Source organism: Cebidichthys violaceus, unplaced genomic scaffold (genome assembly GCF_023349555.1).
Source record: "Cebidichthys violaceus isolate CVI_PGR_0920_01 unplaced genomic scaffold, fCebVio1.0.p SCAF_2, whole genome shotgun sequence".
Lineage (NCBI taxonomy): Eukaryota > Metazoa > Chordata > Actinopteri > Perciformes > Stichaeidae > Cebidichthys > Cebidichthys violaceus.
Genome location: NW_027176372.1, coordinates 1,772,073 through 1,901,018, shown reverse-complemented (window position 1 = coordinate 1,901,018; position 128,946 = coordinate 1,772,073). Strand labels below are relative to the sequence as shown.

The following is a 128,946-nucleotide window of genomic DNA, read 5'->3' as shown; positions in this document are numbered from 1 at the left end:
TTAAGTTTACTTAGTTTAATCAACAAGCAATCGGATCAGACTTAGTCAGTGAACTCCCAATATCAAAGGACCTGGATCAGGGCCAAAACAAACTTGATTTTGACTTCCCTAATCTGTGTCCCAGCCTGCAGGGATTGCATGGTCTCTGACATTGGCCATAAATGACGTTCTGCATCTCTTCAGACCTTGTTTACACATTAAATCACCACATTACATAAGTCCATCCACAGGTCTAGTTGGGGCTTACAGCTACGTGTTTCTACCCTGCAGAGGCACAAGTCTCTATGTGGTGTTAGCATCGTTTATTGTGATGCATGACTCAGCCGAGTTCTCATGACAATGAAATGAACAAAAAACTAAAATTTGAATCCTTGACAAGCAGGAAAAAGTGTCTGGTGACAATAAAGCATGAGTCTCTGCTGAAGGTTAATATCCCATTGATTTACTTCTGGCAAGTTCCCTCACCATCATTTTTGCAGCAAATCATTTGGACTTGTACCATCTTGTTGCAGCTTGTTTCGTGTTTTAGCATTGGTCTCATTTAAAGTGTCTTGTTTTTTGTTGCAGAGAGTTTCCTCAGGCTGGCTGTGGTTTTCTTTCATGCCCGGCTGCGTTCGTGTTGCTGAAACAAGCTTCCAGTGTGAGGGCTCTATTTTGTACATTTTACATTTCACTTTCTCTTTTGCATTGATATCTTGTATTTTACAGTCTGTCTTGCTTTTTTTACCTTAATTTTTTTTTATTACCTCTTAGTCCCTTTCTCTGTTAGAACAAGTCACCTTTAACTAAAAACAACAAAGACTTCACCATGAGCTCTGGGACCTTGTGATGAGCATTATTTACTAATTATTGGCAGATTGATCAATAATGAAAATACAGTAATGATTTGTAGCAGCCCTAAATACATACATCTTTTGTAGTTTTTAAGACTTCATTCAATTTCCAAATTCAGAAGTAACTTATGAAAAAAAAAGGATGTCATTTTTGATGAGAAATTCAGCGATAAATTCTACTTTTTGGTTCTTTGACGTCTCTTTTTCCTCCCTCAGTGTTGCTGTGTGTATTATGTGCTCCATCAGTGGGGTTGTGTGTTGCTAGAAAGCAGCAGTCTGGCAGCAGGTCCTCCTCCCACCGAGCCGGCCGACCCGTTCCTGTGTTTTTATTCTTCCGGGGAAATTTCACTGAGGTTCATTCTTGATTTCAGTGTATTTTTGTCTGTTTCACAAACATTAACGCCTGCGAGCTGGACAATGCAGCTCTGTCTCTGAATTTGTGTGAGTGTGTTTGTGTGTGTGTGTGTGTGTGTGTGTGTGTGTGTGTGTGTGTGTGTGTGTGAGAGAGAATAGCCTCATTTTAAGTCAGATTAAAAGGTGTTTCATTAAAGGACATCATGGCTGCTCCCGTTCTCTTCCCCCTTCTGGCTCATACAGTTATGAATTCATAAGAGCATCTTATAATGTCTTCTACTGAACACAGTACTAAGATCTCCTCATATCTGTATCTCTGGGTTTATTGTTAAAAATCAATGAGCCGGGCTGCTTCATGGTAAAGTTGGATTTGTTTTGAATTTATTATATCATAATATACAGTATATTCATATTTCAATATTACATTATACAGACAGTGACATACGATTTCGTCCATATTGCCCACCCCTCATCAAAAACTGCAGATTACTGGAAACAAGGTGGTGCAGGTGGCTCAGAATACACAACACCTTATGTATCAGATTCGTTTTTTTATTGAAAACAAATATTCTAATTAATGTCTTAATGTTTTTTAGTTGTTTTTTTAAAAAAGAGGAAGAAAGAAAGACACAAAATCCAGAGCTGTAAGTTTCAACATTTGGACCTAAGTCCACTAAAAATGAATAAAAACATAAAGTATGACTTCTTCTGTCGCAGCACCATTCATCCAACATGAGAGGCTCATAGACGATGTGACGACGGACAAATTATGAGAAGAAGAAGAAGAAGAAGAAGAAGAAGTGTGGCCTCACATGTTCCCGTGCTTTCATCAACTCGGTGAGTTCTCCTACTTTTCATTTCCCTCCTTGACCTCACAGAGCCCTGGCTATCATTAGCCAGCCGTTCAGACACCTTCTTCTTCTGCGCTTCTTTTCTACTTCTTCATGCTGCGTCTGTCAGCATATACTTTATGTCTGGAATCCAAAGGTGTGACTGAGGACCTTTTTGTATCTACAAACCTGAGTGAATAGAAAGTTGAAAAGCTTGCAGGTAAAACTTGAACCCCCCTTTCAACAATACATGAAGCAGCTGCAGCAGTTACTTTATTATATTATTTAGACCGAATAGTCCGTAATGCATTTGAGAAAGAAATGTTGAAAAGCTGCAAAGCTTTAGAATAGTAATATTTCTTTTTTGCAATTAAAAAAAATAAAATAAATGCAGGTCTATTGAGGTAACATACCTCCTCCTGGAATATGAATCCTGTCCGAAAAGGACCAAAAAAAAAATAGAAAGCTGTTGTTACTTGAGAGAGGATTATCTTCCTCTTTGCATGTTGATTTTGGCAGCTTCTTGTCATCAGTGACAGATTGGAAGGCAGGAAAGTGGTCTAAAAAGTACTTGGTATGCTTTGAAATTCTCTCTCTCTTCATGTTAACTAATACTGATGTGCACAGCAGCCCACAGTGAAGAGGTTGTACTGGGAAGTACCTCGTGTCAAAGTGTGCAACCAGGTGAACGTGACAGAGGACCTCACTCAGTAACATACAAGTTAAGATAACAACTTGAACCACTTCTTTTCATTCAGATACTGTCTTACTAATGGTGCGATTAATGTGAGGGTGGGTCCATACCTGCCGCTCCAAGTGGTAAACGACAAACCGAGGCTGAATGAGTTGGTTCTGGTTCTGCATTGAGTCACACTGACGGGAGCTGTCGAGGAAGCGAAGGTCGGATCGTGATCTGCATTTAAACTGTCGACATAACTCACCAGATTAACTGCTTTCAGTGCGGCCCGCCTCGCTCTAATGGGAACCAGAGGTGACGGAGGAGCAGGGAGCTCTTTGGGTGGTTCAATGTGTGTTCATATGTTGGTGTGAGACTAAACACACCTGTTTGTAACCTGAAAACCTGAAACGAAGGTTTTGTTTTCACACTATTTTTATTCTTTTGCGATATAGTTTTTTTTTTTACCATTTAGATCATATTTGATATTTACTTTGAATCAGATCACACAGTATTAGTCAGATCCTGTTATTTCTTCCAATACAGAGTCAAATCTCAATATTCAGCCTACTTACATATTTATTTTTTCTTACCTTACAGCAGCTGCATTAGGTTAGGTTAGGCTAGTAAGCTTTAAGTCGCAAACTTAACGGCACTTCCGTGGTTATTTTAACCCAATCGACGATCTTTTCCTGAACCTAACTAGGTAGTTTATTTTGAAAAGGCCGTATGCATTTAACGAGCAAATACTGACGCGTGTTGCTGGATTTTGTAGGATAATGCACGAGAAATGAGGAGTAACTTTTCATAAGATAAATACGAATGACGCATACAAACCGTTGTATGAGGATAAGTTGCAGAAACGCGTTGAAATCAACCATTTCTTCCCCTTTAATGCAGTTTTCAGCCTCTTGTAGCTCATTTGTTTGGTTGTCCAGTAAAGATCATGAGTTTGAGTTTGACCAGTGGAACATCGAGCATCTAAAGAGCCAGATGTTTGTCTCTGGAGTTGGTGGAGACCAAACTAGAGCTAACATGATGTAATGTAATGTAAAAGGAGAGTTAATATTAGACATTCAGCACGTGGACACAACAGACTCCAATGTGATGATGATGTGGCTCTGTGTCTTTCAGTCAGTGGTATATCAGGGCTGTTTCTGAGATTGTATGGTCAGAGATAGTAAAGTAAAGTGTGTGTGTGTGTGTGTGTGTGTGTGTGTGTGTGTGTGTGTGTGTGAACTCTGACATGGAGTGACTTTTATTTTCTCCTTTCAAGCAGTTTTTTATTGGTTTACGATTTGAATTAGTCTTAAAAATGCCAAAATTCACCTCCCAAATAGTTCATGACTCCATAATGATAAACTTTAACGTGAGATATATATTATATATTCTCTTGCAGACCATAAATCACCAGAGATAGGTACTCCCCGCCTTGACCTTAACACATCTTTGAGCAGCACAAACTATGAGTGGAACCTGAAAGGAAAACGTCTGCACAGTCGGTTCAGGTTTTTCAGGAAAAAACTCAAAATTCAGATTTGACTAATACAACTCAGAATATTTAAACGTCTATGAACTAAAGATGATAAAAAACAAAATACATATTCATGCATTTTTGTGTTTGAACCAATTTATTATTAACTATTATCATTCAAATGTACAACAACAAAAAAGCAAGAATTCCAGAAAATATTTGAAACATTTCTGAAGAAAAATTAGTGAAATTTCCAAAATTCCTCGTAAAAAGTATAATTAACATATAAATAAAAATGGTAAGATATCCCAAGAGGTAAATTAGTAATATTTCCGAAAACATATAAGTGAAATATCTGACAAAAATCATTTAAGTATCCCAAAAAAAGAATTGTGAAATATCCAAAAAAGTTTGAAAAAATAAATTGATGCAGGATTTATTAATTGTGACTATTAGTTAAAGTACTATTATGAACCATCCATATCAGGTCTTCAGGGACAGGTCTGCTTTCTGAGTCCAAACTAAACAAGAAATGAGAAGCAGTGCTCAGGTTTTATATTCCACATATTTGGAACAAACTCTCTACCTTCTCCTTTTAATCTAACTCCACATGTCTCTCCTCCTCTCGTCACATGTTATCCTTCCTTTGCTCTTCCCTTTGTCCACACACACACACATACACACACACACACACACACACACACACACACACTCTCCTTCTCGTCTTTCCACTCTGGCTGATCGACAGATAGTTCTCTGGAGTCAAGCGTGCGATTGACAGATGACAGTTGATGTTAACAGCGGCTCAGTGTGGACAAACAGATCCCACCAATCACAATGACCGATCGCTGACCAACTTACCAACAGACTGTTGGCCTTTAAGCACCTAAGTGGCAACATGAACCTGTTCTTTTATGGTTTAGGGTTTGAACATTTGGAGGCTTACATCTTATATCTTTATGCTGTGTTCACCTCAGTTCACCCCTCTTTAGTAAAGCATATGTGGCTGTATTCAGCTCCGGATGATGTTATGAACCAAGAGACACCAAGAAGTGTTTGGTGTTCTTGCGTATGGGAAGTTTCACAACACGTACAAAACAGCAACAGTGGTTATTTTGGCCGTGGTTAATGAAACATTGTTAATTAATTAAATTAATTAAATTATCAATTAAACATTGGTTAATGACACTTTGTTGGTATCATGGAGGTAAGCCCCTCCTTCTCTCCTTCTTGTTTGATGTGAACACACCGTTAGATCTGGTTACTCTAGTTGTAAGTTTAGTGGTTTACTATATAGTGGAATGAAGTTCTTCCTCAGACGATACCTGATGAATATCTCTTTGTCTTACTATGTGGTTTAAGTTTATTTTGTATTTTTAGTGAACCTGTCTATCCTGAATCTGCCTTTTCATGTCTTTCATTTGTTACATTTCCCATCATCTTCCCTCAGATTGTGGGTCAGTTTTTGGGGGCTACCTGAACTGGTTTTCCTTCCTACCAAGAGTAAGTAAGATCACATCAAATGTTTACATGTTATATAAGAATTGCACTGTTCTTGGAATTTAAAACAATAGACTTTTGACACGCTTTCTGGTTTGCCTGCCTTGTGTCGTGTAGAAGGAAAAGTAAGAAATAGTAAAATGCACAAATCATACCACAGCAGGTTGTGTGACTAAAGGCCAAGTGGATATTTAATTTCAATAAGATGCAAGAACGATTTTAGGCTGTCGGATACACACATTAATCCACATTCATAATAAGACATCTTTTTGCACAGAATTCAAATGTTCAAGCGGAGTTCAGCCATGAAAACCCCAAAGTCTTACGGTTACCAGGCTGTTGGTACAGCTGCTGCTTTGTTGAAAGTCTATTTGTGACCGTGACAATAGTAACGTTAAGTCAAGGTCCACTTTTCAGCTTTTTCCAGAGTTGGAAGACAATTTTCAAAAAAGATTCTACCTTGTTTTCAAGGTTCAACTATCATCATTCTGCAACACAGGGTTGCACAACAAAATGCAAGTTGTCAAGCTACATGTTGCTGCACAAGTCATGGATTGATGTCACCTCGAGCTGCACTTTAGTGTTTAATTAAAGAGAATGTGTAAACTTTTCCTTTCTAACCACTTCCTCTTAAATTGGATCAAGCCATTAACTTCTGCTATGGACAACTTAATAATAATAATAAAAATAGAAAATCATGAAAGCTAGATACAAGTAAACTGGGCAGTGGACGTGTAAAACACAACAAAGTGCATGTAATGAGGAAGATAAACATGATCAATGCATGCTATTTACTGAATATATTCAGATCGGTGATTGTGAGCTGTTAGGTGTAACTTTTCCAGCGCTGGAACATGAGAGGAAGCGTCACAGTTCACCATGTTGGAAACACAAAAGCTTTGACGCAGGGAAAGTGAGAGGCGTGGCAGGAAATGATTGAGTGTGCAAGTAATCCTCTAACTATTAAGTGAGAGTGTGTGCGACTACAACGTGGGGGAACATGTGCATTCATGCATATAGAATAAAGGGGTGAGAGGCAGATGAAGGGGGTGAAGGAGTTAAAGACTCTTTAGGCTTTATTGTTCCCAAGGAGAAATTAATCTCCACTGCATTGTACATGTCAGACAACACTACAGCACACAAAGCCAGACAACAGGACACGCTCAGGTCCGTTCAGCGGAGGTCTGCTGTTTAGGGTTTTGGCTGCAGGGATCAGGTTTTACCCAAAACGAGCTCCCTCTGCACCTCGCTGCTCTGTACCCAGAGGGCAGAGGGGCGAGGTGTTGATAGAGAGGGTGTGTGATGTTCTGTTCTGTTGAGGTTGCGATGTGTGCTTTAGCCTTTATTGTTCACCTCCTCGAGGTTGGGTGTGCACAGACCAATTATCCTGACAGCCGAGTTGGCTATGTGTGTGAGTTTGGCCTCGGTTAGTAACGGATAAATTGTGGAAGAAGCAGGTGGACCAGACCAGTAGAATGGTCTGATCAATGCTCTGAGACAGGAGGAGATGGAACATAGATGGCCGTCAGTCTTTGCACCCTGTGGTGCTCCTGGTGTTACTGGTGATGTGGTGATGAGGCAGAGCTGATATCCACACAGAGGATCCTAACAAAGGTGACTGGGAAGTCCAGGTGATGGGGGAGGAGGTGCAGCGAGCATGGGAGAGGACATGTGGGGTGGGGTTTCTTGGGTACGGGTCTTATGCTAGCAGTTTTCCAGAGGGACGATATTGTGGCTGTCTTTACAGAAGAGTCGTAAAGAATTGTAGAGAGTTCCAGAGTGCAGGTCTTCAGGTCTTCAGGTCTTCAGGTCTTCAGGTCTTCAGGGTTCTTGCTGGGTGTTTTCCTAGAGCTTACATCAGCTACGCTGGCACCCATCCTGCTCCTCTGTAAATGAAAAGTAATTAAAAAGTCCATGCTTGTATGTTCCGTAAGGCCTATATAGTAAAATTGCAATAATTTGGTAATCATCATTTTATAAAAATATAACCTTGTGAGACTTAACAATAGTTCTATTGTGAGGAGAAACCATGAAAATGGTTGTCAATATTATAATAGAGATAATGCAGATTCTCTCCTCTTCATCTTCTGTTTGAAAATATAAAAGACTGCTGAGGTATTTCAGTGTGTCGTCTTTGAAAGCTTCTGTCTGAACTGTTTTTTTTCACGTAGTCTTTTGAAAAAGCACTCCTCCAAAGGACAAAACACGACAAAAGAAGAAAAGAAAAGAGAGCGTCTTTCCATTTTCCCCAAACAAAACCCAACTGAAAACTCTGGGGTGGAGGGATACAATTGGTTTTCTCTGGAGACATTTGTCTTCATTGTCAGAGACGGAGTGTGGACCACGCGTTTGGGGAACTCACGACGGGTTGACCAACACTGCTGCAAACATGTGAACACGCTGCTTCTGTCTGTTCTGGCCTGACGAGCATCTGAAGAAATATAATTCACTCTTTGAATCCTGCAGTCTCCGGACAGGATGCAGTGAATGTCGGCTGCAACGTGGGATCCCAACATGCTTTGCATCGGGCGCCATTTGCATATCAACCACGTTGTTGCGTACCGAGAGGAGAGGTTGTATCACGACCTAAAGAACAAACATTTAGACGTTATAGTATGCAGCTTCTCCTACGTCCTCCAATGAAACTCTTAACCCCTCTCAAATATCGGTGACAAAGGAGTTAATTCTATGTTTATATACTATGCACATTATATATACTGGGATTTTAATTCCTGTGCATGTTTTGATAAATTTGTTGCTGCATTAAATAGGTTTACACAGGATTATTCACCAGAAGAAGTTGCTAGTGAACAAATTATTATTTTAACAATATATAAAACAATTCAGTACATTTATATACATATGTTTTTATTATATTTTGTTTTAGAGAGTCAAGCCTGATGTTGCCTTTCACATAAAAGAATGATCCCAGTTAGACTTGGGACCATATGAAAACGTTATATCACGATTATCCTGGTCCAAATATTTGCTGTTAAATATATAATCCCAATAATCATCAAAACATGCTTAATACTCTAATACAAATGTAACTAGAACATGTAGCTATTAGATACATTTTACTGCATCTTCATGTAATAAACACCAGTAGGTAAAAAGATGTCCTCCACTAGCTTTACTGTAAATGTTGATAACAATGATTTTCCTTCCGGGTCAGAGAATAAACAGAGAAAAACATTAATGACATTTTAACATACTGATTTTCAGTTCAAATGATCTGCAACTGGGAACTTCCATCAAAAATATGTATTATTATCAACCTTATGTTGGTCGTACCATGTTCAACAAAAGGAATACTTTTTACAGCAATAAACTGCATTAATGTCTGACAGCACATCATATCATTTGGACACATTTGGAGAACTGGATATCAGAGATCGTCGGTATGAAATGTGATTTAAGGTATTGAGTACAATGCCATCTACAGTTCTTTTAAAAGGGGATTTTCCAGATCTCTGCACCACGTTGTCTTGGGGGAGCATAGTTCAGATAACTGTTGCCAGTTACGTTGTTTATTTTCAAGAGTAGCAGAGAAACTGATGGCTCACAACCTGAACTAATAAAGATAAAAACCAAGTGCATGGATAGATGCTACTGTACAGGTAGGTGGACATAGATAACATGTTTATTTAGTTGAAATGACCTTTTAACATAGTTGTGAGGGTAAAATAGAAAAAGGAGAGATTTGTACGGATACAGACGGATAGAAACACGAGGAAGTAGACTGAGAGAAGATCAAGGAAACATCTTTTTCTTTCGTGGTGTCTAACAGCCGGCTCCCATAACTTAACAGGTTTGAACAAACCCGTCACGCCTGAAAAAGCAGAGTTGCCAAAATACTTACTGTCGATATTGTCTCAGAGTTGTGGGGATCAGAGTCAACTTGTCGACATCTAAGCTTTTCACCACAGCATCAACAAGGAACAATGGGACTCATGCCACTTTTAGATAAAGCTGATTGTTCATCTTTGGGAAAGGCTGTATTTAGGGATTGCCAGTTGCAAATCCAAAATTACAGCTTTTGTCTGGTGAAATTCCACCCTAAAATTACATTTTAAATCATTCTGACGAGCATCAGTGTCCGGGCTGAAGCTTGTGACGCGAATGCCAAAAGTCTGGAAAAGTTACAAGAAGTTCAAACTGACGACCTCGTTACTTTTGTCTCTTGTTGTCTGCATGAGTTGAATCCCACTGGGGATTCATAAAGCTTTATAATGTAATTATTTTGAAAAGCTGCCATTGCTCCCTTTATGTTCTACTGCCTCAATGTAACCGCAAACATTCAATAAGATAAAGGAGCAGTCTGTACAATCAGAAGTCACTATTATAACAGACAGCAAAGCCTCAGCTGGTGCATGCGGCATCATGTACTCTGTGTATATTACGCTCTTTAAGTTGCCATGCAACTGTTGGCTCACCTGCAGGGATTTACGCATATAGGATATTAAAATGGAATGGTTTAAAATATAGAAGCTTCAAGATGAAGTGGGGTTGACTGATGGCATTAAAGAAAGTAGTTCCCTACGTGAAACTGCTCACAAAAAGGTCTGTGGATTAACTTGAGTAACCGGGCCATGATCCCTACAAAGAGACATTGCTGTTAAGTTGTTTAAACCAAAAGCCGCGTGTTCATCTAGTATCTAATCTCTACAGACGATATCTCCTAAAATAGGCAACTCACACCAAATCAATATACAGTAAATAGAACTTTAGGAAGCACTGACACAGAGATTAGGTGCAAACCAACCAGGTGTTTATTTCACCAACAATGACGAGGACCTTGACCCCACTACAGTACAGGTAACTGTGCCCCTTACCTGACAACACAATTACCTAAACTATAACAACTACATTAAAATGGATTCCTAACGTCCTCATGTCTATTATCTGTATGATCTCTGATGAAGGTTACACATCACAATAGAGATCATATAAAGCCCGAACAGGGAATTCAGTTTCACCGCCACCCCTCTACTAATTAATACATGGTACCTCCTGGAACTATAAAGTGGTGCTCATGTACACTGGGGACTCTTTTAGGCCGAACACCCTGGAGAGGAGACACAGCAGAGGTAAGTGATTCTACATGTTATTTAACAGCACTGTTAAACAGGTTATACTCAATCCTTTTGGTAAAGACAACCGAACCAATAATGTGTTTGTATCTACAGGCCATGCCTTCAATAACTACGCCTGAGAACATATCAGAACCACAATAAACCATCCAACCCTTAGTGTGTGTCTCTTATTCCCTTGAAAGAGTCCACACATGCTTGTAATGGAGAGGGTCTTCATTAGAGTGCAGGAAAGTGTCCCAAAGCACCGTAACAGCAACTCGCAGTAAATGTGTCCCAGAACCAGCCAACAGATACAGTAAAGGCAGAATGTGACCCATACAGTCACAGCCGTATTGTCTTCTTACAGTTATGATCCGTAATAAATATCCTCCACTAGGATGGAGATATACAGGTCATTTCGTATCTCAATATCAATATCACGATGTTAGGGATGTCAGTTTCGGTTTGTTTTGCCTTCAGTAGCCCGACACCCAATAACCAATAACTAACCAGTTCCTTTATTAGGAAAAAATGATGTGAAATACAGGAGGTGATCTCCTTTTACTCCATCATCTTTGGTGCTGCATGTCAAAGCGATCTGTCCAATTTGTAAATATCTTTCCTTCTTTAAAAGAGAATTCTGTTTGCTTTGCCGACTTTTATTGACGCATTACAATCCGATCACTGCTGCTCCTATTGATCAGCAACCAGTTTGTATTAGATGATATTCATCATAGCTTTGGTCTCTATAAAGGCCGATCAGTTGACGCATCGGTCTGAATTAAAACTATTACAATAATCATTTGTCTGCTCTGACAGCAAAGCTCTCTGAAAGGCTCAAATGGTGAACAAATATTCTGTAAATTACCTTTATTGACATGACATGTGTAACCGGTCAAACATGTCAGTGATTAATAATAACTTTATTTATATAGCACCTTTTTAAAACGGTGTTTACAAAGTGCTATGACAGACAAAGCAGCAAAAACAAGACAATAACAACAATAACAGAAAGCTATATTTATTTATCGTCCATATGATAAATAAATATGTAATTTTGTCAAATAATTTAGTAAAACATCACTACACAATATAGCGTGTTTTCTGGTAATTTAGTAAATGCATGTGTATATGAAATGACCACATGGTAAAGCCGTGTTTTGACCAAAGAGCTGGACCAACTGATAAAACCATCGCTGGAGCTCAGCTGAGGAATGCAACTGTTTTTAGTTTCCCGGTCTTTGTCTTGACTCCTTCATAGATATACTGCTCTATCTACTGTGATAAGTCCTGTTTTAGATTTAGTAAGTCAAAGCTGCACATTTGAGTGTTTCTACTCAATGATTCGTCTTGTTGCCGTGCTTTTGTTTTTTTTAGGGTGGATAAAGCCGTTAGGGTTTTAGTTTAGAAGCTTTAAAGGATAATCCGTTGTCGGAGAAAACTTCTGCCAAAAAAAACACCGTGACTCTTTCACAACCGACTTGTTGACTGTCGTTCTACATTTCACGTCGTGCTCATCATGTGTGGTGACTTGTTGGGGATGTGTGTGTGTGTGTGTGTGTGTGTGTGTGTGTTTTTTTTGGCTGACTAATGTTTCTCTCAATGATCAGAGTTCACAGCACATTTACGACAAAGACGTCCAACTAATCCTGAGACTGTGGAGGACGAGACTAACACTCGGTGGACTGTTTGTCTCGTCGTTGAGCAGACTGCAGACCAGAACCCGTGGGCGAGGTTATTCATGAGTCTCTCTACAATGTGAAATAGTTCTCCCAAGAAATAAGATTGTTCTACTTTAATGTAGGATCATATTAATGCAAGGACACTAGGAAGACATGTTTTCCCTCTTTAGGTCCTTTATTGCTTTTTAATCTTTCATACATCGTCTCAAACTGTGATGGATGTTTAATAGAGAGGTTGTGTATTTATAACTGATGCATGTTAGTGTCATTGACTGCTCTATACATCGATAACAGCACTGCCCATTTTTTAATAGAAGGCTCTTTTGTAAATGACTGAAATTAAATCCATGCATGTAATTATGTAAATGATTTACGTGGCGAGTAGAGGCCCAATCCAGCTGCCACTCAATACATAAATGCATATAATAGTAGCTGTGAAAGAAGCTTTTAAATGTTTAAAAGTGATACGACCACAATGACCCATACAGTAAAGGAATAAATGCATAAAAAAACATACTGAGATAACTTGATATTAGTTAAGATATTCATAACTTAAACGTTTTTATTGATTTTCTGTCGTCTCATCATTTTCATTGACAAACCCCCCCCCCTCTGTTTCTTCCTCTAAAGTCCGTTTCTCTGTTTGTTGTGTTGGCGAGAAAGACAAAGAGCGATTGGTGAAATACGAGCCGTTCACCTGCAGTGAGCCAAAGAGAAAGAGAGTCGGTGGAGAGCACAGAGTTCAGGGACCTCCATTAAAAAAAGACTCATTTGCATTTACGGGTTTCTGTTCTCCGACGTCGTGGCTGCTGTTTGAGCTCCAATATATTTAATCTTCGATGTAACGGGGAGTTAAAAAGATACGAGCCAATATCCTGACGGACATGACAGAGCTCCTAATAACACCGTCAAGAGGTGTGTGTGTGTGTGTGTGTGTGTGTGTGTGTGTGTGTGTGTGTGTGTGTGTGTGTGTGTGTGTGTGTGTGTGTGTGTGTGTGTGTGTGTGTGTGTGTGTGTGTGTGTGTGTGTGTCTGTCTGTCTGTCTGTCTGTCTGTCTGTCTGTCTGTCTGTCTGTCTGTCTGTCTGTCTGCAGTGTGAGAGAGAGAGAGCAACAGAAAGGAATGGCTGTAACATGATATGATGATGATGATGATGATGATGAAGAGATTACGGAGGGAAAGTGATTCCTCATTCGACTGTAAAACAAATCTGAAGCAAATATTTGAAGTGTTTCCAAAACACACACGGGCTGCTCTTCAGCCAAATATTGAAGACATGCATCATTTCTCCGGGTACTAAGTGGCGTCAGAGATATTACACACTGTCGGAGTTTGACGTTACCATCAAACGTTCCCAAGGGTGACTTTTCCTTCTTCTACTTTTTTACATTTTACTGTGAATAGAGAAATGTATCTATCTGGAAGATACAAAACAATAAGTTGGTCAATAATGCTGTCAAAATGAAGGCTATTTTGTTCAAATGTACTTTACTAAAAGGTCCATTTTTAGGTCGCCAAACGATTCATTTTATTTTGATCCAGCTGTTAATTTGAAGAAAAAGAAAATGCCGAAATGAACCAGAAGTGTCAGTGAGACCCTTTAAACAGCCTTAACGTGCTGAAGGAACAATGTATCAATGTATGAACCGCATTTAAGGTTTGAGAATGAAAACGCTTGCCTCTTAGAATAAAGAGATTAACACGGTTAAGAGAGGAGGAGGAGGAGGAGGAGGAGGAGGAGGCAGATGGTGCTGAAGCAGGAGGTCCAATACCGCCCAGAACGTGTGTGTGTGTGTGTGTGTGTGTGTGTGTGTGTGTGTGTGTGTGTGTGTGTACCCAGCAGGTCCCAGGAAGCGGGAGCAAATTCCCAGCAGATCTGCTGGTTCAGACACAGCTACGCTCCACTAATGTGCACAACACACTGTCTCTCTGTCCATTCGTCCATCTGTCTCTCTCTCCTGTCTGTCTGTCTACCTAATACTATCTGTCTTCCTTCTGTCCCCCTCCCTCTCTGTTCTGCTGGTATAATTATGTTCACATTCATTCACCGTTAAATATTTTGACGACTCACCGCTGCTGTTGTCACCGTCACAGCCTGTACAGAACACATTACTCCACACTGTGTGTACACGTACACACACACACACACACACACACACACACACACACACACACACACACACACACACACACACACACACACACACACACACACACAGTATTTCCCTTATGGGGTGGGTAAGAAGAAAAAAAACAAAAACTAATTGAGAAACAGAATCATAAAAATCATGATAATTGTGATAAAAATCCAGGAATCAAGTGAAAATATGCAGCTTTACAGACATAAATACTAATGTTATCTAACTACCAATAAAAACAAGACTATACGGGCCTGAAGCTCCACTCGTGTCCCCAGAGGCTGCCGTCCTCATTACACCCCATAATATGAAAGTACTTCAAGGAGTACTTCATATTTACGGGGGGTACTCTAAGTTAAGGCGGTAGACTGAGCCCATTAAAGAGGCAAGGCCAGTGGGATCATCTCTAAAATCATACATTTGTCGGTGTTGGAAGGGATTAGAATGGGAACACATCCGACATGCTAACGTAACCAAGTGGAACTAATTTAAACAATGCACACGTTTTTAATGTATTTTCATGTTTTTTTAAATTCATAGCATCAGTTTTATAACCTGCTGCCTTGTGGTAACGTGTTGATTCAGTGTTCACACAGTGTAGGGCTGCAGGATATGACGATATGTCATCAAAAACAATGTGGAAATGTCTATCCTGTGTCATCGAAAATGAGCAGCGGCCGAACTGCGTAGCTGCAACGCCGAGACAAAAGCCATGACGTTAAAAGGACGAGACAGAGAGCAGCGTCTGGTGTTCCCTAGACTCTGGGGAAGCGTTCCCTATCTGAAACGAACAGATGTGCCGAAGAACGTGTTGATTGCCGTCACACATGAAGGCAACTGAGCAACTAAAAGAGGAATAATAGCGTCGTTTGTTGTGTTCTAGCTATTTAAACGGTGCTTTATCAGTACGGAGTCTGCGTTGACGACAATAAAGCAAGAGCTGAAAGAGAGGAGACGATCAAAGAAACATGCGCTTTGTTGTGTTTTCGCTCCGCTGAGCTCTTATCGCGAGGGGGAAAATGTGGAAAGTTGTTCTATCTTGAGCCACAGTGGATGGGTTGTTTTTGGAGCAACAATGCTTCTGTTCATATCACAGACTGTCAGAGTTTGGCCTGAAAACTTTGAAGCTGTTCTGCATAGTTTCACTCCAGCAGATTCGCTCCTTGCCGTCGACATGGAGGCAGCTAATCAGATGTTAACCCTCTGTATGACGGAGCGGTATACAGCACACACTATGAATGCATCACCCTGCAAGATCAACATTAGTTTAATTGACATAGCAGCTCCTGCTGGGGCCGGCCTCATGTTAAATATATTATGATTCAAGCTCCTCCGTTAGCTGCAATCAAAATTTCATATATTCAAACACCGCTGGTTCGACTTTGACGAGACTTTGCAGCGAGGATGCATGTGGTGCCACGTTGTAATGCGTGATAAACGGTCTGAATCCTGTTCCACGTTTCACTAAATACTCAAATCGTGGGACGTGAGCGCTGGGAAAGTAAAGAGGGTGTCAGTCACTTTAATTCTAAAACATTATCAGTATCAATTTGTAGACTTTGCATACAGATGTTTCAACCAAAGACTATTTTGCATCTTCTCCGTGGAATTTTTATATCCAGGAGGCTGAAATATGGCTTTGTGATGAGTCTAAAGCAAATAAAAAAGTGTATTTCTTGTGTTGTGTAGGAGCACAAGGCCGCGGCGAGGACATGATAACACCTGAAAGAGAGTCTTTGTTTGAAACTAGAACATACGGCACGGAGGAAAGTGATGAGCCTGCAGAGACACAAGACTTTGTCTGCCGACGGCCTTGATGTGTGAGACACACACACACACACACACACACACACACACACACACACACACACACACACACACACACACACACACAGTTTGCAGGATTTCTCAAATTCTAACAGACTTCAGTAGAATTGACAGAAAGTTGGTGGAAAGTCAGGATATTGATCATGGAAGAAGGTCAGGCTCTATTCTGCCTTCATATTTTCCACTGTTTCAATTGTTGAGAGTGTATGTGGCAGTATTGGTTATGTATGTTAAAGTTCATCAACACATTGAATGAATGCATTGTTGTTTTCCCGTGTTCTCGGTCGGTAACCTTTCCCCTTGCTGTTGCCAGAACAGTCCCAACATTTCTGTTCCTGGGAACCAACTCACGACCTGTCCCAGCATGCCTCAGTCAGTCTGTCTGTCTGTCTGTCCCTCAGTCACTCCCCCTCTATTTTATGCTGACTCATTCCCCTCAGTTTCTCAACATTCAGTATTTTAAGTTTCAGATAGACGAGGTACTTTTTTTTTTTCATTCTTGTTTTTTAATCGCTCTTCTTCCTTCTTTTGTTTTTCTGCTAACGGGGCTCATTTTGCCTTGTAGAGTTTCCAAACTTACTCCGGTTGTCCGACAGACTTGAATATTTATATTCCAGACACGTTATACTATCTCTAGTTTAGGGCTGCACTAAATACACTGAAGCTTCATACATGACATTGATTAAATCATCCCCTGCTTTATGGTCTGTGTGACTCTAAATGGAGCATAATGTACTAAATGAACATCATGCTGTATTGAAGAAGACTGTAAACTAGAGATTGAGACCATAAACTCATGTTTACAATGTTTACTGAGGGAATAAATCAAGAGAGAAGTAGAGTCATTTTAGACTAGACTTCTATACAACCAGAGGAGTCGCCCCCTGATGGACACTAGAGAGAATGCAGCTTTAAGACGTGAAGCATCGAATTCACTCAGCAGAACCGGAGGTTGCCGCCTGGTTACCACACTGGAAAGACTTATATATAGATATACGTTTTAATCAATATATCCTATAGTTATATTCTTTTTTTTATGTATTCTTATCGTTTTTTTAAAGTCAAAATTCAGGTTTTTAATTGGACTCTGGTCCATAACTGTTTGTGTTGTGTTTGGACAGAGACTATCCTTGTTCATGTTGGGTCAGCTGATTTTCTGGACCCCGCTCACAGCTCTTCTACCGGCGAAAACAGAAGCGTTATCCTCTTCCTGTTCTGGTTGTGCATTTGTTGTCGCACTTTCTTTGTGCCATAAATGGAGCCTTCATCGTACCCGGTGTCAGACGGAATTATTAGTATGGGAAAGGGAGGCCTGTAGATAACCGATCTAAATGCACATGGTGTCATTATTCTATAGCCGCTACATTGAGCAATCGCCATTAACTTCATAATGATAAGTTAAACTAAAAACAAAAACTTTAAACTTTAAAAATATTAGGTTCAATTCAAAGCTCGGTTTGTGCACAAGTTGAAAGAGTTTTCAAAGTGAGCCGATGGCAAAATTTAAAATTTTCCATGAATGGATGGCGGATCTGCATTCCAGATAGCTTCCTCTACATGTTGGGAGAACAAGAACACTTCAGCCTGCTGCTGCCTGCGTGTGATCCTTATCAGCCAGCCATGGCAGGCGTTAAGGAAGGTGGGGGCAAACACTGTAAATCAAACCTGCCCCAATGGGGGTTATTACTTCACAACCTTCAGGGAGTGGGGGACGCTACAGAAATGGAGAAAACTGAGACACTGCACGGAGAATTCAGTCGCTGCTTTAAGTGTTGATTTTATAAAAGTCTCCTGCAACATGTTACTGCTTTCACGTGCTTTCCATTTAGGTGTTTTTGGAGGGTGGACCGCCTCGTTGCATCTCATCTGAGTGTATTTGCACAGGGAAAACATCTAGATGTTGAATTTTAAATGTACTAAGCTCATGCACTATTAATATCATGATATGCTTTTGTTTGGATGAATTCCGGTTACCATCGCTCTGATCTTTATCAGTCTGCATCGGGGAGTTTAGGAACTAGAATACACGGCGCACGATGCTGCACATCACATGCCACCGAAACTATCAGCTCAACTAAAGTTCTGAAGGGAAAGTGGAGCAATGTGTCTGACAGAAGACTATCATTCGGTGCATGTAGTTGGATAATTCTACGATAATTCAGCAATGTCTCATTTTAAAGGGATAGAAAGGTTCCAAAGTGTCTCAGACTTTGGAGCTCTGTGGTGCCATGAAGCATACATTAACATTTGTATTGTCTATAGTTCAGACCGGCTATTGGTTTTCTTCTCTGTCCTCTTTACGGCCCCAAAATTCCTCCTCACTTCTGTGTGGAGAGAGAGCAGAAGAAGTGGACTTGTTGATGGACACATTGACACGTTTTGAAAAAAGGTCAGCGGAGGACCATTCAAGGGCCCTGCAGCCTCAGTCCATTACTGCACCTGCAAACTGGTTATGTCGAACATGTGGCGACAGTTTCCCTTTCACTATCCGTCGATCTTGTGGGGGCGACAGGGTGGAACACGAACAGGACGTAGCTGAACCGATGAACTCCGAGCTGACCCTGCATTCACACTGAGAGCAGCTCAGATGATGGGTTGCTCTTCTCTTGATTTGTCACTGGGCTCCAGTTGCATTCCTTTAAATGGTCTTTCATTCCAGTCAATCTTAAGTTGTGTGTTTTACTGCTCTTAGGTCATCCTACATGACATTACAATTTAACAAATTGCCATAGCTTGTTATTAAGTACCCTTTTACTTAGCCTCAGGAGGCAAAAAGAAGCACTCGAGTGCTTGAGCAAATACAAAATTATCGCAACCAATCTTGGTCGCTAGCCCATGTGATGGCAGAGTCAGTCTTTCAGTCAGTTGTTTTGATGGAGAGCAAACTATCTCGATGTCTATCGGGTAAATGTGCATGAACTTTGGTACATGCATGGTCCTCAGAGGATACATCCTAATGACATTGACTCCTGACATGTCATCCAACCAGCATCAGGCCGTGTTCAGCTTGGGGGAGGGGAGGGGGGGGGGTCATCTTGCCCCAACCAATCAGCAAACCGACACAGAAGCTAGTGGTTGCTAGCTCTGGTACATTGCCTCAGACTGCTGTTACCCCAGGTGTAACAGCATCAGTGGGCGTCATTTGAATCTTCGAACAAATTGGAGATGTTGGCAGCGATTCAAACTATGATATAATCCTATAATTAGCATGCTAACATGTTTAATGTTACATGCTTCAAGTCTGCATGATGGGATGCTGAAAAAGGCTCTTTGTTAGAATATTGTAATGTTGTTCCACCACTGTGTGTGTGTGTGTGTGTGTGTGTGTGTGTGTGTGTGTGTGTGTGTGTGTGTGTGTGTGTGTGTGTGTGTGTGTGTGTGTGTGTGTGTGTGTTGCTATTCAGACTCATTGCCCTGTTGAGAGAGAAATTAGTCTGACTGCTCTGTTTGATTCCAGAGCCGTCACACAGTGTCATAAATTGTTGTGAAATTACTGTAATTTTTGCAAAAACGTAGCTCTTCATACCATTCTGTTTTATTGTATAATTCAGCAATTGAGCAAATACCAAACGATGAAAGATGTTACCGGGTCAGTTGAGGACATTTTTGTAGCTGTTTACACCAAACGAGGCGACATCAAAAGCTTGGATGCTGTTTGAACATCATTTCAGAAGTCTCTCTCCAACAAATGGAAAATGGTGCGTTTGAGGTTTAACAAGCGTTTTAATTAATAAGATATATGCAGCATGCTAAAAAGTAGAGAGTTCAGAGGGTCCTCTGTTTGAACAGATACAAATACCAACACTTTTAGTTTTGATAAGTTTAGGTTCAATTCCAAAGCGTTCAGGGTATGAACCTAATGAAATAGTTCACCAACAAAATCATCATTTGTACAAATGAATTGCTCACCCTGTGTGTGGATTCTTGAAGAAGACTTTGTTTTTCTGGCATGCCTGCTTGGTGAAAGGAGAATCTAAAAGTCTTGATGAATTGAAGAGGGGCCGAGTCAAAGGTGTTTTAAAAGAACACTTGACACATAGTCATTTTGTGGGTGAAGTTTTCCCTAAAACGACATTGTATTTAAAGGACGTAAGAAAGAACATTGTATCTTCATTGTAAGATACAAGTGAAAACAAAACACTACTAATGGATCAAAAATAATAATGAATTGTAATTAGTAACTTTTCTCCCGTGCATCTTTTCTCTTTGTTTGGTTTCCATCACTTTTTTCAATAAGAGAGTTCAGAAACCAGCCCACGCTCTGCTACTTACTCTTAGGAAAACGATTGATGCAACAAAATTTGAAGAAATCACAGTCCACTGGTTGACAAATAATCAGCACTTGTACCCAATCGAGTCTCTACGTTTAACATCCTGAACAATGGATAGTTTTGATATGAGAGTCTAAGTTTCAAGCCAGGACCAGAAATGTGATTTGTTCAACCTCAGGTTGTGGTTTGGATGCCTGTCTGTGTCTCTGTGTCTCTGTGTCTCTGTGTCTCTCTGTGTGTGTGTGTGTGTGTGTGTGTGTGTGTGTGTGTGTGTGTGTGTGTGTGTGTGTGTGTGTGTGTGTGTGTGTGTGTGTGTGTGTGTGTGTAAATGCACCACCCTGCAGGCTGCGGTTAGTTGCTGGTTAGGGATGTCAAAATGTAACACAGTGACAGCCTATTAAGTCTTGACAGAGCAAAGGAAGTCGTCAAAGCTCCACCTTCGTCAACACAACGAGACTAAGACAGAGACATATTATGGGGTCAAATTATTAAGTTTGTTTTCAAACATCAATACAAATCTGGTGCCTGGCTGGAAGGTATGAAGTCAACTAGGAAACCTCCACAATGACTGATGGGTAGCAGCAACAACATATGTTGGTTGGTTCACTTTAACCGCAGCAGTAAATAAATGTGTTATAGATCAGGCGTCACTAATAGGCGAACCGCGGTCCGGATCCGGACCCAGACGCCTTTGTAGCGCCTTTGGGCCAGGAAACAAACCGACCAATTACATGCGTTGTAAATCACATCACGTGATGCAGTTCAGTCAATCAAATATGGGTATTCTGACACGTTTCCTGACTGAGTGAGATGTAGACACACGGGGCTGAGACGAGGAAAGAGAACGAAGGACAGGAGCATTAATACGTGAGTCAGAGAAGTTGTTTCACATGACGTTCTCCAAAAAGAGGAAAGTGATCAGAGAGACCAGAGAGACCAGAGTCTTTAACCAACAATGAACAGACTCTTACAGGTTAATTCTTCACACGGACAGTTTAAAACCAGTGTGTCTCATACGTTCAGAGACCGTGACGATTATTAAGAGGAAATGGTGCATAGTTAGGAAATCCTTTCACCTCAGGTTGATAGCAGACCACCTCAAGGTTTCATTCAGAGAGAACCAGCACATTCTGATGTAGCATTTCAAAATAAAAGCCCATCTGAAATTAGACAAATTGTCTCATGAATGTGATTTGAAGGGCTTTGATTTTGAAATGTTACATCAGAATGTCCTGGTTCTCTCTGAGTGACACCTTGAGGTGTCCTGCTATCAACCTGAGGTGAAATTATTTTTTAACTATGCACCATTTCCTCTTAAAATGCAATTTTTTAAAAGTTTTCAGTTATGTCAGTTGAATTGAAATGAGAAGAACATTTATTTAAGTATTTCTATGTATTATTTATAATCCATCCAGTTCAATTTGAAAACTGAGAATAATAATTGTTAAAATATAATTGATGTGTACTTTCTTTATTTGATTTAACAGTTGTTGACTACACAGAGACGTTACTACTACTAGACCTAAATAGCGCAAGTTAGATATTATTATAATGTTCCGGACCTTTGCACGAGGAGATTTTCTCAATCTGGACCTTTTGGAATTTTAATTGAATACCCCTGTAATAGATGATCAGTAGAGGCTTGTGTATGAAACAGATTATAAATGACAATGTAATAAAACTCATGTAGTAATATAACATATGTCTTCATAGGATAGGGTATGATTGTTGACAAATTCTGTACATTAATAAACACGTAAACCAATCTGCTTACAACTACATTTTATTGTTTTATGATCTATTTATTTAAATATTCATATAGTTATTGTAAATGCTAAATAGGAGGGCTAAAGAATTACAGTGTTTAGTTAATTAGCTGATGACATTGCAGCTAAATGTTAAAATGTCATGGCTACATTAATAATGCCCTCGTCACATCAGTGCACACGTGTCCGATATGTGTTGAATCTTGTTTTATTACATGGTGGCATGAGATTTATTGGATCTGCGCTGTGTGGGTTCCTGGGGATGTGCAGGCTGCGACTGCATTAACTCCACCTCTTTAATCGCGGCTGTAACTTTAACCCTTTAGACTTATCTTATAGTTTCCAGTTCAGCATAAACTGCTTGTCCTAACAAGTTAAAACGGCTCAGGCAGTAATGAGAATAGTCCTACATTAAGAAAAACGCACCTGTCGCTTCACAGGATGGGTTCCTTGGAGACATTTTGCTTTTCTTAACATTTTAATCAGGCGGCATCTCCGGTTCTGCAGAGTGAAGCCGATGCAGAAGTGTGTTAAAGCTGCATTCTCTCTAGTGTCCACCAGGGGGTGACTCCTCTGGTTGTATAGAAGTCTAGTCTAAAATGACTCTACTTCTCTCTTGATTTATTCCCTCAGTAAACATTGTAAACATGAGTTTATGGTCTCAATCTCTAGTTTACAGTCTTCTTCAATACAGCATGATGTTCATTTAGTACATTATGCTCCATTTAGAGTAAGACAGACCATAAAGAGGGGGACGCTTTAGGAGAAATTAGAATCGCTTTTCTCTGCGGAAGTCTTAAATAATTGGCATTTTATTTTGCAGTAGACTCTGACTCAGGTGAGGCCAAAGACCCTGGCTCAGGATTATGCATCTAACCTCGGCCAGGTGGTGGAGCGGTTACCTCCGCCGATGATGTCGTGACCAAAAAATCCAAACAATCGGTAGTTCTTCTTCATTTTTGAGTCAGCGGCATGTTTTAAAGGTTGTGAAAACCCACAGTATGGATTGAACAGCATGAGGCGGCAGCAGCGGGTTATGTAAGATGGATTTTAGCTCTTCATTTCCTCCAGGCTCTCGTGCTCTTTGCTCAGGTTCACCTGCTGCCGGTGGCTTGGTGCCCACCTTCTGTTGGTGTTTATTTCTAGACCAGCTCTCTTTCCTCCTCTCTCACTCTCCTTTATCACCCCCCCCCCTCCACCTTAATCCATCTCTTTTGTATCTTACAAAGCCATTTGTTTCTGATTAATTCCACTTTGTTTCTTTCTGTCCCTCCTCCACCTCTTATATCTTCTCTCTTCACCTCGCCCCTCTTCGATCCTCTCTCCATCCTCCTCCGTACATTCCTCATCGTCTTTCTTTTCTCATCAGCATTGTTTCACATCTTGTCTCACCTCTCTTCTCCATCATCGCCCTCCAACAACATATTTATCTACCCTCTGTTGCTCTACACCTCATTTCTCTCCATTTTCCATTGATCTCTACTTCTTTTCTTTGCTTTTCTTTCCATGTACCCCATCACCTCTTTTCCTCCTCTCTCTCTCTCTCTCTCTCTCTCTCTCTCTCTCTCTCTCTCTCTCTCTCTCTCTCTCTCTCTCTCTCTCTCTCTCCACAGGTCCATGTGTTCTCTCTCTCTCTCTCTTCTGTATCATCATGTCTCTCTACGTTGGCCTGGAAATACTGGACACGGAGCCTCAGGGAAGCTTCTGCTCACCTTCTGTTCCAGCTTTAAAGGGACGATGCAACGCTCACACGTACAGACAATTTTTAAAGGACATTTGTGGTGAAGTGTAAACATGTCAGCGGAGATAAATGTCAATGTTTTGATGTGAGAACTGATTTTCTTTAAATATGCATAAATACCTTTTTACATAAACATCAAAAGCAAAAAAGAGAGAGTGCAAAAGAAACACATTATAAAAGGACAACTAATTAAAAAGACTGAAGAAGAGAATAGAAAATTTAAACAAGCTACAATACAATAAGATGAAATAGAATACAAGAATGAAAGTTACAGTGCATTGTGCGAAATTATTTAATAAAAGGCAAACAAACATCTTTCAGTCTGGATTTAAAAGAAGTGAGGGTTTTAGATGTTCCAGATAATATGAAGCATACAAACTGCTTTTCCATTTTAAGTTTTGACTAAATGACAAAGCCTTATTATTATTCCAGTATTCATCACAATGATGAATTACCTTTATAATCTGATGTCAGGCCGCTGTGAGCTGAGCCTCAGGTTTTACAATGTTTTTGATCTTTAAACCTTGATAAGAGAGAAATGAGCTAAAAGGACTTGTAGCCACACTCGTGGCCCGGGGGCCGGGGGTTAGAGAGCTGTATGCGGTGGGTTTATTCCTGGAGTTTACACAACACCAACACAAAGACAACCATAGCGGCTAATTACCCCTCTCTGTTCGGGGGAGATGGTGTATGTATTGGTGCTGTTAGTTACTGGTGGGTCACCTGGTTACTCCCAGACTGGTCAGCAAGACGCTACGGGTTATTGTCACTACAGCTTGCAGCTTATTAATTATCTGCAAATATACACACACTGTAAATGTGTTTAGTGGTTGATAATCAAGCAAAAACAAACATTTTCTGCTTTTCTTTGCACTTTTTTGAAACTTTTGACATATTGTACCGTTACAACGTTGGACTTTTATCATCACACTAACTTATTTTGTATCGATGGAGTATTTTTTCAATGTGTGTAAATTAATATTTTGTGGTTTTACGTTGTTTATGCAGTCCCCTTGAGGGACGCCTGTTGGAGAAAAACATATCCGCATGACCAGAAGCTACCAGGGGTGAGTGGGTTTGTCCATAGTTCGGTTGGACTGACGCTTTGAAAGTGTGTTGTTGTTGTTGTTGTTGTTGTTGCTGCTGCTGCTGCTGCTGCTGCTGCTGCTGCTGCTGCTGCTGCTGCAGCGGTTCTATTGGTTGCTCTCAAAGTTCCATGCAGGTCACACATGTTTGTCTACATGTTTTTTGTATTTGTCAGTGAATATGAATGTGTGTTTAATGACTATAGAGAGTTTCACCAGGTAATGATTCCTTTGAGTGTTAAGCCTGATTCAAAGTTGCTAATTTGAGACCTTTGCCTCACAATTAAGATATTGTCTTGCTAAACAAATGTACTGTACAGATAATGAAACCATTTAATTTAACCTACCCAACTTGCTGCATTAGATGAAGCCATTGACTTCACATGTTTTAATCAGATGTGGTGTCTGTGTGTGTGTGTGTGTGTGTGTGTGTGTGTGTGTGTGTGTGTGTGTGTGTGTGTGTGTGTGTGTGTGTGTGTGTGTGTGTGTGTGTGTGTGTGTGTGTGTGTGTGTGTGTGTGTGTGTGTATGTGGTCAATGTGGTTTGCTTTGTTCTTATACAATAACTTTTTTCAGTAGTTCTTTCCTACATCCAGTTGCTGCACCTACTGGTACTTTGCAAAACAAAGTACACATGCTTCAATGAAGAGGTTCTGAATTGAATCAGACTAAATTTAACATAACTTATTGCAGAGATATGTACATTGTCAACACACACACACACACACACACACACACACACACACACACACACACACACACACACACACACACACCCTAGAAGCACAGTGCTGGCCAAGGCCCAAAGGCCTGAGCCCACAGGCGAGATGGGGGGGGGGACACAGCCCACAATCTGGGCAAATGGAAGGTGTGTGTGTGTGTGTGTGTGTGTGTGTGTGTGTGTGTGTGTGTGTGTGTGTGTGTGTGTGTGTGTGTGTGTGTGTGTGTGTGTGTGTGTGTGTGTGTGTGTGTGTGTGTGTGTGTGTGTGTGTCACAGAGAGGAGGGACAGTGTGAGAAGTGGGTGGAGATGGGACTCCTGAGGGAGTGCTGAGGTGTCTCAGCAGCACTCTGCTTCAGAGCCTTTGCCGGCACTGAAGTTGAAGTTAGCGTCAGTTGAAGCACACTCTTACATCTGTGTGTGTGTGTGTGTGTGTGTGTGTGTGTGTTTCTTACCGTGTCTTTTTCTCTTGTGTTCACTGACTTTACACCAAAGCACTATGGGAGTACAGCGGTTGTCGGCGTCCTGTCGAAGGACTTTTAAAGTTCCTGAAGTGTGAGGGGGAGAACAGAGGGACGGATATTCCTGGAGGAGTCACCTAACTGGACCTAAGGTAAGTTCTCCTTGACGCTCACCACGCGTGCTGCTTCACTTCACACTGCTGTTTATTGTGCAGCATGCCACCACTATTTAGCATTAAGATCAGCAAACACTGCCCAGGACTGTGTGTAAACAGTAGAAGTCCCTCAGACAGCATTCAGAAAGATAACTAAGTTTTTTGCACATTATGCTTCTTATATCATAGTTAAGATCATGCCGCTACACTGTGCGCATGAGGTTCACCTCGTGCTTTACAATGTGTTTTTACATTGAGCACCAACTGTTGACAGAGAGGGATTTGACATTTAAGAGAATCAGTGGAGCAATTACCTTCATTTCAGAGAAAAGAGAATGTGTGTGTGTGTGTGTGTGTGTGTGTGTGTTGTGCTGTTTGTTCGCTCACATTGCTAACAGTTGTGTCTCGGAGTATTTGCATGGGACTAGAGGTAAAGAGCAGCAGCGGACGTACATGTCAAAGCACGCAGCTGAGCGCCTGACGTTTTGAAGCGTTGGTCAAAGCGTCCCTCCCTCTCTCTTAACTCTTCTGTGGAATGACATTACTCAATGGTGTTTTTGAAGCGACGATGCGCCCAAATCTACTCCGATGCAATGATATGCGAATGCTATATGATGTCTCTGTTCATTTTTCAACGCCTGTCAGGTGAGCAGCTGGGTTTTGTCTCTCCTGCTCCAGGTGTGTTGAGGTCAGATTGTGTGACAAATATGAAACAGAGGGATTGGTGGTTTGTGATTGATGGGCGACAAGATAACCTTAAAGGACTGACCTCCTCATTTCTCAATTTAAGAGTGACTTTCTATGATGGAAAGCGACACACAAGTGGTTGTTTCGTAAACAGTGTGAAAAGAAAACTACCGCCTCATTTGCCTGAAACCCATTTGACCTGAGAGTTGCCCGAGGACATATTTCGGGTTTGATTTTAAGGCGCATAATTGGTTTTTAGCACCCTGGAGAAATGCCTTGTCTCTGATTAAACAGTGTGGGTATTTTAAAGTAGGATTAAGTCGGTTTAGTTTCCCCATCTTGTAAAGTTTTCGGAATGTTTATGCTGAAGTATTACAGTCAAGCATGTGCAGACCACTCAGTCGGGACTGAGGGCTTTTTTAAAAAAATGATCTTATGGGAAATTTGGCAAAAGCTGAGCCTCCTTCATGGCGGCGCTGGTTACACGGCTGTTCGGAGTAGTTGAGATGGAGTCTGGAGGATGGATGGACCTGCCCGTCATAGAGGATGGATGGATATTACTCTCCTGCAATTAGGCCGTCAGCGTCCTCAACTGACTGTTTTATTGCCTGTCCTGCTATCCGGCTGCAGGGAAGTGAATAAATTAGCCAAGGAAAGAAGAGAGTGATGATATGAGGGCTACATTTAGTTAATAAAGGAAGGCTAATCCCAACAAACACACCTGTGCACCCCCTCTAACAGACCTACACACCTATCTACCCACTTCATTAACCACTCATCCCGCACGGTCGGGTCCAAACTGACCCTCTGAATGTCTATTAGGGTAAATGCTGCCGGGGCATTTCTGACCCTCCCTGTGATTATGGTATTTGCTCTGAGGCCTGAGTGACCCTTTGGGTGTGGGGGTAGGTGTGTGTGTGTGTGTGTGGAGGGGTAATTTAACTTTAAAAGGACACCCACCCCCCGTCCCCTCACAACCTTTAATGACCCAACCCTGCCCACCGCAGCTCTGAGAGGAGAGGCCCAGAAAAACACAGCGAAACAGGTCCTATAACCAGTATGGTATTATAGACACACACACATATATATATATTAATATACTAATATATATATTAGTTGTCTAAAATGGTTTCATACAAATGCAGGTGTTCTATTTTTATAAATGAATGTTAAAGGGTTAAACAAATAAAGTCCAGTCGCACTGCTTTTTGTCACAGTGTTTCCCACACACTCACTTTAACATCTCATCCCCAGAACGTTTCCATGACTTCACACTGAACTTTTTACGAGTGCCCACAGCGGAGCGCCAACAACACAACTTGTACAGACGGTAAAAGTTTCAGGGTCGGGAGGAGCTGCTTCTCTGAGACAAACCGCTTAAAGTTTTTTGTTATATGGTGATACAAACATTAACATGACATACATTTTTCTCATATCGTTTACACCAAGGTATCCATCTCTTTAATATCTTTGGTTGAATGAAGTCATTGTGACCGTTTTACATCAATACAAGAGTTATTTAATTGGCTGGTTCAGGCAAAGACAGACTTCTCCTTCTGGATATTTTACACATAAAGAGTATCCTGATGATGCTCACATACTTTGTCCCAATCGGTGTTTACTAAACTTTTGAATGTTGTATTCATTCATTCAAGTCTCTCAGTCTGTTCTCAGGGTTTCTGAGTTTCCTCAGAGCTCTGGTGTCCTGACAGGGTTAAGTAGCTCTGGAAACCAAACGCAGCTCGGGGCTGTTAGCCCACCCCAATATAACCACTCAGCTCCAGTTAAAGGCCTCCGTGGCTTCATGCTGCGGGGGGTGGGGGGGGGGTGAGACAGGTCACCCTTCCCAGACCCCTGACCCTCTGCGGGCCGGGGTTAGCATCGTAACTCCACCCTCACGTAATCCAGGAGGTCTGATCTGAAATTACTCTCCTGCAGAGGCGTGGGAGGGTTTCTGCAGATGATGTTTTGAAGTTTAGCTCTCAGTAATTTAACTTTATTTTTTAATGCAGAATATAGCAATTGCAAGCTTTAGTGCCCAGATCGTATTAGACTTAAAGTACTGTGGGTAAAGTTCTCTTTTGCTGATCATTCTAAAAACCTGCAGGTCTGAAGCTAATGTTGTATGAAATGTTGATGACCCTGAATAATGAGGTCCAACGCTAATGCATGAATCAAAAGAGAGGAATGAGTGAACACTAGAACAGAAGTCAAGAGTCAGAGTCATACGCACAGATAGCAGTGATGCAGGAGAAACAGTCATGAAGGGAGAGCAGAGCAGAACAGAGCAGAGGGCTGGAGGGAGTTTACATAAAGGAGGATACGTCTGAGAAGAGAGAGGGGGATGAAGGAGAGAAGGAAGAAGGAGAGGGGGATGAAGGAGAGGGAGAAGAAGGAGAGGGGGAAGAAGGAGAGGGGGATGAAGGAGAGGGAGATGAAGGAGAGGGGGATGAAGGAGAGGGGGAAGAAGGAGAGGGGGATGAAGGAGAGGGAGAAGAAGGAGAGGGGGAAGAAGGAGAGGGGGATGAAGGAGAGGGAGAAGAAGGAGAGGGGGATGAAGGAGAGGGAGATGAAGGAGAGGGGGATGAAGGAGAGGGGGAAGAAGGAGAGGGGGATGAAGGAGAGGGAGAAGAAGGAGAGGGGGAAGAAGGAGAGGGGGAAGAAGGAGAGGGGGATGAAGGAGAGGGAGAAGAAGGAGAGGGAGAAGAAGGAGAGGGAGAAGAAGGAGAGGGAGAATAAGGAGAGGGGGAAGAAGGAGAGGGGGATGAAGGAGAGGGGGATGAAGGAGAGGGGGATGAAGGAGAGGGGGATGAAGGAGAGAGGGATGTAGGAGAGAGGGATGAAGGAGAAAGGGATGTAGGAGAGGGGGATGAAGGAGAGAGGGATGCAGGAGAGGGAGAAGAAGGAGAGGGGGATGAAGGAGAAAGGGCTGTAGGAGAGAGGGCTGAAGGAGAGGGGGATGAAGGAGAGGGGGACGAAGGAGAGAGGGATGAAGGAGAGGGAGAAGAAGGAGATGGGAAAGAAGGAGAGAGGGATGAAGGAGAGAGAAAAGAAGGAGAGGAGAAAGAAGGAGAGAGGGATGAAGGAGAGAGGGATGAAGGAGAGAGGGAAGAAGGAGAGGGAGAAGAAGGAGAGAGGGAAGAAGGAGAGGGAGAAGAAGGAGAGAGGGAAGAAGGAGAGGGAGAAGAAGGAGAGAGGGATGAAGGAGAGGAGAAAGAAGGAGAGGGGAAAGAAGTAGAGGAGAAAGAAGGAGAGGAGAAAGAAGGAGAGAGGGATGAAGGAGAGAGGGATGAAGGATGAAGTCCTCTGCCCTGATATTAATAATCATCTGACGACGTGTGGAGGAGAAGTGAAAGCTGGATTGTTTCTTTATTCTTATTTGAATGTCAACACCTTCTCTAAACACCAGCCTGTAACGTTCACGTCTCTCTTGGTGGTCTGGCTGAGCTCAGTCCTCATCTGCTAATAGGAGTTGGCTGTACTAAAGATGAGTGATTTTCTTTTGTGAAATATATTATTAGTATTTAGCTTCCCCAAAAAAAACTCCATACCAAACTGGAACCAATTTCCTGTGTAAAACCCTCCAATGTAAACCCTCCTCACACCCGATGTGACGAACACTTTGGCTTCTGGTCTACTTCTAATCGACGTCGGGACATCAGGAACCTCTCACTGTGCCGAGGATAGCGTGAGACGCTTCACAGACTGCAGGCAGCTCAAATAACCGCTGACCGTTTGCAGAGACCTTCCAGCTATGGAGGGTTTTGTAGGACGAAGACGTTAAACTCAGTTTCTACTCCCCCTGATATGTTGATGGAAACCCTGAGGCTCATTCAGACACACTGTGTGTGTGTGTGTGTGTGTGTGTGTGTGTGTGTGTGCGTGTGTGTGTGTGTGTGTGTGTGTGGCACCAGACTGATTCAAGTTGTACGTCAGCAGCGTCTTTATCTGACAAAAGCTTCAGTTTTGAATTCATTTCTTGACTCAAATAACAGTTGTGATGACTTAGACTGACTAAAAATGTCCAAACTGTAACCTTGTTTATCTGCTAGTGAACCAGCTTTTTTCTTTGATTGTTGTTGCTCATCACTTCTGCGAAAACACCTTCCTTACACCCCAGAGAGCTCTTAACAGGCTTTAAATGCTAAAGACCTGCACATCTCACCGAGAGTCTTCGTAAACGACCTTTATTCTGAAAGGAGCCGCCTCCTGTAACAACTCGCCGTCACATTTGACATTTCGTGGGTTATTTCGCTCCGTGAATCTCACAGGAGGAGCAAAAACATGATTTGTGCTTTGTTGTCAACAAATGTGGGGGGTGTGTTTTTTTAGTTTTTATCTCCGCGGTAATACAAGAGTGAGCTCTTAATAGAGCGACGTGGAGTGAAGCCCATCCATCCATCATGGCTGAACACTGCCGCACAGACTCATTACCGTGCTAGATTGTATCAAGGCACAGACTGTGGGTGTTAATGGTTTTTTTTATGAATGGAGAGGAAATTGAACTCGGCTTATGCAAATGAGAAGTAGTCTGAAAGTAAGTTTGGTTGCACGTGGAGGAAAACGTGTTTGCAGCATCATGACAGTGAACACTTTATTTAGCATGATTCAAACACTTAAGTCGTTGTTTAGAGCTCAGGACATTTTTTTATGCATTATATTTATATAAACAGGTAATAAATGACTTATTACACAGGATACAGAATACATACGTCTTTAACCATATTTAGTGTTATGTAATGAACATGAACATGACCTTGTGTGATACATTTGTTAGCCGTTTACATGCATGCACAAATCATTTACAAATGAGTTTGAAACAACTGATGATCTTGAAATAGTAGTTTGAGAAGAAACTACTCAAGACTGTATTTCTCTCAGCTTTCGCCTGCATTTCATCAACAGCCATGTAGTATTTATAGATAATTAAATTCCTCATTCATAATTATAAGTATGATACCATACCCTTAGAAGTATACATATAATTATACATTTAGTCAATATACGTAATATATCATTAAGACCGATTTTTATCAAATTAAAACATGAATAATGTCTAAAATGAATCAACATTGACAGGTGTCCTTAAGTCAGCTTCCAGCTACACTACAGTCTCTTATTAATCAATAATTCATATTCGTATAGACTCATGAATGCTAAGCGGTGCGGGTTAAGATAAAGTGTCATCAGTGGAGATCAATGGTTGAATGAAGAAGTATTTCTTTGACGGAGAGGTGCGTTGGTCCAGCTGTCTTTTTAGCGATTCCTTTGAAACGCCCGCGTCCAAAAAGCTGCTCCCCTGATATCACATTTCAACTGAATCCCAGCGGCTCCGTTTTCTTCCTTTTCTTCTGGAGATCGGGGGTGTAATCACCTCACAAAACAACAGGAAACAGGTCGCTGGGATGAATGCAGTCGGAGAAGGAACAGGACGGCGGGGGGGGGCGGGGGGTGGGGGGGGGGGGGGGGGGGGGGGATAATGGCGTTTCGTTTTCAGGAAATAAATCCTGAAATCCTTTAATTCCCTTATAAGACCACTTTCTTAATCTTTCTACCACAGTTTTCTGATGAAGAGCCTTTGTACAAACACATGGAGATAATAATTACCTGCATGCTGTGTGCTGCTGGCTCTGTCAGATCACCCCCCCCCCCTCCCTCCCATCATACAATAGTCCCAGGGTTTACAAAGCCAGATTGGCAGCTCTACGGATCCATGATTCAACATGTCTGCGTTGCAACAGTCAACACACAGTAAATGGGTGAATGAGTGAAGTGCTCTGTTACGGTAGAAAACTGATGAGTCAGCAGACGGTGGTTGAGGTCAAGGGCAGACGAAACAAGAGGTTCACCTTCCTTATTGACTCTACTAGTTTTACTATCTGCTTAAATATTCCTTTAAGAGGGAAACCTCACACACAAAACATGAGGTAAGAGGCCATTGACCCTTCGCTAAATCCAAACCTTCCTTTGTTCCATCAATCTATCACATCTGACACTGAGCTATAAAGCCAAACCTTCGCTGTACTGTAGGTACCTATGGATAAGATTAACTGTCAATCATCATAATAGCTGCAAATATAAAAGAGATGATTTATTATTTATGTACTATAACTGAGTGTGTGAGTGGTGTGTGAACAAACCGCTCTGTAGAAAGCTTCAGCACACAGAGAGGAATGAAGGTGTGAAGTTTGGTGGATGTCAGAACTACTGAAGTGGAGATTTCTGGATCAGAGTGTGAGAAAAACTCCATTGATAGAAAAGCTCCTTTAAAGAGACGTTTAGTTAAAGTCCAGACATTTAGAAGAGTCTCCAGGTGAAGAGGGTCACAACATGAACTAGTAGATATCACCATCAAACTTCACCACTTCATCACTCACATCAACACCAGCATTTATTGTAAAGGAAATGAGGCAGCTTTTGGTGAATTTAGTAGAAATCTACAGACGTAAACAGATAAAGTAGTAAAATAAATAACTAAATGTGTATTTTGGATGTTTTCATTCCACTAGCCTGAAAGGAGACATGTTATGGAGGCTAAATAGTCCGACATCTACCTACATATGCTGTTATACCTGCGATAACCCTTTTATTAGGTTGATAATATCATCCTGCTGATACATCGGTCCGCTCTACTGAAAACTCTCAATAGAGAAGTGATAAGCAGTGACGGTTATGTGGCCTCAGCCTGCAGCAGAGAAGCTTCCCTGACTTGTGATAAGAACTGTGTGAGACAATGGCGAGGTCAGTCAGCTCCACCCTGACAGACGGAGGTGGTGGAGTGAATGAAGAGCTGCAGATACTGTTCTGTCTGTACTGGGAGCCATGGGGGCGATGGTGAAATGTGATCCGGGGAGCTGGAGCTCGACATGTGGCTGCAGGTTACTACCTGGAACACACACACACACACACACACACACACTGGGAGGAAGGTGTGTGTGTGTGTGTGTGTGTGTGTGTGTGTGTGAGGATGTGTGTAACTTGCATGTGCGATCTGACCTCAGCAGCTGCAGTAATGGCCTGAGGTTTCTGCCCTGCAGCGCTGGATGTGTGGATTAAAACATGAATGTTTCCACTCAAGTTCAGTCGAGTTCACTGAGAAACTCACACTGACGTGGCAGTTTGCAGCAAAATTATAAACTATTTGTATTTATTTTTTTTACACCAGTGTTGCATGAAATACTTGTCAGCAGAAGTAGTGACTGCGGTAGAAAGTCAACTTTTTAGATTGCGGGGGAGAAAAAAAGAGAGAATGCAGTTTTGTTCATTCAGACTGGATTTTTTTTTTTTTAAATATACATAAAGTCCAGCATGCAACACAGAGGTTCACTTCCACTGTAACTACCTCTGTATGCCGGGAAACTGTGCGTGATGATGAGGCAAGTAATGCTGATTTGTGGGATTCATTACGCATCTGACAGCGTTCGTTAGATACAAATGGAATGAATCATATTTCTGTGTTCGTGTAATCCATCCTCATCTCCTGCTTCCATCAGAGCTCCTCTGGTTGGTCACTGCAGGCTTTAGCTGCTGATTTGTCTTTATTTCAGCTTCATGGGAAACACTACATGAAGCAAATATTTGTATGTGTTTCTCCTTTTGAGTTATGATGTTGCCAAATAGTGTTCGATGCTTTCCAGCTTCAGCTTAAGAGTACTGGGTCATCTGTCATTTCTTTCACTAAACGTTTCTAGGTTTCTTTTTCTTAGTTTTTTGATTGCTGACTTGATACGGTAATACCTCTTATAATATGTTTTGGATTAAGTTTATGTCTAGCACAGTGTTTACTTTGTTTATATGGGCCACAGTAGATATTTCCAGGTATTAAATAACTGAGGGGGATGCAGAAACCAAGCCTGATATCGGCAGATTTGTATGCGAATGTGTGTTAGTCTGTCACTTTACCTTTCAACGAGTTATCAACATGTGAGCGACCAGTGTATCTCCATAAAACTGTTCGTATGATATCAGACATAAAAAAGTGAATCCCCATTTTTGTAGCTTAAGATTACTCATTTTTTTGATAAAACATTCAGCATTTTAAATCAAATCACTTCAACATTCTGGATCAGTTTTAAATATGTTGGGCGACCCTGGTGCAATGTTTTGTTCGATTCCTCAGATACGAAGTTGATATAATTATAACCGATGGCCTCGATATATACCAACACTTATTTAGAATATCATTAAAAGAAACCTTTAAAATGTTACGTGTCATTACACCAAACCACAGACAGACGCAGACAGAGCAGATCATTCTGTCGGGTTTAAAATTATGTGAAAGGAGAGTTAGTTTGGGTGAACTGACCCCTCAAGAAGAACCTCGATCGCACTTCTAAATTGCTGCATTTGAATTCAGAGAGATTTGATCTGTCCACAGGGATGAGCATATTAAAATGTTTTTCAAAGACGCAATCTGTCTCAGACCTTTAATTATTTCACTGAGGATTACTTTATTCCTCATTATGCTGATCCCGTAGATCCATATCTGTAGGACCGAGATCAATGTGAAATTTGATGTATATGCTGTGCACATATTGCAATCAAAGGACCAGACACACTGTCGCTCAAAATAAATAGTGCTCTTATTTATGTATTCATGCAGTGAAAGCTGTAATCCATCAGGTATCTCTATTGAGATGTGAGCCCATGTTGAGAGTCCCTGGTTGGAAGTAGGATTCAGCAGCTGCTCTAAATTATGCTAAAACCTTTTTTAATCCGTCGTTGGAGATGTAGAAGACAGAAAAATGTAGATAACAAACTGCCTGAAATGTCTTGCGAAACCCAAATAGTGACCCTGACTATCTGTCACCAAGTGCCCTGACTGGAGATAAAACCCCACATACCTGTCACCCTCCACTGGAACCCCCAGCGCCAGTCTACCTGGAGACGCAGACATGAACGTTCGGTACATCGAACACGAGCTGTTTTCATAAACCCACATAAATCCTGAGATAAAGTATGACACCGGTATCCATAGCGCCACAACATGGAGGCATCTTTCCCCTTCGTGTGGCTCATTGGGGCTCTAATGGACTAACAATGGGGTCAACGGTTCAGATCCTCTTTCATAATACTATCTGAACAAGCTGGTTTATTGTGGTGGAGTGAAATGGTAACAAAAAACTAAAAAGCACCGCACATAAAATCTTATGGAACGGCATCTCTGCCCTGCAGGTTGCTCAGTGCAGATTCTCTTTAGCTCTGGACGGTCTGTCAGAGTGGCAGTGGAGGGCAGAGTGTTCTAGCCTCCAGTCCTCCCTGCTGTCAGTCTCGAGCGTTGTGAAATCCGAGCCGGCTTGGTGTAGTCGTGCATCCGCCCGGCTCACTTTAGCTCATGTAGGTCCATGTTTCTTGTGCACATTTGACATTTTCATTATAGAGCATGGAATCCACATGCAAAAGGCACATGCACCCTTCAGCATGAATAACATGTTAGCATTTTGAGTTTCTGCAAAACCCTGAATCTCAACGCTTCATATCAACATTTCTACATAATCATATATCAACATGTATAATATTTTAACCGCTTGTAGCTCTTTTGCCATTTTATAACTGCATTCTTAATGACGTATACGTTTCAGGAACAAAGCTACTTAGTTGTAGAAAAAGATTGTGTTTTTGGGTTAAAATGAGTACGTTACTTTTGGTTTCACGCGGGACTCGTACACAGGTCTCCATGGTGAAAGTCCTATCCTCCCCAAACTGCTGTGTGTATTTGTGATTTGTCAAAAAAGAAACTTAATCTGGGAGAAAATATTTTCCCTCGAAAATGTTATGAACAGTTCAGTTTTATTGTTTGTGAACGTCATTTTGACCAAGCTGATAAATGCTGAATTAAGGTATTTTTTTTCTTCCCCAATGTGTTTCTCCTATAATGAGGTTGATTTTTTAAGATGTGTCCCTTGTTTTGTGAATGGTGTTGAGAAAGGTGCCAAAACATAAACGGACAGCTTTGCAGAATGCTCCAACTCTTCCCACGTTACTCATATCTCCCTCTTTGTTCCTTTTGCTATCAGTCTGAGGGTCGACGAACTGTAACTGCACACGGGTAAACAGTTAGCATAGCCAGGGAATGCTAGATCCTGATAACATCAGTTATGCCACCGTAGCACTGAAGTATGAATAACACTGATTAAAATATAGATAAGGGAATATAATGAGATCATTTTGTCACTGTAGAATGTACCCTGAAGGAAACTGAAAGTGAGAATATCTTTAAATAGCACTTTGTGGGTGCTTTTATTGAAAAGAAAATAGAATATGTAGTAGACAGATAACTCAAAATAGACTTTAATCCAATGTGTGAGTCTCCAGCCTTTCACAACCTATTTTATGCATGTTTGGAAAAACCATAAGAAAACCATTAAAGAACATGCCATCTAATTAAATGCAGCATTCAGTAAATGTTTTACAAGCAATGCAAATGAGGCCGTGGTTTTCATCTGAGACGCTTCAACTTTATTACAGTCAGTGATCTAAATTTGTCCCAGTGTTCATGCAGCCCATTCTGACCGAGTCTCCCTCATAACAGAGATATTAAAATTCCCGACAGTGTGGGATCTCGAGCCTTTGTTGATCATGAAAGCAGCAGTTTGGTGGCTCATGACTTCAGGGACGTCTAATGCACACACACACACACACACACACACACACACACACACACACACACACACACACACACACACACACACACACACACACAGCAATCAGCAGCTCAGACGTACAGTACACATGCAGCCGTTTACACTCGGATCAGGACTGAACCACCCACTGTCATCTGCACGATACCGAGTCACCAAACTACAAATCCCTCCTCATAGCTCTGTGATGACAAAGGCTTAGAAGTGGTAATTATGATGAGTACGTTTTGCTAATATTTGCCCACCAAAGGAAACATTTTGCAGAAGGTTTTGAGCTGCCACCTGTCTATAAAAGCTTGGCGACAACTTTCTGCTGCTGAAACAATGTGTTGTTGTCTTTTTTTTGGTAAAGGCAAGTTGGGGCAGGAGTCAGATACCTCGCCAAAGGCCTCCGCTCTGCTGTTGTGTCATTGTGTATTCTGTGTCCATGTTGTACTCTTCTTGGAGCTTAGTGGCAATGATTGGTTTCTATTTAGAAAACAGTGTAGGTACAAGGGTTAAGTGTGTGTTACATGTTTTTCGGCAGATATGCAAAGCGAAACAGACAAGATTATTTACTTTCCAAAAAGGCTTCTTCTTTTCTTGGTTTATAGATTATATTCACATGACATTTAATTGTCTCGTTCTTTCTTTCCTTTCTCCAGGTCTGAGGATCTTCATGGAGGCACCGAAGATGGCAGCTTTAGGAACAGCTCTCCTCACTTTAGCATCGGTCCTCCTGCACGTGGCGAGATGTCAGGGGAGCATGGGAAAAGGAAAAGACAGCTCGCCGCTGAGGTTCACGCATCATCTCTACAACGCCACCATCAATGAGAACTCGGCCCCGCGGACGTTCGTTGAGACGCCGGTGAAGATGGGCGTTGAGGTGACGGATCTGTTCTGGGAAATCAAATACGATGTTGTCTCGGGCGATGACGACGACCTTTTCCAAGCAGAGGCAGTTCATGTTGGAGATTTCTGCTTCCTCAGGATCAAAACTCGCAGCAGTAACTCGGCACAACTCAACAGGGAGGTCAGAGACGCGTACACTCTCACCGTGGCGGCGACCGAAAACACTTTTGACTTACAGGCGAAGACGAAGGTGTTTGTCCAAGTGCTTGATACCAATGACCTAAAGCCTCTTTTCTACCCTGCCTCGTACAACGAGGCCATCAGGGAGGACACTCCAGTTAAGTCAAGTGTGGTGAGGGTAAGCGCCACAGACGCCGACATCGGGAGCAACGCTCGGTTTTATTACTCGTTCACCAGCAGAGCTCATCCTTTTGTCGTCGACCCTTTCACAGGCACCATCAGCCTCGTCAAGAAGCTTAATCACACCCAAAAAGAGAGGTACGACCTCACGGTTTTAGCTGAGGACCGAACGAAGAAGATATCCGGTGTTCAAAAATTTGGTAATGTCGCCAGGGTTACAATAAACGTTCAAAAGACGTCCGTGGGGGCTCCAGTTATCAAACCTCCCCTCAGACCCACAGTATCTACAGATGGCAAAATAACTATAGATGTCCATGTGGAGGCAGGAGTTAAGCCTGTGGAATCCCTAAATATTGTTGGAGGGGATCCACACAAGTGTTTTGAGATAATCCCTTTAGGTGTGCAGGGCTGCGACTTCCAAGTTATCTCTACAAAGAGGATTATCTGGTCTCAAACTCCTTTTGGGTTGAATCTGTCCCTTCAAGCTAAAGACAGGAGCTTCCCGAGTTTACTCTCTCCAATTACGCTAATCCACGTTCCGGCTTATCATTACAGCCCTTTGGCATTTTTAGAGGACACCTACATTGTCACCCTGAGTGAGTTTTCACCCCCTAAAACTCACGTGGTTAAGGTTTCGGTCACCTCGGTACCTTATAATGTTACCTTCAGTATCAAAAATAACCCGGACAGCACTAAATTCAAAATAAATCCCAAAACCGGAATTATCATAACAACAGAGAAATTTGACTATGAGAGAAAGGAACGATACGAGTTTGATGTAGTGGCCAATCATGGTGACGCTGAGACTCACATAGTGATTGAGATAACCGATGAAAACGACAACAGCCCACAGTTCACCCACACCTCCTATCAGGCCACACTGGATGAAAACACCCCCGTTGGCAGCAGTGTTTTGAAACTCGCCGCCACTGACAAAGATAAAGGAAAAAACGGCTTTGTGACTTTTGCTATTGCGAACGCTGGACCCTTACCTTTCATAATAGACCCATTCACGGGTGTCATCTCTACCACCGAACACTTGGACTACGAGCGCATGAAACGGCTGTACCACCTGAGAGTTTGGGCCTCAGACAGCGGCAGCCCCTTCAGTCAGGTCAGCGAATGCCCCGTGACGATAACCCTGAACAACGTCAACGATAACTTCCCTCTGTTTGAGAGGGTGGGCTGCAACACCACCATACCTCAAGATTTACCCGTGGGACACACAGTCGCTGAGCTGTCGGCCATCGATGTGGATGAGCTGCAGCACTTGAGGTACGTCATCGAGTCGGGAAATGAGCTCCAAGTATTTGCTCTTGACTCGGTGTCGGGAGCAGTCACCCTTAAGCAGCCGATTCCCCTGCGAGAGGGTGCTTTCAATTTGAGAGTTGTAGCCACTGACGGGATACATTTCTCTGAAGCTACTCTTATCAGGGTAACCGTCACTAACAGAGGCGATAACACAACGCTCCGCTGCCATGAAACGGACGTTTTAAGACAGCTGACCGATAAACTGATTGAGTCAATCAAACCCAGTTTAACCAATCAAAAGGAAAACACCTTCTCTGATATTCACATTACCAACCGGCATTCTCCCAAGTTTGACTCGAGCATCCCGGGTTCAATCGACCTAATTGAGGACCATCCGCTGCTTTCCACCATAGTTCAGTTCAAGGCGACAGACACTGACACTGGGTTTAACAGTAAGCTGGTGTACGCCATATCAAGTGGGAATGAGAACGGCTGTTTCTCCATCGACATTTTCTCCGGTGACCTTCAGTTAGTTTGCCCACTAGACCGAGAGAGTAAAGAGTTCTACATTTTGAACATCACTGTTTATGATTTGGGAATGCCGCAGACATCCGCGTGGAAGTTCGTTGCAGTGAACGTCATGGACGTCAACGACAATGCTCCTGTTTTCGATCAGCCCAGGTATGTGATACGTGTGCCTGAGAACACAGAGGTGGACTCCATCGTTTTTACAGCTCGCGCAATAGACCCTGACGTCGATACGAGCGGAAGTGTCCAGTACTCCCTGCTGACGTCTACCGACATGTTCAGAATTGATGAAGTGACCGGTGAGGTGACTGTGACGAGTGGTTTGGATCGAGAAACCTCACCCAGGCACGACCTCAGGATCGTAGCCAGAGACCAAGCCAAACTTGGCCCTCAGTTGTTCTCCATGGTTGACCTGGTGGTGGTTTTGCAAGACATAAATGACAACCCACCCAAGTTTGTACCCAAAGTTTACAAAATAAAAGTTCCAGAGGATGTACCCGTGGGCACCCTCCTCGTGTGGGTTGAGAGTGTTGACTTGGATCTGGGCAGCGGAGGCCTCGTCACCTACAACCTCAAGAATAAAGAAGGCGAGATCTTTCACCTGGACTCCACCACGGGTGCCTTGATCCTCGACAGGGAGCTGGACTTTGAGAGGCGGCCGGTTTACAACCTCACAGTCCGCGCCGTCGATCACGGCCTCCCTCGCTCCCTCTCCTCCTCCTGCTTTGTGGAGATTCAGGTTCTGGATGTCAACGAGAACCTCAACAGACCAGTGTTCTCAGAGTTTGTGTATGAAGCCGGAGTGATGGAGGATGCAGCAGTGGGGACATCAGTGGTCACGCTTACAGCTTCAGACAAGGACCTGGGCAGAGATGGAGTTGTCCGGTACCACATCCACGAAGGCTCTGGTCTTGGAGTGTTCACCATTGACGAGGAAACAGGTAAAAACACTGGTTTCACCTTTTTCTAGTTGGTGGTTGTATTGTTGGTATTTAGGGGAGATGGGGAAATGGGCTGATCCGAAACTCTGCTGGTGAACTGACGTAGTTTGCCTCATTTGCCTTGTTTGCTTGACGTGGGTGAGCAGTGGCGCTAATAAAACCAGAAATAGAAGAACCAGGTTGGCTGTTATGTTGCTGTTTTGTTGTCGCGTTTTGAAAGTCTACAAACGGCCTTAATTTCATTCATAATTTAAAAACCCGCCAGCCAACAGAGATTTCCAGACGTTACTCGTCTCTTCCCAGAAATGTAGCTGTAATTTAAACAGCTCATCATTACAGATCATTATTATTACATTTTTTGTATTGTGAAGACTTCTCATCCATGTTGACATGAATGTGGAGAGTTTAGTTCATACTTGACCGTGGAAACAGCAGTTGGCAAACTTACCACAAGTCCTTAAAATACTGAACACATACATTTCTATGACAACTGGGCAAGATCTATCAGCTGATGAAGACCATGTGCTATGACTGAAAGCACAAGAAACTGCTACTATTGTGTGTCAGCACTATTCACCTCTAAGCAGGTCAAAAGTCAGATTCAGGTAGAGTCTGCATTTGTCCATCAGCGACCTCTCAACAACTCCTTCAGGGCATCCAAAGTAACTATGGGCACAAAAGTTGACTTGTCTTGTATTTAGAGCCACGGCACACCATAACTCCTAGAGCAATTTGAGTTAGTTTTGGCAACACAAAAGTGTCATGCTGCCGAGCCTTTGGGCACCAATCCAGACTTAAAAAAAAAATGCAAACAGGCCCCTTAAGCTAGATGAATGCCATTGTGATTGATATTTCCTCCGGGCTGGTAACAGTTATTAAATAAAAAATTTATTAAAAAATGATAAGTGATAGATAGGTCCTTGAGGCACAGCAGCAGTTTGAAACAAGTAGATACATGGTGTGCTGTTCACAAATGAAACTGTTTTATCTAAGCAGTTAATCCCCCCCCCCCCCCCCCTTCACGTGTCTCAGGTGTGATTCGTACAACGGAGGTGTTGGACCGCGAGACGATCCCTCACTACTGGCTCTCTGTGTACGTCACCGACCTGGGGACCGAGCCTCTCATCTCCTGGACTCACGTCTTCCTGGAGATCCTGGACGTTAACGATAACGCTCCAGAACTCTCTCAGCCGGTGTATTTCGCATCCGTCCAGGAGAACTTGGCCACTGTCAGGTCCGTCGTCCAGGTGTCGGCCGCAGACGTGGACTCGTCCTCTGAGGGGAAGCTGTCCTTCCAGATGCTGGAATCTCATCGGACGCTCTTCAACGTGGATCCACAAACAGGTAATTAACAGTGAAAGAGCAGAAGTGTTGTACACTGAAGCACAATGTCTCCATTGAACATGCAAAACAATCACCAGTGATAATATTACTGGTTTCCACTAGTAGTGCATGTCATATTTAAAAAGATAAAAACACCTGCACTAGATGTTTGAATACAATTCTCATTTAATGGTAGATTTTAATTTTTTTTATTTGAACTAAAAGACATTCTGCGAGGAAATGTTTCTGTTACAGCACGAGGCTTTCATTGTAAGGTGACTTACTGCTCATTTATAAGCATGATGTCAGCCTGTTGTCTGAGAAGCTTTGGCCTCCTGCTTTGTAACAGTAAGTGTAGACATTTGAATATTCAGCAGGGCCCTGAAACATGTAATACTTTTTACGGGCAGGCAGATATATCGTTACTCTGGGATATAGGATGTAATTGGATCAGCCGGCGAAGTGTCAGCCTCCACTTTCATAAGCAGTTTGGACAGAAATATAGGCGACTCGCTCCATTGTGATGGATTTAACTCCCCTTGTGAATATACGACATCTGGAGGACCTCTGTGTTTTCTCTTTAAATAATTGTTTCGACATACCTGTACATGTCGCCGTGTCCCCATGGCAGATTTACATTCTGATTCAGGGGTATTGCTGCAGCTGTAAAAACCTTAATGCACTGTTACAAGTCTGAGCAGAGCAAGCCATGCAGTAACTGGGCGTGTCACAAAGAGGACAAAGCTGGAAATGAAACTTCATAATGAGAAACTCCTTCAGAGGTCACTCACAAACTCACTCATCTGTGGTCTGAAAGGATTTTTGGAGCAAAAACAGAAATAGCAGGAGTAAAAAAAGAGGCCTGTAAACCCTCCCCTCAGGTATCTGGGTGTTCATCTTTGACAGTTGCAACTGAGTCATCTGCTCTGGACTTTGATGTTCAGGCAAATTGGCGCAGCGTTAGCTCTGACGCTACAAGCAGCTACAAGCCCTGTGCTCTTTATATAATCTCCAGGTAGCTCTGGTGTTTGTCCACACCCTCAGGCCAATACACCAAAGGATTACTGACAGTGGGCGAGTTCTGCTTCACGGAGAGACGTCACACAAAGGCAGGGAGGACGGGAGGTGTTGAAACAGCCACATTAAAACAACCCTTTTTTTGTGCAAAGGCAGGTGTATTTGATGTTCATGTAGTCGTGCATACAAGCACAGGATGAAAAATGTGTTTGGTTGTAAAGCTTTATTGTGTTATTGTGTGTGCGCTTTTTACACTGAGGATTTCTCTAATGTCAAGCCTCGGCTGTAGACTGTAGACTGAGGTATTTTGAACCCAAATTCACAGAGAAAAGCTGGTGAACTGTGTTCTTTATTCACATATTTGGTCCCCATTGGCTTCCAAAAGTTAGTCTTCCATGGGTCCACATGAATTAATAAGAATGAATGAATTTGAAAATTACACAAACGAAAGGGCAACGTTTTAAAGATAAACCGAAACAATGTCAAAATCAATGAAAAGAAACTGAAACACTATGAATAAAACAAGATTATTCTAACATTAGCTCAAATTGCATGAACTGCTAGATACATTATATGGCCAAAAAGTTCTTCTGTAATCTTGGTTTTGAGCTGTTTATCCTGATTTTCCCCCATTAGAGCCGATGAAGGGACATTTTAATGTGTCAGCATACAATGATATTTTAGACAAACTTTGTACCAATAGTCCCTTCCCTGTGTCAACCGAAGAAGTACAATAGGAGTATAACGGACATTTACCTGTTTTCCGTGGTCCTTTGACTAGAACAAAAGAAAAAAGCTATTGTTGTTAGTTGTTAGTGTTGTCGCAGCTCTGGAGACGGATGGCTGGCTAGTTAGCTAATTAGGGAGTGACCAGTAGGGACCGTTCGATCACCAGTCTGCTGTTTGGTTCATTTTCTGAAACCAGTGTAGCATTAAAGCATGGTGGAATAAGCAAGCTTATAAAGTAGCTAAGTAGCCAGCTTTCCGCTAGTTAGCTAGCTAGTTTGCTAATCCCACCATGCTTTAATGCTACACTGGTTACAGAAAAGGAGCTGAAGAAAGTTGGCGCTCATCTGTTTAGTTTACGCGTCAGTTATAAGACAGTTAGAGTCTGTCCTTTCTGCTCCTGCTCTATTTCTATGGTTTCAACATGACGATTCCCCCGAGCACAAAGACATGGTTTTCCCAGTTTGGTGTGGTAGAACTTGACTGTCCTGCTTTACTGGCCCTAACCTCAAACCAATCCAACACCTTTGGGATGAACTGGAACAAACACCCAGCGTCAGTGTTGGAATGGGACTGAATGGGAACAAAATCTGATGGAAAGTCTGAAACTAAAAGAGTAAACGCTGCTATAGCGGAACAATAATGCCTTTGGTTTTGGAGTTTGATGTTCAGCAGTCACATATAGGTATACTGCCCACATATTTTAGGCCATGTAGTTTAAATACTTTGACATTCACACAGATAATCTGACCTTTAACTTTAAAGAAGGAACGCTCCAACTTAAGTAACTCTCCTTAAAAATCCTCAGAAAACTAAAGAATACAAGTTGGATGTCAGCGTTCATGGATCGTGTAAATGAGGGAGATTGCGTTACCTTGAATCACCTAAAAGTTCTGTAGAAACCTCCTCTTCACAACATGACCCACCTTGTCTTATTTTCACAAATGAACCCACTATTACTAATGCAGGTGACTGGTATTGTTGAAGGCTCTCATGCCTCGACAGGATGAAGTGACTCATGACTGTACGCAGGTTTCTGACTAAGCTTTTACCCTCCTGAAGCGTGCATTTACTTCAAGCTGCAGCCTTGTGTGTCTGATTGTCAATTAGTTGATTAATAAGTTTCAGCAGCGTAGGATGTGTGCTGAGCAACAGAAAAAAAACACAAATTAAAATCAGATTTTATTGAGCTGTTGCTGCTTCAAACAAGTTGTTGTATGGCTTCGACAACAGGTCGGCGCAGGGAGCAAGGGTGTGCCAAATTACCGAAAATGACTGAAAATCGGCGTCTCGGTTATGTAAGTTCACTGTGGGGCTCATTATGTGCTGTTAGCAAGGCCAGTCGAGGCAGGAATGTGCCCAATTCATTAGCATTTTGCAACAGCAAATTCCTCAAATTATTGCAGAGCCTCTCATCCTTGAACTTCTGTATTGTGTTGCATTCTGCTTAACTTTCTGTTCAAAAGCCACAAACTGAGTTAAAATCTTTAAAGGAACTGTCTGGCAATATTTTAGATTATATGATTATATTGTATAGTCTGTGTATCAAAGCCTGATAATGTCATCCTCTGTGCCACAGAGCTCCATTGTTGTCCAAAAACTAGTATTAGTAGTGCGAGATCCGAGATTGGGAGCATTTCGATTGCCTCTAAACGGCTCTCAACATGTCGACAACTGAGCTAACGGTGCTTTTCAGCTCAAACCCAAATGTCTTTGCCGAATTATTTGTTCCACTTTGTTTGTGTCCGTCTGTCACGGCTGTTAAATGTTGCGTTTTGTGTGTGAGCTCCATTCAGAATGGTCGCAGTGATCAGATAGCATTGCTAGTAAGTCAGGCAGACGATTGTATCTCAGATCGAATCAGATAGTGATCAATAATGACCCGATAATGATCCCATAACGAGGGGCACCTCGAGGCCCTCGGGGGGCCGGCTCGGTGGATTTGTTTAAAAAACGGCTCGTTCTTGCAATTAGTGATGATTTGGGCTGTTTGTTGCTCTTTTGTTTTTTTTCACATTTGCATACGATTGTTATTCAAGAAAGAAAGAAAATCCCCCGTCCAAACCAGCCCCAGTGAATGTTTGACTCTGTGCCTCATCGTTTAAGACGTCTCGCTTGAAAACACGGTTTTAACAGGAAGTTAAATAAAGGCCACATTAAAAAAATAAATAGAAGGATGTGAAGTAGCAGCTGTAGAAAAGCCAACTGTCGAAGGAGAGGGAAAAGACACGGAAACAAACAATGTGGGCCTTGACATGCCAGACAACACTGTTTGTCTTCAGGTGGGTTTGACAGCGAGGTCTGCACTAATGACAAAAACACTCTTTCTAACGTGCCCCACCTGTCCCGACCACGTCCTCCCTGCAGGGCTCGTTTGCGCTCGTAAAAAAAAAAAAAAAAAGTCCCGGCGACCCTCAGCGGGGGCTTTCACTGCCCCCCCCCCAAAAAGAGAAGCTCCCACACCTCCTCCTCCTCCTGTCTGCCTCCTTCACTCGGTCCTAACCAAGACTGGAGCACGGTTAAAACAAACAACAAGCGATTTATCAACGGATTCAATAAAAACACAGACATAAATAAGAAAACGTACATACATTAATAAAAAAAAGATCAAATAAAACAAACAAAACAAAACAATAAATACAGATTTAAAACCAGAGTGTGGTCAATCTCCTTTTGTCTCTTTTACCTTATTGACACCAAAATTAGGACGCACATGCAGCTTTGAAAAGAGTATAATCATTCTTTTGGACATTGATAAATTATAATAATTGTCCAAAAATGTTATTATATATTCACTTCAATCAGTCACATAGCATCACATGGGTGAAAATCAGTTAACTTTATAGAATGCAGATTGCAACCTGCAGGCTGAAGCCAGATGTTTGTGGGTGGGAACGTTTGAAAAGCTTGACACCTCACAGAGGTGATCTGTGTAATTAATCAGTAAAGAATGTGCATTCTACTAGGAGTTCTGCCCATTTTCCCATGTGAACAAACCTGGCCTCCAGCCCAACAGAAGTCGGGCTGCTGAAACAGTAAGACATGTACTCTGCTCTGACATTTTGATGTCCCTGTTTCTGTCAACAGATAGTGCCCCCCCCCCCCCCCTCCCCTCACTGTAAATCCAGGCCCAATAAAACCATCTCACCCAGATCGTTGTGTAGCGTTCCAAAACTGCCGATTAGACGGTGTGTGGCCGGGTGTGCAGGGCGAAGAAAGAAGACGAGCTGGATGTCAGTTTTAACACGACTACTCCTGATGCACCATGAATGCCTTTGTGACGTTATCCACCTCAGTATGATCGTTATGGTTATTTTTAAAGATATATAAACCTTCCTAGCTGTCTGTGCCGATAATCTCACCTTATGCCATTTATATTTTTTTTTTTTTTGTACCAAACTTTTAAAGATGTGCTCTATTTTGTCTCCTTATGAAAAGTTAAATCACCAACTTTATTTTTGTCTTTAAGATAAGATAGATACATTTATTTTGAACATGCAAAATGAGAATAATCACTAAAATGAACAGTAAACGTGCAGAAAATTCAAAATGCTTAAATAAAAGAAGACGCTCCAACCTCATTTCACCTCTGAAAAAAATATGTTTGAAATACATTTTCTTAAACTAGTTTATGTTTTTATTTCAATCATCTTCATGATTGATTAAAGTGGATTTCATGTGTGATTCTAGTGTCACTATAAAACCTGAAGTTGATCCTTTTAATAAGCTGAGGAGCATCAGATTCTCTTAATCATTTCACACCAACAACAAACAGGAAGCTTTTCCTCGAGCCTTGCTTTGGTGTGAAAGAGGACACACACACACACACACACACACACACACACACACACACACACACACACACACACTCTCTCTCTCTCTCTCTCTCTCTCTCTCTCTCTCTCTCTCTCTCTCTCTCTCTCTCTCTCTCTCTCTCTCTCTCTCTCTCTCTCTCTCTCCCTCTCCCCCCCTCTGCCCTAAAACACTTCACTTCGTTTATTGAGATGAGATGAGGTCAAAAGCCCGACTGGTAAATTTGACTCACAGCTGCAGAAAATAAGAGATAAGATGCAGCAAACATACATCAAAGTGGGGGCTTCAAACTAGCATTATCTTAATTAAAACATGATCAATTATAATAACTTAAAAATAACACATTCGGTATCGATACAGTACTATTAAGATAATCCCCTTTTCTGGTCTTTTATCAAAGACCAAACACAGATTTCAGTAATATAACAACTACTAAAATTCAAACATATTCTAACATTTCACAAAATGTATTTGAGTGAAAATACCTCTAATACGTTTTTAACGCATTATGCAAAGCAAGAGTAGGACACATGCTGATGTGTAACTGTCAGGTTTCTACTGCAGGTCTGAAGTGAAGAGAACAAACAGCTGCAGACGCACAAACCAACAGCTGTGTCTGAATAACCTGCTGAGCCACATACTTCAGAACGTATATCAGAAGCAAACCGACGTCTGCGCTTCATAAACACTGATTCACCAAACCGTCAGTCTGGTGCTGCTTAAGTAATAATAACATGATAATACTTCATGGGTACATTCTAATCCAACAGATCTGTAACTCTTAGAATATACATATATAACATACATATATAATACATGTCTAACTGTGTTGTTCTTTCCTAAACTAAGACTTTAGAAGTGTAAAAAACGGTCTACAATACAATTTATTCTCTTTGTTGTAATTTTAGCTGAAAAATAATTGAGAACATTTGATTTAACTTACAATGCCAGTATTGTTCTGTATTAATTCATAATGATTTTAAATAATCTTCAATTTGATTTTTAAGTTCATTCTTTTTTGTTGTTGTTTGTTTTTTTAAGAACAAATGTGCTTTTATTACGGTCATTATTATATCTCTTTAATATATCGTAATTATTAATATTTGTTTGTTCGCCTGTTTTATTGATGATGATGTCCCTCTGAATGGGAAAAAAAAAAAATCATGACGACAATTTGTGTAAAAATATCTTGATTCAGAATCTGGATGAAATTATTTCATCAAGTTTTTAGTGTTTGGCAGCAAAACAATGGGAAACATACACACACTCGCACTGTACACACACACACACACACTTTAATATAACTCTCAGTTAGACACGCACAACGACACACACACAGCTTTATCAGCAGCAACAACAGCAGCAGAAACAACATCCATAAACCAACATGTGTTTGCTCACTGTGAGACGCACCTACAACAACAGAAACACTAACACTGCTAACCTTCTGTTTGTTTAGGTGTAATTAGAACTCTCACTTCGCAGCACTGAGACTCTCACACACACTAATGATATTGATTTTTCTCTTGTGTGTGTGTGTGTGTGTGTGTGTGTGTGTGTGTGTGTGTGTGTAGGTGTTATCAGCACTCTCAAAGCGTTGGACCGGGAGAGTAAACCCGAACACAGCGTTGAGGTGAGTCTCTTGTGAACATGTTCCCTTCCCTTCGGGGTCGATGCTGAGACAAAAACAAATCCTGGTGTTCTGTAGTCAATAAATCTATGGAAGTATAATAAGTTCTAAAGGCTCATAAAAACACACACCGCCTTTATTAAAAAAAAGGTGACGTCCAGTCTGGATTAATTGGGTCTAATAGCAGGATGAGATTAGGATTTGGCTTCAGAGTCGAAGACTGAAGATGTCTTTTTAAAGCAGCCGTTTGCTCTGATTTCAAGCAGTCATACAGGGAAACAAATCTATAGCAGCAGAGGACACACAGAGAGCAAATTCTGAGTTCACAGGAGCAGAAGATAGACCACAATGCACTGCAGCTACAAGGAGCGTGTGCAACACTTTCTCAAATGGAGAAACCTCAAAACCAAAACCAAAAAACCCTAATTCGCGGTCTCAACATAATTTACTATCTTTTTTCACTGCAATTAACAGAGTTATTGATGAAGGAAGGACGGCATGTGGTTCTGAAATTAGGTGAGAGCAAGGGTGGGGGGGGGGGGGGAGCTTCCCCATAGAGCTGCTAGAGAAGATTACTTTCATTATTGTCTATAAATGCCTGAAAAAAGAGATGTTTTTTAACACAGAGTTTCATCAAGCTGTAAAATGATAAAATCATGATGCTGTTAATCCTCTTTTTAATTCTCAGGTGATCGTCTCTGATAACGGATCTCCGTCTCTGCGCTCCACCGCCACCGTCGTGATCCGAGTCCTGGACGCCAACGACAACCGGCCCACGTTCACCGACAAGCTCTTCCACGTCAAGCTGCCCGAGCAGCGCCGGCCGGCGGGCCAACGGGAAGTGTGCAGGATGGTCGCCCGAGACGACGACAAGGGCTCGAACGCCGCGGTCACCTACAAGCTCACGGACGACCGGGACGAGGGATTCCAGATCGACCCGGAGACGGGCGTGGTGACGTCGCACGGAGACTTCTGGCCCGGAAACTACAGTATTCTCACGGTCGGTGTCCAGAACTTTGATTTGAAAGTTGACGATGAGTTTTGTGTTACAACAGGCTTGAATACTTCCTCTAAAGAGTTGAGGTGTGAGGACTCTAGAGTCTTGGCCGAGCCCACCAGCTCTGCTAAAGAGGCTAAATTAGCCGTGTTCAAACACGAGCTCTGAAACCAAACCGGAGGTCTGTCCCTGTCATCACTCATGCTTTGTAGAAGCCAGAGAGGTTCATCGTCAGCAGAAAAGCTCTTTGTTCTTCCTGCGTTGACATACAGAACAGTCGTTAGGAGTTTGTTTCTCTTGACGTTGAACACCTTCACACGAGGCGTGCGTTTGTTCACACAACACGTGTGTTTGTTGGGGACTACTGGTGCTCTAGTGAGTCTTTGTGGCAGCAGGACAGTGTGTGTGTGTGTGTGTGTGTGTGTGTGTGTGTGTGTGTGTGTGTGTGTGTGTGTGTGACTGAGTCAGAATAAACTAAAGTGTGTGTGTGTTCATGGTGATGAAAGAACATCAGTGAGACTCACTGATGAGTTATAATGGAGCTCTATGGCTCAGAGGCTTTGATACACACAATATTTGTTAATTGATGGTTTGGGTCTTTTTTCATATTTGTTGACAGAAATACAAATATAGCACATATATACTATTTTAACAAAGGGTTGAAAGCCACAGTTCACCACCACTCTTCACTGTAATTGACAGATTGGGGATTTAAAAAGTCATAAATGCATAAATCTGGGAGGAAACTTTGTTTTACAAATATCATTCCGGTGTGTTTGTATTTCCACTGAAGGACTCTGTGTTGTGTTTTCTAGTCGTTATTCTGTTAACGGAACCAGCAGCAGAAAACACAATGAAATGTAGATTAAATTAACTTCTTTTGAAACACCTTTCATTTTTGTTAAAATCTGTAAAAGAATATATAGTAAAAAAAAAAAAAGTCTGAAAATAATGAAGAAATCAAATGCTACAATGTTGCTGTAGTTTTTGATGACATCATGCAGACATTAAATTAATTCAAATCAACAACAGCAATCTTTCTGCTGTTTGCCTCTAAGGTCTCCAGTATCGTTTTACAGTTTCTCTATTTTTTAGTCAAACCCTCATTTCAATGTTGATTTCCATGTTCATTCCCAGATTAAAGCTACAGACCAGGGCAGCCCATCGCGCTCGTCCACGGCGAGACTCGACATCGAGTGGATCGCCCCCCCGCCGCCCTCTGCCGAGCCAATCACGTTCGACGAGCCCCCCTTCACCTTTGCCGTGATGGAAACAGACCCCGTCACCAACATGGTGGGCATCATCGTGACGGAGACGCACCGGCAGAGATGGTTCGATATCATAGGTGAGGGGGAAGTGAACACACACATACACACACACACACACACACACACACACACACACACACACACACACACGCACAAAGATGTTTGCTTCCAACAGAACAAACTTCAAGCTCTGATGAAAAACAAGCGTCACCCAAATGAGTAAAAAGACAAAGGCTGACTAAAAAAAACACGATTATTTTTGTATTTCCACGAGATTCCTCAATTTGAAAAGAAACAGCAGGAAACAAAATGCAAACTTTTCTTAAGTCCGCATTTCTGCAGACCTTGCCAGAGGTAATTACCCACAATTCATAGCGTTGTGATGGTTAAACCATAGACCCTATATAAGAAGTGGACGTAGTCATCGTGACGTTTGTGGCTTTTTTGCAACCGATGAACGGAAGTTACCATATTTGGAATGCGGGGGGAGTACGGCCGTACGCCACTTTTCTCATAGACTTCCATGCAATCTGACTTATTTTTGCAACCGGAGGAGTCCCCCCCTGCTGGTCAGTAGAGAGAATGCAAGTTTTAAGACACTTCCGCATCGGATTCACTCTTCAGAACCGGAGGTTGCCGCCTGGTTATTCTTTAGCGGCCATGCAGGCTTCTTTGTGGCGCGTGAGAGGAGAACGATTTAAACTGATAAACCACCAGATATTTTAGATAGATATTTGGAGGATAGATGGATGGATGGAAGATGAATATATGCAAACAAAATATGGATAAATAACACAACCTTGCCACCACAGAAGCTCATGAGTTCCTGGAGCGATGGCTGAATAGAGAGGAAAAAAAGGAGGAGGAGGAGAGGAAAAAAAGGTCTCTGTACCAGCGGGACGTTTTCTCTCTACGAGGATAAATCAGCGGCGTTCCTCCTCTCATCACCTTCCAGATCACCACAGGAGGAACAAGCTGGCCATTCCTCCTCCTCCACCTCCTCCTCCTCCTCCTCCTCCTCTGGCTTCTCTCAGACTCGGATCACTATGAGAAGGACCGTCACGGAGGGCTTTATGAAAATTTTAAAAGCGTGACGATATTTTCAGTCGAAGTGGAAATCATCCCCCTGTGACTCCGGACGTGCCGGTGTCTCGTTCCCTTTGAGCCTCCCAGAAAAAAAAAAAAAAAAGCACCATCAGGGTCTGCCAGGCCGCTTCCTGCCAGGCGGTGTGCAGAGAAAGGCCGAGGTTCCTCCTGTTCAGTTTGCTGTGCCAAGCTCCATCTGTGCCAGAACCCCCGACGGCACAGCAACAGACACCCTCTGCATCCCCCGTGGGGACATTCAGCCGTCTCATAGCTGCTGACGCCGGATGCTACGTCTTCTGTCACGCGTGAGTTAAGTTATGTCACGAAGCAGAGGAGTCCTGATCGACCTGAGGAGTCTGGCAGCACGAACTATAGTTTAATAATGCAGTTTTCAAAGTTATTAAAGCATGATCGACATAGTTGGCAGAACCTTCATGCATCTATAATCTCTTTCATCTGTCCACATCCATTTTTTCCCTGAACTGTCCAATATTCCTCCGCCTCATTCACACATCTCTAATGAATCTACGACGACGTATAAGGGCCATCGTAGTTAAACAAATGAAATAAAATACGGTGCTGTGAGACCGAGATAATATTCAGAGGAAAATCTCTGAATTTCTGAGATTGAAGTCGTAAATTTATTAGAAAAATAGAGATTCTTGGAGACTCTGCATGTTTGAGATGTTGATGGAGGAAACATGTTTAAATTACTCCCTATACCAGTCATTATCAGGAATTCTTTATTCATTTTTTCTTCAGCAAACCGAAAAATAAACCATAAAGACATTTCCGTTTGGTCATTAAGTACAATTTGCTTCAAAGCCTGGCGCTCTTCCTGTAGGCTTGGTGTCCACCAGGGCAACAATTTTCTGAAGTTGCCACCACCCTGGAGGATGAAAAAGTAATTCATATTCTCAGTTTTTCTCTTTCATTCAGAATCGCTTCCACCTTTGCAGTATATTTGCCTTAGGTATAAAGAATTCTCATGTCAACCGTCAGATCAACCTCTCCTCTTTGTATTTTTAGTTTTAGACTTCACCCTTTGTTTTCATTTCCATTTTTCATGACTACATGATGAGACTGGAGACCGGCTCACTGTATCTCAATTGGATTCTATTCAGCTTCTAATCCACCCTGGTCTGCTCTGCAAGTCGAGTAGCGCTGAACCCAGATGCCCATCACGCCTCCTCTCTGGCCGCGAGATAACTCGCCGAGACAAACAAAGACTTCCCTCGCTGTCAGAAATAACTACAGAAAGGCCTCCTGTGAATCTGCACAAAACCAACGCGCTGCATTTAGAGCCAAGTGGAAACACAAAAGGGGAGAATCTGTTCCTTTCATTAAAGGATTGGATTGCAATTCAAAGTAATCGTTTGGAAAACACTTGTAATTTGCTGCAATTTGGTTGAAGTTAGTGCAACTGTTCTGCACAGCTGGAGGAGAGAGAGAGAGAGAGAGAGCGAGAGAGAGAATCAATGGATCCCGACCCTCACCTTTTGTCTTCAACCTCTGAGCAGCGATCTGAAGAATGCAACTGCTGATCTAATCAGAGGAAATGATGTCCTCTCTGCAGGAGAGTTGACCTGATTCTCGGTGTACAAGGTGAGGACAACACGCAGCTGTTGAGGCGGGTCAGGTACCTGGAGGACGCCCCCGAGGCGGACACGAGACAAGCTGACGAATTCAAACCTCCTTGTGCCTCGGAGCAATTACTGGAGGAAGTTGCGGCAGGAAAGGGCATCTGTGTCATGATCATTCCAACTTGCCCTGAAGGGAGTGTTGGCAATATTGTCTGCAAAAATTTGGCCATTTGAGGATCAAGACATTTCAACCCGGAAGCATAGCTTGTTCAGAATGCATTGTATTCAATCATATACTCATACTCTAAAGGGATTTAGAATAACTCAGTCAAGTTTATTTGTAAAGCCCGGTATGATTAAACATGTCCCAGCATGAGCTTTCTAAAGAAACGTGGCAAAATCCCTTCAAAACGAGCAGTAAAGCGATGCAGTGCTCGTTAAACCCTGCAATGCAAAAGTGACAGATAAAAACTACAACATGCTCTTTCTTCCTCTAGGAGCACCTATTTAGAATGTTATCAGCAGATCGACTGGGTGTGAAGAGTGGGTGTCAGTACTTTTCTAATGCTTCAGACCGGCCGAACTGCGCATACCACATCGTGGCAGTTAGAACTCAACGTCCTACTAGTTGGTTAGGTTTAGCAGAAGATCAATTGTTTGGGTTAAAGAACACAGGACACGAACAGCTGTCTCCTTGGTGAAAGTCCTGCGTTTGTTTGACCCAAGCGTTGGACCGGACTCCTGCTCCAGGTGGATTTTGCCGCTCTTTATTCTACGTCACCTGACTTCCCCCTTTACTCCCGTCACGCTTACTACAGCCACGACTTCGTCTTCTTGTAATTATATTGCCGATCAACCTTTTGAATAGATGATAAAGAACTTTTGCGCCGGCTAGTTGGTGTAGCAGCTCTCTTCTAATATCTATGAGGCGTTAAAATTGTGGTTTGGGGTATTTGTAGGGAACTTGATGCTTGATGAAAGGTAAGAGGGTCACCTAAATCATTAGGATTTAACATTTAAAGACTGCTGAAATCAAACAGAAAATGAAGTGGCGGTCTGGCCAGTTGTTTTTTCTTTCAGACACTTTTCTCTGGAGAGTCTGTGTTTAATCGCCCCAAAAAGCCAATCGTCCAAATGTACGGACGTATTATGATGTTGAGCAACGGACATGTTGAGCTCAGCGTCTGACTGAAATGATCTGATTGGTTCTTTCTTTTCCTTCCCGTCTCTTATGGACTCTGTACGCAGTTGCTTCACCTCTAAATTTCGCTTTGCGTCCAACATTCGCTCTCCTTTTAGTTCTGTTTTGCTCTCCGTCAACCCCTGAGAAATAATATCTGGCTCTTTAGCTGCAAGATGTTCCACTTCCTTCACTTTCTACCTGTGTCTGTCTGTCGGTGTGGTGCTCAGCAGGAAGTGTACAGTGGGCTTATGCTAAAAAAAATGCCCCCCCCCAGCATTGGCTGGAAATGAGGAAATAAATGAGAAAAGAATGAAACCGACTCCATGTGACCTCCTGCCCTGCGGATCTGCAAGAGGCCCACCGATGTGATGAATTCAGCCACATAGTTGCACACCATGAGTAAAATATATTTTTTGCATGACTTGCCCCAGAGGGAATGGAACCTCCAACCATGGCAGGGATATCGTACCGTCCTGGAAATGATCAGTAAAGTGAGAAATTGTGCTCACAGCCTCTTCCTGTCTTTGCGCTGAGACGACAGCCGGCGATGAGCATTGCTGCGTCCCATTCACCCTTTTCTTTTTTTCACAAAAGCCTTGGAGGCTGCTGGTGTGTGTGTGTGTGTGTGTGTGTGTGTGTGTGTGTGTGTGTGTGTGTGTGTGTGTGTGTGTGTGTGTGTGTGTGTGTGTGTGTGTGTGTGTGTGTGTGTGTGTGTGTGTGTGTGTGTGTGTGTGTGTGTGTGTGTATGTGTGTGTGTGTTACAGGAAGTCTGTCCAGGGGATTTTGAAATCTAAATCACCTGTCGATGCTACTGCTTTAGTCTGCAGTGTTTCAGCTCAGTCATTACGGCGTAACTGACAGATAATTGGGTCATCTAGAGGTCTATTTCTATCGATCAAGAACAAACAGAGCGTGTGCAGAGTGTGTGTTTGTTTGAGTATGATGTCAGGAAAGGGAAGAAGGGGAAAAGGTCGAGAATTAAAGATATTTATCAGTGCTTTATTCTCTCTTCAGATGAATGCAAAAATGATTGGAGTGCAGCCTCAACCGTCACATAATAGAAACATAAATATAAACATATGTAGAGGTATAAAAGCGTCTCTGGGTGTGTGCTTAGTCCTTCACAAGGTGTACATCATGGACATAAACACCATCTGGAGGTTTACCTTTCTTACATACATACACGCAACCTACATACACGCATACATACACGCAACCTGCTGAGAGAGAGAGAGAAGGAAGAGGGTGCAGGATAAAGAAAAGGAAGGAGGGAAGAGGGAGGGAAAAAAGAGAGAAGGTAAGGAAAGGGAAAGAGGACGCAAAGGAGTGAAAAGAGAAACACACGGGTGGAGTGAGTCACTGCAGATTTAAAAACTGAGCTTTCGGTGAAAGAGAGAAGAAAAACAATCACGCATGCAATCGGTGAAAAGTGAAAATAAACAGAATTATGAGCACCCTGATGTAAAAACATACTTTCTCCCATTTCAACACTGTTTAATTGGCAGCAACAAGGACAAAGGATGTATCCCCATACGTGGCTCAGATCACCTGAAACTAAGAATCGTGAAGATTTCTTTAGCTTAGAATGACTCCTCAATACCTACTTATCCTCTAAACGAAGTCCGCCGTGTCGCACCGCCATGATGCTACAGTAGCCCAGAACGGACAAACTAAACACTGACTTTAGAGAGAGACTTTTGCCTTTTCCTCGTCGGCCACCGTAGTTCTTAACGTCGGCACACGAGACAAGTTTCAGTTGGTTGCAATCTGTAACATCACCACTAGATGCCACCAGATCCTACACACTAGATTTGTAAAGGATCCTTATCAACTATGTTGATGTTTTAAAACCATTTAAACTGTACATCAGTATCCGTCTCAAACGTCCAGACTTATAGTCTTCTTGTCCTCTTTTATTGGCGCTTTGAGGACCATCTCATCAAAATATTGGTGTTCACCAACTCCACAAGTCATCGTAAAGTCTAGATGAGACAATCTGCGTCTGTCGCTCCGACAGCAGGACAGGAAGGAGAAACAGTCAAGTGCAAACAAAAACTAAAAATTATCTTTTCAAATCAGACAGACGAGTGGTAAGACAGGCGATGAGACAGACAGTACTGTCTCATCGCCTGTAAATAAGAGGCCATCAACATGTCCTGCTGTGATGGATGGATCCTTATAAAGGAAAGAAAAATCGATTTTGTTCTATTTTAATTCAATAAGTTTATCAGAAAACTTGTGTTTACAAAAGTTTACACAATCAAGCCGGGATGAGATCTCCCCCCCCGAGGACGAAGCCGAGATGCATCATTCCTGCCACCAGTCAGAATCAGACCTGCAGAGTCTGACACACCGTCTAAGATATTGCATGTGACAGCTGGACACCCACTAACTGATGGACCTCTGTCTGTGTGTCTCTCTCTCAGGTGGCGATGAAGAAAAGGACTTTGACATCCAGAGAAACACAGGAACCATCACCATCGCCCGCCGGCTCGATGCGGCTCGGCGCTCCAACTACAACGTGACGGTGCGGGTCACCGACGGCCACCACAGCGCCACCACACAGGTGAGAAACAAAACAGAAGACTTTTGTAAAAACATGCCTCATATTTGTAAAGAGTAGAAGAGTAAGGACTTAAGAAGGAAGGAAGGGAAGAATGGTCTTAATTTCCCTTTTTCGGATCAAGATATCTACGTTGTTGTGTTCACACCAAACTAATTTGCAACGACTGAGTCTTCTCTACGTTTTTGAATCTCTAGAAAAGTAATTCACGGATACAAGACAATGATCAGCTTTTTTAGAAGGGAGAAAACACCTCATCATGTTGGTTTGATGATAGAAATAACCTCAACTCAGTCCTCTCAACGAGCCATGTTACTTTTTAAGTTCAATCCACTGAACAAAAAACTTTATTGGTGTCCTCATTTGAACATCTCTGGTTTAGAATCTAATCTTAAACCCTGCAGGCAGCAGCGGGTCGGGTGTGTTTTTATCCTGTGAGCCGCTGCTTTCCTTGATTGTAATGTTGTTCCTGCCGAGCATCCATTTTCTCAAACCCCTGTGTGTCCCATCTCCAAACTGCAGGCCTACATCCGTGTGCTGGACATGAATGAGCATCGGCCAGTCTTCCTGAAGCCGCTGTACCAGGTGAGAGTGGATCCAGTATATTTCCATTTGATTATCAGAGCTCACAGGAGACTTATTACAAGCAATAATACCCTAAAGGGCATTCTTTACAGATCATTTTGGGTGTGTCGGAGATGCAACCAGGTGCGAAAAGCAGTGCTACTCTATAATCACAAGAATAAAAGTCCTTAAAGGGATAGTTTAGATGTTTTGATGTGAGGTATGAGGTACGTTTCCATATTACTGCAGTAGATTTGTAGAAACACTTCAAGTGTTGGCTATATTTAAAATGTTTTCACCTCTTTACTTTGCTGTCAGACGGCCCTTTCTGACGGGGAACTGAAGCTGTTATCTATACTCTTTTCAGAGGCACCACACTCCTTTGACAAAACCAGTAATTGTACCTCTCAGAACACAGGAGTTGCTGCTCTGCCTCCATCAGTTAGTGAGTTTGTGTTATTAAGTGTCTCTGGTGTTTTAAAGGGTTAGTTGACACAAACAAACTATCTGATGGAGGGAGCGGGAGACCAGCATGCCCTGTGTTCTGCAAGGTAAAATTACTGTTTTTATCAATGATGTCTGGTACTATCCCTTTAAGGACATCCATTCTTGTAATTATAGAGAACAAACGGTACTTTTCACACCTGGTTGCACCTCTGACATACCAATGACTATCTGAAAATAATCCAAACCAGTCCTTACATTTTTTTCCCCAAAGGGTTTTATACAACAAAACTTTCTATCTTTCCATCAAAAAGCATACCAGAAGTTCTCTAACTTTTTCTGCCATGTTCCCTATTGGAAGCTGAAAAAAGAAAGACACAAGAGACTAATGTGTCTCACTGAATCTAAAAATGTGTGTTCAGAGCGTGTTTTATTATGTAAATTGCAGCAATTGGGAGCTAAGGGTTTCAACGTACCGTAGGCAGTGCTTTATTGATTTTGACATCGTTGTAACCAGGAAGCTTTTAGCAAAGTAATCTAAAGTTAGAGGTAAAACTTTAAATTTAAATTTGAACACATGAGAGAATTATTATCAGCCTCTGCAGGAATGCTTCACTGTAATTATCAGGACATCCAACAGACAGTAGCTGCTGTTGTTTTCCTAATCACAGTAATCTGGTCCAGTCTCTGAGATTGTTGCTCTAACAGAGCATCTTCTTATCTCAAAATGCTTTCTGTTGTTCGTCGGACCGCCTTTATGAATCAAAAGTGTGTTGTAAAAGTCCAGGTGTTCAGTTTCCAATATTTTTTTTTTGTATCCAGCCCTGTGTTTTTCTTTCTCATTACCTTGAACAACCTCACCCATCTCCTCCTCCTCTCTCCTGTGTGTTTTGAGGTGAGGGTTCCTGAGGACACCTCCCCGTGGAAGGACATCCTGCAGATCAGCGCGCAGGACGCCGACATCAACAGTAAGCTGGTGTACTCCATCCACAGCAGCCTGCATCCAGACAGCACCAAGTTCTTCCATCTGGACCCAAAGAGTGGAGTCCTGGTGATGACGGAGGAGCTCGACTACGAGGCGATCTCCGTTCATACGCTCATCGTTATGGTAATGACACCGTTATCTCAGTAGAACACAGTAGAATCTCGTGAGGATATCTGTATTGTTGATTGATGATATATAGAGCAGAACAATCAGGGTATGAACGAAGGGTTGTTTCAATTCATGCATGATAAACGGCTCCGCTACCTCTTTGGCACCAGGCATTTTAAGCTGTTTCAATTGTTTTTAAATAACAATTAATAGGATCATTTTACAGCCTATAAAGAAACATTTATAGTCAGTTTACCTGAAAAATTCTGGGGGAACATGATTTTAATTGGATGGTGACACTGAGGAGATATGAACAAATAAGGTTAAAATAATATAGATCTTAACTGGAAGATGAAAAACATTGCACACATATGCATACATTGCATTTTATTTGCATGTCTCAATAAGCAAAACTGGTGCAGTACTCATTATTGTATATATTTAAAGATTTTTCTATAACAGTCTCAGAAGTCTCAGACCGCCACCGACGACACAAACACTTTTAACATTTCTTTGCTCCTCTTCAGGTGCGTGACCAGGAGATCCCGGTGAAGAGGAACTTTGTGAAGGTGGTGGTTCAGGTGGAGGACTGTAACGACCACTCGCCGGCGTTCCTCAGCCCGCGCTACGAGGCCAGCGTCTCCAGCTTGGCCCCTACAGGCTCCGAGGTCGTCCGGGTCAAGGCCCTGGACAAGGACATGGGCAGCAATGCCGACATCAGCTATTCTCTGAACTCTGGTGAGCTGTTTCTCAAAATCTTTTATTTAAGTTTGCTGCTTTTCCAGCCACACGCTGCTTTACATTCATTCAGTTGCACATAATCACACCTGGGAGCTGCCGCCATTTTCTAATATAGACCGCCAGGAGCTGCCCCGCGCAACCGCAGCCTTCGATGTCGACTCCTTAGCTTAGAGAGTTCAAGGGCACAGTGATGATGCCTGAGGGAGGAAAAGTTTTTCTCAGTTGCCTTGTCGGCTATGATTTTCTGTTTGGGATTAGAATTTAAACCTCCTGGTCTCTCTGGTATATTGCAGATCATATGTGATCAAAGCAGTTGGTTAATGACTCCAACTGCTGCGGTGGAACAAGTTATGCATGCGCATTGTATTTTATACAGCAGAGAACATCCATTAATGTGACTGACTCCACAGCAGTTTCTCTTGTTAATATAAAAAGGTACTTTTAAACAAAAAAAGAATACGCCCCACTGCAGCAGAATCAAGAAAGAAAAAAAAAAACACATCCCCAAAATATCGAGCTTTTCCTTTTTAGAAAATAACATTTTAAGGCGGAACAATAGATAGATGACCTGTAAAATGTTTTGTAATAATAACATATTGTTAATGCAAACCTGTAAGACAGATACGTAGGAGATGAAATCAAGTTAAGTACTCACACACTTCATAAAAGCAGCAACATTTCAGTTATAGACCTAAAACATATTGTAACAAGATAAAAATGATAAGATTGATTATTATGCGTTTTGGAGTAGCTCATTTGTGTAACACATCATTTCTCCCTGCAGGGAATATCGACAACATCTTCTCCATTGATCCAGAGCTGGGCTCCATCAGTGTGGTAAAGCCTTTGGACCTTCAGCCTCAAGACCGGTTCCACTTGACGGTGAAGGCCACAGATCAGGGCTTCCCTCAGCGCAGTGACCTCTGCTCCGTCCACGTCCACATTCGCATCTCCGACCAAACCCCGCCCGCCTTCTCCTTGGATGAATACCTAACAGAGATCAGTGAATTGAGCACCTTTGGAACTCCGGTGGTCACTATCTCAGCCTCCAGCCCCGCTGCTGTGCATTATGAGATCGAAAGTGGCAACTCTAATGGAACATTTCACATAAACCCGTACACCGGGTTGATTTCAACCCAAAAGCCCCTTGATTTTGAGAAGTGTACCTCCTACAAGCTCAAAGTTACAGTTTCCACCACGGCTGGAGCCTCGTCCAAGACCGTCGTTTACATCTACGTGATTGACGAGAATGACAATGCTCCTGTTTTTCGGCAGCGGTTGTACCTGGGGCAAGTCAGCGAGTCAGCTCCCATGAACAGCATGGTGATGGGAGAACGAAACACCCCTCTGGTCATCCAGGCCTCAGATGCAGACAAAGATTCAAACTCTCTGCTGGTGTATCAGATCCTCGAACCGGAGGCCCTGGACATCTTCAAGATAGATTCAAGTATGGGCACTATCTCTTTAATCTCACCCATTGACTTTGAAGCCAAGGCCGAGTATCACTTCACCGTGCAGGTGAAGGACTCGGGGGAGCCATCACTGTATGCAACGGAGCCCGCCAAGGTCACCATTCGCGTCCTGGACCTGAATGACTGCCCGCCACAATTCACCACCCCTGAGTACGAGCCATCCATCATCTTCCCGGCTGTCAGAGATACAGAGGTGGTGCGCGTCATGGCCCATGACGCCGACTCGGCGGTCGCGTACAGCATCGCCGAGGGGAATCTTCACAATGCCTTTTCAATTCACCCCAATACTGGAGTCATCACCGTGAGCAATGTGTCCGAATTCAGGCATTTTTACCAGCTGGTTGTCAAAGTCTCTGACGGGCTCTACAAAGACTCAGCTATCGTCAAAGTAAACGTAACAAACCTCACAGCGAGCGATCTTGGATTTGAGCAGAAAGTGTATTCAGCAAGCGTTTCAGAAAACCTAAAGACAGTCAAAACTTTGGCGGCGATCAAGGCCAGGGGTTGTTTTTTAAATGAGCCTCTTCTATATTCTATAGTCAACCCAGTGGGGAAGTTTGTAATCTGCCAGACATCCGGCGTTCTTGAAACAACTGGTATCCCCTTTGACCGGGAGGAACAGGATGTTTATGATGTAGTGGTGAAGATCGAAGACATGAGAAAACCGCCTAGGACAGCAACCACCCAGGTCAAGGTTTTTATAGATGACACCAATGACAACGCTCCACAGTTTCTAAACTTGCCTTTTTCAATGATGATTTCTGAAACCACTGACCCAGGAGATGTCTTATATCAAGTAACTGCCATCGACGGAGATCTGGGAGAGAATGGGTCCATCATGTACTCACTGGAGGAGGACTACGACCTCTTCAGGATAGATCCTGACGTAGGTGACGTGTCCCTCCAAAGGCCTCTTGACTTTGAAGCTCTTAATAAGTATGTGTTGACAGTCTTTGCCACAGATGACGGCGAGCCCAGTCACAGCACAATGGCACAGCTCAGCATTCAGGTGAGGAATCAAACCAACCCTGTTTTCCAGACGCTTCTGTATCCGCTGAAAGTCCCTGAAAACGTCCCCCCATTCACCACAATCTTACACGTCCAGGCCAGGAATCCAGAGGGCTATCGGCTCATCTACAACCTTGAAGAGGAAAACGCCTCACAACACTTTCACATTGATTTCAAAACTGGTGTGTTGACCGTCAGCGACCCTCTCGACTACGAGAGCCAAACCATGCACGTGTTGACGGTTCGCGCTACTGACTCTGTGACCGGAGCTTTCTCTGAGGCCTCCGTTGAAGTAGAAGTAGAAGATGTGAACGATAACGCGCCAGTTTTCTCAAAGCTAACGTACACTGTGACCTTTGAGGAGGATCTCCCAATCCACACCTCTGTGATACAACTTTCTGCCTCTGATAGGGACTCTGGCAGAAATAAAGATCTAACCTTCCAGATGGTGAAAACGGAGAGTAACGAGACGGATTTCTTTGAGATTGACCCTCATAGCGGGTTGATTGTCACAAAACAGGTGCTGGACCATGAAAACACAAAACACTTTCATTTGAAAATCAAAGCCACTGACAATGGCAGCGTTCCTCTTAGTAGTGAAGCCCACGTCTTCATAAATGTCACCGACGTCAACGACAACCCACCAGACTTCGTGAGCTCCCAATATGACGCCTCTCTGGATGAAATGGCAAGGTGTGGCCACATCGTCATCAAAATCCAAGCTTCAGATCCGGACTCCGGGGACCTGGATAACCTCAAGTACAAAATCCTCTCAGGGAATGAAGGCCGCTACTTCAACATCAATGAATCTTCAGGAATCATCTCCTTTTCTAATGTCTGTAAAAGGAATCTGGATCCTTACTACAACCTGACGGTGGCTGTGTCAGACGGAGTGTTTCAGAAAACGGCACCAGTGAATATTGACATGATAAACAGCAACAGGCATAGTCCGCATTTCAAGCAGAGCATCTACGAAGCCGAGCTGGCTGAAAATGCAGAGGCAGGAACTCGGGTGATCCGGTTAGCGGCCATTGACCCCGACGACGGGCCGTATGGCAGTGTTGACTACACCATCATAAACAAACTCGCTGATGAGAAGTTTGCCATCGACATTGATGGGCAGATTGTTACGACACAACCGTTGGACAGAGAGAACCCGGCCCAGAGAGTCATAGCCATCAAAGTGATGGCTAAAGATGGCGGCGGAAAAGTGGCCTTTTGCACGGTCAAGATTATTCTCACGGACGAGAACGACAACGTTCCTCAGTTCAAAGCGTCAGAGTACCAGGTTTCTATTCAGTCAACTGTAAATAAAGGCTCCCCCGTGATCCAGATCATGGCTTATGATGCAGATGATGGCAAAAATGCAGACGTCACTTACACAGTGGATGAAGCCGAAGAGGTGACCGAAGACATCATCGAGATCAACCCTTTCACCGGAGTCGTGAGTGTCAAAGAGAGTCTTGTTGGCATGGAGAACAAGATCTTCAACTTCAAAGTCAAAGCACGTGATGGCAGCGTTCCGTTCTATAACTCCACAGTCCCCGTTCAGCTCAAAGTGGTTCCTCCTGAGGTTCCTCTTCCGAAGTTCTCGGAGCCGCTCTACACCTTCTCGGCTGCAGAGGACATCCCCATAGGGACAGAGGTAGGCTCGGTGAGGGCGGACTCCGACATGCCCCTCATTTACAGCCTGGTGAACGGGAACACTGTGGAAAGCAACAAAGACAAAGTGTTCAGTTTGGACAAAGAAAGCGGAACTTTGCTGTTGCAGAAGACCATCGATCACGAAAAGACGAAATGGTATCAGATAGATGTGATCGCTCAGGGGAGCCACAACGGGACCGATGTTGCATCCTTGGTGTCGGTCAGCATTCAGGTCCAAGATGTGAACGATAACCAGCCGGTGTTTGAGGCAAACCCGTATAGGGCCTTCCTGGCTGAGAACATGCCTGCTGGAACCACTGTTATTCAGGTGAGAGAGCTTTGAGTATTTATTATTGGAACTAGCTGATACTCACTGTGGACAGGACGGGTTTAACGTGTGTTTGTTTTGGTTCATATAAAATGTATTAAAGATCTGTTTCTCATCCTGATTGAAAAGCAGTCTAACACTATTAGCTAATTGTGTCCTGGACACATACGAGCTATAAGGATTTACGCAACCTCAGGTTCTGAACAGTGAAGCCAATACTGAAGAGCCTTAAAGCTGCATTCTCTCTAGTGTCCACCAGGGGGTGACTCCTCTGGTTGTATAGAAGTCTAGTCTGAAATGACTCTACTTCTCTCTTGATTTATTCCCTCAGTAAACATTGTAAACATGAGTTTATGGTCTCAATCTCTAGTTTACAGTCTTCTTCAATACAGCATGATGTTCATTTAGTACATTATGCTCCATTTAGAGTCAAACAGACCATAAAGCAGCATTTCAGCCTTTTTCGTTGTACTTCCAAGTCTCAGATATCTGGAATTTCTTCCACTTGGTGAATAAAAGGTGTCAATGAACTAGTGTCAAATTTGCTGCAAAGCCACCATTGCTAGAAGTAGCATCCAAATAAAGTTATGTAATTAACACTCATTCAGTCGCAGCTATACATTGATATTGTGGTATCCATCTTAGAATAATGCATGAAACTTCCAATTCATGCTCTGCTGATATTGCATAAATGCAGGATTTGTCTAGTTTTAGTTTTAGTCTAATTTAGACAATTGCTAAGCTAGGCTTAAAATACCCTGGACTAGTACCTCTACTTAATGCACAGAGATGAAAGTAATCTTCTCCTCTAACTCCCAGTAAGACAGCAAACAGGCTTATTTCCTAAAACATTCACATATTTCTTAAAAATGCTTTAATAAAGAAAATATTGACGAAATGCTTATTTTGACCCACAGGTGACCGCCAACGACCCGGACACAGACACCAACGGTCGTGTGACCTACAGCTTGGAGCCTCTACCCGATGACGCCGTGGCGGATGCCACCGAGGTGTTCTCCATCGACGGAGACAGCGGCTGGATCACCGCCGTGCGGGAGACGGACTGCGAGGCCACCAGGTTCTACCGGTTCAACGTGGTCGCCACGGACCACGGCGGCGACGTCAAGCTGTCCTCCAGCGTCGCGGTGGAGGTGACGGTGACGGACGAGAACGACAACCCGCCGAAGTTCTCCGACGACGTGTACCGCGGCTCCGTGGTGGAGAACAGCAGCCCCGGGGAAGTGGTCGTCTCCATGATGACCACGGACGCCGACGTGTCGCTGGAGAACCGCCTCGTGACGTGTTACATCACAGGTGCGTACGTCTTGAGTGTGTGAATGTGAGTGTGTTTACAGTCGATGAGTTTACATTCACTCATTTTATGCATCATGTATTTGTGTGTCTTTCTCTGTCAGTGTGTGCGTGTGTGTGTTTGCTCCACTGTGGGATTCATCAGGGCAGTGAGGTGAAATGAAATCTCTGTAAATCGCCCACGACTGAGTCATAATAGTACATTATTCAGCCACAGATTAATCACAAAGAGGAGAAGGTTGGAAAGCCGACGTGACAGGATCACCAACGAGATGCCCTGCAGCTAACGAGAAAATCAAAGCCACAGAACAATGCTAATCTATTCCTTTCTCCTCCCGACTGTTAGAGCCGGACCGTTCTTAAGGAGCTCTGCTGTCATAACAAAATCATTTTTCCAAAGTGCACCAGAGGAACATTTGCATTTGGATTATTTATAAATGGTTCGTCTGACGTTGACACTGGCTAGTCATCAATGACCACAAACAAAACCAAATGTTTGATATTAAAGTTGCCCACCGTCGGTTTCACTAATCCAGTGTCTGTCTACGACTGAGCTGCTTCACACAACAAAAAACTAAATTTACATTTTTAGTAGTTTTCCATCAGCACAGAGCCTGGAATAATAAAGGGAATACTGAGGTCGCAACCCACCTTTTTTCAAATAGTCACCAAAAAGTCAGCCTGGTTTCCTAGAAAGTACTTTCCTATATAATAAAACTGCATTATCAATTACGTTTTTGAGGGAAATGTATTTTGTTTAAAGTGACGGACGAGTGGGTCAACACAAGACTTTCACCCAGGAGGCCGCTGTTCCAAATCCAAAAGTCAACTGTGACATATTTCATTTTTACATCATAACTTCAATAACTTGACAAACTTATTTTAAGCCAGACTATAATGTTTTTACTAAACATAACCATGTACAGTTTGGTGCGTTTTTGTTTTGTTTCAATTCACAAAGCTATATTGAGAAATGCAGTTTAGTTGAATAGAAACATACATTAATTATTGCTGATAAGTATATATGAAATGCTACATTTACTTTTATATTTAAGGGAATAATTACCTTATTGTGAAATTATTTTCTTGAAATTTTTAGTAAAAGTAAAATTTTCCTTTTACCAGTTGTCATTTTGGTGATACAAATGATGTAAAATGATGTAAAATGTAAGATTATTGGGGAATTACTATATAATATTTATATGAACATATCAACATAAAATAGTAGTATCCACAGCTTCAGTCCTCAGTAATAGAAAACAGTAAAAAGTTTTTGATTTAATTGGGATCTGAATATATTGTGCCTCCATGTATTGATGGTTGATGGCAGGTTGTTCATGTATTTTGTATTTTAAGAAAAACCAAACGTCTCCGTTCAGCCGCTCAGACCACTTTGCCAACTTTTGACGGCTTTAAAGAATTCAAACGGTTTCCGTAGCGGCTCCTGTCACACAGGTGGCTGACTGACTGCGAGGCACTCTGCTGCAGCGCACCGACTGATGGTCAAACTAATACCGGCCGGTATCAGCTGTCGAGACGGAGAGAAAGAACAGTTTTCATCTCAGAGGATAAAAGTTTGTAAGAAAGAGAAGAAAACAATCAAATACAAAGTACGCAGGTGAGTCAGCCTAATATTGAAATTCACCCGCAACACAGACATTTGTGAATTATTCATCAGCAAAAACATAACATCTGAACTCAATATCAAATATGCTGTTTGTATTAAACAAGAAAACAGTGAATTAAGAAACTATTTGTCGAACGGTAACAAAGAGACGCGATAATAATAATAATAATAAGCAAAAGCATAAAAACAAACTCAACACAACCGATGAGAAACTCAGCGAATAGCAATACTAGTACCACTTGTAGGTAAAAGTATACAAATATTATATAAATAACTTATATCTGTGAATAACAAACATTACAACACAGGGAACAAAGTCAATTCACATAAACTGTAAATGGAAGGAAACACATGAAAGCGTCAGACGGTTACTGATTGTTGATTTATCGTAGACATGAAATTTGCAATTTAATCTGCCTTCCTTCTGGATACAACATAAAAAAGATGATTGTCAATAATTTAGGATCTCTATAACAGGTCATCAATAACAATATCTGGTGTCAAAAGTTCACATTTGAATAATTTTGAATTCTTTTAGTCCAGATGTTGAGGAGCAGCTGTATCAGACATTTTAATGTTATAGGATACCCTGATGGGCATTATTTACTGTTTTCTAATGTTTTATTGACCAAAAGTGTATTCATTTATTGAGAAAACAGATGCCAGATTAGTCTATAATGGAAATGAGCATTAGTTGTTGCCTTTGTTTGTTAAAATCTGTCCATGGATTCCTATAAAAAATGCAGAAGACGTGACTTCTTCTGTGTCTGCGATGGCGGCTGCGGCCCTGCTCACGCGTCATTTGGTCTCAGTTAAAGAACATGTCGAGATAAACTGTGGAGTAATCTCAGTTCTCCGTCCCGCGGGGCAGACGGGGACCCTTTGGGCCAGTTTGCCATCATCCAGGAGGACGAGGGCAAGTGGGGTTTGATCGTGAAGGAAGCTCTGGACAGAGAGACCAGAGACAGATACGCGCTCAAGGTCACGGCCACCGACGGGAAGTCCGAGGCTCCGGTGACCGTGGACGTCCACGTCCTGGACATCAACGACAACAGTCCGCAGTGTGAACAGGTGAGTTACTTCATTTAGTACAATACTCCGCTCAGCTGCTAACCGAAAAGGTCTTTTCCTTTTATTGTACTAATAATGTTTGTCGGGAAATGAAGCCTTCATTTACGAGTAACAATGCACCGCGTCTGCCTCGCAAAAGCCTCTCCAATAAAGAATCTTTATTAGCTTCATTGGAGTGTTTTGGTGAAGAAAAGTGTTCAACCTGTGCTGTTAAAAACTTTACTGTCCTGCAGCAATTTGTTATTGGGTGTAATGTGAACTATAAACCCCTCATGTGCTCACACACATACTGTGTAGTGAATGTGAATGAAGTGAATGGAGTACATCCAACTCTGCAGAGTCAGCAGTCAGACCCTCTTCTCCATTCATATTTCATTCTGCAGCGCAACCAAAAAAACATGTCGATATCAATTCTGAGAGGAGCGTCTCTGCACTCACAAATCAGAAGTGTGGCGTTGTTGTGGTCGTGTCAAGTGTAAACAGAGTTTTCTTTTTTTTCCCCCTGAGCTTTATTTTATCAAAAAGCATCTTATTATTATGAATGTATTGATTTCTGACAGTAAACATCGGGTCAAAAGATGAGAAGAGGATGAAAAACGTACCCCAGTTGAGGAGCTCCTATTTAAACTTTCAACTCGAACAACATTTGAATCATCAAATCCATCAGTGTTTGATGCAATAACACATAAATGTACCAATAGTCCTATTCCTTCATATTTAAAATGATACGTGTTTATCTAATCTTTACGACGTTCATTTTAATTTGACAGACGGATAACTTGTGGTAGGTAAGTTGTGGAAAATTATGGAAATTTATTTCAAAATGTAAGGTGCGCTGCAGAAATTGCAAACACAATATTTAAAGTTGTTCTCCTCGCCTGCAGCTTCACGTACAGCAGCAATGTGGCCGATTTTAATGGATATATTTTGAATTTCATCTGATTTCGTAGTAAAAAATGTATCGGAACGTTAGTTTGCATATTTTTTAGACAGCAAAACAAACCAAACCAAATACATATTTGCTACATTATTTATCTTCTTGACCATGAAACTACAGAGGCTTATAGAGCTTGTACTGACAGTTGGATATTTGTTTTAAATCCAGCTCACTCAAGATTACCAACTGTAGCTTCACACCACCTTCCTCTTAATTACTGGAGCCCCAGCAGCCGGATCATTGTCTGCATGCGGCACTCAGTGCTGTGTGAACGGAGGCCTGATGTGTTCTCGGTCTCCTCCTTGTTCCAGCTGGTGTACACGGAGGCGGTGATGGAGAACTCGCCCTCCAGCACCTTTGTGCTGAAGGTTTGGGCCTCGGACCCGGACGTGGGAGCTAATGGCCAGATCTCCTACACCCTCCACGGCCCCAACGCCGACAAGTTCCATCTGGACCACAGGACAGGTATGAAGACGCCTGTTTGGGGGTCCAAACACGAGCGCTCCCTCTGAGGCGTTTGGGTTGTTTTCCTTTGTTGTTTCTTTTTTTTTGTCCCATTTTCAGGAGCGACTCGGCGACATCCATCACACTCTGCTTCTGTCTCGACGTCTTTCTCTTTCACTTTTGTTTTTCTTTCTTTCAAATGGTTTCATTGTGAGGAATCATTTTCCAACATAACAAAACATTGTTGTGCTCCGTTCTTTTCCATAGAAACATTTAAACGTGACGTCAAAAGACACTCTTTGAAAATAATGAAATAAATAAATAATAAAAAAGAAAAATAAATAATAAGATGAATATGTATGTTTATAACAAATCATGAAAATTATATTAATAACAATAAATTAAACACATATGATAATCTTGGCAAAAATAATAATAAAAATAATACTGTTACCATAATCTTTTACGTGTAAAGCTGCTAATAAAAGGGCATGAAATGTATTTAATATGGTGTTTACTGTTCCAGGAAAAAATGACAAACCAGGTGACAAACGTACTTTAATATGCATAATGACTTCAGAGTCGTCTCCATCGCTCCCCAGGTGAGCTGTTCACTCTGGCCGTGTTGGACCGGGAGCGGGAGGTCGAGTACAACGTGGCGGCGAAGGCGACGGACGGCGGCGGGCGGTCGTGTCAGGCAGACATCCGGCTGACCATCCAGGACGTGAACGACAACCCGCCGCACTTCTCCTCCAGCCACTATGAGGTCACCGTGTTCGACAACACCACCGTCAGGACTCCCGTCGCCGTCGTGTACGCCAAGGACCCGGACGCCGGTAGGTTATTAGATGACGTTCGGGGTTCTGTGAAAAAAGCTAAAGAGACCATAGAGAGCAAATGTTTTCTCTCAGGTCAGAACATGCTGGTGTAAACCCTTCAGTCCCGGTATCAGCGATTCCTAACTCTACTAAAGCCTAACGCACAGGCGCTCCTTTGTGTGTATTAATGCTAAACATAATAAAAGAGTGAGCCATTCCCAGCAGAGCAGCGCCCACCTGATGCCTCCCAGCTGCGCTGCAGAGATGTTAACCCTTAACCCTTCTCTGCATCAGCCCCTTGCTCTTACTCATTATGCTGATTTTAAATTCAAAAGCTTCTGTTCGGTGATTCTCCGACTTTTCATCTAGTGCCGTTTTTAAATGTGTCCAAATACCTGACATTGACCATTAGCCTCAGCTGTAGTTTGTGTCGAGAGCTAATTAGCAATGGAGCATAATGTACTAAATGAACATCATGCTGTGTTGAAGAAGACTGTAAACTAGAGATTGAGACCATAAACTCATGTTTACAATGTTTACTGAGGGAATAAATCAAGAGAGAAGTAGAGTCATTTTAGACTAGACTTCTACACAACCAGAGGAGTCGCCCCCTGGTGGACACTAGAGAGAATGCAGCTTTAAAGACACGCAGTATCGGCTTCACTCGGCAGACCTGCAGGCTGCCACCTGGTTTATGCTCCAGCCTTGCTAGAGGATGCAGCGACGTCACAGTTTATTGTTCAAGGAGTTGCGGTATTGAGTGTTAAATTGTTCTCCAGAAATCAGCGAGCAGCAACACCAGAGGCCAAACATTCTCCTTTTGAGCGGACCACTGCTGAATAATATGAGACCTGAAACAGACTCACAGTGTCTCCTAGTCTAGTTCTGTAGTAGTGAAACTACTAAACAGCTTAAATGAGTTTCTTTACTAACCTTTATTTGTCTCTTCCTTGTTTCCTTCGTGCTACTACTTCATGATTTTCTTTCTTTTTCTCACTCAAACTAATTTGTCATTCTGTTTGTATGTTTTAGCAGGTTTATGTTGTATTCTCTTCTCCCTGAAGTTGGCTGACACAGTTTGGTACCAGTTTCCACTGCTGTGTTTGAATGTTTTATTCATGCGTTGGCTTTGATGGTCGGTTGGGTTTTTATTGGCGTAAACAGGGCAGTCAGATAAAAGTAAAGTAAAACCGACAGTTTTCCTCGTCTGAAACCATCCGTAGTGCTCAGTCAGTGTGCGTAGATGTGTGTGTGTGTGTGTGTACTATCCCAGCATGCATGCACATACACACAAACACACTCACTCACACACTCACACTGGAATAGTCACAGTTCCCACAAGAGGATCATTAAAAATGCACAAACAATCCCACCAATACAAATATGCTGCATGTACAAAGACTAATACGCACACATGCTTTTGTTTGCACTGAGATGGACAAATTCAGACAGGTAGACACACACACACACATACACACACACACACACACACACACACACAGAGCTGGTAGGGAAACAGGAGCAGACAGAACAGGTCAGCCACTCCTTCAGATGTGCAGCAGCTTGTCCTCTTTCTCTACACAGACGACGACTTTCTCACAGACAACAGTGACTAATCAACTTTTCTCTTCTTCTTTTTCACAACATTTTCATTAACTGCAGGTTTCATAACAGGTCGAGACAGAAATGTAAAGTAAAAATGTCAAAATAATCAGCATGTGTATCATTGTAATCCTTCCGAGATTCATTCAGAGTGAAAATGGTGTCACAGCAGTTATCTATCTATTTTGTTTTTGGAACATTGTGCCTCTTATGGACATTTCACAATCAGGAAACATGAGGAAAGAGAGACAACATGAGTGACGATCAACGGTGAAATCACTGATGCTCTAGAAAGCAGGATTAGAAATGTTAACCATAGCGCCACCTTTAGGCTAATTCACTTGATAAACTCTTTAACGCGCTAAAAGAAATGCATCTCTCCTTCAGAACTTGCCAAACCACCTTTTTGTTGAAGCTCCGTTTGAGTTCAATATGTTGACCTTCAATCCTGACACTCCCGTAATTATCCTTAAACATCTGTTACTGAACGTTTCAGCTTGTGATCTCATAAAGCACAACTGTGACTGCTTGTCTGTGAGCTGCAGGGTGTGTAGACTAATTGTTGATTAGGGAGCAGGTAGAGCCACCGACTGCCTTTATCCAGGTTCATGTCCTTATTCAGAGTAATATCAGAATCCTTCTAAGCTGTTCGAGAGCTTTTCAAAACATTTTCATTGTCCCTCTTTCAATCCATCAACCACCTTGTTGAAAAGGTCAGCGTTGAGATATTTGCACAAATTCCAAAACGTGTTTATGTACAAGTCTTAAATTAACGTTGAGAAGGTGTGTTTCTCCTTTTTGTTCTTTTTGAGCATGCATCTCTGCCTCGGCTGGTTGGTTTGAGTTTGAGTGATTTTGAGTGTCGCAGACTGAGATGCATATTGTGAACGTATGCTGTGATGCTGCATACATGTCCGAAGATTACTCCTGAAACATGAATATTATCGGCATACTAATAATGGCATAATGTCTTATCTGCATTCGTAATGATAATAATCTATCCAAACGTAATATGTTGTTCACATGACCTGAATCAAATTCAGAATGAGCCACCAAAGATCGGGCAGTTCCACAACAGACATTATTGTTATTTGAATAATAGATAAATAGATATATAGATACATACATACATTTATAGATAGAGGGCTGAAAAGGTCAAATCTAGTATTTCACCATCCTGCAACCTCTTTGTAGGTTTCAGACCTCCAACTTTAAAACCAGAGTCAATAAGTCAATAATGTATTCCCATATTAATGCAACATTGATTGCATTTTGTCTTGTGTGCTCGTCGTAGACAAAAACAATACAGCAAACACACATCAGCTGTACAATACAAATACAACATGGAGATACTCCTAAAACACGCGTGTCTGCTGAGAAACCTGCTCGCAAACACAGTTTGTGTGTGAAGTGAAGCTCATGGACTGAACTGATGTCATGGAAACACGCAACCTTTTTTTTTTTTTACTGACGCTGACGTTTTATTCAAAGCTCCATCTACACACGGCGCTTGTGGTGGACTTGCTGCAGTGGTAGTGTTTGCACAAAGCACTTTGGCTACGAGGGTGATTTACCGTCTTGAACACGTCATCCCATTTTTTCAAATCACTGTTTATAGTATAAATGATTCTTTATCATCAATATCTCATCAGTGTTTCATCCTCTGATCGTAGAGATGAAAGTTAAATGATGTGCTTTGACATCGTGTCCTCACTTTTAAACATAAACACACCTCGCGGGGATCCAGATGTGTTTTTTTGATAACAATAGAACATTCAATTTGTTTTCCCTCCAGGTGTCGTGCAGCAGCAAGTCTGTAAATTACTTATTAATTACTTATTAACACTCTGAACCACAAGCAGGCGCTTTATTTGGGGCAACATCTTCCATGAGTAATGTAGAATGAATTGTTTTTGATGAAATATCACAATTCTAAGCTTAGTTTCGGTTGCTTTTTCTGACGAAATCCTTCGTCACACGTGACGTGTTCAAGGACCGTCGGAAAGATGACAACCTGAAGATAAATTCAGCTTTTACAGCTTCTGGCTACGATAAACGGTGTAGTTTTGGCGTTTGGTTAAAGAAAAAAATGATTTTCATGGCTCAGAGGGTTTAAAAGTGTAATATTGGTCATTCATCAATAAAAATGTTTATAAGTCTTATAGCGGCTCTTTTCTCCAAGCTAATGTAGCTCTCATATATCCTGTAGATGAAAGTTGGTCGGCGCATATTTCATCAGTAAACACTATACTACAGTATCAGGCAGGACATTTCATCACGTTTTATTACATTTTCAATCAGGTCAAGTACAAATGATTACATTATTCTGATCTAAACTCATTCACGTGTCTCCATCTCCTCCTCCAGGTATAAACTCTGAGGTGAAGTACTCCCTCCTGGCGGGCGACGGCGGCTACTTCTCTCTGGAGGAGTTTTCTGGGATCCTGCGGCTGGAGCGACCTCTTACCTCCGACGCGCCGCCCGCCTTCGAGCTGAAGGTGAAAGCCACCGATCGCGGCCTTCCTCGTCACCTCTACTCCGTCGCGGCCGTGACGGTGGACGTGGTCTCCCTGGACGACTACCAGCCCGTCTTCCTGAGCTCGGAGTACATCGCTCGAGTCCCAGAATCCCTGGCGGTGGGGTCGGAGGTGCTGAGCGTCTCCGCGCTGACGAGGGACGGCGGAGGGCCGGATCCCATCGTCTACCGGATCGCGTCCGGCAACGAGGAGGGACGCTTCCTGCTGGACACACGGACAGGTTTTTATACTCTCTATATTCTGTCTCACACCTTGTTTACACTTCTCCAACCCCACATTTACAAACAAATAGTGCATTTTATTTCACTAAAGGAGTGCTGCAATGATTCCAAAGGTCAGTTTATTGATCATACGGAGGACTGACATTTTGATGCCTTGAGTTCGGCCATCTTGGATTACATTGCATCTCCGGTGGTAACAGAAGTGACCATATTTGGAATGCGGAGGAGTGATGTAGAGACGCTGTAGACGGCTCTAGTGGCGGCAGCGATTTGTCGCTCACAGTGGCCCCGCCCCTAAATCATCCCCTGCTTCATGGTCTGTTTGACTCTAAATGGAGCATAATGTACTAAATGAACATCATGCTGTATTGAAGAAGACTGTAAACTAGAGATTGAGACCATAAACTCATGTTTACAATGTTTACTGAGGGAATAAATCAAGAGAGAAGTAGAGTCATTTTAGACTAGACTTCTATACAACCAGATGAGTCGCCCCCTGGTGGACACTAGAGAGAATGCAGCTTTAAGACATAATTGATGAGAGCCGTGAGAGTGAAGGTGTGAAACCAAACCAATGAGCTGAAAGATGTTAAAACGCTCCGTAGTGTTAGGAGGACCTGCAGCTCATCATTACACTGAGTCCTTCCACTTTACACATAATCATGTGATCTATTATCTATAAAGAATTATTGATTAATGCGGTTTAATTTCTTTTTCCAAGCTGCAAAAATGCCACAGTTTAATTTCCCTCTGAGGTGGCTGGAGGCTGCCAGTCAGCTTCACTGTAATTAGCATCGTCTTTAGATGAATAATAATGGTAATATTTGTGTGTGTATCAATATGCAACACCTATGACGGTAATGACTTTCCATCTGTTTCCCATTTAAAATAATACATATTATGATCTCATCTTCATGCCTTTGTGCTTGAGCAAATCATCTGACACATCATCACGTGTTATTTAGTTTGACTACTTTTATAAAAAGTAAGAGTTCTGCTTGAAGAGCTGAAGTTAAGTAGTTTGAGTTGAGCTTCTCGTCTCCTGCTGGATTTAGAAAAGTTCTGGAGTGAACCTTTTGGACTGCGTAGGACCGTCTCACGGCTTCATGCCGATAAATCATTAAAGGGCAGCTGGTCAGAAGAGCCGAGTCATTGATCGCCGCCCACTGCATTAGGTTTCATTATTGGGGGGGGGCAGAGAGTCTGAAAAGTTAGTGAAGTAGAAGACGTGTCGATCAGAATCTCGGACAGATAAACAGGCGCTGGGAGGAATGCGGTTGTTGAGATCGGAAGAAAATGTGTATTTATTCAAGTTGAACGAGAAGAGCAAAACTATAAAGTATCTCAAAGGCCCGTCGGACCTGAATCAGATATGAAATCGTCTGGTTCCGCTCAGAGAACTAATCCGAACTAAAAGTAATCACAGCAGACTCAGTCACTCTTTTCAAAGGGAACCCTTCTTCATTTGTGTTTGAATAACTTTGACTTGTGTTCTCTGTGTAGCTCCTCCTGATCAGTAACTCTTCTGTCGCCTCTCAGTCGCTACACAGAGAACGGAGTCACGGCTAAAACAACACAATTCACTTCACCGCCGAAGAGCCGTACTTCAGCGCCTCTGTGTTAGGCGTACACCGGAACTGTTGAGCCAGCATTTGTGCAAAGACATGTCGGTAATGAAAATTCATACAGAGCCCAGTGTAACCAACACACACACACACACACACACACACACACACACACACACACACACACACACACACACACACACACACACACAAAAACGGATTCCTTGCTTCTCCTGTTTTTACCCGTTAAACTTTATAAAACTTGTGTACAGACTTCAGACGGATCAATTCTTCACCATCGATATCTCTGGGTACTCCGGACAAAGTAACGGAAAAAGGCAGCTGCTCTTCTGCAAAGTTGTGATGCAGTTTGCAGATTTAATACGCCAATATTTATAATTGTAATTATAATAAGTTAAAGCAAAAATATGCCTTTTGGAAGGTGGACGTGAACCCCTGTGTTGTTGTACCAAAAACAGTGTACGTCTTGAAATGAGAGATGAGTGTAAAGGCTTTTATTCAATGTTCGCATGTTTCCTGTCCAACGTGATTAAAAAGTGAACTTTAAGGTTTTAAGATACAGATGGTTGAGTTCAGGGTGAAAACATGGATTAATGTCTTTATTTATTTGCAGGGAATTTGGTATATTGAGGTTTTTATTTGAACAAAAAAAACACTTTCTCTGAAATGAAAAATCTATTTTATGCAGAAAAGCGGCGACATTTTGACCTTTAATTCTGCAGAAATTAGATGTTATTAAAAGGAAGTAATTGACAGAAGCAGAAGTACAGGTCACCGGTTGAGAGGAAGTGAACTGAACAGAACAAACCTTGTTTTTTGTAAAGCTTAATTTTTAATCAATAGCTTTTTTTCTTGTTTTTTTGTGAGCATGACTCACCGGCTTGTTGAAGTCACTGTTGATAATTCATGAGTTTGTTTTTTTCGATGTCCACAGAACGCTTCAAAATGATTAAATAAATCATGGATGTTCTGCCGTTCAGTCTCAAAACAGTAAATCTCACACCAGAAGACGCGCCGCAGTTTGTCATTTGTTAACTGCGTGACGGCGTAATGTGTCGGTGAATCGCAGGGAAGCGTTTTACTGTCCACGCGTCTCTGTGGACGAAAAAGTTAAAGCGACGTCTCGTGCGACACACCAGGATGACGAGGAGAGCGCTGTCACACACTGAGTGCAGCACATTTTAAATCCACTGTGCACAAATGCACATTCATTTAAACGGATTTGAATAGTTGTTGTATGTCGAATAGGAGCTGGAGATGTAACTTGTGTTCACACGTGTTTGTTTGCGAGTCGTGCATTTTGGGATGCATTTGAACGGTCTGTGTGGACTCTTGCAGAAAGTGTCATCTGAGTTGTAGGCCATGTTTTAGAGCAAATACGTTTAGATTCCTGCAGGATTTTGTAATATGAATCTCTCTAAAAATGTTCTGATAGCTCTCCAGAGTTCTAAAATCCTGTCTCGTAGTATGTGGTGTTTTGGCCTTTAAACTGGCAGATCTGTTACCTGAACTTGGCTTTCTTTACAGCACCTTAAGAGCGAGGGTATTTTTGGAAAGTTTTCAAATCTATCTTAGATGAAGGGATTCCACATGTACAAATGTGTGTTTGTTTGATCATCTAATCATTGACAAGAATTAGTTTAGAATTCTTGTCAGCTGTTGCATTTGAAACATCTGATCAAATCTTCAGTTGGACTTTCTGGACCCTGTAAGTTCTCAGGATGGGAAAGACGTCCGTTAAGTTGACGATGACTCATCGCCTTCGAGCGCAGACTTCTTTCTGAGAAGTGGCGTCACGGCGTGCAGAATGAACAGGAAGCACCCGCGTGGACCAGTATTGACAGAAACCGTACACCACCACGAACACACACCGTATCAAACGCACAACGTGCAGAACTTTAACCGGCACGATACGTCTCAGACATGACCGTTGTGCACTCTGGAGGGTTTCTGCACTGAGATGATGTGTGTTTGGAGGGAGATCTGCTGGATTGTTTCTACTCTTGAATCAGTGACGATATGTTTCATTCAGGGACGAACACAAGGGCGGATGTGTTTGGGCACATTAAAATGGAAATAATGTTGTTTATTTGCATGAAATTGACTTCATACTTGAAGTCAACAACTTAAGTGGCCATTCTTATTCGTCCTGTTAGACAGAGTAAGAATACTCTATCAGAAAATATACACATGGACAATTCTAACATCTCAAAAGTGTTGACGTTGCTCCTCTCGTTTCTGGTGCCTCATCGCTGTCGGTAATGTTGTCGTCTAAAGTGCAGAACACACTTCAGCTCGGCTTGTTCGCGTCTTTCCTCCGTTTACCAGCTGGTTGGTCGGTGGTTGATTTGCCTCAAAGCAGCTTATGAATACCTTGAATACATATTTTTTATGCGTCACTTGAGGGTTCTTAAATCCAGGAGCTCGTCTCCTTTACCATTCTCTGTGGGTGTGACTTCTTCTTCATCACAGTTCATATCTATACAGCCGATGGGTTTAGGGTTAAATGCTACACACAAGAGCAGAAAGTTCTTCACAGCCACTCAATTCTGCTCTTAACGTGCACCAGATTGATGAATTTAACTTTCAAATGTGCACGATGTGCTCCTCTCAAGTCCTGTGGGAAACACTGGGAGGTCACTTTGGATCAGAGCCTCATGAATGTGACTCGGATTCAGAATTCCTCCTCGACCCCTGTGGGTCTGAATGTGTGTTAATGAGCAGCAGAGCTTCCCTGTGGTTTCAAAAGCACCGGCTGAGGAAGAAGAGTGCGAAAGAGACGTGGGACATTGATAGAAAGGAAAGAAAACTGGAGCTAAGCCAACTTTGTCCCGGTAGAAATAGATTAAAAAAAAAAAAACATTCTGACGATGCTGGTCGTGCAAATCTCATCGATCTCAGAGAAATCAATGAAACAAGAAGTGAGCTGCGTGTTCCAGGTGCAAATCATTTACTTATTGAAACCTGGAGGTGTTTAGTTTGAGGGGAACACTTGTTCTAGTTGTGTGTTGTTTTCTTCTGTCCTTTCGAAGTGTGGCTCAGACTGGCTGGTCCCCCCCCCCCCCCCCACACACACACACACACACACACACACTGCTGGATGTGAGTCTCCTCAGAGAAATAAAACAAAGTGAGAACAACCTGGTGTATGAAAGCTGGCAGCGCTGGATCCTCGGAGAACAAATGACATGTTGAGAGTTTGTTGGTGATTCTGATTCTGATGGGAGTTTACGAGTGAGTCCGATTTTTACTGATGAAGGAAGACTGAGATGGGAACGCCAGACAGAGATCGGCTTTGTCTAAAGGAAAAGAAAGATAAAGCATCAAAGGATGACTACTCTCCACCGTCTTTGTCACGACATGAAAATGTTCATATAACTTTCTGTACTTCTGATGTTTCCTAATCCATCAAAGACAAACTGAACATTGTTCTTTCTTAGGCTGCTGTTATTCTCTATTCTTCTTATTATTGGAAAATGCCATGGAGAGACTAAAAGCAACAATGTGTTAGTCCGTCTTCTACATATTCGTTCACAATTCATTAAAAGAAGAAAGTCGTAGCAGTTTTTAACCAAACAAACCGGAGGAAATAGTGCATGTGTTGGGGACTACTTTCAGTGGCGGATTAATCCACATGTAGTGCTCTGGTCAGTATTTGTGTTTTTGGGACTGAGTCAGAATAAACTAAAGTGTGTGTGTGTTGATGGTGATGAAGGCTTTATACACACAGACTTGTTATTAGATACATTCGTTGTTGGTTTCACGTTATTTGCTGACGATAGTCATAAATATTGCATGTTTCCTGCTTCATCCTTTAATGAGGGAGAACTTTGATCATGTACCAACGTTCTTCTCCACAAAAATCAGCTATTTGTAAACAATGTCTTTGGTCACATCTGGTGATGAATCATCAGTTAAATGATTAATCATTTGTTTTATGTCGAAGATAGTAACAAATACAGATTGTGATTTCTTAAAGCTCAAGGCGACGTCTGTACAGTACAAACATTCAATACATTCATACAACAATCACCAAAAACAAAACAAGCATCAAACTCTCATAATTGAGCAGCTGTAAAACTTGCGAGGAGAAAATGTACTTTAAATTATTTTATAAAATACTGAATCAACTGGTTGATCAACTAATCTTTTCAGCTGTAGTGAGTCGCAAATAAATCCAATCTTCCCTGATCCTCTCTCTAAAAAAACAACACCGTAACTTGACCTCCAGCTCGGCGGTGCATCATTCACATCCACTAAAAAAAACACACAGCAAACATTGGATAACAAGGCTCAGAGGAGGGGAAAAGGTCCACGGGTTACAGTTCCGCAGGTTTTTAGGGAGAGGCCAGACGAACGAGGACTCCACACCATCTGAAAGGAGTGACTTAATAACAGACTTTTAAAAAAACACGTTTTACCCTTTTTAAAGAACCTTGATGCCTCTTTCATCGCCGCCATAAATCAAGGTTAAACTTCACATGTGGAGGACGGATAACACACAAAGACAGCAGCAGCAGCAGCTGTGGAGAGATTTATCGTCCCTGAAAGGTTAAACTCACAGCTTCAAAAGTGGGAGTTCACTACATGTGTCACACACACACACACACACACACACACACACACACACACACACACACAGTGAGTGTTTGACTTATGGTGGACATTAACATCTAAAGCACCTCACCTGTACCATTAGAACATCCATTCTAAACAGTATATTACGTCTGTCAAGCAGAGCAGCATCCCGGTACAGACAGAGGAGATGATGACACGCTGTGATGTGCAATAGAAAAGCAGCGGTGAGGAGAGAGAAATGTGTGGAATACATAACAGTACGTTATTAGCATGAGGATGCTAACCGGTAGCATGGAAACATGAGCTGCGTTCTGCAGCTGCCCTTCCAAAGTACTTACTGTTGCATGCAGGATGCGTTCTACTTCCTCGTGACATGGCGTCTTGATCTTTTACCCTCTTGCTCATATATCTGCTGCCTTAAGGAGTGTTTTAAAAGCTGCATTCTCTCTAGTGTCCACCAGGGGGCGACTCCTCTGGTTGTATAGAAGTCTAGTCTAAAATGACTCTACTTCTCTCTTGATTTATTCCCTCAGAAACATTGTAAACATGAGTTTATGGTCTCAATCTCTAGTTTACAGTCTTCTTCAATACAGCATGATGTTCATTTAGTACATTATGCTCCATTTAGAGTCAAACAGACCATGAAGCAGGGGATGATTTAGGGGCGGGGCTTACTGTGACTGACAGGTCTCTACCACGACGTCACTCCTCCGCAGTCCAAATGTTGTCACTACTGTTCACTGGTTGCAAAAAAACCAAGATGGCGGCGGTCAATAAGCTGAAGTCTTCCAAACAGCAGTCCACAAACCAACGGGTGTCTTTGTGTTTTGGACTGCTGGTTGAACAAAATTAAAAAATTCAAGATTCATTTTTGGGGGGTGTGGTCCCTGCTCTCATTGGTTAATAAACCAGTGGTTCTCAAGTCTTGGCGCCATACGGTCACAAGTGGGACTTTGGTTTACTTTACACTTTACCTTTCTGGTGTTGTTAGGTACTGCTGTGAGCCCCGCCTACTCCCCGAGTCTCTCTACATCCACACACACACACACACACACACACACACACACACACACACACACACACACACACACACACACAGCAGAAAAACACTGAGGTCATGGCTACACTTTGAAACAAAGTTCTGTTCCTCTGACGAGTGGTCAGCCATGCAGCATGTATTTGTAATGATAGACCCACCGGTGGATCTGAGCGCGGCGAAGAGGCTGAAAATGCGAGACCTTGCTCATTTTTTATGAATCCCACAGTGTTTGGCTCATAAGGTGAGCCGAGCAGCTTTGTACAGTCGGGGAACTTTGAGCTAAATATTGTAGATCGGAGTTTAAAAGTTTAAAAGTCAAAAGATCTCACCTGTGATGTTGTATACTAAAGTAAACCAAAGGGATTAAAGGTGGAAGAGATCTGACTTTCAGTTTTTTGTGTCAAAACTTTACTTCACGATGAGATTCATTGAAGTCTCCTCCTCTTGCAGGCCTGCTGACCCTCGTGGCCCCGCTGGACTTCGAGGTTTCCCGGGAGCACTACCTGTCTGTAGAGGGAAGTCGTGGCAAGTCGTCCCTCAGCGACGTCACCACGGTTATCATCAACGTGACGGACCTGAACGACAACGCGCCGGTGTTCGGGCGAGGCGACTACAGCGCTGAGATATCGGAGGATCTCACGCCTGGAGGCCTGGTGATGAAGGTAACGGCACAAAGTGACCGAGATGTAATACGGGTCGGTTCAAACGGCACAGGGTTCACTGTCTGCACCGCAGCATACACACAATGTAGATTGATGCATGTTCACAATGGACTAGCTAATCGGCATTCGAGTTACACAACAGTGAACAGCTGGAGGACTCACATGCTGGATCCTGGTCAGCTACAACAGAAGCACAGAGAGAGTGTGTCTGAGACGAGGACGGTGGGTCTGTGTCTCTGCTGCAACAGCTTCCCAAAGCTGGCAGTTGCAAGATGTCAGTTGAAAAGAGACCGTTGTGTGTGTGTGTGTGTGTGTGTGTGTGTGTGTGTGTGTGTGTGTGTGTGTGTGTGTGTGTGTGTGTGTGTATATATATATATATATATAGCAGGAGACTGAGAGCTATCTAATAAGCGGCGCTGAAAATAAATAGTGAAGTGAAGGTTACATTGATTAAATTAAAGGGATTCTTACACACACACACACACACACACACACACACACACACACACACACACACACACACACACACACACACACGCACACACGCACACACCCACACAGTAAACAGTGGAACATTCATATGTCACAGACACATAAACATCAGTAATCACTGAATTGAATTGGACTTCAATTTAACTGAAGGACATTTCTCTGTTTTCCTCTCTCTGTCAGCACACACACACACACACACACACACACACACACACACACATACACTCACACACGAACGACATGCATCAGCACACATATAATAAGAAAAATGCTGTATACCGATTATTCCAATAACACAATAAAAGGGCAGTATGTGATGATAAACATGTGTAAAACACACACACACACACACACACACACACACACACACACACACACACACACTCTCTCAGTTATCCGACAACATGTCGGCCGTCATCTGTCAGGCGGGCAGCAGAGATAATGCAGCAATAACACAGCTCAGTGGCTCGCTGACGAGTCTGTAATCATGTGGTTCCATATCTGACATTTTTCTCCTCAAGGTCAGTGTTTCCATCTCTCTGTTTTCACCATTTCACATCGATGCGTCGCCGTTTGAAATGTTCTCAGTCTTTTGACACAGCAAGGCGAGGGAGTCCTCTGTCAGGAAGCAATTATAGGACTCATGAGCTAAAGCGATGAAGAGAAAAGTTTTATTGCTAGATTTCTCCATCTATGTCTGCAATTGAGCCCAAACGTCTTCTAAAACAAATTAAACAATCTGTCGTTGAAGAATTTTGTGTTTCATTTGTGTTATGAATTTCTAATTTGCAACTTATTAACAAATCAATAATGTGTTGTGGCATGAAGCCTCCATGGCAACAAGGCAATATCTTTGTTTTCAAGTGAATAACGAGGTTTAAAACGAGCTAGAACCAAGAACCAGAACCAGCTGCACACACACACACACACACACACACACACACACTCACACTCGTGTTGGAGGTATCAGGTCACAGCAGCAGAGCAGATAAACACATGATCTGCTTTACTAACCTCATCACATGTGTTGATGTAGATGTCGTCCATCAACAGTGTCCTTTGACCCAAGCAACAACATTAAAACCTTTGAATGATGATGGTGCCAGTGGTGGACTCAGGCTGTCTGAGGTGCAGCAGCAACAAAGTATTATAACGGCACCAGCCGCATACGGTGGGGCACTAGGGTATGGACAGTTTTCTAACATGTAGCTCAGCTTTTATGGCACTGAACCACATCTTCTGCACTGGGAGGACGCCCTAGTGGGCACTTCAGCATGGTGTCTCCAAAGTAAGAGCATCCTAGAGGGCACTTTGTCATGTTTTGTCCCCTAGAAGAGCATTCTAGAGGGCACTTTGTCATGTTTTGTCCCCTAGAAGAGCATTCTAGAGGGCACTTTGTCATGTTTTGTCCCCTAGAAGAGCATCCTAGAGGGCACTTTGTCATGTTTTGTCCCCTAGAAGAGCATCCTAGTGAGCACTTTGTCATGTCATGGGTATTTATTTTAGACAATGGTAGCACCAGAGTAAGTTACTTTATCATCTTTAGGCATTGTTGTCGCTCTGTTGGATAGTATGTATTAGCTGCTGTCTGGGTAAACATTGTCCCTCACCTTTCCCTCGCTGTCTTTACCTCCAGGTAACAGCCAGCGATCGGGACGGTCCCATCAACAATCTGCTGCGTTACTCCATAGTGAGCGGGGACTCTCTGCAGCAGTTCTCTATTCACCCTCGTAGTGGAGAAATCACTGTCCGCACTGCACTGGACAGAGAGGAGGTCAGTGTGCATCTGTGTGGAAGATAAGTCCAAGTGAACCGCAGAAAAAAAGCCGATATTAAAGATTAAAGCACAAGAAATAAATATGAAACGACAAATAAAAAAGGGAAAAGAAGTATAATAAGAATAAGATCAAATAAAAACAAATGTGGTCTCTATCTTCTCTTCAGGTCCCTCATTACTCTCTGACGGTGCAGGCAGCAGATGAAGGTGATCCTCCTCTGTCCTCGGCCGTCCTCATCACCATCACCGTCACCGACGTCAACGACAACGCACCCGTCTTCTCCCAGGTCAAGCACAGTCTGCAGCTGCAGGTATGCCGACCACAACGTGTCTGCTCAACAGGATGCCTGTGTTTACATGCTGCTACATCCCCAAAAACCTGTGATTTATCTGATCAAATCTGAGGGTTTGTGGAGAAAGACATTTGGGGTTTTTGTGTTCAGAAATTGAACATGTTCACAGCCTGGAGCGAAAACACAGATCTTACACAAACCACTGCTTCAACAAAAAGTCAACAAGCAATATGTCAAAAACAAATTGTATATATAAAATAAATTCACCCCGAAGGCTCTGGAAAGAATCGCCTGCTCATCAGCTCCTGCAGATAACCTCTGACGTCCCGAGGGGGAAGCGTCAGTCGCATTCATGTGTGAAATTTGACAACACCATGGAGAGATATTAACTCGCGTTCACGTGAATATAAGCAGAACATGTAACTCCTCACGAAAAGCCAGTTTAGTTAATTTCATCATGTTGAGTTGGTGACCTTAAAAAGCTTTAAAGTTTTAAGGTATTCTCTAAAAACAAAAGTAGCCAAATATTCCTGGAGCAAGGCTGTAAAGGTCTACCTGCTCTGCTCCTGGACTCCCTAACGAGGTGTTGATGAAGACAGATGTTCCAGTGATTGAAGGTAATTGAAGAGAATCACTGAAGACCTGTCGTTCTCTATCGATACATCTTTCTGTAGCGTTATAACTCCTTCTCCAGTGAAAAAATACTGCGGCGCCCAGAGCTCTTCAAGCTGTGTGCTGAGAGTTCAAGAGGGAAAAACTCTCTTCAGAGAGGCACAACCAGAATTTCTGAGCGGGGATCAAAGAGGCGGGAAGATGGGCTGTCACGATTGGTCGGTGTTGGTGTTGCTTTGCAGGACATCGCCTAAAACCTCTAAACTACAGGACCAAGTCTGCTGCTGTGGGAAAACTTTTAACTGGCAATTTACCTCCACTGTTTTTGTGTGAAAGCGTGTCTGCGAGTCCGTATGTGTGTCTTCATACGTGTGCGTTGGACTGCCATTCAGTCACAGAAGGGACATTTTGCAGGGCGGAAAAACCCCTCAGCGCTGTGTGGAGATGAATCCAAATTATTGATATCGTCCCATCTGGTAATGTCCACAGCCAGCTCGGCCCGACGACGAGAGCTCTGATTGCAGCAGATGGATGTTGCTGAAATTGGGGAAAGAGGTTTTGGGGGGTTTTGACAGGTGTTGCAGGTCAGCAGCTGCGGTGTCGTTTTCTCTCCTGTAGACATTTTTTTTACGACTTGCACATCTGTCGTAGCGGAGCGTTGGCACCCTGTTAGGCTGCAGAGGTACTTTCCCTAAAAGCAGCAGGGGGACAGGTGATTCAGAAGGTTGCAGAAGCTCGACGGCACAGCGATGAACGGATTCACCGCCTGCCTTCTCTCCAGCATGCTGAGCAGTGACACATGAATAACCCATGTGAACGTGTTTCACTCCCATTTAACGGGAGATCAACCCCGCTGAAGGGCTCAGTGCTGCCCTGTGCTAAAATGCAGCTGTCGCGTGTTTTTTCTGTTGAGAAAAGTGGATTGAAAAATTATGATTTCATTCAAGCATTGATTCGGCGATTAAAACGAGGCCAAATTTGGTTAGAAAGTGAAACGTTTTTCCAATCTCGGTGTCATTTGAAATGAGTTTTAACAGCATCTCAATTACTGCATTTTAACATATAGTTAAAGTTCTAGTTTCACATCAGGCAGACTTCAGTCCTACCCTTAATCCACCTGGAGAACCGAACACTTGACCCAGTATGACTGGTCAGAACACTCTCAGTACGTTCCTCTCCCTCTCATGAAGCCATGCGTTGTGTGTTGTGAAGCGTGCTCTCATTGAAATCTGAACGACCACACAGGACATGCATGTTTTAGCCCATTAACTCTAAATTGCTGCCCGTCTACCAAAGCGGGCTGTACGCTTTTAGATGGATGCCTTATTTCCGTTCTATTAATGTCAGCAGACGGAGCCTTTTAGATGGCTCTGGATAGGTAATCCATCACGGTGAACAATAAAATAACGGCACTGTTTGTTTCTATGAAGTTTCTGTTCTGTGGTACTAAAGGACCGTTTTCAAACCTTGGTACTTTTAATGTACTGAGCTGCCGTAAAGTATTGCATTGATACGCTACGGTGTTTGTTCAAAGGTAATTAGTTTCTTAAAGGGTCACGTTGGTATTTTTCAGCCCTTTTTTCCCCATGTTTTTGTGACTAAATGGTCAACAATTGGTTTTAACTGCTCCAGAATTGAGCGTAATCCAATCGGGCGACTTCTCAACGTCAATTTACGTCCACGAAAAGTGCTTGTTTGTGTCTCTGACAGACTCAGACTGTCTGTCAACAACCCTACAGACCTTTAGCTTGATCCAGTCTGCTTGTGGTTGTGTCTAAGTAGGTCTCCCTCACAGAGAAGTCTCGTTCTGAACCAAAAACCAAAAACCAAAGATATAATACAATAGGATGGAAAATAGTCAGCAGTGATATCTTAAATAAGTGCTTTTCACTAAAACTGATATTTAAGTACTTCCCCTGTATTGTCAGTAGGACGTAAGTCTTCAGTGACCTCCCTCCAAACACATGCAGTCTAATAAAATACTAATATAATATAATAATCTGTAATATTTTATATTATACTCAAAATATGACCACCCACTTGAACCTCAAATATTAAGTATATCTCTGTATAAAGCAATACAAATGTAACAGCACCATGAAATATTTCAAGGTGAATTAACACACCCGGTCTCCTGCAGGAGGGCGAGTCGCTCGGCAGCAGCGTCCTCCAGCTCGTGGTGACGGACAAAGACACGCCCAGGAACGGACCGCCGTTCTCCATCCACATCGTCAGCGGCAATGAGGACCGCCGGTTCCACGTCGACCAGGGCGGCCTGCTATCGCTCTCTGCTCCGCTCAGAAAGAAGGTCAAACCCCACCACCAGCTCAAGATACAGGTGAAGACTCGTTATGCTTAGATGTATGTGTTTGATTCATACGCTCACCTGTTTGTCACTCTACCTTAGAGGCATAGTTCAGCCAGCAGACTCCATTAACAAAAACACTCATTTTACCGTCCAGAACACAGGAGTCGCTGGTCCACCGCCGCCTCCGTCTGTTAGTTTGTGTTATTGAGTAACTTTGGTGAATCCGAACGAACCCTTTAAAACACCAAAGTCACACAATAACAACACAATCTAACTGATAGAGGCAGCAGTAGAGGTAAAATGACTATATTTGTAAATGGAGTCTGGTGGTTTTTGAATAGAGCAAACATAACCGCTTCAGGTGAAAATATACTTTTGTTGGTCTAAAATACGTCCACAGCGGTACATCGCTTTGGTTCCGTGCTGGCACTCCACTTCCAAAAATCAAATCTATCCCTTTAACCTGTTTAACTTCTGTATTCCATGTTCTTTTCCTACATGCGTGTGTCTATTGTCATGTCTGTGGTGCTGAAACGATAGAGCTTTGACTTCAGGGTGCAGTTAATACCCTTTTCTTTAGCTTCAGATCTATAGACGGGTATCCTGAAAACCAAGTCATATTCTAAAGAGAAAGTTTGTTTTTAAAAATCCACCGGAGATATGAAAGGTTATCATGAGGTTACAGCTTTTAAGGAAGTACAAGATAATGAACTGAACGTATTTTTCAGTACAGCTGAGTAGGCATAATAGTGGATTGCATTGCATGGGTTTTCTGTAGGCTGGGTCAAATGTTTTTGGGGATTTAAAACTGCTGAATTATGATATTTCAGCTGCTCAATTTCCAAAAGATCCTCAAGCAGCATTTAGAGTATCGTCTAAACAACACACTCATCATCTCCTTTTTTCTTACTTCCTACAATGATTATTATCTGTTGTTAACAGAGACAACATTTATTGTAGTTTTAATAAAAAAGTAAATATATCATCAGTCTTTAACTGCTCTTCATGCACCCGTCAGGTGACGGACAGCGGCCACCCCCCCCTCTCCTCCATTTGTGTGGTCAACATCAACGTCACCGAGCAGAGCAGGTACCCTCCCTCTGTCGCGCCCCTGGAGGTCTTCATCACCACCTCCGGTGGGCTGTTTGCCAACCGGCTCATCGGCCGGCTCCACGCCTCAGACCAGGACCTGCAGGACGTCCTGACCTACAAGCTGGTGTCGGAGCGCCCGGGCGGGGGCAGGTTCTCCGTCGACCTCGCTGACGGCAAAATCTGGGCGGACGAGAACCTGAAGGAGGGTTCCTACTCGCTCAACGTCAGCGTGGCGGACGGGAAGTTCAGCGTCTGGACCGAGGTGAGAGTTCACGTGTGGGCGGCGGACCAGAGGGCGCTGGACTCCGGCCTGACGCTGCAGCTGGTCGGGTTGTCACCGGAGGAGTTTCTGGGCGACCACTGGAGAGGCCGGCAGCACGGCTTGGGACGAGCTCTGAGTTTACCCGGACAGGAGCTTCACCTGGCCAGCCTGCAGCAGCTACCCGACGCCCGGGGCCTGGAGGCCCTGCTGGTCTGGAGGCCTCAGAGTGTACTCGCCCAGGCTCCGCCCACCAGCAGACTCACAGGTGATCGAGCGAAATATGATGTCGATGATATGATGATTGTATCGTTGCAATGTTGGTGGTTTGTGCAAATGAACAATATTGAACGTGAAATGACGCGTTTGGCTTCACTTGAAGGAGCTACTAGTTTATTTTTAGCCCATTGTTAGTCTGACTGCAATAATAAGACAAATATATGAACGTCTGGCAGCCCTAAATATTACGCAGATTTACATAAAGCTGCGTTTTAATGTTGAGGACGTGAAATAAAGGTCGACGTAGCCTCCAAACACATCACTAATTAGCTTTAAATGGAAAAAAATAAAATAATGTCAACTCCCTCCAAAGATGAACAAGAATGAAACACAGAGTGATGAATTTCAGCTGCGTTTCTTCTTCTTCTTCTTCTTCTTCTTCATTTGGACACAAAGTAAGTCAGGTGAATCCCGTGGGATGGAGAGTCTCTTTGAATGTGCACTTCTGACACCCTGAATCCTTTGATGCAGGTATTACATCGGACATCGAGGACTCTCTGGGCCTCAGAAACCTCAGGGTGATCCACAACGGGTGTCTGGGTGCCGGCTGTCCGCCGCGAGGCTGCAGGAACGCCGTCCGGCTGACGGCGGAACGACTGAGCCATTTCACCGCCGCCGGAGCCGGTTACATCACCCCGAGACACACCTGGGAGAGCATCTGCCCCTGTAACGGTACGTCCGTCTGCTCCGGGGCTAATGAGGGAGAGAGTGTGTGTGTGTGTGTGTGTGTGTGTGTGTGTGTGTGTGTGTGTGTGTGTGTGTGTGTGTGTGTGTGTGTGTGTGTGTGTGTGTGTGTGTGTGTGTGTGTGTGTGTGGGTACTGATGTGAGAGTGTGAACCAGGGCAGGAAGTCACTGCAGGAGCCACAGTTTGGAGGCTCAGAGACAAACCAACACACAGCTCATCATCATCATCATCATCATCACCGCCCTCCTCTCTGATGAAGAGCAGAAGAAGTCCATCAGAGTCAGTTAAGCTCTACTGTCTCTACTGGGCAACAGAAAAATCTTCATTTCTACCTAAAAAGTACGAGAATTTAAAAAAAGGATGTACAGCTAAATAAAAGAAGAAGCAGGAAAAAAAAGCAAGATAAACAACATGAAAATATAGAAAAGCAATTATAAGGACAAATTATATGAACAGAAATGGAGACATGGACCTGTCCTATCACTACCTGCATTTTTTAATATATGTATACAGTATATGCTGTGTAGCGCCTCCACTTCCATTGTGGACTATAATAATAATGAGAGCAAACTCTAAAGTGAGGAGTTTGTTTACTGACTGCAGGATTTACTTTGTCCAGCTTTGAGTTCAAACCTGCTTAGAACTAGCAGCTAGTGTGGGTCGGTGACTTCTGTAGAGGATAAACATGTAGTTCATCCTCTTCAGTGTCTGTAATTTGTTTTGAGAGGCGCTGAGATGTCAGTTGTGGTGTTTGAGGACGATGTGAGCGGAAAACTCCGTCTCCCGTTAGGAATAGAAGAGGTTCATCTTTAAAGACCCAATCCTCCATCAGATTACATCCTCTCTGGTATTCTCAGAGATCAAAGAGGCTTGTTCTTCTTCTCGTGACCTGTTCAAACACAGTGAACTGAACGCAGCAAATCCTCAAGATTTCACATGAATCACTCACCGGCCCTCAGTTAGCTTCTGAAGCGCCGCTTGTGTTGTCGTTCCTGTGAGGATTAGCGGTGTGAGGACCAGTCAGCTCGGGGCTCTCCGGCATGTTCACTCATTATCAGACTGTCTTCTTCCCCCTGAAACGTCCGCTCCGCATTATCGGCGCCGCATTTTGACTGTATGGGACGCGTCTTCAGTCCTGAGAGACTCTGGTGTTCGGCGATAACGGGATCACGCAAGAAAAACACGGGTATCTTAAAAGGTATCTTTATCTACTTTTTTACATTCAAAACTTATGTAGAGGTTTTTGAAAGAAGCCTCAAAAGTTGTCGTCACCGCCGCTAAAATAATTCTCCCAAAAAAACAATCATAAAATCCTCAATTTGAATCAAGTTATTCATCAGGTTAAATGAGTTTTATTTTGATAACTCATCTTCCTCTTATGAATATAACTCATCAATGTGTGCAGCAAGAAAAGAAAGGCTGGAGGCCAACAGACGCGGGTTGATACAGAATATTATTTCATTAGATACAAAAACATGTTTTTTAATCTTTTTTATTGATACACTTTGACTTTTGGACTTTACAATTCTCTGGAGTTATTGGAAATGTTTACATAACTGATGTTTACCTGCAAAAAATCTGATGTTTGAAATTAAAATGTTCAAAGTCAATGTTATGAATGAAGCTTAGAACTATTCTATCCAGCCCTAAAATATTCATAACCACAGAAACAAAAATATTACATTTTAATTTGGTGAAATTTCCGATTCACCAACAATCATATTCAAAATGTTGTTTAAAAATGGAGTCTAGATTTAGTCACCAAGTCTGGCTTTGCACATGTGACTGAATTACGATGGCTTCACTGATTCCTGAGGTCAAACGATTAATCGGTTGGAGTCTGAATCACAGAAGCTTTGTTGACCAACACACTCACACCCTTCTCATGCACAGATTCAAGCTGCTCATCCATGAGGATCTCTTTCATGTCACGGTTGAATATTGTTGGATTTATCGGACAGCAGAAGATATTTAAATGTGATATTTACAGCGCTGGCATAGCTTTACAGTCATCATGTTCTGACACTTTATGGACTAAACTTTCATTCGGTTACTTAAAAAATAATGAAAAGATTTTATCTGCAACAACAATATGTGAATTCACAAAGATGACAACCACTGTCCAGAAATAATAATAACAATAATAATAATAATAGTAACAATAATAATAATAATAGTAATACCTAATGGTTTAACTAATGTCCAGAAATAAAAGAAAGCACTTTGTTCTGTTTGTTTTCTAACAGATTGTGATTTTGATTGTATTTGTTGTATCATCAGTGTGAGACCAGAAGGTTTCAAATAATCTCTGGATTCAAATCATACTTCAGGAACAAGTTGTTGTTGTTCCTCACAGGCTTCATTAAAGTTTCATCTGAGAAACAGGAAAAGAAGACGTTTAGTCTGTAAACTCATGTTTTCCCTTGTGTCTTTAGAGTCACTATCGATCCATCCATGAACTCCATGAACGTCTCCCATCACTCTCTGATGCTTGAGGAACGTTTCTCTGTTTCTCTGCTGTGTTGTCTGATCTGAGGACACTCACTATGTTCAGTTTACGGCGTGTTTGATCAGCAGAAAGAGGAGGAGGAGAAGCGAGCGTTGTTGCATTCGAAAGCTCCAACAACAAGAACGTGCGATTTATAAAGGTCCACCGAGAGTCTTCAGAGTTTAAACTTAAAAAGAGTTTATGTGCAGAGAGTATTTAGTGAAACATGTCACTCTTCTTTATCTTACCACACTAATAAACAGCTTCCTTCCTTCCAGCTGTTTAATTGTTGGTTACTTCATGCAGAAGATACAAAGAGAGAAACATCGTTACAAAGGAATCAGGATGCAATCATCTTGGATTAAGCTGCTCATTTAATTGTTTTGTCTACAAACTGTCCGAAAATGTCCAAAAAAAAGGGGAAAGACAATTGCAATTTTCCAAAAAGCATGACATCACGTCAGTCACATTACTCGACCGACACAATATTCAATTTACTGTCAAACAACCCAAAGAAAACCCTCCATTCAGCACAAAAAAACAATCGGGGAAAAGAAACGCAGCAGATGTGTATGAGACATCCGGCTTGTGTGTGTGTGTGTGTGTGTGTGTGTGTGTGTGTGTGTGTGTTATAACTACATCAAGGTGAAGGAGATCCATGTCTCTCTGCTGCTCACTATCTGTTGTGTGCTTTCTCTGGTTCAGAGTCGGCGGTGAGGTTTAACGGTCACTCCTACCTGAAGTACCTCCACCAGAGGGATGAAGACAACCAGGACTTCAAGCTGTCTCTGAGGTTCAAGACCTTCCAGGATGGAGGCCTCCTCGCGTCCACCGACGGCACCGACGGCACCGACGACTGGGGAGCTTTACAGGTATTTGAAGAAAACGAGACTTATCTTTGAAACGTCTGCGGCAGATGTTCTTCTTACTGATTATCTTCATAAACAGAGGTCTTTTTTGTTTGTTCCAAAAGTGAATCCTGTTGCTGGATGTTGTTTCTGGTCTGTCATCTGTTCTGTTGGAGCTTGTTCCAAACACACATTAGTTAACAGGACGGGGAGCTGGTGGAGCCAATGAAAATGTGTGTTTTACTATCAAAATGCTATTTTAAAACGTGTTCCCGGATGCACGACGACGTTGCTTTGTCTAAACCCCCGACTCCGCCTAACGTGGTTTATGTGAGCTATTTATCCACAGTCACTTAATCAGTGGTGATCGGCACGCTCCCAAAAGTCACACAATAAAACTAACTAACAGATGGAGGCGACGGCAGACCAGCTACTCCGTGTTCTTCCAGGTAAAATCAGTGGCAGATAGAATCCACCTTTAAGTTTAGTCTATCTCCATCAGGATGTGTTTGGCTCCCGGCAACATTCTGCTGCATTCATTTAAAACTGGTTCAAGGACGAAGCGGTAGAGGAAAGACGACGTCATTGTTTGCTCTCGTTCACACGAGACTCAAAGCTCTCGTCTCTGTCGGCTTGTTGGAAACAGCTCAGGTTAATCAGGCTAATGCAGCAATCAAACAACAACAAGAAAATGATCATTCTTGTCGTGTGTTAGTTCGTTTTATTCTCCCCTGAGCTGGTAGGAGTTTTATTTTTGCTCGTGGTGTTTTGCTGCCGCTGAGAGATTAAATCGCTCCCTAATTTTCCAGTCGCTGTTGTTGTTTGACACTAATTTACTTTCACCGCAATCAGATCTGAGAGCTGCTGATTTGATCTACGGGAGCTCTCGCTGGGGAACGCCGTCGACAAATCAAGCTCTAAAATACACAAATGTCTCCGGCTCACATTCACACATTCTACTGCGTGTTCTACTCCACTGACATCGTCTCAGATGTTAATATTTCGTTTCCTACTTTGTGCCAGCAGTCGTGTTACATTTTAAATATTTGATATCTGGTGAGTTTGGTGTCCTTTTTGTGTGTTTGCTGCAAACACAGATCCCAGAACAGCGGGACTCTCCGCCGTGTATCTGGGTCAACACTGTCAAACACCTTTTCACTCCCTGAAACTCAAGCAAATAAAAAAGAAAGAAACTTGATTTAAACTTGTTCTGTTGTAACAATGCTGACATTTTCGACCGCGTGAATGGCCAGCTGTGTCCGGAGCCTTTTCACTTCCTATTTGCCGAAAAAAGAAAAGCCAGTGTGAGAGTTTGTCGTCGAGTTTCTGATTTTATTTGTTGAACAAACCTGCTGGTTCTCTCTCTGGCGGATCCTTTCCATATGTGCTGAATGCCTGATTAAACATTAAACTCCCTCGCTGCACATATTTGTGATCGTGAAGCCGGCGATACACTATTTATTATTTATTATTCCTGCTATTCCGGCTCATCGACGACCTTTTAAGTGACGACTGCTGGCTCTGAACGCAGCACGCGTTGCCCTTTTCCCTAAAAGAAAATGAGCGGCGAGGGAACCAGCAAGTCTCCTGCAGGAGTCCTGATGAAAAATTGTGTTGTCTTCAAGATTTATTGGCGTGCCTTTTTTTTGTGGGAATTGTCAAAGGGAAAGGAAGATTCCTCCGGGCGATACAACACCAGGTCTGCTGTATTAAACATGCAGGTTGGAAGAGAATGATGAACTGTTGTGTTCTTTGAGAGACATGAATAATTCTCTAAACAGATAACAAGAACGCAGGCTTGATAAGGACTTGAAATGCAGCGGGATGCTTCCCCTTGTGGGCTCTTCTCATTTGTGTGACATCCGTGCGCAGAATACTCCATCATTTCCATTCTCGGAGAACTTCAGAAGCAGCGTTCAGTCTTTCCCGAGGTTCCACCTCCTGGGTTTTGGTTTCACGGCTCGCACATGCAATTCATTGTGAGCAGGAATGGCTTCAAAAGGAATTTGTTATCGGGGTCATCTGAGGAGTCCCTCGGCTGCTTTTTGTGACGACTTCCCGGAGATGCAAGACGCTGTTTTACGCTCCTCACCTCCCCTCAGGAGATGTGCTGCCGTGAGTCTCGGCGGACTTTCACAAACCAAATCTCATCAGCATTCTCCATCAAAACACACGTTAGAGTTCAGACCTATTTACTGCCGCCAATTCTCTTTCATGTCTGCACTGCCTTCGTTTCACTCTCAAGTCTTTGAAGTGGAAATCGTAGCCGTTTGAATGAAAAGAGTGGAGCAGAAGAAGTAAAGGTGACACAAAGATGGAGATTCTCACGGGTGTGGAATCGGTGGACCGACAAATGCCTTTATTAGGTCGTTTGTGCGTTCTACTTCTCGCTACCAGTCGTTCCTCCACGGAGGGATTTCTGAACGGGCCTACCGGTCACAGGCCCGGGGGTCCAAAGTGTCAGGGCCTCCCACCGGCCTTCACCTACAACATGTCACTCAAAGAGACACGAACCAACCAGGAAGTGATGCGAAAAGACTACGAAGAGACAAAAAATTTGTTCAAAAGGGACGCAAGAAGACCACAAAGAGATGCTAAACAACCACAAAGAGACACTGAATGACCACAAAGAGATGCTAAACAACCACAAAGAGACACTGAATGACCACAAAGAGATGCTAAACAACCACAAAGAGACACTGAATGACCACAAAGAGATGCTAAACAACCACAAAGAGACACTGAATGACCACAAAGAGATGCTAAACAACCACAAAGAGACACTGAATGATCACAAAGAGATGCTAAACAACCACAAAGAGACACTGAATGAAAATGAAGAGACACAAAACAACCACAAAAAGAGGCTGAACAGCTAAAACGTCTCTGTCTTGCTTCAAAGGGCTCGTTGTCTCTTTAAATCCATCAGATTTGAGGCCGAACTCTCATTGGTAGCTTATTCATTTGCATGTAACCACAGAAGCGGTTCACATGTAACTACATTTTATTTTGTACCACAACAAACAAGCTGCAGAGGTGTAGTGCTGCCTCCTGTATGTAACACCTGTATGTGTGTGTGAGTGAGCACATACATACAAATGTATTTCTGTGTTCATCAGTCGTCGTCGTTGCACACTGAACTTTGCCCAGCGGTATTACATCTCCCTGCAGCGTTTGCAGCGGCGCTCGGGGTCTCTGATTTATGGAGCCGTGAAGCCCTGATTCTGAAGAAGTCCGGTTCCCTGCGGAGCCCGACTCGACACTTGTGTCTGAGCTACATCGGCCGTGCCGATGGTGTAAAATCATCAGTGCGGCAAACTGTGCTATCTCTCTTCAAATATCCACCATGAGTCGCCCGGGAAGCCTCACCAAGGCTTGTCAAATAGATTAAAAGACAAGCGACAGGCGCCTCGGACGTCTCTAGTTTTGTTTTTCCTTTTACTTGTTCCTCTGCCAGCGCTTCGACGTCTTCCCCGTGATAAGCAGAGCAGCCCTCACCCCCCCCCCTCCTCTCGCTCTGTGTGCCGTCATTAATCCAAGTGAAGAATTTTGCCCATGCGTCCCTCCAAGATAAGTCCTTCCTGTCGGAAACACAAACCCCTCCAGCAGGGACAGACAGCAGCCTGTCCACGCTGCACCAAAGAGTTCCATGAGTCCAAATCCAGATCTCCAAACTCACGGATTATGAGATCGTGCTCCCATTACATTACATTACAGTCATTTATCAGACGCTTTTATCCAAAGCGACTTACAATTCAGTATCTCTACACACCGTAGACGCAGCTACGGGAGACATGTTTGGGGTTAAGTGTCTTGCTCAAGGACACATTGACATGAGACTAGTAGAGCAGGAGCCGGGGGATCGAACCGACGACCCTCTGATTGAAAGGCGGCCCTGCTCTCCACTTAGCCACGGTCACCCTCCCGTAAAGTCCGTGATGGTTTAGTTCTGTTCCTCAAATGTTTTAGGGCTCTCTCTCTCTGACATTTAGAGCCCTTTATGAACCAGAAGTCCAGATTTCTGCAGACTTTGCCTGAGGGAATTACCCACAATTCACAGCAAAGTGATGTTAAAAACGGGGTTACTAGTGGAGGCATGTTAAACAAAGAGGACGGCACAATTGACAAATGACCTCTCATCTCGTGAGGGAAAAAACCTGGAAGACGTTCAAATCAGGGAGTAAAAAATATAAAGTAAATATCTACAATTGTACATAACATGATATGTTTTCATGGTAACGAGTAGCATTCGTACCTCACGGTCTCTCACACTCAACCGTCTAACAGGTGACGTCGCTTAAGTCCCTGAGGGTTCAGGGTTTAAGGCCTTAGAGGAGACGTTTGGGACTGGGCCTAAGAAAGAAAATACAAAAAATCTAAAAATCCTCATCCTGTCCTGCATCAATTAAAGAAGCCGGAGCAAAAGCAGATCAATAATGCATCCCAGCCCTCAGCGTCCGATGGGGTTGATGCTCAACAACACACACACACACACACACACACACACACACACACACACACACACACACACACACACACTCCGTCGGCATATTTAACACGCTAAGATGAGAGGAGCCTGAAGAGAAATTAATAAATTGAATACAAAAACTTAAAAAGCTGCTGGTTTGTTGGTTTGTGGGAACGCTGAGCGAGCAGAAAGATGAAGATGTTGCTGAATAGATGCGTGCTGATGTTCAGATGCAACATCAGCAACATGAGATGGACGTGACTTGTTCTGTTCTTCAGTTGAAGCTCTCGTTTAAATACTCAAAAGGCTCATTTTTGGTAAATTGGCTCTATAAACATAACAGGTTTTGTTATCTCTCCATACTATTGTGACAGTAATTGAGTCGGTCGGTTTTCGCAGGAAAAGATTGTTTCACTTAATCAACTATATTCCAACATAAATACTCAAGACTTCTTGATGAAATACAGAAATAAAAAACGCAGTTCAACAAATAACCTTCTGCTTTCAAACCCTATTTAGTCCACGTTCGACTAAGACGTCTTCTGACCTGTGAACCGCAGCATCGATGCTTCTTGGGGAATAATTACACCAGGGAATAATTGCTGTAATTCAAACGAAGAGATCGATGCAACGATCACGACTACGTGACGCACACCAATAGAGTGACGAAGTCTGAGGTGCTCTTTAAATGCCAACTGAACGCAATTAGACGACGACGAGTACGTTTAACACACCCGGATGTACACTTTGAGTTTGTGTTTCTTTATTTTCTAAATCAAAAGGTGTCAGCTCCGTTTTAACTGACTGACCTGGTTTATTACCTGAAGCTTATAACCTGAAACCGTGAAATGAAAGACGTTAAAGTGTTGCTAACTGACCCTCGTTTTGCTTCCTCAGCTGACCGATGGAGAGCTGCACCTCAGGTTCAGCTGTGGAAACACCTCCCCCGGTTCCTTACTGATCAAATCTGATCCGGTGTCTGACGGCCGGTGGCACAGCGTCCTGCTGGAGGTCAACTCCAGCGCCCTGCGACTGACCCTGGACCGGCAGCGCCCGGCCTCCGTCCCCCTGAGCGAGCCGTGCCGGATGTTGCGCCCCCATGGCGCTTTGCTCTTCGCCTCTTTGCCTCGGGACGCCTCTCCGGAGGTCCGCCGGCGTCCGCGTAACTTCACCGGCTGCCTGGAGGCCCTGGAGCTCAACGGGGAGCCGATCAGAGGAGTCGGCGACGCGGCGGAGTGGGCCGGGCCGGGGGTCCGGCGGGTGTTCGGGGTTTACCGGTGCTGCGGCAGGGCCTGTGACGACGCCCCCTGTCAGAACGAAGGGGTCTGTGAGGAGGACGCCAGCGGAGGTGAGTCCACTGAAGACGTCTTCTGACTCTGACTTAAAGTTCACTAAATCAATAAATACATACATCCCCTCTCGGCTGTAGTGTTACAAATCAATCTAGGTTGTTTTGGACTGAAACATTAAATATTAAGTTAGTAACATGAAGGTTTTTTTTACAAAGATTGATGCGTTCTTCAGTATTTTATTATTAATTATTATTTAAAAATGCACAAAAAAATTAAATCTCTCACGTGAAACAACCACAACTCTTAGAACTTTGGCCAAAGCATAAATAAACGGTGCGTTCATGTGAACACTCGTTAGATAGGTTTCATGTCCTCTGCTCTCTCGTTGTGTCTCCTGCAGACTTTTCTGTTTTCCTAAAAGAAAACGACGAGCTGTCTCCTCCCCAATAATAATATTCCCATGATTTAAAAAAATAAATCAAATTTTGCATCTCAACTGGTTTATTCCATGTACTGCACCACTAATTAAGGATGTGTTGGTCTTTTCATGGGAATTCTTGACTGTGAAATAAATATAAAATAATGCCATCATTGTGGGAATTGGGAGCCAGAATGTTCAGCTAGGTCCCCTGGAAACCAGTACGTCTTATTACCACACAAGAAGAGAAAGTGTTTCAGTTTTCCTCCCATTAAATATTCTCAAAAGTTCCCCCTCTCAGTCCGGTACCGACCGTGAAGGATTAGTTCCTAATCAGACTCTCGGCCCTTTATGCTGATTGCCGTTTTAGGTTATCACTAATTTGGCCGAAGGCATCACTACTTGTCGAAACACAAAAGAAAAAAAATTGGGGTCAGAAAGTCTTGCAGTGACTTTTTTCTTCATTCTGTTTCACAAAAGAGGACTTTTAAATAGAATAGCAGCCGATAAGGACACCTGCAATCTTACAGCCAAGAAGACCGGGAGAGCTTTAAAATGATTATTATTTTTTCACGAGTCTCTGTGAGACTGTGGTAATCTTTCTCTATAAAGGGTGGATATGAAACCAAACATAAAGCCGGAGGAGATACGGATCTCTGTGCTTTTGGAGGAACGGAGTAAACAAACAAACCCCAAAGCTGTTATCAAAAAAAAAAAAAAAAAAAGCCTGCCGCCTGTTTGGTATTTCTTTACCTGTCGGGTCGCTGAACTTCATAACTTGTCATTGTCCTTCAGTCGGATGAGGAAATGTTCAGCGTGGCCCTGTGGACACAGGAGAAGAAGGTCACAGGACTTTATTCATCATCACGTCAAAATCACGTTGCAGTTATGCTGCAGGATCACATTCTGTGGGTGTGAAGCCGAAACAACAAATACAAATTGTTTCCCAAAAAAAGATCCTTCCAGGTCAAATGTGATCAGACAGCAACGGCCGCGGCACGTTTCTTTATTCCTACTGCAGAACATAAAGCCGCCCCCCGACTGTCTGTGTCTGAGATAATGTAAAAGAGGATATTAACAGATGGAGACAGCAAGGTTGAACTTGTTTTCTTCTTCTTATTATACCAGTTTACAAACATACAGTAACACTGGTCTAAAGCAGTCTAAAGCAGTCTAATACTGATTTGAGGCAGTCTAGTACTGGTTTAAGGTAGTCTAGTACTGGTTTAACGTAGCCTAGTACTGGTTTAACGTAGTCTAGTACTGGTTTAAGGTAGTCTAGTACTGGTTTAACGTAGTCTAGTACTGGTTTAAGGTAGTCTAGTACTGGTTTAACGTAGCCTAGTACTGGTTTAACGTAGTCTAGTACTGGTTTAAGGTAGTCTAGTACTGGTTTAACGTAGTCTAGTACTGGTTTAAGGTAGTCTAGTACTGGTTTAAGGTAGTCTAGTACTGGTTTAACGTAGTCTAGTACTGGTTTAAGGTAGTCTAGTACTGTTTAAGGTAGTCTAGTACTGGTTTAAGGTAGTCTAGTACTGTTTAAGGTAGTCTAGTATTGGTTTAAGGTAGTCTAGTACTGGTTTAAGGTAGTCTAGTACTGGTTTAACGTAGTCTAGTACTGGTTTAAGGTAGTCTAGTATTGGTTTAAGGTAGTCTCGTACTGGTTTAAGGTAGTCTAGTACTGGTTTAACGTAGTCTAGTATTGGTTTAAGGTAGTCTAGTACTGGTTTAAGGTAGTCTCGTACTGGTTTAAGGTAGTCTAGTACTGGTTTAAGGTAGTCTAGTATTGGTTTAAGGTAGTCTAGTACTGGTTTAAGGTAGTCTAGTACTGGTTTAACGTAGTCTAGTATTGGTTTAAGGTAGTCTCGTACTGGTTTAAGGTAGTCTCGTACTGGTTTAAGGTAGTCTAGTACTGGTTTAACGTAGTCTAGTATTGGTTTAAGGTAGTCTAGTACTGGTTTAAGGTAGTCTCGTACTGGTTTAAGGTAGTCTAGTACTGGTTTAACGTAGTCTAGTATTGGTTTAAGGTAGTCTAGTACTAGTTTAACGTAGTCTAGTACTGGTTTAAGGTAGTCTCGTACTGGTTTAAGGTAGTCTCGTACTGGTTTAACGTAGTCTAGTACTGGTTTAAGGTAGTCTCGTACTGGTTTAAGGTAGTCTAGTACTGGTTTAAGGTAGTCTCGTACTGGTTTAACGTAGTCTAGTACTGGTTTAAGGTAGTCTCGTACTGGTTTAAGGTAGTCTAGTACTGGTTTAAGGTAGTCTAGTACTGGTTTAACGTAGTCTAGTACTGGTTTAACGTAGTCTAGTACTGGTTTAAGGTAGTCTCGTACTGGTTTAAGGTAGTCTAGTACTGGTTTAAGGTAGTCTCGTACTGGTTTAAGGTAGTCTCGTACTGGTTTAAGGTAGTCTCGTACTGGTTTAAGGTAGTCTCGTACTGGTTTAAGGTAGTCTAGTACTGGTTTAAGGTAGTCTCGTACTGGTTTAAGGTAGTCTAGTACTGGTTTAAGGTAGTCTCGTACTGGTTTAAGGTAGTCTCGTACTGGTTTAAGGTAGTCTAGTACTGGTTTAACGTAGTCTAGTACTGGTTTAAGGTAGTCTAGTACTGGTTTAAGGTAGTCTCGTACTGGTTTAAAGTAGTCTAGTACTGGTTTAACGTAGTCTAGTATTGGTTTAAGGTAGTCTCGTACTGGTTTAAGGTAGTCTCGTACTGGTTTAACGTAGTCTAGTACTGTGAAACCATTTCCAATATCAGTCTTGTTTGTAGCTTCTGGATGTCGTCTGTTTTTGAACCAGTTATCCACACGAAGAAGAAACACAACTGCACAAGTTCTCCCTTTTAAAGATCAAAGTCTCTGTGCTGTTCTCCGGCTGGATCCGGTTGACCTTTGCTCTGATTATTCGCTGCCTGGAGGGGAGAACCTCGATGAATAGTCGCTCTCGTCTCAGACGTCTGGGTGTGTTTTCTTTGCTCTGCAGAGCCGCGTTGCAGGTGTTCGGGATTCTTCCACGGCGCCCGCTGTGAGCTGGCTGACAACCCGTGTGCCTCCCAGCCGTGTGTTCAGGACCGGGTGTGTGTGCCCAAACCTCAAGGTTACATGTGCAACTGCTTACCGGACAACACAGACACACGGTAAAACACACACACACACACACACACACACACACACACACACACACACATTTAATCTAGCAACTCCTCTGGTTGTATAGAAGTCTAGTCTAAAATGATTCTACTTCTCTCTTGATTTATTCCCTCAGTAAACATTGTAAACATGAGTTTATGGTCTCAATCTCTAGTTTACAGTCTTCTTCAATACAGCATGATGTTCATTTAGTACATTATGCTCCATTTAGAGTCAAACACACCATAAAGCAGGGGATGCTTTAGGGGCGGGGCTATCTTGTGATTGACAGGTCTCTACCACGACATGGTCACGTCTGGGAGTTGTCGGTGTTTTCGTCTTACAACTTTAACCCTTTCACAGTGTGTTTTCACTTCACAAAAGTTAATTATAACTTTTTAGTCACCTAAAAGGTGAGTTAGCTCCACCCTCTCGTGTCAAGAAAACAAGATGGCGACGGGCCAAAAAAACAAGATGGCCAAGGGTCAAAATGCAGAACTCTAGGCTTCAAAGTGTCATTATGCAAATGAACGAGTCACGTCACTTTGACTAAGTCCACTTCTTGTATACAGTCACTTTATATTTAAATCAGTCACTTCTTATGGAACTTTAATTTTCCTCGACTGAACGATTAATGAAATAATCACAACGCTAGATAAATTAAGATAATTACATGCAGCTGCAAACTCTCCCTGATCATGTACACACACAAAATTGGATGCAAAGAGATATTGTCATGATGCCAACATGGCATACTAAACACAAACTGCAAAAGCGTGCATGGTTTTTAATTTGCATGATTGGACGCATACTTGTAACTATAACACACAGACACACACACACACACACACACACACACACACTCACGTTCATCAACCAGCTGGTTGTATTCCACTCACACCACCGGGTCACGTTCAAACGAGCTGACAGCAGCGTTTGCATGTTCCTCCTTTCATTAAAGGCCCTCCGGTGGGATTGCGCCGCTCCTCTGGGATATTAACAGCGGTCCGTGTTCCAGGTAGCGTTTCTTCATTAACTCTGTGAATGAAAGATGACCTCCCTCGGATCCTCATTTTTTTTTTTCAGCAAATGGGAGTTCGCCGTGTGACTTGTAAAACACACAGATAGATGTTTTATAATGCCGACGCGGTTCGATAATTACCTTCACGGGTGCGTCACGTTGTAATCAAGTCCGTGCACACGGGAGGAAAATGTACATTCACACGTCCACTGTGTATTTTTGATTGAATACCATCCGAAACCAATTCATCAAAACGGTGTCCCAATACAAAGAAAAAACACAGGACTTGACAACTCAGTTAATCAAAAAACTTTTTTCTCGCTCCAAAAACAAACATCTTGTCCTTTTTGGCTGTGTAACTGCTGGAATAAACTTCCCGAGCTGTACAGCAGGAGAATGTAACACCTGGGAAATGAGACCAGGCAGTTTCATGTAAAACAAAATGATAGTTTCTTGTCAGTATCGCAGAGCAGCGGCACTTAGCAATCAGAGCTGTGCCAGTCGCTCCTCTGGGTCGGTTATTTTTTTTTTCTTCCGTGTCTGGATCTGAGAGATGGACGACCGCAGCGACGCTCTCGGCATCGACAGTCAAAATGTAACCTTAACATCGCGGGGTCAGCGTGGGAGGAAGCCTCTCTGCTGCTCTTCACTGTAGCACTCTAGTCACAAACACCAACTGTTTGCACAGAAGCCGCTCCATTATGGGGTTTTTTGAGCCACAATCTGGAAAATTCCAAGTGAGGGGAAACCATGCTGGCACATTTAACTTTTAAGCCTGAATCGTGTTTTGATTTCAGCTGATTACAACTTGATTTCTGTGTAACCAGAGAAAGAAAATCCTCCACCTTTGGTCTTTTTCATCAAGGCAAATGAAATGTTAAATGTTGATGTCTACATGCAATCTGTATATAAGAATATAAGAAGTGGATGTAGTAATTGTGATGTCACCCATTGGTTTGTGGACCGTCGTTATGAAGCCTCGAGTCCGGCGATCTTTCCGTTGCCATCTTGGATTACGACCGTCGCCATGTTGTTTTTTCGCAACCAATCAACAGGAAGTGACCATATTTGTAATTCGGAGGAGTGACGTAGAGACGCCGTATACGTCTCTGGTAGAGACCTGTCCCTAATTCATCCCCTGCTTTCTGGTCTGTTTGACTCTAAATGGAGCATAATGTACTAAATGAACATCATGCTGTATTGAAGAAGACTGTAAACTAGAGATTGAGACCATAAACTCATGTTTACAATGTTTACTGAGGGAATAAATCAAGAGAGAAGTAGAGTCATTTTAGACTAGACTTCTATACAACCAGAGGAGTCGCCCCCTGGTGGACACTAGAGAGAATGCAGCTTTAACACACTTCCTCTACTCCTGCAGGTGTCACAATCAGACAGTGTGTTGGCCCAATCCGTGTCCTCAAGGCTTTGATTGTAAAGTCATTGGCGACACCATCCACTGTGACCCGCTGCCTCAGGTCAGTCACAACTACTTACTTATTTACTCTGTGTGTGTGTGTGTGTGTGTGTGTGTGTGTGTGTGTGTGTGTGTGTGTGTGTTTAAGATAAGTATTTCAGGATATGACATCCAAACGGACCTTAAATCATTCTCAATCCTTCACTCGTCCTGCGTGTCTATCAGGTGTCTCCGCTCATCAGCTATGTGGAAGTCATGGCGATCTGTGCCAGCGTGCTCGGCGTGCTCTTCTTGGTCGCCGCCTTCGTTTGCCTCCGGAAACGTTACGTTCAGCAGAAGAACAAGAAGCCCGTCTGTGTCCAGGACTCCAACGGGTGAGAGCAAGTGTTTGAGTCTAAAGTCAGGTTATGTTCTGAGCAATAAAACCTGTTATTACTTCCTTTGAACAAACCTTTGAAAACAAACCGATGCCAGCAGGACTTTTCATGATGTGTAATGACTCTTTAATATCGGACTAAAAGTGAAACGCTACTCTTCACACCCTCAGCTACTTCCAGCCCGGTCTGACCAAGGGCCTGAAGCCCAACAACCAGGGAGACATCCCCATAGAGATGAGCTCCATCAACGACCTCGACCACACGCCGTTCAGGTCGCTGCGTCCTCGCAGCCAGATCGTCTCGTCGGGAGGCGGGGTTTCCTATCCAAAGACGCAGGGGCCGGTCGTGTGCAGCGTTGCCCCGAACTTCCCCCCCAGGCCACCGTCCAGCTCCGACAACGACTCCATCAGGAAGAACCACTGGAACATGGACTACGAAGGTATCTGTGTGTATATCCCCGTATACTGTAATGTTTTAAAGGATGCTTCAGTTTGTAATGTTTTGACGGTTATGTCTTCTGTAACTCAGACAGCTGTTCTGTCACATTTATGTATTTTCATTTAGAGCAGTTCATTTTGAGGTAATGACTTTTTTGTTGCAAAATGACGTTCACCGAAGGGAGAAAGCGACAAACAAACGGTAACGAAGGGTAAACATTCTGTGCGATGCTGCAAAGCCACAGTGTAATGACAGAGACGAGGTCGATGTGAACGAGCGTCGACTTGTCAGGGCGCAGTGGTGCATCATGGGAGAGGCAGAGGACTGCCTGTAGAGCCGTCCATCAACACGCGACGCCGATTAAACTCTGGAAGAGGAAACATTCATTGATGAGGCCGATTAGACGCCACAACATCAGGAAGTAACAAAGAGATTCCTGTTTCATTCCAGCATGTTTTTACTCTCCTCTTTCTCTCTCTCTCTGCGATTGATCCCCTCTCTCTGTCCCATATAGACATATACATGTATATATACATGTATATGTATACATACACATGTATATATATACATGTGTATGTATACATATACATGTATATATACATGTGTATGTATATATATATATATATACATACACATGTGTATGTATATATATATATATATATATATATACATGTGTATGTATATATATATATATATACATATATATATATATATATATATGTATATATATATATATATATATATATTCTATCCTGGTCTATATTCTGTAATACCCTCCTGTATTGACTATCCTCTTTGCTCTCCCTCTGTCTCTCCCTCTGTCTCTCCCTCTGTCTCTCTCTCCATCCCTTTCCTGTTCCTGTTCCTCTTTTTGTTTTTTCTCCCTCCCATCCTTTGTTTCTTACTCTCACTCCCCATCTCTTCTTTTACATTCTTTCTTCTTCTTCTTTCATTCTTACCCTCCCGTATTGACCATCCTCTCTCTCTCTCTCTCTCCCTCCCTCCCTCCCTCCCTCTCTCTATCTCTCTCTCTCGCTCTCTCTCTCTCTCTCTCTCTCTCTCTCTCTCGCGCTCTCTCTCTCCATCGCTTTCCTGTTTCTCCTTTTGTTTTTTCTCCCTCCCATCCTTCAGTTGAACAAACAGGTGAACAGGTGAACAGGTGACATTAAATATGTTAACGAGGGAGAATCAGGAGCGTTTTTAGAGCCCAACTTTGGAACGCTTGTACAAAAGAAAATGAAGACGGTTTGAGGATAAGAATAAAAGAACATGGTCTCCCTGGCCTCAATGTTTTTCACCCTCTTCTTCTCTCATTCTCTCCCTCCTTCATCCTTGTCACCTTCCTCCTTGTTCCCTCTTCATCATTGCCCTCTGGTCCATTCGTCTCCTCCTCCTTCCTTCCATCACACTCACTCTCTCTCTCTCCTGTTATGTGCAGCATATATATATATATATATATATATATATATATATATATATATATATATATATATATATATATATATATATATATATATATATATATATATATATATATATATTACGTAACGGATCAATATGCTGTGCCGCTGTGTTGTGGAGATGAAGATGAAGAGAGGCAGATGAGGCGTCCGTCGTGCCGTCGCTCCCCAGGCAACGCTTCCCTGACAGCTCGTTCATCTGCTCGACCTTACCGGAGGATAAAGGACGCGTTCCTGTAGTCAGCATCCGTCTCGTGGTTAAAGGGAATCCTCCACCTTTCTCTTTTTGGGTTTCGCCCTGCGACCCCGACACTAAATCAAAAAACCCCTCAAGGCCCTCGAGGACAGCTGACATGTCCCGTGTGTCCGCGATGCTGTAAAGGTGATGAGTAAAGGCGGTGTTTTAGTTTAGCCGACTTAATGAATAACGAGCCTTCACCTTCTGTCGCCATCAATATCGTTGGATTGGTGATGAATCATCCAATCGCAGAGCGGCATCAAACTGTCAGCCACCATGACGCGATTTATGAGACGGATGCTGGAGAGAGAGAAGAGACCGTTTGATTTGGTTTTGTTCTAAATATAGATTTTACTTTTTATATCACGCCTCAGTTTTAGAAAACGCCCATTTGCTGAATTGTTCTTTTTTTTTGAGTAAATCATCCAAGCTGTTTCTTATTCCACCTGAATACTTGTTAAGTATGTGCAGGCAGATTTATTTTCTATTCATTTATTTTCTACATCTTTTTGATAAAGCGTCACTGATGAGGCCTTTAACAATGACCGAGGTCTCTGTAACACACCAGGACTTTCTGAAAGTCTTGAATACCAGACGTGTAGGGACAGAACCATTCCTAAAGAGAAATACTTTTACTGACACTTCCCTTTAACGCCTCGCTTCACTGATTCATTGAAAGGTGAGTTCCCGGTGGGAGGCTGCAAACATTCATCACTCTGCAGGTAAAACGCAAAAAGACCTTCACTAACACAAACGACATGTTCACGTCGTAGACTATTTCTCACATTTCATGAGGCCTTAAATTACTCCTCAGGGCTTTATGTTCATATTTATACGAGCTCAGTTTGTGGAGTGAGCGGAGTAAGTCTGCCATTTGTTACGATCCGAGACTCGGCGTTCTGTTCGCCGCAGCTTTAGAGAAAGAACGGCTCTTGTTCTTCGGTAAATTAATGGAAGTGTGCAAAGTGTGCAAGACTTTCTTTCGTACATTTTTGTCACTGAAATCATTGGGTTAAGCGTTCACTTCCTGACAAACATGCACCCGCTTCAACTGCTATCGGATGTTATCAGACTCATAGACGTTATCATCTGCTCACATTGATGATCAGGAATACAAGACAACACCGGAGTGTTAGAACGGCGTCATCACACCGTGAACGTTTATCTACAGCAGCGACACACGACTGACTGAAGTGAGAGAGTTAAAGGTGCAGACAGGAGTCCTGACTTATGATATATATATATATATATATATATATATATATATATATATATATCGATATATATATATCGATATATATATATATATATATATATATATCGATATATATATATATATATATATATCGATATATATCGATATATATATATATATATATATCGATATATATATATATATATATATATCGATATATATATATATATATATATATATATATATATATCGATATATATCGATATATATATATATATATATATATATTGATATATATATATATATACCGACAATATTGTTGGTAAAACAATATTGTTTTTAGTTTTTTGTACAATTAAATGTTCAAACCCCAAAGATATATCATGTACATTCATATACAGCAGAGAACAACCATTACTCACTCAGAGCTGCTGATCCTTTTTCTGTCTATCAACGAATGTATGAATCATCTAAACGTTCTAATGTGTGTCACAGCCACTTTGAGAATAACCGAGTGTATGTCCATGAATATATAATAACTGAGTGTATGTCCATAAATGCATGCAGCTGTGTGTAACCAGCATGGTTACTGCTTCCCCACATTGAACAAAGCTGAAGTAGAAATGAGCCGACACACCAGGAGGACCGCTGCGTGTTCAGAGAAGTCTCTGAGCGAAGGTCGTCAACACGCCGAGTCCTCAGAATGAAGAGGCCGTTCACCTGCAGCTCACTGCTGTTGTCTAAAGATCTAAAAGTCTACTGGGTGTAACGTCTTGTTAGCGCATCAAAAAAAAGGACGCGATAAGTATTTCAAGGTTGGGGACTTAGCTGGAGATTAGTTTCAGGGAAATATTTAAATGATGAAGTGTGTCGAGCTCTCACGGGGACGTACAAGAAGCCAGAAGAGCTTTTTTTTTTTTTTATCAAGGCTGCCCTTGAATTGTCTTAATGTTGAATCTGTTGGATTATTGGACTTCAGGATCAGGATCTAAAATGTTAAAGTACATGTGGTGACTTTAGGAGGTACGCCCTCCTCCTGTTCCGCTAACGAAACCCACGCAACTTCAGTGGAGGTATTTAATATGCAAATACTCAAAAAGCTTTCCTAAAATCCCTCCTGCACAGCAGCAGCTGTCCCGCTGTTTACCAGCATTAATCGCTCGGTGACAACACCGATCAGAGCTGTTTGTCCAGTCTGAGAGCTGATCTCTCACCCTGATATATGTGAATGCCAGTATATCTGTTCTGTCCAAACGTGCATTTTGTTGCTTCACAAGTAGATTATGAGGTCGTGCAAGAGTGAGTTGAGCTGGATCAATAGAGCGGCCAGGCCGATATACCAGGAGATACTGTTACTGCAGATATATAATATGAAGTGTCAGATATAAATAGATAAATTGGTTCCTATCCAAATGTCCCTTTTTATATTGCCTGCAAGTGCTGGATTTTTGATAAATTAGTGAAAGCTTCCTGCCAGCTAACAATTATTATAAAAGTCCAGTTTGGCAAATGAATCACTGTCTATAAAATGTTCAAGAAAAAAAAAAGAAGTTAACAATTTCACAGATCCTAATGTGACGTCTTCAAAGTGCTCGTTTTGTCCAACCGACAGTCAAATCTGCTCAATTCTGAGCTGATTCTCACATTTGAGAGGCTGAAACAGACACATGTTACATGTTACATGTAAAGTAGTGGATCTGAAGAGTCCCTTCTGTCCTCTCTCCTCAGTCTATCCAGCAGACCCGGACTACTACGGCCGCCCGGCGGTCCAGGACTTCCCCCAGTTTGACATCGTAGAGGACACCTACACCCCGTCCTCCACCACGGACTCCCGCAGGAACTCTCGATTCGGCGGCTTCCCGTTCCCGCTGGAGCGCTGCGACCGCCGCGCCCCCCTGCCGCCCTGCTACAGCAACCAGAACCTGGACGACTTCCTGGACCCCAACGGGCACCCTCTGCCCAGCTCCCAGTGCCCCAACGAGTACACCGCCATCAGCTACTACCCCACCCAGCACGCCCGCAGCATGGACAACGTCTCGGGGGGCTACAAGAGGCTCAGCATGCGCCTGAGCGTGGCCATGCCGTCGTACGCGGAGCAGGCCGGCCCGCCGCCGCCGCCGCCGCCAGCGCTGCCGCAGAACACCGCCCAGCCTCAAACCAGACCGGCGGGGCCGAACCCGCGCAGCTTTGACGGCTCCAGCATGGTGGAGAGCGATTACGGGAGCTGTGAGGAGGTTATGTTTTAAGACCGAGCTCAGTTTCAGAGCCTACGTCCCTTTTTTTTCTTTTTGCGTCCTTTTCGGTGATTATTCACTTTAAATTCCATCTGGGGACCTAAACAGTGCGAGTACAAGCCACTGTGACTCCATTCTACGGCAGCTTTGTACACAAGTACACCTCTCAGATGATCTCTCACTGTGAGATCTTTTTTTGTCCGAGATGAAAGCGCCGAGTGGAACAAGAGTTTGGATGTCTTTCATTTGCGCGGCGCAGCCTCTCTGTGTCAGATTAGACGGGAGGTTATTCAGCACCGCTCGGAGAAAGTTCAGCACAAGTTCATCCCTTTGACTGAGAGACGCCCGTTAAATTGTTCGGAGGTGTGAAACCCTGAAGAGTGTTATAAGTCAAAACATCAAGACTTTTCTTATTTTTTAAGCCGACACGAGGCAATCTGACTCTGAGAGGAGCAGAGATCTCTGCTTTCCAAACAACTGCATTTTCACTTCTCGAACATCTGTCCACAACACGCCAGCCACCCTCAAAACATCCACTCGAGCTCTGACGAACATAACAATAATTACATATATATATATATATATATATATATATATTCAGAAACGCCTCTCTGATGAAATCCCCGATAAAGAGCTTTGATGAGGACGGTTGCGCTTGTATGAAAAGGTAAACAGTGTTCATCCCGTCCTGCTGTGTGTTTGTGTTCACTGCAGGAAAACACACACAGAGTGCGTCTAATGTCGGCCCACCTCTTCTATTCTAAAGGTATTAAAAAGTGACACGGAGCGTGGTTTGGTTGGACTCTCTAATCCGCTTACTGTCTGTTACGATGAAGGAGGCTGGATCCTCGTGAACAAGTGACAAAGTTCGTGTTCAGTCAGTGAAGTGGACATGTTTTAACTTGTGAGTGTTACTCGTATCAATGCTGTTTCCATTACTGTTGATTCTGTGGATTATGAATCGAAGCATCTCCCAGGTGGATTACAGTATTATGTTTGTGCTGAAGTCCAGCCCTGCAGTGTTTCTGCCCCCCCATGATAAAGGGAACACTTAATGTGGGGCAGTAATGAAATGTCTATGCAGCCATTTTAAATGGTGGAAATATGCAAAAGCCTCAGATGAAAGAAATGTTTTGGTCAAAGAGCTTGTTGTGCAGTATTCAACGTATTCAAAAGTGAATGTATCATACTGAATCGTGGAGTCAACAACATTTTAGAAAACTGTTAAGAACCACAATTATTAAATATCATTTTATCAACATTTTCTTTATAACCAATTTAGAGCAACAACCCATCACGGAGCTTTGAGTTGAGTAGAATAATATTATTAATGATGAATATTCCTTTAAATGACCCGCTCCCATTATTTAAAGATTACAGTGCTCTCACTGTGCTCAGCCAGATTTCTGAGTTTGTAAAATAGAAAAGAAAAGCTCAAAGCAATATATTTTACAAACTGAATACTGAACTCACTCTGGCAGTCAACTCAAAAGTCAACAGTGTATTTATCTTTGCTTTTGTTTGCATTGTAAGGCAATTTTGTAAACACAATTTTTTTTTTAAGATCAGGTAAAGTGTATCATAACCAAAAGGTAATCTTATCTCATAATTGCCTAAATATACTCGCTAACCAACCTGTTCATTTGAATGAGTTCAGGTCAGTGTCGTCTCCTCTTTATTCAGATGTTTTGACTTTATTTGTGAAGTCTCAGAATGTGTCAGTAGCTTAAATGCCTTCGTTGGTAATTGTTGTTGTTGATGTACAACGTCTGTCTGTCGCTGGTGGTTCAACTGTGACTTTAGAGCGAACAATACTTCATAGTGTACAGGTGTATTGTGTTGTACATACGATCTGTATCTGCGTGTTGTTGTGGTAGGTTGTTGTTTGTGCAGAACATGGCTTCACTTGGATGTACGTTACATTTGTTTTCATTCATAAAGTTTATTTTTTTAATCAATGTGGGCCTCCCCCATGTTTTGCCCGGTTGTTTCTCTGTGAGAGATTTTATTAAGATGCCGTCTTTCTGTTTTGTTTTTTCAATATTGTAAAAGAGAAATATGAATAAAGGTATTATCTTCTACGAACACCGATTGAAGGTATCGAACTTCTTGCTTCGTCTTCTCAGCATCTGTCAAAACAGGTGAGACACACACACACACACACACACACACACACACACACACACACACACATCTGAGGGTTTCGTCACTGTCTGGAAAGAAATGAAAAAACGTTAATCCTATTCCAGACAGGATTTGTTTTATCAGAGGAAATCTTGGGTTATTTGAATTTTCCCATGCACGTCAGTGATGTAAGTCATGCAGACGGTAAAATCATTTTCAGGGTTAGTCTCAAACATCAACTGAGAAACTCACAGCCTGATCAATCAGCACTTTACAGGAAGCAGTTAAGATGATGACAACAGCAAGGAACACTTAAATTTGACTTTTCAGAAGTGAAGATTATGAAACTGTGCATTTAGCCATATTAAGTGATTATGTTCCAATACGTTGCGTTCTAAACGGTTGCATTAGGAGGACACTTTAAATTACATTTACTGTTTAGACCAAGTATCCATGCAACATAATTCAGATAGACGGGGTGGGAACAATGAATTAAGGTGGTGGTATAGCATGTACAAAAGAAAGTTATAGTATGTCAAAAGTAATGAAAAAGTCAAAGTCAAAAAATGTGAAAAAGTATGTCGAAAAAAGGTGAAAGTCATAGTATAGTATGTCAAAAAACGTGAAAAAAGTCATAGTATAGTACGTCAACGAATGACGTACTATACTAGCCAAAGTATAGTATTTAGAAAATATTTAATAATTATAATAATAATTTAGTAAAAAGTCATAAACATATAACTTGTCAAATGTTTTTTAAATGACGCATAGTAGAGTATATCAAGAAAGTAAAACCTATCTATACTATAGTATGGTGAAACTGTTCGTAGTATAAAATGTTAAAAACGTCATGAAGTCATAGTATATGTCCAAAAGAGTCATAGTATAGAACCTCAAAAAAACTCCTAAAAAGTCCTAGTAGTGTGTTGAAAAGGTAATAGTAAAGTATGTGGGGGAAAGTAAAAAAGAAAGTCAATAATAGTCATTGTATATTGATTACTGGATATGTAAAAAAAAAAAGGTATAGTATAGTATGTCTATACCAGTCATAAAAAAAGTCATGATATACACGTAGTGTGTAAAAAAGTCATAAAAATGTCTTTGTATAGTATGTTGATAAATGGGACGCAGAATGTATTATAGCATGTTGAAAACAGTCAGAGCAAAAATATGTGGCGTGATGCTAGTGGATCATTCGTGTGTGTTTGGAGTTTTTTGCTGACATCTAATTTTCTTATGCTAAGTGTCTCACAATGCACAATCACAATGACATAAAACAATAATCTCCTGCTTCCTTACTCACTGGAGGACAGACGCTTGTTTGTGAGAGACAGACAATAAAAGAGATAAAGGCAGGAGGACAGTCTGAGATGCTGTGAATACTTAAGCTGTGACCGAATGAAAGTAATTTGTGTTTGTGTGAAACAGAGAAACAGAAAGCGAGAAATTTGGGGCTTCCAGAGCTAAAGATGCGACAGTTAGTGTGTCCGTGTGTTTCATGAACAACAGAAGAAGCTCTTATCTGACCCAGGCAGCGACTTCCTGACAGATCCTGACGCTCCATGATAAGGAGTGTGTGTGTTTAGAGGAAGCTACAGCACACTGCCTTTCAAGCACTTCCCACCGCTCTAATTTCTGTTTCCTGGAAGCCTGAAAGACTGTGATGATATACGTCTGCTAGTTTCCCCCGAAACTACTTCTTCTTCTCATCAAACTTCTACTTCAAGTTAGTGTTACTCGTGTTTTCCCCAATTCCTTCACGATCAGGACCCAATGCTAAAGGTGCAAGACAATTAGGTCCATGCAGGTATCTGCTCAAAAACACTTACCCAGATACCACGGAGCCCACACTGCCACTAACTGCACTCACTGAAGAAATGTTGTCACGTTTTTGGGAAAACGAAAGAGCGTAATCAATGAGCAAAAAGCAGCATGTGTTTACATCCAGTAACTAGCGTAGCATAGACGTGCTAGTTTCTGATGCTAGTTACCCCCCCCCCCCCACACACACACACACACACACACACACACACACACACACACACACACACACACACACACAAAGACTCATAGCAAGTATGTAATGCCAGTTCCTGTCTTAAACCCACAGCTGTGGAGATGCCTGAACTCTCTAAGTCAGCTGTCAATCACTCTTTTCCTCCCTGTCATTCACACATACACACACACACACACGTTACCTTGCTGGTGTCAGACAACAAAGGTGTTATTGTGTCAGGTGATATTGTATTCTATATTTGCCATGATACAATAAAAAGCAACATCCGAGACAGCATGCTGAGGTGAAGCAGTAAAGGTTTGTGATGGTTTTAGTTACAGTCTAATCTGAGACGACCTGGTATTTAAGCAGAGTGTTTGTACATCTATTAATGTAAGAGGACACAACAGTTTACGGTACAAATGTTACCAAACACACAGCATCAAAATCAGGCTGTAAAGAAAATGTGTAGCGTTGGTTCTGTGCCGTTTGCTGCTCAACCCTCTGAATAAATCAGGTGCATATTCAGAGGTGTTAGTTTTTAATCCCCCCCCCCCAACACCTAAATAATGGATTAAACCCAGAGTTAAATCTTGACAGGTTGAGATGAGGATTAGAAATGAAGAAAATATCCCATTTCTCATAATACCGAGGCACTCAAGTGACTATCAGCCAAAACGTGAAGCTCATCAGTTTGGGAATTGAACCAACAACCATTAGTGGGTGATTAGTGCTCTACCCTTCTTCAGCTATTAAAACTGCTAAAAAAAGTAAAGCCTTGTGTCAGCTCTATTGTCTCTGTTAACATCATTGGTGAGTGAGTTCACGCGTTAGGATTCTGATCATGTTGGGCTCTTAGGGTTATTTTCTGTGACTTCATTTCGGATGTGAGTGGGTTCGTTTACTTCAAAGCGTTGTCTCGAGGCGGAGCTTCACGTCACCTCTTTTAATAATGGTCACGGTCTCTGAACATGTGAGACACTCTGGTAATAAACTGTCCGTGGGAATAATGAACCTTTAACAGTCTGTCCGTTCTTGGTTAAAGGTTCTGGTAAAGCGGTCCACGTTTCTCCTTTTCGAGCCCGTCAGTAACTTCTCTGACTCACGCACTTTATCGACCGGGATCGTCAGCCTACAAATTAAGCGTGAGAGTTCATTCAAGAAATAATAACTTGACAAAACGTTCCCAAATCAACACTCACTTTATGCATAAGCTGTAGACAGTGTGCGGAAATGTTGGTTTTGCAAATGTTTGCAATTCATTTTCATAAGGATTCTTGTAACATCTGCTAAATATATTTTAGACTTTTTTGTTTTTATATATATATATATATATATATATATATATTTATTTTGTGTACATTTGTTTTTGGAAATATGTGAGTTTTTTACACCACAGATGTTGCCAATAACATGCACTAAAGTTTCCAGCAGATTAGCAGATGTTACAAGAAAGGTTTGAGAAACCATAAAGCATACTTCATTATCAAAGTCATTTATTTTGCAGCATTGTCTGAATGTCTGGAAAGATTCACTACACCCTAGATTCAAAAGAAACCGCTTTTGGTGCTTTCTCTTGACTTTCCCCTTCAGCGACTTCATCTGTCCAAAATTCTATCTGTCCAATACTTTTTGTGCAGCATAAACCTCGAGCGTGACTCTCCTTTTTCCACATTTTTGCTGAAACCACATCTTTTGTAAAAGTGTAACACTGAATACGGAGAACAGACTTCTTTCTAAAGGAACCACACCACCACTCACACTCACACTCACACACACACACACACACACACACACACACACACACACACACACACACACACACACACACACACACACACACTCCTGTCAGGCCTTATTACTGTAGATGCCCAACTACTGAATTACCCTACAGCATCAAAGATCACACACCAACAGGCATATTTTAGGCGTGTGTGTGTGTGTGTGTGTGTGTGTGTGTGTGTGTGGTCCTGCTGGTATGTGTGTATTTTTCTGTACATCATCATTATTAAAAAAGGTTAAGGTGTGTGTGAATAATATTTGACGAGACATCAAACAGCTTCAATTATTTCAGCACCCCGAGTGTCGTCCTCATTATCCACTTAGAACATCCAGTGTGTGTGTGTGTGTGTGTGTGTGTGTGTGTGTGTGTGTGTGTGTGTGTGTGTGTGTGTGTGTGTGTGTGTGTGTGTGTGTGTGTGTGTGTGTGTGATGAGAGATGAGTTAACAATCCCGCTGCTCTTACACAGGAGGAGACAAGCCAACCAGCCCCGAGAGTTCATCTTGAATTTGTTTGCTTCTTCAATCCGGTCTTCCCAGGGGGGACGGTCAGTTCCAGCAGGACCACTTGCTTTGTAGACTCGGATGTTAAATGAACTCGCATTTGTATGGCTATATTTCTATGCGGCATTCACCCACACACACACACACACACACACACACACACACACACACACACACACACACACACACACACACACTTTCATACACTGATGGCACAGCAGAGCTTGGGAGAACGTCATAGACCGATTTGAAGAGAACCTTGATGTGTATTTGTGACCAGGTGAGCTTTTTAAAGGTTCTGCATGCTCCCGTCTGGACCAGGCGCTTTGTTAGGACAGCGTTCTCCCTTCAGGTCAACCTCTGTTTGCCTCTCATCTTGCACCAGTTGCAGCCTCTTATATGCAGGGGCTTTTATCAGAGCGCGGTTTAAGGAAAACTGCCCAGTGCCGCCCACCAAGACGGTGTGCCGTAGCCGTGCCTCCGCTCTGTCGACAGCCTTCCTCTGGTCTTTACGAGGATTCACTGCCAAAGCGACAACCTCACAGTGACGACAAGACTCAGTGAAGTCGTGGTGTCAAAAAATTATCCTTTTTGTAACAGACGTTTGTGTCGCTTTTAGTTAAAACATTAAAAAAAATGTAATTAAAAAAAAGTACAACTTTTGGAATACTCTGCTCTGAAAGTGAATTTTCAGACTTTCAGGCTTAATTTACTTTTCATGATTTTTTTTTTTCAAAGCATGCCAAACTGCTGATCAACAGACATCCATTCATCATGTTCAGGTGTGTCTCTGTGCTCTTCTTTGACTGAACACAGGGAGTAAAAGCCTCAGGATCTAAATAAAGCTCTCAGAGCGTGCCGAGTGTGAACGTGCCCTGAATCTGCTGACGAGAGTTATTTATGCATGAAGCACGAGAGATGGAATATGTTAACAAAAACAACCACAAGAGAGATTTCTGTGTCTCTGTGCATGAGTGAGTGAGTGAGTGTGTGTGTGTGTGTGTGTGTGTGTGTGTGTGTGTGTACACATGTGTTTCTTCTTGGATGTTTTGTGTATTCACAACGATATCCTGCATAATGATATACAATCAACAAACATCCGAAGCACAGTTAGGTCAAACACACAAAAAAAGCACATGTTTGCATATGCTGTGTGTGTGTGTGTGTGTGTGTGTGTGTGTGTGTGTGTGTGTGTGTGTGTGTGTGTGTGTATGCTTGAATGCAACCAACACACTCAATATTATTCACGGTGAAGACTATGGTTTTTTAAGCGCCAGCATGTCGGATGAGGAGAGGATTTTCCCCGTTTGGATGAAAATCCAAAGAGTTGGCGATATCATAGTGTTTGATGTGGAGACGAACGATTCAAATTCTCCGGGGACCGTGCTGTCTTTTCATACCCCAGCCCTTTCTCTTCTCCAACCAGAGCCAATGGTCCACATCCATCTCCTCGTTTCCTCCAGCATGCACGCATCCTGTGTTGAATTCTTTTAATCTGAGCTGCCGGGATGTTATTGATACGTCTTGCCGTGTGCAAACAGTCGACGATGTTATTCTTTTCGGGGGTGAAAGGAAATGCATTCTATGCTTTCATGTGAAACAAGTGTGCGAGAGGTCATTAAAAAGTCACGGTTCAGGTCGTATCGCAGTTTTGAATCACGGATCAGATCAGCACAAAAGAACAAAGGGAGCAAATAGAACTTCTACAGGTACCCTAATCATAGGTTTGTGTTGCTTCCAATTGCCGAACTCTGATGTTCATAGAGGATGATAGAAAAGGATTCATAATTGATTTTACAAAAACTTTTTTGTTATATATTTTTCCAATATTTTCCAATCACGTCATTCGGCCTGGATTCCTTGTTTGTTGTTTACGTTCATTATTATAATTTTGGGGTTTGTGCACTTTCTCGCTAGATTTAGCAACTTTTAGAGCTAACGCTGCTACCTACTTTCATTGGTAAAGAGTTGGAAGCACCGGGCAGAGAACTCCTCCTCGTGGACATATGGGGTGCAGATTTCTGACATTTAATTATTTAAACATCATGATCCCTCCTTGAATCAAAATTAGACGAGTTGGACCTAAAACATCATGTTTCACGATCACAAGACACTCAACCCGAACTGAGCTTCCTCACCCTATGACTGGTCATAAAGCTGTGAAGGGTTTTTCCAAATCATTCAGTCATCACCATTTTTCTTTTAATCTGCCATTAACTGACCTTTAATGATGTCTTAATTCTCACCTGCCCTGAACTTAACAAACAGGTGAAGGTGAGTTCACTAGAGGGACTCAAAGATGGAGCATTAAGGGTAAACACCGTCTGATGATGCCTTCAGGATGGACCATGAGGCACGCAACCGAGGAGGCGAGAACACGCGCAACATCATCTGGAAGAGGCGAGAGAGAGAGAGAGAGAGAGAGAGAGAATGACCGTGTGACACAGACACACCAATATTTACACACGAGACAACAGACCAGGGCATTTCAAATGTGCAACAAAAAATAAGCATTCTCATAATGAATGCCAGTAGGCAAAACATGCCACCAGTTCAACTACTGCAATATTGCTGCCAACACTTCTGTGCAGCAGGTCAGGTGTATCAGGTGGGAAGAAACCAGCTCTCCTCAGGATGGGGCGGGTCTTATTGGGCGAAGGCAGTGGCCGGCTGCCACAATTTCTTTAATGGCCTCACTCTTGAATCCAGGAACACTGAAAGACAGATAGCAAGACAGACAGCAACAAACGTCATGAATGTCGAAAAAATTGAAAAAACAGTCATAGTATAGCATGTCGAAAGAAGTCAAAAAACAGACATAGTATAGCATGTCGAAAAAAGTAAAAAACAGTTATAGTATAGCATGTCAAAAAAGTAAAAAACAGTCATAGTATAGCATGTCGAAAAAGTAAAAAACAGTCATAGTATAGCATGTCGAAAAAGTGAAAAAACAGTCATAGTATAGCATGTCGAAAAAAGGAAAAAACAGTCATAGTATAGCATGTCAAACAAGTGGTAAAACAGTCATAGTGTAGCATGTCAAAAAAAAAAAAAAAACAGTCATAGTATAGCATGTCGAAAAAGTGAAAAAATAGTCATAGTACAGCATGTCGAAAAAAGTAAAAAACAGTCATAGTATAGCATGTCAAAAAAAGTGAAAAACAGTCATAGTATAGCATGTCAAAAAAAGTGAAAAAAAAACAGTCATAGTACAGCATGTCGAAAAAAGTGAAAAAACAGTCATAGTATATCATGTCGAAAAAAGTGAAAAAAAAATTATAGTATATCATGTCGAAAAAAGGAAAAAACAGTCATAGTATATCATGTCAAAAAAAGTGAAAAAACAGTCATAGTATAGCATGTTGAAAAAAGAGCAAGAACCGGGGATTGATCCGCAAACCCTCTGGTTGAAAGACAGCCATGCTCTCCACTTAACCACCGTAATGTAGCATGTCAACAAAAGTCATAGTATACCATGTGAAAAAAAGTCAAAAAACAGTCATAGTATAGCTTGTCGGAAAAAGTGAAAAAACAGTCATAGTATAGCATGTCGAAAAAACAGTCATAGTATAGCATGTCGAAAAAACAGTCATAGTATAGTATGTCGAAAAAGTGAAAAAACAGTCATAGTATAGCATGTTCAAAAAAGAGCAAGAACCGGGGATCGATACGCAATCCCTCTGGTTGAAAGGCAGCCATGCTCTCCACTCAGCCACTGCAATATAGCACGTCAAAAAGTCATAGTATAGCATTTCGAAAAAAGTCAAAAAACAGTCATAGTATAGCATGTCGGAAGATGAAAAAAACAGTCATAGTATAGCATGTCGAAAAAATTGAAAAAACAGTCATAGTATAGCATGTCGAAAAAAGAGCAAGTACCGGGGATAGATCCACAATCCCTCTGGTTGAAAGACAGCCATGCTCTCCACTTAGCCACCGTAGTATAGCATGTTAACAAAAGTCATAGTATACCATGTTGAAAAAAGTTATAAAACAGTCATAGTATAGCATGTCGGAAAAAGTGATAAAACAGTCATAGTATAGCATGTCGACAAAAGTGATAAAACAGTCATAGTATAGCATGTCGAAAAAGTAAAAAACAGTCATAGTATAGCATGTCGAAAAAGTGAAAAAACAGTCATAGTATAGCATGTCAAAAAAAATAAAAAAACAGTCATAGTATAGCATGTCGAAAAAGTGAAAAAATAGTCATAGTACAGCATGTCGAAAAAAGTAAAAAACAGTCATAGTATAGCATGTCAAAAAAAGTGAAAAACAGTCATAGTATAGCATGTCAAAAAAAGTGAAAAAAAAACAGTCATAGTACAGCATGTCGAAAAAAGTGAAAAAACAGTCATAGTATATCATGTCGAAAAAAGTGAAAAAAAAATTATAGTATATCATGTCGAAAAAAGGAAAAAACAGTCATAGTATATCATGTCAAAAAAAGTGAAAAAACAGTCATAGTATAGCATGTTGAAAAAAGAGCAAGAACCGGGGATTGATCCGCAAACCCTCTGGTTGAAAGACAGCCATGCTCTCCACTTAACCACCGTAATGTAGCATGTCAACAAAAGTCATAGTATACCATGTGGAAAAAAGTCAAAAAACAGTCATAGTATAGCTTGTCGGAAAAAGTCAAAAAACAGTCATAGTATAGCATGTCGAAAAAAGTTATAAAACAGTAATAGTATAGCATGTCGAAAAAACAGTCATAGTATAGCATGTCGAAAAAACAGTCATAGTATAGTATGTCGAAAAAGTGATAAAACAGTCATAGTATAGCATGTCGAAAAAGTGAAAAAACAGTCATAGTATAGCATGTTCAAAAAAGAGCAAGAACCGGGGATCGATACGCAATCCCTCTGGTTGAAAGGCAGCCATGCTCTCCACTCAGCCACTGCAATATAGCACGTCAAAAAAGTCATAGTATAGCATTTCGAAAAAAGTCAAAAAACAGTCATAGTACAGCATGTCGGAAGATGAAAAAAACAGTCATAGTATAGCATGTCGAAAAAAAGAAAAAACAGTCATAGTATAGCATGTCGAAAAAAGAGCAAGTACCGGGGATAGATCCACAATCCCTCTGGTTGAAAGACAGCCATGCTCTCCACTTAGCCACCGTAGTATAGCATGTTAACAAAAGTCATAGTATACCATGTTGAAAAAAGTTATAAAACAGTCATAGTATAGCATGTCGGAAAAAGTGATAAAACAGTCATAGTATAGCATGTCGACAAAAGTGATAAAACAGTCATAGTATAGCATGTCGAAAAAGTAAAAAACAGTCATAGTATAGCATGTCGAAAAAGTGAAAAAACAGTCATAGTATAGCATGTCGAAAAAAGGAAAAAACGGTCATAGTACAGTATGTAAAAAAGTCACAGTATAGCCTGTTAAAAAAGTAATAGTATAACTTTTTTAAAAAAAGTCATAGTATAGTATGTCGAAAAAGTAAAAAAACAGTCATAGTATAGCATGTTCAAAAAAGAGCAAGAACCGGGGATCGATACGCAATCCCTCTGGTTGAAAGGCAGCCATGCTCTCCACTCAGCCACTGCAATATAGCATGTCAAAAAAGTCATAGTATAGCATTTCGAAAAAAGTCAAAAAACAGTCATAGTATAGCATGTTGAAAAAAGGAAAAAAACAGTCATAGTATAGCATGTCGGAAGATGGAAAAAACAGTCATAGTATAGCATGTCGAAAAAGTGAAAAAACAGTCATAGTATAGCATGTCGAAAAAGTGCAAGTACCGGTGATTGATCCACAATCCCTCTGGTTGATAGGCAGCCATGCTCTCCACTTAGCCACCGCAACACAGCATGATGACAAAAGTCATAGTATAGCATGTCGACAAAAGTCAAAAAACAGTCATAGTATAGCATGTAGGAACATGGAAAAAACAATCATAGTATAGCATGTCGAAAAAATTGAAAAAACAGTCATAGTATAGCATGTCGAAAAAAGGAAAAAACAGTCATAGTATAGCATGTCGAAAAAAGAGCAAATACCGGGGATCGATCCACAATCCCTCTGGTTGAAAGACAGCCATGCTCTCCACTTAGCCACCGTAGTATAGCATGTCAACAAAAGTCATAGTATACCATGTTGAAAAAAGTCGAAAAACAGTCATAGTATAGCATGTTGAAAAAAGTTATAAAACAGTCATAGTATAGCATGTCGGAAAAAGTGATAAAACAGTCATAGTATAGCATGTCGAAAAATGTAAAAACAGTCATAGTATAGCATGTCGAAACATGGAAAAAACAGTCATAGTATAGCATGTCGAAAAAGTGCAAGTATCGGTGATCGATCCACAATCCCTCTGGTTGATAGGCAGCCATGCTCTCCACTTAGCCACCGCAACACAGCATGATGACAAAAGTCATAGTATAGCATGTCGACAAAAGTCAAAAAACAGTCATAGTATAGCATGTCGAAAAAATTGAAAAAACAGTCATAGTATAGTATGTCGAAAAAATTGAAAAAACAGTCATAGTATAGCATGTCGAAAAAAGAGCAAGTACCAGGGATAGATCCACAATCCCTCTGGTTAAAAGACAGCCATGCTCTCCACTTAGCCACCGTAGTATAGCATGTTAACAAAAGTCATAGTATACCATGTTGAAAAAAGTTATAAAACAGTCATAGTATAGCATGTCGGAAAAAGTGATAAAACAGTCATAGTATAGCATGTCGACAAAAGTGATAAAACAGTCATAGTATAGCATGTCGAAAAAGTGAAAAAACAGTCATAGTATAGCATGTCAAAAAAAGGAAAAAACAGTCATAGTACAGTATGTAAAAAAGTCACAGTATAGCCTGTTAAAAAAGTAATAGTATAACATTTTTAAAAAAGTCATAGTATAGTATGTCGAAAAAGTGAAAAAACAGTTCAGCATGTTCAAAAAAGAGCAAGAACCGGGGATCGATACGCAATCCCTCTGGTTGAAAGGCAGCCATGCTCTCCACTCAGCCACTGCAATATAGCATGTCAAAAAAGTCATAGTATAGCATGTCGAAAAAGTGAAAAAACAGTCATAGTATAGCATGTTCAAAAAAGAGCAAGAACCGGGTATCGATACGCAATCCCTCCGGTTGAAATGCAGCCATTCTCTCCACTTAGCCACCGCAATACAGCATGATGACAAAAGTCATAGTATAGCATGTCGAAAAAAGTGAAAAAACAGTCATAGTATAGCATGTCGAAAAAAGTGAAAAAACAGTCATAGTATAGCATGTCGAAAAAGTGAAAAAACAGTCATAGTATAGCATGTCGAAAAAGTGAAAAAACAGTCATAGTATAGCATGTCGAAAAAAGTCAAAAAACAGTCATAGTATAGCATGTCGAAAAAAGTCAAAAAACAGTCATAGTATAGCATGTCGAAAAAAGTGAAAAAACAGTCATAGTATAGCATGTCAAAAAAGTGAAAAAACAGTCATAGTATAGCATGTCGAAAAAAGTGAAAAAACAGTCATAGTGTAGCATGTCGAAAAAAGTGAAAAAACAGTCATAGTATAGCATGTCGAAACATGGAAAAAACAGTCATAGTATAACATGTCGAAAAAAGAAAAATACAGTCATAATATAGAATGTCGAAAAAAGGAAAAAACAGTCATAGTATAGCATGTCGAAACATGGAAAAACAGTCATAGTATAGGATGTCGAAAAATGTAAAAACAGTCATAGTATAGCATGTTGAAAAAGTGAAAAAACAGTCATAGTATAGCATGTTCAAAAAAGAGCAAGAACCGGGTATCGATATGCAATCCCTCTGGTTGAAATGCAGCCATTCTCTCCACTTAGCCACCGCAATAAAGCATGATGACAAAAGTCATAGTATAGCATGTCGAAAAAAGTCAAAAAACAGTCATAGTATAGCACGTTGAAAAAAGGAAAAAAACAGTCATAGTATAGCATGTCGAAAAAAGTGAAAAAACAGTCATAGTATAGCATGTCGAAAAAAGTGAAAAAACAGTCATAGTGTAGCATGTCAAAAAAGTGAAAAAACAGTCATAGTATAGCATGTCGAAAAAAGTGAAAAAACAGTCATAGTATAGCATGTCGAAAAAAGGAAAATACAGTCATAATATAGAATGTCGAAAAAAGGAAAAAACAGTCATAGTATAGCATGTCGAAAAAAGTCGAAAAACAGTCATAGTATAGCATGTCGGAAAAAGTGATAAAACAGTCATAGTATAGGATGTCGAAAAATGTAAAAACAGTCATAGCATAGCATGTTGAAAAAGTGAAAAAACAGTCATAGTATAGCATGTCGAAAAAGTGAAAAAACAGTCATAGTATAGCATGTTGAAAAAAGGAAAAAAACAGTCATAGTATAGCATGTCGAAAAAAGTGAAAAAACAGTCGTAGTATAGCATGTCAAAAAAGTGAAAAAACAGTCATAGTATAGCATGTCGATAAAAGTGAAAAAACAGTCATAGTATAGCATGTCGAAACATGGAAAAAACAGTCATAGTATAGCATGTCGAAAAAAGGAAAATACAGTCATAATATAGAATGTCGAAAAAAGGAAAAAACAGTCATAGTATAGCATGTCGGAAAAAGTGATAAAACAGTCATAGTATAGGATGTCGAAAAAGTGAAAAAACAGTCATAGTATAGCATGTCAAAAAAGTGAAAAAAACAGTCATAGTATAGCATGTTCAAAAAAGAGCAAGAACCGGGGAGCGATACTCAATCCCTCTGGTTGAAAAGCAGCCATGCTCTCCACTTAGCCACCGCAATATAGCAAGTCAAAAAAAGTCATAGTATAGCATGTCGAAAAAAGTGATAAAACAGTCATAGTATAGCATGTCGAAAAAAGTGATAAAACAGTCATAGTATAGCATGTCGAAAAAAGTAAAAACAGTCATAGTATAGCATGTTGAAAAAAGAGCAAGTACCAGGGATCAATCCGTAAACCTTCTGGTTGAAAGACAGCCATGCTCTCCACTTAGCCACCGTAGTATAGCATGCCAAC

At 42.2% G+C, this 128,946-nt stretch overlaps 1 protein-coding gene across 1 annotated transcript; it reads left to right on the top strand.

Moving 5' to 3' along the window:
- Positions 1–25,173: 25,173 nt before the first annotated feature.
- Positions 25,174–115,641, top strand: fat2 (FAT atypical cadherin 2). The gene is made up of 30 exons (XM_068714073.1): positions 25,174–25,233; positions 26,465–26,582; positions 38,557–41,823; positions 42,856–43,167; positions 50,277–50,335; positions 51,021–51,332; positions 52,467–52,674; positions 58,876–59,015; positions 59,535–59,597; positions 60,916–61,128; positions 61,641–61,851; positions 62,639–66,306; positions 67,224–67,620; positions 70,116–70,315; positions 71,564–71,717; positions 72,299–72,532; positions 76,484–76,873; positions 84,528–84,739; positions 86,868–87,005; positions 87,176–87,319; positions 90,054–90,251; positions 91,240–91,840; positions 92,323–92,523; positions 95,731–95,897; positions 101,239–101,689; positions 105,031–105,184; positions 107,579–107,675; positions 107,840–107,988; positions 108,162–108,430; positions 113,051–115,641. Exons 3-30 carry the CDS (start codon positions 38,571–38,573, stop codon positions 113,566–113,568), a joined length of 13,113 nt encoding a protein of 4,370 aa, XP_068570174.1. The 5' UTR covers positions 25,174–25,233; positions 26,465–26,582; positions 38,557–38,570; the 3' UTR covers positions 113,569–115,641.
- Positions 115,642–128,946: the final 13,305 nt, after the last annotated feature.

Bases quoted from the DNA above. Each gene is read 5' to 3' on its own strand.
- fat2 (XM_068714073.1), top strand. From the start codon at position 38,571: ATGGAGGCACCGAAGATGGCAGCTTTAGGAACAGCTCTCCTCACTTTA. The intron at 67,621-70,115 runs GTGCGTACGTCT...CCCGCGGGGCAG, and splicing joins CGTGACGTGTTACATCACAG to ACGGGGACCCTTTGGGCCAG. The intron at 108,431-113,050 runs GTATCTGTGTGT...CTCTCTCCTCAG, and splicing joins CTGGAACATGGACTACGAAG to TCTATCCAGCAGACCCGGAC.